The sequence below is a fragment of the Anopheles funestus genome, chromosome 2RL, assembly GCF_943734845.2.
Source record: "Anopheles funestus chromosome 2RL, idAnoFuneDA-416_04, whole genome shotgun sequence".
Taxonomy (NCBI): domain Eukaryota; kingdom Metazoa; phylum Arthropoda; class Insecta; order Diptera; family Culicidae; genus Anopheles; species Anopheles funestus.
Window position 1 is genome coordinate 84,833,406 of NC_064598.1, and position 104,613 is coordinate 84,938,018.

At 40.7% G+C, this 104,613-nt stretch overlaps 10 protein-coding genes and 1 long non-coding RNA gene across 22 annotated transcripts; 4 read left to right on the plus strand and 7 right to left on the minus strand.

The window, feature by feature from the left end:
- Positions 1 to 2,815: 2,815 nt before the first annotated feature.
- LOC125764580 (uncharacterized) lies at positions 2,816 to 4,681 on the minus strand. Its single transcript, XR_007418474.1, has 2 exons — positions 4,583 to 4,681; positions 2,816 to 4,429 (listed from the first exon to the last, which is right to left on the minus strand). It is a non-coding gene; the product is annotated as an uncharacterized LOC125764580 (long non-coding RNA).
- On the plus strand, positions 4,406 to 17,853 carry LOC125764489 (recombining binding protein suppressor of hairless). Its single transcript, XM_049428801.1, has 4 exons — positions 4,406 to 5,452; positions 8,720 to 9,268; positions 9,350 to 9,892; positions 13,814 to 17,853. Exons 1-4 carry the CDS (start codon positions 5,183 to 5,185, stop codon positions 14,123 to 14,125), a joined length of 1,674 nt encoding a protein of 557 aa, XP_049284758.1. The 5' UTR covers positions 4,406 to 5,182; the 3' UTR covers positions 14,126 to 17,853.
- LOC125764533 (keratin, type II cytoskeletal 1) lies at positions 9,903 to 13,102 on the minus strand. The gene is made up of 2 exons (XM_049428887.1): positions 11,565 to 13,102; positions 9,903 to 11,491 (listed from the first exon to the last, which is right to left on the minus strand). Exons 1-2 carry the CDS (start codon positions 11,933 to 11,935, stop codon positions 10,933 to 10,935), a joined length of 930 nt encoding a protein of 309 aa, XP_049284844.1. The 5' UTR covers positions 11,936 to 13,102; the 3' UTR covers positions 9,903 to 10,932.
- A 9,843-nt stretch (positions 17,854 to 27,696) lies between the features above and the next one.
- On the minus strand, positions 27,697 to 56,611 carry LOC125764451 (myosin-VIIa). Of its 9 annotated transcripts, none has more exons than XM_049428713.1 (11): positions 56,244 to 56,611; positions 52,945 to 53,446; positions 39,448 to 39,494; positions 35,675 to 35,935; positions 31,470 to 35,599; positions 31,136 to 31,399; positions 30,923 to 31,062; positions 29,636 to 30,857; positions 29,418 to 29,564; positions 29,227 to 29,347; positions 27,697 to 29,163 (listed from the first exon to the last, which is right to left on the minus strand). In XM_049428713.1, exons 3-11 carry the CDS (start codon positions 39,463 to 39,465, stop codon positions 28,957 to 28,959), a joined length of 6,510 nt encoding a protein of 2,169 aa, XP_049284670.1. In that variant the 5' UTR covers positions 39,466 to 39,494; positions 52,945 to 53,446; positions 56,244 to 56,611; the 3' UTR covers positions 27,697 to 28,956. The 9 variants fall into 9 exon arrangements, with proteins under 9 accessions (XP_049284670.1, XP_049284671.1, XP_049284668.1 ...); XM_049428714.1 differs by lacking the exon at positions 56,244 to 56,611 and adding an exon at positions 56,023 to 56,223; XM_049428711.1 differs by lacking the exon at positions 56,244 to 56,611 and adding an exon at positions 55,252 to 55,992.
- LOC125764542 (uncharacterized) lies at positions 36,027 to 37,398 on the minus strand. Its single transcript, XM_049428899.1, has one exon. It carries the CDS (start codon positions 36,776 to 36,778, stop codon positions 36,065 to 36,067), a length of 714 nt encoding a protein of 237 aa, XP_049284856.1. The 5' UTR covers positions 36,779 to 37,398; the 3' UTR covers positions 36,027 to 36,064.
- Positions 56,612 to 58,480: 1,869 nt separating the features above from the next.
- On the plus strand, positions 58,481 to 66,930 carry LOC125764480 (uncharacterized). 2 transcript variants are annotated; one of them, XM_049428790.1, is made up of 4 exons: positions 58,481 to 59,436; positions 61,349 to 61,856; positions 64,749 to 64,922; positions 64,992 to 66,930. In XM_049428790.1, exons 2-4 carry the CDS (start codon positions 61,760 to 61,762, stop codon positions 66,596 to 66,598), a joined length of 1,878 nt encoding a protein of 625 aa, XP_049284747.1. In that variant the 5' UTR covers positions 58,481 to 59,436; positions 61,349 to 61,759; the 3' UTR covers positions 66,599 to 66,930. The 2 variants fall into 2 exon arrangements, with proteins under 2 accessions (XP_049284747.1, XP_049284748.1); XM_049428791.1 differs by having other exon boundaries at positions 58,481 to 61,856; positions 64,752 to 64,922.
- LOC125764527 (uncharacterized) lies at positions 62,852 to 64,520 on the minus strand. Its single transcript, XM_049428880.1, has 3 exons — positions 63,841 to 64,520; positions 63,571 to 63,766; positions 62,852 to 63,495 (listed from the first exon to the last, which is right to left on the minus strand). Exons 1-3 carry the CDS (start codon positions 64,317 to 64,319, stop codon positions 63,157 to 63,159), a joined length of 1,014 nt encoding a protein of 337 aa, XP_049284837.1. The 5' UTR covers positions 64,320 to 64,520; the 3' UTR covers positions 62,852 to 63,156.
- Positions 66,931 to 68,895: 1,965 nt separating the features above from the next.
- LOC125764564 (uncharacterized) lies at positions 68,896 to 70,062 on the plus strand. Its single transcript, XM_049428929.1, has 2 exons — positions 68,896 to 69,380; positions 69,458 to 70,062. Exons 1-2 carry the CDS (start codon positions 69,320 to 69,322, stop codon positions 69,832 to 69,834), a joined length of 438 nt encoding a protein of 145 aa, XP_049284886.1. The 5' UTR covers positions 68,896 to 69,319; the 3' UTR covers positions 69,835 to 70,062.
- A 785-nt stretch (positions 70,063 to 70,847) lies between these two features.
- LOC125764515 (WD repeat and FYVE domain-containing protein 2) lies at positions 70,848 to 74,594 on the minus strand. Its single transcript, XM_049428858.1, has 5 exons — positions 73,707 to 74,594; positions 73,071 to 73,418; positions 72,746 to 72,985; positions 72,331 to 72,669; positions 70,848 to 72,261 (listed from the first exon to the last, which is right to left on the minus strand). The coding sequence occupies exons 1-5, from the start codon at positions 73,865 to 73,867 to the stop codon at positions 72,123 to 72,125; spliced, it is 1,227 nt and encodes a 408-aa protein (XP_049284815.1). The 5' UTR covers positions 73,868 to 74,594; the 3' UTR covers positions 70,848 to 72,122.
- Positions 74,595 to 77,471: 2,877 nt separating this feature from the next.
- Positions 77,472 to 87,668, plus strand: LOC125764502 (putative inorganic phosphate cotransporter). Of its 3 annotated transcripts, none has more exons than XM_049428835.1 (5): positions 77,472 to 78,132; positions 85,660 to 85,988; positions 86,059 to 86,934; positions 87,009 to 87,159; positions 87,230 to 87,668. In XM_049428835.1, the coding sequence occupies exons 1-5, from the start codon at positions 78,024 to 78,026 to the stop codon at positions 87,289 to 87,291; spliced, it is 1,527 nt and encodes a 508-aa protein (XP_049284792.1). In that variant the 5' UTR covers positions 77,472 to 78,023; the 3' UTR covers positions 87,292 to 87,668. The 3 variants fall into 3 exon arrangements, with proteins under 3 accessions (XP_049284792.1, XP_049284794.1, XP_049284793.1); XM_049428837.1 differs by lacking the exon at positions 77,472 to 78,132 and adding an exon at positions 82,149 to 82,831; XM_049428836.1 differs by lacking the exon at positions 77,472 to 78,132 and adding an exon at positions 84,401 to 85,541.
- On the minus strand, positions 87,369 to 89,219 carry LOC125764540 (phosphatidylinositol-glycan biosynthesis class X protein). Its single transcript, XM_049428896.1, has 4 exons — positions 88,590 to 89,219; positions 88,244 to 88,522; positions 87,981 to 88,164; positions 87,369 to 87,907 (listed from the first exon to the last, which is right to left on the minus strand). Exons 1-4 carry the CDS (start codon positions 88,712 to 88,714, stop codon positions 87,749 to 87,751), a joined length of 747 nt encoding a protein of 248 aa, XP_049284853.1. The 5' UTR covers positions 88,715 to 89,219; the 3' UTR covers positions 87,369 to 87,748.
- Between the last annotated feature and the right edge of the window lie 15,394 nt (positions 89,220 to 104,613).

The window sequence follows — 104,613 nt, forward strand, 5'->3', positions numbered from 1 at the left end:
AAAGTTGTAACGATTATCGACCCGCATAGCTTACTACATTTATGATTCAGGAAGCTTCAGCTGATGCTTCCTCGCAAAAAGCTTCCTGGAGTGCAATATGAACATCCTTCCAGCGAATATTGTACGCCAACCAGCTATATCCTTCTATCAACAAAAACAACACCATCCCTGTCCGCCGTGAGCTTCAGCTTCAGCATCAGCCTCACCTTATGCGGGATGGAGCTGAAGAGTGAGCCGATGATCATCCCCTTCGGTCCGGGATACGATGCCGGTCGTTTCACAGTTGGCTTCGTACGGAAAATATTCAAGCCATATACATTTACATTGTGGGAACCGTGGGAACTTCTGCAACTGTGGCGCTTGAACCACAGCCAGAGCTGGAGCTAGGGAGATGGAAGAGTTGGGTTAATGCGGATGGGATGGGACGAAGAATCGCCATCGACAACGAGTCGTCGAAGAAGTTGTCGATGATCGTGTTGTGTGGAGAAATGGTGGGGATGGACGCACCGAGAGCATAAAAGGGAAATCCAAGGTGGCGTTGAAGGGTTCATTTCGGATGAATGGCAGTGAGATGAGTGGGACAGCACGAGCAAATGTTCCGATGCGTGTGAGTGGGACAGACAAGTAGCCGCGGAATCGAAGTTCATTCATTGAAGGCCACACGCGTGTGTGTGTGTGTGGATAGCGGTAAACAATGGAAAAGAGGAATGGAGGAACAGGAACGCCACCCTTGCTAGACACAGTGGAATGTACAAGGAAGTCCCAAGGAAAGAAAGAAAGAAAGAAGACGTGCGGTCGCTGAAGCGTGGAGGGAAGAAAATTTCCGATTTCTTCTTACTGTCCCTTTAGCAAGTATTCTAGAAGACGGAATAAGAATAGGGTTTCTTCCCCGGACAGCGGGCGTAGAAAGCTCCAAGTATTTATGAATAAATTATCAACCACTACTGTCGAAGGCGCACGAAGGATGAGACGTGAAGGTGGACTCTTTAAAAATTAAATGCCCCACAATCCCTCGCACGTTGCGACACAAGAAACAATGTGCCCTGCAAACAGGGGGTTCCAAAGAAAGGACAAAGAAAAGCAAATAAAAAGCTACACTGCGTCGATGTGTTGAAGAATCGGTCAACGCTTGCATTGTGTGTTTGCATCATGGCAGGCGTTTGTTGTGTCTCCCTAGAAACGAGCGCAAAGGATGTGGAGAATCGCCGACCGTACAGGGGAACATCTGTGTTTGTTTGTAAACATGCTCTGTTCCTGTCACGTGTTGCAAGCGCACGAACGAACAGGTGCCATTCCAGGACATCGAGACCGTTCCCATTTTTGCGACCAGATCTCGTGCTGGTGCTGCTGATGACGATGTTCATCGGAATTCAATTTGCAGTCCATGGGAACTGTTGCACATTTTGGGGGTGGAAAATGCTAAACTGGACGCAATTCGTCGTCCAACGAAAGGTTCCACATCGAAACCGGTGCTGTGTTGAAGTTCTGACGAAACGAAAGCATAACTTGCCAACAGCAATGACCGCGCTCGAATGTATTCGCGTGGGCAATACACAAACTGAACTCCATCAGACGAACGGGACGGGACTCAATTTTCCATCTCGATTTGGGGGTAAAGTGCATTACTATTTCCTTTCACCTTCAATGCGAGGAGAAGGATCCATCTTCGTGTGGAATGTTTGTACGGGCAAATTTTGCAGCAACAATTGCAAGCCACTCATCAAGCCCTTCAGATCTCTCTCCACCACTGAATCCGTAACAGCATATTTAATGACGAAATTGGTTTGAAGAATTGCGCCCGCACCCTCGATACATCGGAACGTCGTAACCTTGGCTGAGGGATTTTCGGATCGGGCTTCTCTTCCGTGTCATTTTCAAGATCCTCCGTGCAGACGAGCTGCTAAAAGCGAACAAAAAGAATTTTTGGTCGTGCGGCGTTGGTGGAGAGAATGGAACCGAGGGAAACCGGAGCACATCGTAAAAAAAGGGCGAACAAGTTACATGAGGGAGAACATGATGATGATGGTGTGGCTTTGGGCGGGCACACATGTGCAGGAGATTGATATTTTCCCACGCCTTTTTCTGCGCACTTTTACTGGGAACGGTGAGGTCTCTTTGCGTGTTCCATGAGTAGCGCGTACTCTTAACTTCTTCATTTTAGCAGCAAGTTTTTTTTTGTTGCTGTTGCTGTCCTGTTATCGCCCACAATGAAATTCGTGTGCTGACCAGCACGACCAGTGCGGGCGACTTTTCCACGACCGTGGATTGGACGAGAGGGGATTTAGAATTGATTTTCCTTGCAAATGCCCGGATCGGTCTGGTGTTGGGGGCGTTCGTGCGTGCGGTAAAAAGGAGCTACGCTACAAGGGCTCATTCGAAGTTTCCTAATTGTTTTTTATTGCTCACTTATTGGCTCTTGGTGTTATCCTCCAACCATCAACTTCGCTTTAACACAGTTTTCTGTCTGCGGGTAAAATGAGGGCGAATGAGTCCATATAAACGATGAGGGCCCGAAACGATGGTAGATTGTATGAAAATTAAAGAATGAGTACGGAGAATTCGAACATTTTTTCATTCAAGTTGAAAGTACTTAATACAATGAATTTAATTTATTAAAATTTAGATGTTATTAAGGTTATTTCATTTACTTTTAACAGGCTTGCATTGCTCTCATGTCTTTAAAATTAGAAAGAATTTAGAAGAAGTAGAATTGAAATCGCAAACTAACAAGAAACTGCCACAAATAACTTTTCAAAGACTAGTTTTCGGTGAAGTTCAATTGCTGCTTATATAAAGATCAATAAAATAAAACAGATAATCAGCTAAATGTTTTCCTTATTTACATAAAGAACATAATTGAATGAATCAAACAGTTCCTACATATTCCATTCGACTGATTTTCCATTGCGTACCCACCTTCGAAAGCCTCAAGCTGCCAACCAACGTGATATAAACAGCTTCCCTTAAGCTGTCAAAACTCCGCTACCGCCTGTCGTTTCGCTCACGCTCTGGCTCACTCTCGCACATTACATTCATCCCCTAAAAGTGCGTGGGAAATTCACAGGTGTTGTGCGTTCCAGCTCCCATCGCTCTATCCCCTCTCTCCTTCTATCAAACACAATACATCTGGTTCGCTCTGTCAGCCGTTACTAAAGGCAAAAACACACGCATTACAAGCATCTGGCTTCCGCTCACTCTCGTTTGCACTGGACAGAGAGTTGCTGTCGCTCTCTCTCACTCGCACTGCATGCACGCACAATAGCAAAATGCCGTTTGTGATTCCGCGGCTGACGCGATGGCGCTTTTCATAAAGTGAGTGCGATGCAAACGGGTAACGTCGTTGTCGTCGTCGTCGTCGTCGGTAGAATTGTCGGCTCGGGTTGAATAGCAAATGCGCGTCCAGGCGGCTGGTTCCGTTTATTCCCTACATCGAAAGTGCATACGGTTCTGTTCCGGTACGCTACGGATGCTACAGCTGTCGCTAGTCGGACGCGCTATACATCCATTATTGTGTGTTCCGTGCGTTCGTCGTGAGGACGTTGTGGTTTGATAAACCAAAAGTGACCGGGATTAGGATTTCACCAGAACGTCCGGCGGCAGGAAACATCGGTGATACTTTCCCCTACGTTCCCCGTGTGTAGAGTGAGTGAGGTTATGTGTGCGTGGTGTTTCGTTCAGATCGTTGTTTACTTTTTGCCGCTGGGTGACAGCTGAAGGCAAAACTCTTGCACGCGATTGTGCACAAATTAATGCGCTTTTCTCTAGTGCTGCTGTGTGTGGCGAAGCAAATCTCTCACGTCCCGCGCGCTAAGTGACACGAACGTTACGGTGAGAAACATTCCGGTTCGAACGCGTGAAAGCATATACAGTGAGTTCTCAACAATTGGGTGTTCGCTGTCCTTGTCCCTCCGCCAGCGGTTTAAACGGTGACAGTGAGCATAAGTGGTGTAAAAGCATAAGCAAGCATAACAACATCAGCAGCAGCAACAACGCTAGCGGCAGGAAGAACGACGGCAATTCAACTGACGTTTCTCACTCGTGTGAACGTTGCCGCTTGTATCGATGATGATGATGATGATGATGGATGATGCTGCTGAACGCGGGTGAGAGCTGGCGCAACCCAAGTGCATGCCATGTCAGTAAGGTCGAAACGTTAATCGGTGGGGAAAATACAGCGACAGAAAAAAGTGCATCAGCGCAATCGGATGCGGCAGGAATATCCGCTTCTACTGCCTTAACGTGAGCGGCTCACCGCTAATTCGAATGTAAAAAAGGGTCCACAGTGATGTGTATGGGCCAGCTGTGGCAAAACCCCGTGATCTCTTGTACGTCCCATTCATCACATTGCCAAGGGCTCACTCGCGCAGCATCTTCCGCAACCGTACCGATAGACAGCTGCCACCGTACAAACAACAGCGTAAAAGTGTTCCTAAACGTAGGAAGAGAGAAAAAAAACACGCGCGTGTGATTAACGTTGTGAGCAGTGAGAACCGTGTGATAACAGTGATATTCGAAGCAGCATGAGAATTAGTACGAGTGAGAAAGTGCGATTTTGAGCTTTAGTTTATTGTGATAATCATACCTATCATTCCTGCGTTTCATCTTAGAGCAAGCAAAAGCAACGAGAAACCCACCGAGAAGATTGTGCTACATTTCGTACGATAACAACTCCAGCGTGTAGCATAATTTAAAATTTCCTCACCGTATTTGCGTGTGTGTGTGCGTGTATATGGAAATCAAATTCCAAACCCGGCCTACTTGGTGTTGGAGTTAAAGTGCACCAACGATTGCTACGCAGTGTTTCATAATAACAACAATAATAAACGAACTGTCAGGTCGAAATGTCAAAAGTTCAACAACATTAAGCGCTGCTTTCCACCTGGCTGATATCAACAGGAAGCATTATCGCTCCAAAAGCCTCAAGGAAATAAGATTCTGACAAAATAGAGCATCTTAAAATTATTGCACTTTTTAATTCACACGACTAAGGTAACAAGTGAATAACATGACTTCTTGTGGGGACATTATGAACTGTTAAAGATCGCGCTACGCTACTCGTCTGTCGAGCCCGATTAGGCAGAAAAATAAAATAAAAAATAGCCTAAAACCACCCCCCCGAATCAATCACGGAACGTTCCAACGACACCGACTCGCGGACGCTCGATCGAAGAAAGTATCAACGATGCCACACCAGTACGGCATACCGGGGTACGGACAGGCACCACCAAGTCCGCCGACACACCATGGCGGCAGTGGTGCACTGCTGCCACGGCTCGGTGCCGGAGGGGCCGTAATTCCGGTGACCCCCAACAATAACGGCGGTTCCGGCATGGGGCCCACCACGTCGCCCATCTTTCGCAGCCAGATCGAGGAGCGCCGATTGACGCGGGAAGCGATGGAAAAGTATCTACGCGATCGCAACAACATGGTCATTGTTATACTGCATGCGAAGGTAATTATTGACCGTGTGTGACAGGTCTTCCCGGACACGGCGGGCTGCAATATCGCTTGACCGTTTCGTCTGGCCATATTTAAGCTTTTATTTCCGCAATATGCGTGTGTTTTTTTTCCTCTCTTGAATTCTTCATCTTCTGTTCACGTTCCGCTCTAAACTGCTCCTCCACTGCAAGATAGCTTTTCCACCTGTTGCTCATTGTTGCTCATCATCACACACTGGTGACGATCGTTTCTTGATCGTCATCTTTTCTCCCAGATCATCCCTGCCTTATAATGCTCCGTTTGTGGGTCGTCTATCATACATTTTCCCTGTTTTGCTGGCTTCTAATCCAACTCTTTTCGGGGTGGCGTTCATCGTCGGATGGCGGGATGATTTGTTTTTAATGATTTTTTCCCTTCTCAATCGGCATGTTAGGCCCATTGGCCACGGACGGTGCGATTCCGACGTTAGCCGGATTTCCTGGTGATGAGGAGGGGGGTGAAAACCGTCGGAAAAAGAAATTAGTTCCCACGATCACTTGTTTCGTGCTTCTTTTTTTTCGTTGATCGTATTTTCGAAACCTTTTGGCAAACTTGTCTTTACTTTACAACACATCTCTTAAGAAAAATTGTGCTAAAAAGTGGTTCTAGAATTTATTTTCTTAATAAACTTGAAGAAAGAAAAGATTGATATAAATATTTGACATATTTATGATAACAGGCTGAATACGATAGTCCGTAAATTACTAATCCCGTTAGCGCCACAAACATTCCTTCCCCAACCAACCTGTTGTTTGCGGCTTGCTAATTAACATTTTGAAGTTAAATTTTTGATTCGTATTTCCTCCGACCAGATATCGTTTTGGGGTCTAATTTCCGTTCCATTGATTCAGAAACGCCCCTCGCTGTGTCGGAGCGGCCAAGTTTGTTGCAATCGATGTGTAGTAGAGGGTTTTTGGGGAAGTTGGGTGAAGAAAAGGGATTTGTCATCTTTCGTATTAAATTTGTTTTGGGGTGCATGAGAAACTCTCGTGAAGGCTTTGCCAAAAAGGAAGGAACTTTCAATCGATCGTGATCGATTTTGCGATTGAAAAAGTCAAACGTCAACGAGGCAACATTTTCCCACCGGAAGGAAAGACACACATTCCCGGAATGGTGATGATGAGCGACAACGGATGGAGTTTGATTTACCGGTGCGGTTAGGGAAATGGCACTACGGATGCTGTGGAGATAGATTCGAAGGAGCTCATTATCGGGTGAGATATAGCGATGTTGATTGACAAAAATCGTTTCAAATTTGCTTGAAACAAGTGTGAGAAATAGTTGAATACGAGATAAAATTAGGTCATGTTGGTCATATAATAGCTAGAATTAGTTTTACCACGAAGCCGGAATTTCATCCCTTGCTATGATCATCTGATCTAGACGAGTTTTGAAGCTTGAATTTTGATGAATTCGGTGTGAATGCCCAATTAATTACATTAAGTTGGAAAAAGAACTTATTAAAAATTTAAGAATAATTGATGAGTCGAGCTATCTTTGTCTAGATTTCTTAATTTTTTGATGTTTTAATATTCTGTTCACTTGAACAAAATTACAACAAAATGTTCGGACACAAGCGATCGTACTAAACAAGCGATTAATTATACTAATTTCATGATTTTTACTTACTTGTGGCAGTGAAAATTCTTCGATCGAGTTTTATCACGAATATTATTTTATGTTTAAAAAAAAAATGATAACTTAATCCCTTAGAATGATCAATCACTTAACTACTACCCGCTTGATGGATGATCGCCATACTCATGATGACGGTAAATTTGTCGTAGATTTACCTCGAAGCACTTTTACGATCATGATCGGTGCGAAAAGGAACCATTTTCCACTGGATTCATGTTAGTTCACACCAAAATTTAAAGCTCAATCTCAATGTACAGTAGAAAGCAAAAAAAGCTGTTGAAATTCCTTTCCCGTTCCATGAAGCAGTTACGGGAAAAGTGAAAATGATGCCAACAATTACCATCGGGCCGGGTAAAGCAGGACGGGCGGGATCTCGACCGTAATGCGCCCCATCTCAAGGGTGGGAAAACTTTTAACGAACCACAACGGATCCATACCGGCCATTCTCTGTACCGAAGAGGGCGAAAAAAAGAGAGCTGAATTTGTGGGATCGAATTGAAATCCGAACGCTGGCTAGAATAATGATGTAAAGCGAAGCTGCAAATCAAACATTCCACTTCCGCGCGTTCGAACTCTTGCACATAGCAGTACGGTGATTGATTTAACTACCGAATTGTTTGTACCACTTAGTTTGTCCACTGTCACGTCATTAGGAGCACGCCGTCTCATCCGCCACACTGACACGAGGTGGGAAATCGTTGAAGAATGTTGAGTAATTTTGTGTGCTTCAAATGGTGGTTGGAATTAAAAAGCTGTTGAAGATCGATGTTTAATTTGTTTTCGTATTTTGTTAGTGTCTTTCGGTGTGGCAAACATGTTATCGGTGAGGGGGGTTTTTTCCTCGTGAGAAGATGACACTAAACCTTAGGGCGGAATCGTGTCAGCCGGATTGAATTGTTCCGCTTACAAATCCGCTTGTTGTGTATTAAGATGATGCGTCATAATTGTTGGAAATTTTAATCATTCCAACTGTGTAATGCTGCTAGCTCTAATCACACAACCGTTGGGGACAGTATTTTTTTTTTTTTCGCTGCAGAGATTGTTCGCGGTACGACAAACGATCATACATTTTTAATAGCGACAAATCATTTGGTGTTTCTTCACCGTTCTTCGGTACTTCGTCTCTGTGGGAAGCTCTAGCGTTTGATGGGGAGCGTGAGAAACAGGAAGATTTGTTCAAGATCTTGTTGACCAAAGGATTGAGATTCGAAGGCAGAGGAAGAGACAGAAGTAGAAGCAAACAAACAAACAAAAAAAACTCACACACGTACGGCGCAGTACCATCAAATGGAAGAGGAAAACCTTTATCGAAGGAAATGACATTAGATTGAGCTGATTGAATTAAGTGATGGATGCATTAAAACTGCGACTGGTGAACGATTTACGGCGTTACGATGGATGTAGTGCTGCCGTTTGTTTGATTGCCGTTCGCTGTAAATGCGTTAATGGATGCAGTAAATACACTCGCCGGGTGGTTAATTTTTTGGTATTGATCTGGAGCTGATCTGCTCAGTTCAGTTGGTTTCAGTTGACATTTACGATACTTTATTATATTATTTTTAAACGAAATTAATATATTTTTTTAATTTTATTCCTTCTCCAGGTCGCCCAGAAATCGTACGGTAATGAGAAGCGCTTCTTCTGTCCACCGCCCTGCATCTACCTGTTCGGCGAGGGTTGGCGATTGCGCAAGGAGCAGATGTTACGCCGGGGTGAAAGTGAACAGTCGACCCAACTTTGTGCCTTCATCGGAATCGGCAGTCCCGAGCAGGAAATGCAACCGCTCGATCTGAACAACCCGAAACAGTACTGTGCGGCGAAAACGCTCTTCATCTCCGATTCGGACAAGCGCAAACACTTTATGCTGTCGGTGAAGATGTTTTACGGTAGCGGGCACGATATCGGTGTGTTTCAGTCGAAGCGCATCAAGGTGATATCGAAACCGTCGAAGAAGAAACAATCGCTCAAGAATGCTGATCTGTGCATTGCGAGCGGTACGAAGGTTGCGCTGTTTAATCGGTTACGGTCCCAAACCGTTTCGACGCGTTACCTGCACGTAGAGGATGGACACTTTCATGCCAGCTCCACGCAATGGGGTGCCTTTACGATCCACCTGCTGGATGATAACGAGAGTGAATCGGAAGAGTTTCAGGTGAGTTGTGATCGACGGCTTTTCTCTTAGTTGAATCTAACAAATGCAATTTTTTTTCTTTTCGATCTCCATTCGCTTCAGGTTCGTGACGGATACGTACACTATGGTGCGACGGTAAAGCTCGTCTGCTCCGTTACTGGGATGGCGTTGCCACGGTTGGTTATACGCAAGGTTGACAAACAGATGGCACTGCTCGAGGCGGACGATCCGGTGTCGCAGCTGCACAAATGCGCCTTCCACATGAAGGATACGGAGCGGATGTATCTGTGCCTGTCGCAGGAAAAGATCATCCAATTCCAAGCCTCACCGTGTCCGAAGGAACCGAACAAGGAGATGATCAATGACGGTGCCTGCTGGACGATCATCTCCACCGACAAGGCGGAGTACCAGTTCTACGAAGGGATGGGTCCTGTACGGACACCGGTGACGCCCGTGCCAATCGTAAGCTCGCTACATCTGAACGGTGGTGCCGATGTGGCGATGCTGGAAATTACTGGTGACAACTTTACACCCTCACTGCAGGCATGGTTCGGCGATGTCGAGGCGGAAACAATGTATCGCTGTGCCGAATCGTTGCTGTGCGTTGTACCGGACATTTCGCAGTTCCGCGGTGAATGGTCTTGGGTGAGTATGAATGTTTGCAAAGAAGTTCAACAGCACGTTGTATTCTTATTTTGTCTAAATCAGTTATTATATATTCAAATGTTATTTCCACTTCACGATCAACTAACGAAGTTCAGCTAACGGTCTAAAATGGATAGACAGATGATACGTCTACATACGATTGCCATTTTTCGTTCGCCAGTACATAATGAATCACTCGACCTGTCGTAGCTGTCGGCAGTGACAAGATCACTTGTAAAATATTCCGTTTCCGTTAGTTGTACTAACACAGGTCGTAAAGGAACGATTTGTTGTCGTAGTTTCTCTCAAGGTTTGAGATTGTGGATAGAGTTCGTATATTTAAAAAATTTGGCTAGTATTAATGATAATGGGTTTTCAGGTTAAAGGTGAATACCAAATAACAAATGAATTTCTAAATAAGGCTTAAACCATTCTAAATAATACACTGCAAACAGAAGAGTAGAATATGAAATGTATTTGCCATCAAACATGACTATTCTTTTTGGCTGGTCCGGTCGACTAGTGACACCGTATGTTCTATATTTTCCTCGGCAATGAAAGTAACCGTTCAACAATGAAGGAGTATTTTTAATTGTTCTCGCTTAATTAAAACAATCAATTGTGATTGAAATATTTGTTACATTCCAAACAGAACTTTTTATTCATTTTTTTATTGTTTAACTAAAATATTCTAGCTGCAGAAGATTTCGACTTTTTTTTTCAACTATATTTGCGTAGTGCATATTTAATTACATAAATTATTTTCCTATCAACTGATTGTTCAAAGCGATATGCAATTTCCCGCCATTCGCGTCCACGGTCAATGGACTAAATAATTAGCCCAGGGCGATACGCGTATTGCCAACTGCACGTGTCGTGTTTTCTTTCCTTTCTCAAAGCTTTGCAAAAACAGAAAAAGCACTCATACGTACACATTCATAAGTAATCATTCGAAACTTTAGCCATCCGATAGCTGTAAGTGGCACAAGGGCCGCGCATGGTGTTGGCGTTCCCAGACAGCGCGGTGAAATGGCCTTTGATTACTTTTCCATCGATTTTGACTTTGGTGGCGTTTTGCTACGTGACGACCGTTTACCTTTTTTCTTGCCCCCACCATGACCACCACCGGTCGCCCCATTTCCTCCGCCACCCGTTTGATTGCCCTCCTCATCGATCGCCTCTACCGATTTTGCCTTCGATTTCGATCCCTTCTTGCGTCCCCCTTTGCGACCCTTCTTCCCACCTCCACCACCAGTGGCCGCTGCCGTTCCGCTACCACTGTCGATACTTTTCTGGTTCAGGTCGCCCAGCATCCTACCCGGCCCGCCACCACCACCCACACCTCCGTTTAGGGACAATTGTTGCTGCGAGTTAGTTTTCAGCAGCGGGGCTTTCGGCACGACACGCGTGTACAGATCGTAGTTAAAGTCGGCACAAGTTTTACCATTGCAAAACTCTTCCATACATTCGTTGCAGGTAAAGACGCGCGATTCGATAATGCCAGAACGATTTTTCACCTTGCGTACGGAGGTGGCGAGCAGATTTTCCCGCTTGTCACGTTGGATGGTTTTAATCTGCAGTTTGCCTAACTCAACCAACCTGCGTGAATAGAAATTGAGAGAGAGAAAAGTTTACATGAAGAAATTCAAGTGGCAATAGTATTCACTCTTACTTGCTGAAGTAATCTTCTTCCACCTTCGTTTTTGGCCGCTGGCTCGTAAGCATTTTCCAATCGATCGGTACACTGCACAGCTCCATAATGACTAGATTGCGCATCTCGCCCGGTATTGGATCCATGTACGCGTACAGCTTATCCCGTTCGCCACCATTTTTCATCAGCATCCTCAGTTCCTTTTTTTGCATCTTGAACCCATACTCCTTCTCCTTGAACCGGATCTCATCCGACCGGACTTTGATCGGACGCATCTTATAGTCCGGTACCTTCTCGATCATACGCTTAAACTCTTCCCGCGTCGTTGCGCTCGACTTGGAAAGGTCCAGTATGGGGACGACCTCCTTTTTCTTACCGAAAATGTCATCCATTTTGTACGGGTTTTCGTTTATTTGTTCGAATCACCACCCCTACGGTCGTACTATTTCCGTTACACTTGAGCACTTTCCTGTTGCTGTTCGCACTAATTGTATTCTATTGTTTCTTACTCTCACTGCTAACAATAAAAATGAGAACGAAGCAAACAAACCAACAAAAAAACCGCTTTTAAAACAGAAGAAGATTTTCTCACGCGTCACGAAGAGCAGCGTTACCACTTCCACCAGGCAGCCACCACTGCGGACACTGTTTTCCTTTGCAGCACGAACGAATTTACATCCCGAATGGTTCGCGTCTGGGTAGGAAGTCACAGTGAAGTTTTGAGAAGAGTCTTTGTGATTAGTAGCTGTGGTTCGAAGAACCCAACAAGCCAGCACAAAAGCGAACGAACAGCTCAACTATTCACCGCCGGTTCTGTGGCACCTGTCACAAGAGAAGGATGTCGTTACATTCCTGCAGCCTACAACAGTAGGAGAAGAAATCAAAAATTCATAACAGATTATATGCTTCCCACTGCTGTATCACACAAGGAACAGGAATGTTCCGTCACAGCACACAACGAAACGGGTCACAAAGGCAGGCTGGCTGGAAGGACAGGCAGCTAGCAAAAGGCACTGTAACTGTTTACTTTGCCACGCTACGAGACGCCTAATGAATTCTGAATCTTTTCAACTGTTTTTTTTCTGTACTTCGTTTGGCGCGAGAAGACACTGACTTTGAGTTCTCCTTATGTTGTCGTTACTGTACCTATATCGATTCACTTTTACTCTCAGATTCAGGATGTGAAACTGTTTTTGGTTTAATCTATGACACCATCACTCCGAAGCATCGTCATTCGCGAGAGCATAGTTTAATGTGCTACACCATCTTACTTCTAACTTACTGTGGATTCGTCTTGTCGTGCTGTGTCCGGGACGGTCGTAGCGCATCGTTTTGCCGTTGTTTTGATATTATCGATTTAATAATGATGGGAACCTGTTGCTATAGTGGCGTCGTAGTATGGGTAATGAGCGTGTGTGCCTAGGCAGGCGTTTGTTGTTGAAACACAAGAACGCTTTTGAGTAGAATTTTACTTGCAATTGACTGCGTAATATCTTTTTTAATGTCCGTTTTTTTTGATAGGATAAATAAGTATTACAACAGAAGGATTAACTAATTATTATATCAAATGTTTTGTTTTAACACTAGAACCGCCGATGGGACTTTTTTGTCCCATCGCACTCGAAAAAGGTGTGTTATTCCGCTTGCCGTCGTGATAAACCTTTGAATTTTTTTGACTTTTATTTATTTTAAACTACCTTTTGAATGCGCTTATAAAAAAATTTGTATTCCATATGGTACTTTAAAAAAATCATTTCCAACCTAGAACCGCCATATGGGACATTTTTGTCCCATAGGCAAAATACGTTGTGACGGCTGGTATAGCTGCTATCAACGAGTGACAGATGTCAATACGAATACAAAGTAAAAGTGCGCGAAAGTATTCAACTACATACGTGCTTTTACTTTTGTTTACTACGGGCTTATTTTTTCGCTATCATCAATCGGCTAGTCTATATACCCACTTCGACTTGCCGGCTTGCTTGGTCGCTTTGTTTTGAATATTTTTTATTATTGATTAAGTTGCTAAGAAAGCTTTGTTATTGCTAATTGTGATGCCTATTAATTATTTAACCACCAAAAACACTTAGGTAATAATAAACATGTCTAAATATGTATACATAACGTATGGGACAAAATTGTCCCATATGGCGGTTCTAGTAAGGTTGAAAAGTTCGGCGGTTCTAGTGTTAATATATTTTCTTTGTTAAAATTTCTATACAGCAGCACTTAATTCTCGTGTTTTCCTCTTTCTGTTCCCTTTTTGGCAGGTTCGTCAACCCACGCAAGTGCCTATTTCGCTGGTGCGTAACGATGGAATCATTTACGCGACCGGTCTTACCTTTACCTATACGCCCGAACCGGGACCGAGACCACCCTGTCCGGGGGCAGAAGATGTCCTTCGCCGGGGGTCAACCGGCACACTGGCGGTGGTAACCAATGCGAACAGTAATAACAGTAACAGTAGCAGCAACAACAGCAACAGCACACCGGTGGTCAATCAGCAAGGTGGTCCAACTGCCGGCACATTGCCATCGATTGCAGATGTTAGCTGGAGTTCGCACGGTGGCGGCTTACCGTAACACCACGACTAGGCCCCAACCGGTAGGGGAAATGGCGCAGAAACAAACGAAAACACACAAAAACCTCAACCGATCAGGCTCTCGTCGTTAGTAAGTGAAAGTGGAGGAGGAGGAGGAGGAGGAGGCGACCTGGGGGAAGGTTATTACTATTCGGGATTAGCAAAGTTGTAGAGCACAGTAACCGTAAGGGCATATTTATTTAACAAAACTCACCATACAACGATGCACACAAAACACACACACACATTCGCTTCTCGAACACCTTAGCTTAAGTATTGCTTCCAAAGAAACACGGAAGAGTTTGTAGGAAAGAGAACGACAAATAACTTTTCACCTTACATTAAGGTTTTGCTTCGTTCTCGGTGTAGAGGAAAAGGCGCATGGTAGCGGGGAAGCATTTTGAATGACATTTTCTGTTCAATGTTTTTTTTTTCTTTCTTCTAGTTGAAAGATGAAACTTTAAGCTTTTGCCTATGGTTGTAAGTTTTTTGAAATCTTTTTTTTTTAATTGTGTTTTTATATTGGCTTTTGTTTTTATACACTATCTGTATGATTGATCGACGAAGCTTAAGATTCTTATGTATTGCGATCAGTAAAATAGCCAAAGATATATGTGTGTTTTTTTATTTGTTTTTTATTGTCTGTTTATTTGGTTTGACTCAAATAATCGAAAACAAGTAAAAAAGGCATTATATTTTGTTGTAAATTAAATGAAACTATTTATAAAATTTGATGTGAAAAAATGTATGTCACTTACGACGACTGTCAGATGTTGAGTTTGCACAAGAAAAAGCTTAAGCAGAAGAAAGAGTAAACTTTTTCTCGCTTCTTTGGAATTTCAGAATAAAGGAGGGTTTCGTCCTGACTTTTTCTAGTTTTCCTTGATTTTATTTACAAGCTGAATTTTAATTTCCTAATTAAAATGTCTTGCACAATCAGGTTGTTTAGTACCGCAGAAATAGGCGAACAAACAAGCTTTTTCTGTTCAGTTACTTCAACGCCAAGCTTTACTACCACAAACCCTTGTTCTCCAAATTGAAAACCATGCCAATAGTCATTTTCTTTATCAACCACAATCGTCGGTTGGTGTTATGCATATGAAAATTTACGACCGTTCTCACATCCATTTCGACGCAAATGAGAATGTGGCATCAAGTAATTAACGGTGCGATAGCGGTCGCGTGTGTGTATGTGTGCATAAATTGCACGATTGCACAATCCCACCCCGAAGGCAGTTGGGTGTATTTTTTCTTTTCTTTTTGTATGCATAAATTGATGCATTCAATTCAAATGAATCTGTCGCTTGTGAGACTCTGTAGACGAAACGAAAGCTCCCGCCTATATACTATCGCCTACCGTAAGCGTAACGAAGAACAGCAACAGCAAACAAAAAAAAATGCGATTTAAATTATAGCAAACAACTAGCAGCGTGTAAATTTTGCATCGATCTAGAGAGAAACTTTGACTTACTCTGTTTTATCAGATTCCAAAAGCCAATGAATGACGGGTTTTAAGCTTTAGAGATGTCCCTTCGGGATTGTAATCGATTTTTTTTTAGTATTTGTTGCTCTCCGATTCGCCAATCAAGCTGATTGAAAACCGTAGCTAGGCACAGTGTAAATAGACGTTTGGCTCAAACTTTTACTCAACGAAGGATGAATGTGAAGGAGTGTTGTGCAGTATTAAGAGCACTGATTTTAGCACCTAGCATGCATATATACATAGGTAGGATTAAACATAATTCTGTGAATATAGCTTAGCACAAGCTCGTAAACCATTGATCAGTTCTCTATAATTATGCTTTCCACCGGTATTGTTTTGATATTCGCTTATTCTTATTTCGCAGTAACACTTCTAATCTGATCTCTTCGAACGTTGCAGTCTAATCGTGTTTACTAGTTTAATGTACCAAAGCTAGTAAATCGTTCGGTTTGCGGCAGCTCAATTTTTTTTATGTAAAAATGTATTGTGTGATCAGCGTTCTGTGTTTTCTTTAACTTTCGCAATAACCGTTAGATCATTTTTTTTGTAATTTGTCACACAAAACAAAACGTTACTATCACGAAATACCAGGCGCCTCCATCTAATGAAGAAAAAAACAACGGTTCAGATAACATGTGTACTATAGCGGACAGTGGCTGTCCAAATTGAATGCGTTTCTGTGACAATCTCTATTCAGATTGTTCCGTGTGGTGTAGGGCACGTAAAGCATGTAAATAAGTGTGTATACAAAATATCCTCTCTATTTTTTGACGTGCCGTCTCTGGGAGCAGCACAACCGAGGTGAAACAAAATCGACGCAAAACGAGCAAAACGTTTCTACCAATACGGAAGTTTTTTTATAAGTGAACAAATTTGTAAACGGTGCACTCTAATTCAATCTGGTCCTGCAAATTAGAATGGCATATTACCATAGTCTGTAACGTTGTGCATGTAGCTAAGAAACGCAAAGAAAAGACGTAAACTGTGCACTAGCTAAAGATGAAGAAAAAAAAAGCATAAAAAGACCTATTTTTAGAGATTTATATATACAACAACACGCAAAGATAGATTTATATTAAAACGATGCAACGAAGCGTAGAAAGAAACGGTTACAACGAGCTGCTTTTATTGCGACCGTACAGGAAAGCACAGCGAAGTTGACAATTATTTTTTAAAAGAAAGAATGGAACTACCATTTAATGTTGCAAAACTATTATATTATAATACTATCGCTCCTTGCCACCTTATCACGCTTTCCAGGTTTTAACAAGATACCTTTTGTAACCGTCGGAACCGTAAAGAGTTGTTATGTTTCGCCTGAGAATGAATATGATTCTTCTACTGTGTAGGAAATTTAACCCCTGCCTAAACCCCCGGACCCAGTTGACCTGTAACTGGGGTTAAAGTGCAACAATCCCAATAAAACAGTAAAAAAACAGTACTCTGTCTCGAAAGGAACTGAACAGCGTGTGAACAATTAAACCCGTGAGATTATGCTAGTTTGTAAAGAGAAATTTTCACGCGAAACCACCAAAACCCCTTCCAGGTACCCTTTTCCCCCCTGGGGGGGAAGTGTATAGTTCAGGTTCACAAATCAAACTAATAATCCCTCCGAATGGTGTTTTTGTCGTGGTGGTTAAAGCTCCGTGGGAGAGAACGAGAGACAAATCGTAGCACTGTTTTCCTTTTTTTTTTAAAGAAACCTCTAATGACAAGAAAGCAGCGGGCGGAAAAAACAAGAGAAGAAATGCAAGTTAATTGTTTTATAAGTCGTCGATCATAACGAGTGCAACAGATTAGGCAAAACGGGGTTGGAGGAAAAAAAACGTGTAAGCGAGGAAGAGGAGTCAGAGAACAAAACAACAGACAGATTCCCACTGTTGAGAAGGAAAGAAGAAGAAAAACATAGTGGAAAAATAATGTAAATCAAGAAGATCCATCCAAACTCGCACACAGCCGGGTATTGTGATAGGATGGAAAACTAATAGTGTTTAAGCAAAGGCAGAGAAAAAGAGTGGCGAAAAAAACAACAAAAGAATAGCAAAGAAAAAACACAATGGAATTGATGCACTCAAACAAGAGCATTCCGAGCAAGAGATAGAGAAGAAGCAAAAAACAAAGCCTGGCGTTAGGGAAAGAAGTCGCCGCAAGCAACGCCAAGGAGTAACGGCGAAGCGTTAATTATAAGAAAATCCAATGAAATTATACATGTAAATATACACCTTTATTATGATTACTACCGAAAACTGTTTCCAAAAAGGTCCATGGCCCAATGCTATGGTGATAAAAATGGGCTGCAAATCTGATGCCGATAAACAGCAAATGGCGGTTACTTGGATAAGCATGATGAGAAAACACACACACACACACACTCAACGGTGTACATCGAAGGTTCACATGCATTTGGCAGCTCGTGAAAGAAAAGGATAGAAAATCGCCTTCATTGCTCATAGCAACGCGAAATGGTCTTTCAGAGAAGATGAAAAATTTTCACACTTGAAAGTACACCGACCAGACAACAATGTGTGAAACTACCTCCGGTACCTATCGTAGTCATCCGTAGAACTTCCCGGCCGGTTGTAAACGTCAACTGTTCCCAGCATTCAATTCAAACTAGGTAGGGCAAACACAAACGGTCGATCTAGAATTACTAATCCCCAAACCGGGTTGAACCCGTAGGCGTAGAAGTCCCTTTCAGCGAACATCGGAAACCGGACGTATGATGGGCAGCAGACAGAATTATAATACAATCGGAAATGGATCCGTGGATGTTCCGTCCGTGCTCTTTCGCTTCGTTTCTTCCACACCCGCCAGTGAGCGACCTGCTTTGTACGTAAGTTGACCTCTAAACAGTGCTCCTTTCTGGAAATAGCAACAGGTGAAAGAACCTGTCAACTTGGTTCCCCCTCCGTTCGGGAGCTTGACGTTACGGTGCCGTGATTTTCGCGGGAACTAAATCCATCCAATTCCCACCGGGAAGCAATCCGTCCGGAAACAAAAGGCGCATTGGTTGGATGACGAGATTCGTAGCGTTCGTGACGTTCGTCTACTGTCGGACAATCAGCGCACGCTCCTGAAGTGGCTAAACTAAGAAAACAGCCTACTAAATAATTGGGGTCGCTGAATCTCTCTCGTCGTCGCTGTGTGTGTGTGTGTGTGTGTGTGTGTTGAGGAGCGCATTAAAACAAAATGCGCAACGACTTACGCATCGTCGTATCTTTCGTCTATTCCTCGGCAGAAAACCCCGGAGTGATTTTCCCCCCCGTTCAACACGTCGGAATGTTAAGATTAAATTATTTTACCCTACCGTGGGAAAAATTATACGTACCGGTAAGAGGTAAGCTCGTTTCGATACGCTTGACTTATTCCATTCTGATGATTGTGGCTGTAAGTGTGCTTTTTTCTCTCTCTCTCTTCTTTCATTTTAGGTCATTTCTTGCAGAAACGAACAAACCGGAAGATGTATCTGACCCAGCTTTATAGAGACACTGATTGTGTTAATAAGTTCTTGATAGATAGCTGTGTAATCTTCCCGTTAAGCAAACTTCACAATTTCAAGCTTCTTCTTCGTCAAATGCAGTGAAAATGATCTTCTAGGGGACTAGTTTTTTCTTATCTTTTCACAATCGCAATGGATAAATGGCAATGGTCGGGAAGAGATGGAACACCCTCACATTACCTCATTTCAGTCTCCTTCCCCTACAGGTGGGTCACATTGTATTCTGATTTATTTTCTATTTTCCATGAGGCCATCTTTTCCTTTCCCCCGCACCCCCCCCCCCCCCCCTCCACCATTCTCCGACGCTTTTCCGAATGATAATGTTTTTCTTCTTCGGGAACTTTTCTCTTTTATTTTACCATTCGCGGGCAGGTTATTCTTCTCACACTGCAATGGATGAATTTCACCTCGGAAGAGGTTACTTCCGATCGGTAGGCTCATCAGTTTGCCAGTGTACGGCCGGCTCGTGCCGAGGTAAGATCGATTGCTGTGATCGTTAGTAGCTGCAGTCAAGTGGTTGCAGATTCATCAGCTTAGAAGTGATCTTGCTGCTATAGAACCAATCGTCTGCTGCAGAGGGAAAGTTTGGTGACGAATGCCAGTTGCATTGGGAGATGTACGGCTTCCAAAAGCGTGATAAGTGTAGTGTAAAGCTAAGAGTGAAGTGATCGTTGAATCGGTATCATGTTATCGTGGGTTGGACGGCCAGAGCTAATTGGAGTATTTCTTGAGGAATATTGTTAGCAAGCTCATGAAATCTTTGATTAGGTCTGGCTGTTCAGCTCTGAAAAGTGCTACAAACCGAACATGATTACAGTACCATGAACAAAACCCATAAGGGAATGTGAATTTTTAAAAGCATTAGTATGACAAAAAGATTTAAACGATGGTGCAACATGGAAGCCTCGGATTATAAGCCGATATGTACACACTAACCGATTATCTACAGCTTTTACTGTGTGGAATGTAATTATTTTAAGGATTTTTTCATTTCAAATACAGTGAATTTGTAACAGAAGAACGCAGCTTTAAACTATTTGTTTTAAATGAAGGAATACCACCTGTACCAAAATCGTTGTACTAAATGGAGACGCCTTGTGCTTTATGCGTTTTTGATATGTAAACTCTTACCATTAATTTCTTTTTTACATCTTTTCAGTTGTATGAAGTGGTAAGGGTAATAATGTCTATTATTTTATGCATTCTTATATTATTGCACAATGCAATCGCATTAATAGTGTTGATGAAATTGAAGAAAACATTGAATAAATCAATTTAAACAAACAATCAACTCGTCTCTTCGTTTCTATCTTTCATTTCGTTTGATATCACCTTTAAATTAAATCAATTTACAATTAATTACCTTACAGCATTGTTCTGTTCAAATCTACAAAAAAGTACAATAATGCTTACTAACAAAAATTTTACACATTGTAGCAAAATGCGTCCTCATTAACACGGATTAACACGGTGATGCAAATGAAGTGATGAAGTAGCGTCTTCATTGCATCCTAATTATAGCTAATAGTGGGAAAATCTATTGTACGTAAGCCATAAATCAGATGAAGGGAAAGGCTTTATCGTGTGCAATGCAGAGCAGTTTTGTTCTACAAAACAATACACACATGAAACGCATTCGTGTGCTGAGGTGGGGTGGAAGAACAAGCACACGCGATCGAAAAAAGTGGGAGGAGATATAGCGTAAGTCGTGCGTGTTAAAATGTGTAGGAAAAAATAAGCTTTTTAAGCTTTCGAAGCCTTACTTTGTTGATAGAATCAAAACGGAACTGACAGCAAAATGGAACAAAGAAAACATGTTTTTGTTGTTTTTTTGTTTTGGCTTTCATGCATGTCAAAATTAATTCGTATCGACCTGATCACTGATAATAAACGACAGTAGTCTCGACCGAAGTCCGAGCGACTCGCCTTTTCGTATGCATGATGACAGGTCAACTTTAGCAATGTAGAACAATTAACAAAGTTGAAATATAATATACTAGAGATGTGCAAAGTGAGTAAGAATGAGATAGTGAGTTGAAACGTTGTATTGAACGAGTTTTGTGCAATCTCCACGAGGAATTTTTTGCGACTCTTTTTTCATTTACTCATTTTGAGTAATTTAGCATAATTTTATAAATTGATTTATTTTAATGCAAAATTGTTGAAATAAGTTTATTTTCACTCAAATAATGCTATAAATGAAAAAATAATAAAAAATTAGAAAAAATAAAAAAAAATATAATAATTTGACAATTTCATAAGGCTCATTTTTGCACCAAGTTTTGCCTATAACTCGGTCGGTATCCAACGGATCGCCAATCTTTAACTTGTGGTCGATAGATGGCACCAATAGCTACATTTTCTTCTTGGACGGCCATGCCCTCAGATGTATGTTCCAGAAGTTATTCGAGGTACCAAGTTCCATACCCTGTTTGAGAAAATGTAAAATTTTACTCATTTTTGCTCCAAATTTTGCCTATAACTCTGTCGGTATCCAACGGATCGCCAATCTTTAACTTGTGGTCGATAGATGGCACCAATGGCTACATTTTCTTCTTGGACGGCCATGCCCTCAGATGTATGTCCCAGAAGTTATTCGAGGTACCAAGTTCCATACCCTGTTTGAGAAAATGTAAAATTTTACTCATTTTTGCTCCAAATTTTGCCTATAACTCTGTCGGTATCCAACGGATCGCCAATCTTTAACTTGTGGTCGATAGATGGCACCAATGGCTACATTTTCTTCTTGGTCGGCCATGCCCTCAGATGTCTGTGCCAGCAGTTATTCGAGGAACCAAGTTCCATACCCTGTTTGAGAAAATGTAAAATTTTCTTCATTTTTGAGTAATTTAGCAAAATGTACAAATGTGATATATTTGAATGCGAATTTGTTGCAATAAGTTTCTTTTCACTGAAATAATGCTTTAAATTAAAAAAAAAGAATAAAAAATCAGAAAAAAATTTAAAAAAAAATTTCATCTCGAAAATTTTATAAGGGGTACCCCTTGCCATTTTTTTGAGAAATTTTGCAAACAAAATTAAATTGGTTTATTTTAATGCCAATTGGTTCAAATAAGACTCTTTTCACTCAAATAATGCTTTAAATTGAAAAAGATTGAAAAATTGTAATAAAATAATAAAAAAATCTATAAAATTGCCTATCTCCTAGGCTCATTTTTGCACCAAATTTTGCCTATAACTCTGTCGGTATCCAACGGATCGCCAATCTTTAACTTGTGGTCGATAGATGGCACCAATGGCTACATTTTCTTCTTGGACGGCCATGCCCTCAGATGTCTGTGCCAGCAGTTATTCGAGGAACCAAGTTCCATACCCTGTTTGAGAAAATGTAAAATTTTCTTCATTTTTGAGTAATTTAGCAAAATGTACAAATGTGATATATTTGAATGCGAATTTGTTGCAATAAGTTTCTTTTCACTCAAATAATGCTTTAAATTAAAAAAAGAATAAAAAATCAGAAAAAAATTTCAAAAAAATTTTTCACTCGAAAATTTCATAAGGGGTACCCCTTGCCATTTTTTTGAGAAATTTTGCAAAAAAAATTAAATTGATTTATTTTAATGCCAATTGGTTCAAATAAGTTTCTTTTCACTCAAATAATGCTTTAAATTGAAAAAGATTGAAAAATTGTAATAAAATATCAAAAAAATCTATAAAATTGCCTATCACCTAGGCTCATTTTTGCTCCAAGTTTTGCCTATAACTCGGTCGGTATCCAACGGATCGCCAATCTTTAACTTGTGGTCGATAGATGGCACCAATGGCTACATTTTCTTCTTGGACGGCCATGCCCTCAGATGTCTGTGTCAGAAGTTATTCGAGGAACCAAGCTCCTTACTCTGTTTGAGAAAATGTAAAATTTTCCTCAGTTTTGCTCCAAGTTTTGCCTATAACTCGGTCGGTATCCAACGGATCGCCAATCTTTAGATGGCACCAAGGGCTACATTTTCTTCTTGGACGGCCATGCCCTCAGATGTATGTCCCAGAAGTTATTCGAGGTACCAAGTTCCATACCCTGTTTGAGAAAATGTAAAATTGTCCTCATTTTTGAGCAATGTAGCAAAATTTATAAATGTGATATATTTGAATGCGAGTTTGTTGCAATAAGTTTCTTTTCGCTCAAATAATGCTTTAAATTAAAAAAAGAATAAAAAATCAGAAAAAAATTTCAAAAAAATTTTTCACTCGAAAATTTCATAAGGGGTACCCCTTGCCATTTTTTTGAGAAAATTTGGAAAAAAAATTTAAATTGATTTATTTTAATGCCTATTGGTTCAAATAAGTTCCTTTTCACTCAAATAATGCTTTAAATTGAAAAAGATTGAAAAATTGTAATAAAATATCAAAAAAATATATAAAATTGCCTATCACCTAGGCTCATTTTTGCTCCAAGTTTTGCCTGTAACTCGGTCGATATCCAACGGATCGCCAATCTTTAACTTGTGGTCGATAGATGGCACCAATGGCTACATTTTCTTCTTGGACGGCCATGCCCTCAGATGTCTGTGTCAGAAGTTATTCGAGGAACCAAGCTCCTTACCCTGTTTGAGAAAATGTAAAATTTTCCTAATTTTTGCTCCAAGTTTTGCCTATAACTCTGTCGGTATCCAACGGATCGCCAATCTTTAACCTGTGGTCGATAGATGGCACCAAGGGCTACATTTTCTTCTTGGACGGCCATGCCCTCAGATGTCTGTGCCAGAAGTTATTCGAGGAACCAAGTTCCATACCCTGTTTGAGAAAATGTAAAATTTTCCTAATTTTTGCGCCAAGTTTTGCCTATAACTCGGTCGGTATCCAACGGATCGCCAATCTTTAACTTGTGGTCGATAGATGGCACCAATGGCTACATTTTCTTCTTGGACGGCCATGCCCTCAGATGTATGTCCCAGAAGTTATTCGAGGTACCAAGTTCCATACCCTGTTTGAGAAAATGTAAAATTGTCCTCATTTTTGAGCAATGTAGCAAAATTTATAAATGTGATATATTTGAATGCGAGTTTGTTGCAATAAGTTTCTTTTCGCTCAAATAATGCTTTAAATTAAAAAAAGAATAAAAAATCAGAAAAAATTTTCAAAAAAATTTTTCACTCGAAAATTTCATAAGGGGTACCCCTTGCCATTTTTTTGAGAAAATTTGGAAAAAAATTTAAATTGATTTATTTTAATGCCTATTGGTTCAAATAAGTTCCTTTTCACTCAAATAATGCTTTAAATTGAAAAAGATTGAAAAATTGTAATAAAATATCAAAAAAATCTATAAAATTGCCTATCACCTAGGCTCATTTTTGCTCCAAGTTTTGCCTATAACTCGGTCGATATCCAACGGATCGCCAATCTTTAACTTGTGGTCGATAGATGGCACCAATGGCTACATTTTCTTCTTGGACAGCCATGCCCTCAGATGTCTGTGCCAGAAGTTATTCGAGGTACCAAGTTCCATACCCTGTTTGAGAAAATGTAAAATTTAATTCATTTTTGCTCTAAGTTTTGCCTATAACTCTGTCGGTATCCAACGGATCGCCAATCTTTAACCTGTGGTCGATAGATGGCACCAAGGGCTACATTTTCTTCTTGGACGGCCATGCCCTCAGATGTCTGTGCCAGAAGTTATTCGAGGAACCAAGTTCCATACCCTGTTTGAGAAAATGTAAAATTTTCCTAATTTTTGCGCCAAGTTTTGCCTATAACTCTGTCGATATCCAACGGATCGCCAATCTTTAACCTGTGGTCGATAGATGGCACCAATGGCTACATTTTCTTCTTGGACGGCCATGCCCTCAGATGTCTGTGCCAGAAGTTATTCGAGGAACCAAGCTCCTTACCCTGTTTGAGAAAATGTAAAATTTTCCTAATTTTTGCTCCAAGTTTTGCCTATAACTCTGTCGATATCCAACGGATCGCCAATCTTTAACCTGTGGTCGATAGATGGCACCAATGGCTACATTTTCTTCTTGGACGGCCATGCCCTCAGATGTCTGTGCCAGAAGTTATTCGAGGAACCAAGTTCCATACCCTGTTAGAGAAAATGTAAAATTTTCTTCATTTTTGAGTAATTTAGCAAAATGTACAAATGTGATATATTTGAATGCGAATTTGTTGCAATAAGTTTCTTTTCACTCAAATAATGCTTTAAATTAAAAAAAAGAATAAAAAATCAGAAAAAAAATTCAAAAAAATTTTTCACTCGAAAATTTCATAAGGGGTACCCCTTGCCATTTTTTTGAGAAATTTTGCAAAAAAAATTAAATTGATTTATTTTAATGCCAATTGGTTCAAATAAGTTTCTTTTCACTCAAATAATGCTTTAAATTGAAAAAGATTGAAAAATTGTAATAAAATATCAAAAAAATCTATAAAATTGCCTATCACCTAGGCTCATTTTTGCTCCAAGTTTTGCCTATAACTCGGTCGGTATCCAACGGATCGCCAATCTTTAACTTGTGGTCGATAGATGGCACCAATGGCTACATTTTCTTCTTGGACGGCCATGCCCTCAGATGTCTGTGCCAGAAGTTATGCGAGGAACCAAGCTCCTTACCCTGTTTGAGAAAATGTAAAATTTTCCTAATTTTTGCTCCAAGTTTTGCCTATAACTCTGTCGATATCCAACGGATCGCCAATCTTTAACCTGTGGTCGATAGATGGCACCAATGGCTACATTTTCTTCTTGGACGGCCATGCCCGCAGATGTCTGTGCCAGAAGTTATTCGAGGAACCAAGTTCCATACCCTGTTTGAGAAAATGTAAAATTTTCTTCATTTTTGAGTAATTTAGCAAAATGTACAAATGTGATATATTTGAATGCGAATTTGTTGCAATAAGTTTCTTTTCACTCAAATAATGCTTTAAATTAAAAAAAGAATAAAAAATCAGAAAAAAATTTCAAAAAAATTTTTCACTCGAAAATTTCATAAGGGGTACCCCTTGCCATTTTTTTGAGAAATTTTGCAAAAAAAATTAAATTGATTTATTTTAATGCCAATTGGTTCAAATAAGTTTCTTTTCACTCAAATAATGCTTTAAATTGAAAAAGATTGAAAAATTGTAATAAAATATCAAAAAAATCTATAAAATTGCCTATCACCTAGGCTCATTTTTGCTCCAAGTTTTGCCTATAACTCGGTCGGTATCCAACGGATCGCCAATCTTTAACTTGTGGTCGATAGATGGCACCAATGGCTACATTTTCTTCTTGGACGGCCATGCCCTCAGATGTCTGTGTCAGAAGTTATTCGAGGAACCAAGCTCCTTACCCTGTTTGAGAAAATGTAAAATTTTCCTCAGTTTTGCTCCAAGTTTTGCCTATAACTCTGTCGGTATCCAACGGATCGCCAATCTTTAACCTGTGGTCGATAGATGGCACCAATGGCTACATTTTCTTCTTGGACGGCCATGCCCTCAGATGTCTGTGCCAGAAGTTATTCGAGGTACCAAGTTCCATACCCTGTTTGAGAAAATGTAAAATTTAATTCATTTTTGCTCCAAGTTTTGCCTATAACTCTGTCGGTATCCAACGGATCGCCAATCTTTAACCTGTGGTCGATAGATGGCACCAATGGCTACATTTTCTTCTTGGACGGCCATGCCCTCAAATGTCTGTGCTAGAAGTTATTCGAGGTACCAAGTTCTATACCCTGTTTGAAAAAATGTAAAATTGTCCTCATTTTTGAGCAATGTAGCAAAATGTACAAATGTGATATATTTGAATGCGAATTTGTTGCAATAAATTTCTTTTCACTCAAATAGTGCTTAAATTAAAAAAAAATAAAAAAAAAAATAAAGAAATTCCATAAATATGAAAATTTCATAAGGCTTACCTCTTACCTTTTTTTGGGGAAATTTAGCAAAATTTTATAAATTGATTTATTTTAATGCGAATTTGTTGAAATAAGTTTCTTTTCACTCAAATAATGCTTTAAATAAAAATCAAGAAAAATAAAAAAAAGTTCTATAAATTTGAAAATCATTTCGTTTCAATTCATTTGAAACAAAACTCACTCGCACATTTTTGTTTCAACTCACTCATTTACTCTTTTTGCAACTCGACTCACCACGGCTACATGCTTACACTCATGAGTGAGGTAAAGGACCGAACCTTAACTTATACGTTTAGGCCGGATTTTTTTTATGACTTCGAAATGAGTCGTTAAACGAGCTGACTCCTAATAACGACTCATTCACTCTGAGTTAACCGACTAAAAAGAGTTGTTATTCTCATCTCTAATATACACACTCTGGTTAAAAAAGGATTTTTTGGAAATTTTTGCAAAGAAATGCTACCTTATTTGTTGGATAAGAAGAGTTCCCATTAGACAGCGTAACTAGCGCACAACTTTTGATGAAATTTTCAAGACAGAAGAATATACAAGAAGATGTTCTCTAGTTTCGCAGCTTCTTTCTCTATTCATCTTCTTCTATTTTCTTTATTTATCCATATTTTGATGTAAAATTTGTACAAACTTGCTGTCTCGCGAAAGTTCTCTGTATTAATCGAATTTATTTTATTTTTTTCATTCAATAAATTGTTAAAAAAATAGCTTATAAAAACACTGTACTCAAACGACTGTTTATTTTTCAATTGTTTTTGTATTTATTGCATAGATTTCGATCTCAGTAATAAGTAACTAATAACGCTCCCAACGTTTTAACAACACCGTTTCCATTTTTTTTTTTTAGTTTTGCTTCATCCATTGTTTCGCCACATTGCTTTCTGCCGCTAAGTAGATCGCCATCGTAACATAAAGACTACTAACCACCATTTTGTTTGATTTGTTCGTACGGCTCAAAACAAAAATCCATCCATCTATCCTGCCATCCCTCGTACGTATTCGTATAAAAGAAAATAATATTCATTACAATACCTTTAATAATATTATTAATAGCAGCGCAATTACAATAAATCCATCCAGTTAATAATAACTAACGCGTAACGTTTCTTTTCTCTCCTTCTTTTGCTATATATTACCGTCGTAAAGGACACTAAAGAAAACAATAAAATATAGAAAGGGAGCACATTTGTCTCGTTTGCTAATAGCTAATGCCTATGAATTGTTTTGTTGTTTCTTTTTTTCGTGAAATGAAAAGATGTAAATTGTAAGCATTAAAGACATTCCTTATCTAATGAGGAAGTGTGCGCAACAGTATACACACACACACACGTAAATAAATCAACTGCTTCGGTTTCGATCAAACTTTGTCAATAATTCCATTCCTTAAAACACAACACCGATCTTGCTTTCGGTGCTTTTCGTGCCGTCGGTCCCGTACGCTAAAATCTACCAAATGCCATAGTTTTGATTTTTAAAATTTAGAATTCACATCCCCCCACCTTCCTGCCGCAGGGGGCCTGTTTGAGTTTTCAAATCAATAAAAACAATCTAACTACAAGAAAGGAAGAAACTAATGTCTAGCAGTGATTTTTTGTTCGCTTTTTCTTAGTGTTTCCTAGCTTTTTGCGCATGATTATTCAACAAACCCTTCCTTACGACCACGGTTGTGGATGTGGTGCGTTTTAAAAGCACAACACACCTTCCTAACCGCAGCGGGTTAATATTCTCTTACCATAGCGATCGTGATAAATATTTGTGCTGATGTATGTTTTTGCTTGGCCATTCGACAACACACTGTTTATATGCTTCTGGCATAATTCCAGAATTCCAGATACACACGGTACGGACTGGAACACTCTCTCCCATGGACGGAACTGGTACACGATCAGCATTGTTTACCGTGTTACGATTGAGATTAGGGGCAAAAATATCTCCCACCCTCAAACGTTTCAGAGTCATTGCTGAGCATGATCCAACGAAAGGGGAGCGTCAGGATTTTACTTGACACGAATCGTGCGCTGCTTGTTCATGTTGGTCAGCATGAGGGAAATGTAGGACGTTAGCAGATCGTCCATCTTGTAGCCGAGGGAAGTTTCGCACAGCAGCTTCGAGCCACGCACCAAGTTACCGATCGTCATGTGGAAGTATGTGTTACCGGACGACCAGTTCGAGATCCGTGTGAATGGGTGTGTCACCAGGATGTCCTTTGAGAGAAGTTAAATGATAATTAGTTTTGTCATTAAAAAGCAACAGCTTCACATTCCTACCTTGGACGTGGGATGAATTAAGCTAACACCGTGCTTGTTGATCGCGATCAGCAACATTTCCGGATAGTTCGGTTCAGTTGTCTGTTTCACCTCGAAAAATGCCGAACCAAACGTTGGCCATCTGAAGCAACAAAAAAACATAATAATGCGTTAATAGTATAGATTTCCAGCAAGCCAAGCTTCTTCCTCACCTGTACACGATCTTAAGGAATGTAATTTTGGCATCCTCGGGCGACATGCCGGCATCTTGATTGTACGCCGCAACGATCGATCGTTTCCAATCGTTCACATTCTGCAGCTTGATCAAATCGGACGGTATCAGTTCGCGAAGCATTTGCCTAAAAGTGGACCAAAGAGATCGATTAACCACGATTTCCTCCCCAAAGACTAAGTGACCCAAAAAACGTACGGTATTGCCTGCAGCTCCTGTTTACTCTCACCGAACCGCACGCGGTACACGAGCGCGGCCAGCTTGATCGCTTCCTCCTTTGAGCATTTGTGGTAGCCGCGCAACAGCTTCGGCAGCTCCTGATGGTAATGGAAGATCAGATCGGCATTCTTGTCCTTCCCGGGTACCGTGTTCGTCCACAGCTTCTTCATGAAGAACACCTGGTACGTGAACTGTGGGTTCGAACCGTCCCGCGTCGGCCGTGCCTTCTTGATCCAGTCCGTCAGATGGCGCACAAAGTCGAAGAAGAAGTCTCCCTCTGGCACTGAGATAACCTTGTCGGCGATCTTCACGAACAGGCTGAAACCTTCGCTGGAGCGCAGATTTAACCGCTGCGAGATGTTGTGACAGAAGTCCTTGGCGCGCGTCGACGAATCGACCTCGAACGCTTCGTCCGTATCGTCCGGGAAGTACACCTTGTGGAAGATCTGTGTCGTTTTGTGCTGGATCGCTTCGACCTCTACCTGGTGCGGCGGGTACTTGCGCTGCCCGTTGCGGATCGTCTTCTGCAGCCGGTGCAACGAGTCCTGCGATATCGGATGGCGACGGGTGCGCAGAAATAGCGTCAGCTCTTTCAGCAGCTGCTGACTGCAGGCGAACAAACCGGTCGAAAGCCACATCAGCTCCCAGCCGCGCTCCTCCGACAGCCGGTTCCGGTTGTCCGTGAGCTGTTTCATCAGCTGACAGTAGATCTCATCCCGCAGGATCTCGTGCTTGAGCGGTCCGTCGAAGATGTGATCCGTGATTTCGTTACCGATGCGTGGCCGCTTCGATGGCAGATCTCCCATGTACTTCATGATGGCAATGAACGCTAGGCAGGACTCCTCCGCCAGTTCCTCCTTGGCGAGCAGCTTCTTTAGCAGTGGTTGCTTGAGTGGTTCGCGCGAGTAGCGCCACAGTTCGTCCCCACCGCGCCCTTTCGAGCTGAGTGTGCTGAGTGCTTTCGACATGGTCCGTTTCGGTGGTGGCCGGAAGTGATCGAGCGAATACTCGGCCAAATTGTGCGGTCGATCCCGTCCCTCGGTGCTACCGTTTGAGTGAACCGAGTTTAGACGCTTGCCGTGATGGGCATCCTCAACGCTAAACAGTGCCAGAATGTCTGGCGGCGGTTTTGTGAGCGTGGGCAGCACGTAAACGATTTCCGCTGGGAAGTCTCCTCGTTCTTGCGTTCGTTCACAACAACCTTGAAGGTGAGCGACAGTCGTTAGAAGAGCTGTTCGTCTTTATCCACTTGCTTAGCAAACTTACCTATACACCATCCCGAATTCAACACAGTCTCACCGGTGCTTTCGTCCTCGAGTATAATCAGATCACCTTTCAGGAACGACAAGAAGCTAGTTCCTTCTCCCGGTGCCTTATAGTCTTGCAGTGCTATCACAAACTTTGAGCTGTTTTCAAAAGTATAAAGCAAGAATGTTTCATTCCGCCTGATCCATGTGCAAAATTTATCAAACAACGTACCGTTTCTTTAACCCCTCTAGGAAGTACACCACAAGATCCCGTATATCTTCCGCGTTCGGGCTCTGGAATGTGAACTCCTCGTTTCGCACCGTCGACAGGGAGAATGTCTGCGTGAACACCTTGTTCGTCTTTTGACTCGATACGGCCGTTATCTCCGGGAAGGACAACTCCAACAGCACCTGTTCCTGATCATCCACTACATAGACACCTGTCCAGTTAACTGCAATAATAACGTCATTCTTCGGTAGATTTGGACCAGAGTTTCTAAAATAATAAAAAAACATTGATAAATTATCACCTGATTCAAGAGACATTTGCATTGAAGAAGACCTACCTGTATGCTTCATAAAAGCGTGAAAATAGAAGTGGCCATTTATACTTTGCATAGCTCACGACGTCCTCTTTCACCTTCAGGGCGGCTGCTTTCTCCTTCAGATAGTAACTCTTCTTGTACGCCGTCAGTACAAGCGCTGCCCAGCGATCGATTGCTTTCTCGATTCCGGTTAAACAGTAGTCGGGTATAAAGTTGGGCAGCAGTGTGTACAATCGATCCATCGACATGTCTGTGCTGTATTCGATGTAGTACTGCTGGGCGGCAATCATCGCCAAATCTTCCTCCTTATCGCATCGATACTCTCCAAACTTGACGCCTCGCACCACCTGCTGGTAGATTAGATTCGTTGCCACCTGATCCTCGATCGGGTTATGCCAGGGGGCGAATATTTCCTTGCGGAAGAATAATCGCCACGGTGCGTTACGTTCCTGAGCGCCCTGTTCCTTCGCGTACTGTTCGCACTGTGAAATGGCATCCATTACGTGATCTCCACCACTACCCAGCGAGGACACCTTGTCGAACAGTGCTATATAAAGCGAAAAGCCGAACTGATCCTTAAGTGTGATCTTGTCCGATAGCTGATTGCATAATTCCCGTGCGGTTGTTGCCGAATCCGCTAGTAACGTCTTCGTATTGCCATCCATAAACGTAATTGGCAGCATGATCGGTTTCTTTGACTTGGTGGCCTGCAATTCTAGCCAGGATGGAGGTTGATTACGAGTACCATTGTTAAACGTTCGCTTCAAGCGTTCCTCACAGTAAGGTGCGTACCCTGGAGGACCTTCGCGAATAAACGACCGAAGATAGTTGACGAACTTTTCCGACGGAGCAAAACATCCGACGCACAGGGAAAGCAAGATCCAGCCACGGGCGTGCGATGACTTTGACGGGTTGTTTGTAAGCTGCTTGCAGATCTGACAGTATATCTCGTCACGTAGCTCCGCGCGCAATATACCGTGGCCGATGATGAAATGCAACTTTTCCAAATTAGACGTTGGACGTGACTCCAGCCACGACTGATAGCTGTCGGCCGTGTACTCCTCGTCCTGGAGCCGACGACGCACATCCTCGCCTAGCTTATTCTTACGCTTGAGCGTTAGCGATACCAGCTTGTGGCGAATCGAGCGAGGCTTCTGCTTGAGAAACGCTTCCGGATCAAGACCCATCATCTGTGCCTCCTGAAACTCCTTGCTGCGGATAAAGTTACGCCCAAGCGTTGCCGTTACCTTTGACATTACGGACGTATTGTCGCGATCCATCGTGTGATAGCGGGGCTCGGGTAGATCTCCGGTAAAGCGCAAGATTGTGATCCATAGTGCCTGTGCAGCCAGTTGATCTCCTTGTGTGTGGAGTGGAAGAAGCGGGTGTTTGAGCGGTTTCCGTGAGTAGTAGTGCGTAATGTTGCCCTGGAAGTAGGTGGCAGCGAACTTTTGGAACTTGAACTCGGACAAATCTTCCTCATCCTCCGAGATGGTATGTATCGGACCGATGATGTCGTCGTGACTACCGGCATTAACTGGTAGATCGTTAAATACGGACGTTTCTCGACCACCGTGTGGAGTGGGTGCTTCGCTGCTCGAGTCGGGCAAGAAGTCAAACATCGCCTCCACCAGTTTACTATCGTCGACCGGCTCGTCCGCCTTCCGGGCCGCATCATTAATGATGTTCTTCTTCACCTCCACTCGCCGTCTTTCTTCCAGCTCGATCTCCATCTCCTTTCGCTCGATCTCATTCAACCGGTCACGGTAGTGCTGTTCGGCGATCTCCTTCGCGCGCTTGTTACCCTGATGCTTAAGCTCTTCCTCCTCCATGCGCCGCAAACGTAACGCCTCGTGGTGACGTCGGTATTCCAGCTTCAGCTTGTGGTACCGCTTCATGGCAATCATACGCCGCACGTGCGATTGAATTTTAATCACCGCCCACATCTTATGTCCGTACTCACGCCTTACCAGATACCCTCGAATGCGTGCCTGCAGCCGCACGATATGTCCCCGCAGGTGTCGGAACCGGTGGCTAAGCACACGGGATCGTATCAACGCCTGCAATCGCATGTAACCGATGCGCATCTTCTTATAGCGTTGCCGTTGGGCGTATCCCTTCCAGTACTTCTGAATCGTAACGGCTGCCTGGCGCATACGCAAGAATCGTCGCCTATACACCCAGCCACGGATCGATCGCTGCAGGATGAGGATTTTGCGCGTTAACACCCGGTCACGTTCCTGCTCCAGGAACAGGTCGTGTGCATCCTTGAGGAACACTTTCGTATGACCTAGCTGATAGTCCGACCGTCCAAGCACCGTTGCGCAGATCTTCGACGTAGCCATCCGACAGTCGGTCCGATGTGCTGGCGGTATGCCATTGATCAAGAACCGATACCGCTCGACAAAGTCACGGAAGTTGTGTCGAATTGGATATCCAGCTCGCCGGATACGGATCGTCTCCATCATGCCCGAGTACCGGAGCTGCCGACAGCAGAGTGCCCGGTCGAACATCATCGGTTTCTTCAGCTCGTTTGGTTTGATACACCGAATGAAGAACGGCTGACACTGGCTGAGTGTTTTCATCAACGAGTCAAGACTCTTCTTAAACTGTGTGGAAAGTGTCGGTGTACGTTTGCGTGTTTCCGCCCCCATTCCAATGTCCTCGGCAAATACCAGCTGCAGGAATTTGTTTGTGGAGCTTGAAATTAACTGCAGTAAATCGGCACTGAACGTATCGCGATTCTTCTCCAGAAATCCACGCGTATCGTAAAACACGACACCGGCAAAATGATTTAACCCAAAGCTGGTGTTAATGTCGGACTTGGGCTTCAGGTAATTCCGATGCGTGCCGTGCGTTTTGTGCAGCTTTGCCAGCATCGTCTGATCGGTGCCCTTCGGAAATTTGCTCTCCTCATCGATCAGTGCCATAATGTTAAGCTGCTTGATCGCAATCAGATCGAGCGCATCCTGATTGTCCACAAACTCGATGTGCTGCCAGTTGATACTTTCGTGATTGTACTCCTCCTGCTCTAGCTTGAAGATGTGCTGCACGAAGAATTGTTGCAGATTTTCGTTCGCAAAGTTAATGCAAAACTGTTCGAAACTGTTGTGATCGAAGTTTTCGAAGCCGAAGATATCCAACACACCGATGGCACTGCGCGTCGATGACTTCGGTTTGTAGATGGCCTGGTTGATCTTCTTCACGATCAGCACAAACAGTCGCCCATAGATGCCTTTCACGAATGCGTCCCGCACATCCATCGACTGATCGCGCGAAAGCGTCGACACAACCGTCTCACCATGGGCGAACAGTGTTTTACGCGTTAGTGCATCGATAAACGGTTGAAGCGGCACTTCGAGCAAGTTCGCGACACGTTCCACGTTGATGTGCTCGGGAATTTCCGTCGCGTCCAGATTGTCGATCACGGTCGCATTGTACTTGATGTTACCGGTGTGTAGCAGTGCAGCAAGCAGCTTCAAGATTTCCCAAATCTCGTGATCCGAGAAGCACAGCACCTTCATAGCAGACCGGATGTCCGCAAACTCGGCCGCATCGTTACGGCCATCGCATCGAATACACCCGCCTCCAGTGAGATAACGATAGTCAGCCGCCTGACCAAGATCCAACCGTCGCTTTTCCTCCGGCGATAAGCCGGCGAGCAAGCAGTAGAATATGTGGTAGTTCCGTTCGTCCGCATTCTGGGACACGATGCGCGATTTTTCCAACAGGTACTGTTCAATCTTGGCACCTTCGATTACACCCGCACTATTGAAGTGAATGTCAATGTACTTGCCGAACCGGGACGAGTTGTCGTTGCGGACCGTTTTCGCATTACCGAACGCTTCCAGTATCGGATTTGCTTCGAGAATCTGTTGCTCGATCCACGAGTGTTTGCCACTGATCGCAGCCAGGTACTGCAGGATCAGCTTTGTACTCTCCGTCTTGCCAGCGCCCGATTCACCCGAAATGACAATGCACTGATCCTGCCCGTACCGACGCATATGTGCGTACGAGTTGTCACCGATCGCGAATATGTGTGGCGGCAGTTCACCGATCTTGCGCTCCTTGTACAGCTTGATCTGATCGGCTGTATAGATGGGCAGTATCTGGTACGGGTTGACAGCAACCAAAATGGAGCCGGTGTACGTCTAAAAGGTAGAACAATTTCCGCATTTAACACAGATACGGAGGAAGAACAATCGTTTCGTACCATCCATACTTACATAGATAAGATTTTCGTTGTATCGGATGAGCAGGTTTCTCAGTATGCCAGCCTCGTGCAGGTCGCCCAACGAAATCATATCCTCGACGCCCTGCACCGAGGAGGCGTGCATCGCCTTGATGCGTCGCTCCGGCGTCAGCCATTGTTCGTTGCCGTCGTCGTCTCGCACCTGAATCCGGCGACCTTCTGCTGAGATTACGCGAGCCCCGATCGCCACATCGAACTCTCGTCCGGACACGGGCTCGATCCAAATATAATCACCCTAAGTAAAAGAGAAGGAACAGTTCATTAACGGAACAATTTTGTATGCTTTTTTTTCTCTCATAGTGATCGCAGATGCAACCTATCAAGACTTCAATGTTGTTTGTACCAACTTTCCCTTTTTATTTATTTAACGTGGCCCATCAATCATCACTTCTAACTTTATCAACGCAGTACCATCGTGTGACAGAAGATCGATTTCACGACGATTCAGTTGCAACATGTTCCATTCCTTCCGCGGACAATTCATTCCCGGAAATTCCGAACTGGAGTTGGTCAATTCACACAACTGCACCATCCTTCGTCGTTGTTGACGCAACGAAACATCGCTAATGGACAGATAGCCCAACACTTGGACACCCGTACCCATCGTTAGCAGCCAGAAAACTATGGACACATTTTTCTCTTCATCGTGATCACCTTGAGTGACACTTTCCTGCCCATCCAAACGTGTTGTCCGGCAACCCATCACCAGCACTGGTAGGAAATGTTTCAACGACTTGAAACGCTGGGGCAGGAATTGATTTTCCACCGCGTAGCCTAACATTGCGGGACGATTTTCCGATCGGCAAGGTTCATGTCCACCGTATGCCAGCACACCAAGACAGTACGGTTTGTTTAATGGGAAGGCACTTTCCTTGAAATGGAACAGCATCGTTTCACGATCTTCGATTGAGATGAAGCTCAGGTTCGAATGGTCACGCAGATAGTGCTGCAGAAAATTCGATGCAAGCAAGGACTGATCACAGTCCGGCATGGGACATTGGGCTGGTGTAGTTGAGTTCGATTTTATCAGATTGGTGGACGATTCCTTTTTCGAATTCGTAGACGTTTGAGCTTGCATTGTTGAAGTTGAGGAACTGTTTTTATGTAGCTAAGTGCAATATTGCGTTTAAACTCTTCTCCCACAAACTAATTACTGACAGGTTGATCTAAACTTCTCTCTAATCAATGTATCCTTATGGTTACTTTGATGGCTCAAGTATAGAACGAATAGTAATTTACGATTATTATAATTAATTTTTGAATCATTCGTTGCACATTTATATTTTAAACCCAAATTCAAATCGCAAAACTCAACTTTTTTTATTTAAACTTTTTCCTAGCACACTTAAAAAGTTGTTTAATTATTATTAACGTTCAAGACAGTATATACGTTACAAAAGATACCGTTTCAAGGCCGCTAAAGGTAAAAGTAAAATTGTATAAATTGAAAATGCAACTTCAAAGAACATAGCTTCCTACAGCAGGGAAAAATAGTCTCCACTATCACATTAAGTAACCAGATTCGCTAATCAATCCAACAGCCGCATGCACTCAATTTCCTAGCCCAAGCCATCCGCTGCAAAAAGACTGTACGCGTTTCAATTCCTTTCCTACCAGAGCAAAAAAAACAACAACAACAATCGCGTAAAATATTTTCCACTCATTTTCTTTTCCTACACGCCCTCACAGTCCAATTGCAGCGCAAGTGCCGTGTTTTGGTGTGGTGGCAATTTTTAATTCGATTCCTGCTCTTACCGTACCGAACCGTACGGCCGTTGGATGGGTATTTCTTTTTCGCCTTTCGGAATTACTACAAACCCCGAAAACGCGCACGGAAACGCAAACGCCAACGCGATCGAACGCATGAGCGATGAGAGACGCGATCGAGGAAAAGTAAGCCTCACGTGCACGTTGCCGTTAATTAATGATGAATATAGAAGCCTTCGCTGGTGCGGTGTTACCACCGTAGTGCCATCGACGTAAAGGAGGCCCCCTTCCCAGCGAAAAGGGGCATCTTCGTGCGATAGGAGATACCGAGCGAAGTGGAGTTAACCGTCTGCTTGGTACAAACCTTTCCAACAAGAGTCACACACTGAGACGTAAGGCCGACGAAGGTTTAAAAAAAAGGTGCCTCATTCGCAACTGGCAAAACACAGGTGGAAGTGCTTCCTCATGCGTTTAATTTATGACTGTTGCAGAAAGGGGAAAAAAAATCAGAGCTACTGGAAAAAACGGCCAACATGATATATTGAGCAAAATAGCGCACGGAGGAAGTAAAACAGTCGAAGGGAAAAGCCAAACAGACACTGCTAAGAAGTCACCTGGATAGATGAACCCATACACGGTTGCAATAATAAATATACAGTAAGGGAAATATTTTTGTAAACCAGTTCAATATAACAAAGGTGTGCTTTTTTTTATAAATCACTAAACAAAACACAACTGCTAACTTTTAAGTAGTTAACAGCAAAACCACCAAATACTAAACAACCCAATTAATCAGTAAGTTAAGCACCGCTAGGTTTGCCCTAAAACGCGGATGAACCAACACCGAATCAAAAACCGGAGTTCTTAATCGATTTTTGATTGTGACTATCCACACGCGCTGTGAATGAGGTTATGGCTGATTTCGCTTTCAACCCACAACAGCAACAGGAAAAAAATAAAACGAAATGTTTGCCCTTTTTTTGTGGAAATGAATGAAGTTTGATGATTTATGACGATAGACTCCACATACTTAGTAGTTCCATAGTTGATAGAAGAAGAAAAAAACCACCCTTCAATGAAATTCTCCCCCAAATAACCTCTTCTGCTCGTTAATGCGCGAAAGCGGCAATTGAAATAATCACTTGCCATTACGAAGGCATACATGGGGCAAGTTTTCAGAAAAAAGAATTTTGAATGGTTTTTAGTACCATTTTACAATTTTTTTTTATGAACGATTAACATATTTTAACATATTATAGATATAAAAAAGAACCAAGAATAAAGTTTAAAAAAATTGTTATAACACTAAAAGGCAAAAAAACTGAGGAAATCTCTTTACCGCATTCCTTATTTACTATCTGTATCTGTACATGCATTCCTGAATGGCATTTCTTTATCATAAATGCCTCATCAATCATAAACATCAAGATTTCTAGCGCTGAATGGCTTCCATGCGTTTCATTTCCAATTCCAACAGTTTATTGCTCAACATAGATAACATTTTCTATATTCTTTAGCAGTGCAACAAGGAGGTTTAACCCTTAAAACATTCTGTTTTTTTCGTTTTTATTTCTTTAATTTATTTAAGTTTAAATAAGTAAACACGTAATGCACTGTTTGTATTTATTGTTTTCCCTACATTTGTTTTTTTTGCGTTTCTCTAAATGTGGGCCATCCGAAATCAGTTCATAAACGTTTGCACAAATCTGTTTGCGACACTAATGTTTATCTTGTGTCAGCAAACAGTTTACTTCGTCCAACCGAATGAACAAACAACTGGACAATGTTATTCCTTCCCATCGTCTGTTGTGTATCCGTGCTTGTAAATTTATATTACGCTTGTAATAACATTTTCCAAACCCTTCCCCTTTTCACTACCTCGCCTGGATAAATATATTGAACGTACACGGCGACAACCTATATTCAAAACATTGTTTCAAATCAGCAGCTCCTCTGCCGCGGTATTTGCTAACAATGCAACGTTGTACAGATATGCAAGACGAATGTAACACCTGCCCTGCAGCAAGTACGTACACTTACCCGTGTAACGATAACCATTTTGACGCCACATTGACTTCTGGTTTAATCTGAAATTAATAGAAAAGAGAGAGAGAAGAAAAGTACAACATTAGACCACAGTGAACGTTGAGGAAAAGCGTTTTCATTACATTGTTCTGGAAAATGGAAAATAAAAGCCACAACCATTCCGAACCTCACAGACATGATCATTTCCGGTTGATTCATGCAGTGAAGATCGCCAGCGACCGAGAGAGAGAGAGAGAGAGAGAGAGAGAGAGAAAAAGGTAGAGAACATCCACGAAGCTGAGATTGTTTCTACGCCATGATAATGAACGAATTGATGATGCAGCAGTACGAAAGTGAAGTTTCATGTGAGCGATTTTAATACGAAACAACACAGTAAACGTTCCCCAGTAATCCCCTTGGTTCAGTATTAAGGTGCTCTTTTGCCATTTTCAAACCACAAACACAAAAGTGCTGAATCAGGAAGAAACAGCAGTACGAACGAAACGAAAGATTTGTTTACTAAGCGACGAACCTTCGTGCTGTTGAACGAAACGACAATGGTTCGGGAATTGCAAAAAGGTTCAACTGGTTAAAGTGAGGTGTTTTCTTAGTTCCGTAAAGTGTGAGCTGTTTCAAATGTATGTGAACTCTTTCCACTCTTGGTAAGAAATGGAACGGAAGCAACGTTTACAATGGCGGGACGCCACACACAAACGCACAATAGAAAGAAACAATGTGACAGAGAGTTCGAAAAGTTATGAGTCTAGGCTGTTTTCTCTTCCTGTAAGAAAATGTATACTAAAATATCGGGGGGGAAACGTATAAAAACAAATAGTTACTTCCAGTAGAATTAATATGGCTTTTTACATAGAAAAATAAAGCAAAAATTTTCAAATAAACCCTTCTCAACTATTTGCTAAACATAGCAATAAAGTAAAGGTATTGAATGTTGAATAATTATTACATATTTCATGATTCTCAATTTATGTTTTGTTCCTATAATTACAAGACTTTTTTTTATAAAACTTATAAACTCTACACAATTGAACTAATTGAATTAACTAAAATTAGTCTTTATTAATTATTAACAACATTAGACCATACTTTAACATTTCAAAACAAATCAACAAACAATAAAATACTTAATAATGCTTTAAATCTAAACAACACTTGCGTTTAAAATCCTCCTTCTAAAAAGAAAGTCAAATAATCCCAACAAATTCCGATTAAATCCAAACTGTTCTACTTTGCTTTCCGGGAAAAATTTCTCCCACATACCAACTCCGTGCATTTATTATCGTATCAAGACAGATCAAATTTAAAACAAGTCCTGAAGATCGCAAATTCCAAAAATGACTGTTTAGCTCCAGCGACATCTCATTTGAAAAGAAGAAATGAAAAAGTAAAACCTGTTCCTTCCAGAGTGTGTTCTTGCGAGCAATATAAAAACCCATTAGCCCTACATACAAAAAAAAAACAAAACAGGTCTTACCCTCCATCATGGGCAGGATTCGACCTCATTTTTGTTGCCCTCACACTTCAACCCAACGGCCGGCTCCACTACTTACACCCTGGACAGTTTTGTGGACGCGAATGCGCAAAGAATTTGATGGCAAAAACACAACCTGAAGGCAGGAAAAACTTCGTAATGTGATAACGTACAGTCTTCGGATTACAAGTACCGCTAGACGATCGAACAGCGATCTTTTATGCGCGTGCGCTCCCATGTGGTAAGAGAATGCTACCCATACCAGCGCACGGTCGAAGCTGGTTTAAGCTTTCAATGGGTAGTTAGCGAACTTATGTAGCCAGAGCAGCTGAGAATTTATGCCACGAGGAGGCTCCAGGCTGGTCAGCTTGGGCAGTGTGTGTGTGTGTGTGTGTGTGTTCGGTGTTTACGCATCGAAGTTGCATGAATTGCAAAGTTCAGTGAAACTTTGACTGTATGAGGAAGGAAGGAAGCTTTGTTATTCTTAATGAGTTTTTCTAACCATTACCAGTTTTCATGGCTACGATTAGTTACAAATCCATTAAAACACTCTTTCATAATACTAAATAAACCCCTCGAAAAATGGCTCCCCATAATGGGCTACACAAGAAGAATAGAACGAGTTTTTGGTAGCTTAATCTAAGGTATAAAAGACAACCATCGTCTTATGGATTGTCCACATTGCCCAAAAATCAACCAAGGCAAGAAAAAAGCACTCCCCAGATCGCAATCATCATGGTGATGACGTTGATCATTTTCTTCCAACCCAAGTCCACTCGGTCAAGTCCAACCGGGCAGCAGAACCGGCTTAGTCGAACGGATCCAGTTCTTCACCCGGTTTCCGCTTTCCACCGAAGATCGCTGCCCGACGATACATGCTTTTCTCGCGTGTATGCGTGTATGGTGCAAAACGTCACGCTAGCTTATTTTCACCTCTGCTTCCAACTGCTTCCACCCCCGGGAGAAAGGAACGAAGAAACGTACAACAACCAACAGCGACGGTCAAGACCATCATCCACGTTGGCGAAAGATGTGGAGATCAGTTTTTGTTTCCTCTATTCACTGTTTCATCGGGGTGGATGTGGTTTTGGGACCGGTACAGCGATTTGTGATAGCGATCGAATGTGGGTAAGAATAATCGCACACCGTATTCATTGCAAAACGGTGCCGTTTGACACAATATGGACTGTTAAGCAATTACAAGAAAATCGCGTAAGGGATCGTTCAACTATTACGTAACACAAAAATTGTATTAATGTATTAATTACCCTCGTATCTAATCTGGAAAAGGTTTTTTTTTAAATTACATTTACATCCTTAGGAATCTCCTTTCAATTGCAAGTCCATATTGACTTCTGATCGTCGATCGATTGCGAGGTTTTGCTGACTGCTGAAAACAGATTCTATGACCCATCTGAGTAGAAGTCGAGAATCAGACTCACAGGCACATGGGACAGCCTCAGCAGGGACGATGTTAATTCCCAAAAATAATAAGAAATTTAAACAATCAAAAAAATAGATCAGACAATAGTTAATGATTGACCGAAAATTGTGTAATCGAATTTATTGTTTTATTTCCTTTCTAAATTCTATTTTAATTCCATTAAAAGTCCTTCGGGTGGATTTTTTTTAACATAATGCCAATTTTCTGAACTGAATAAGCTTTTAGATATTTAAGCAGATTTTTATCAAACCCCTGAAAAAACTTCATTTTTGTAGATTCTTTCGCTATAGCTACTCAATAGATGAAATTGAACTGTTGCTTCCCTTCAGAGAAGTTTTTTCCCCCCAGGATTTGGTGTTCGAATTAGACATAATTTATCAACCAATTAATCAATTTATTATTTTAAATTTTTTAATGGATTCGGAACTTCTCCTCACAAGTGATCAAACGTCACAAATCTCTCTTCTCTGTTTACGATCAGTTCCAATATTTTACAAAAAAAAAAACTTAAACAATTTCCACCTCAAATACTCTCAACTGAAAACTGTTATATAAAAATATTAATTAACCATCACCGATACCACATCGAAACCAACCGCATACAGGGAATCTTTTCCTTGCAAAATGCTCATTGTCTGAATGTGCATTAAAGCTAGTGAAGAAAGGTTTCAAGTCGGCACAAAATGCGGCACATAAAGAGTAACATTTCCCATGTATGGTATCGGTGACTTGGCCCTGCTTGTCCGTGTCTTTTCATTTCCACTTTTCCACATTAGCTCACACACACACACACACCCAGACGCACTTGGCACAACTAGAAGTAATCGGATTTTTTTTTCACATTTCCAACTTGCCACTGTCCACATGTCCGCTCAGTCGACTAATTACGGTACGCGGCCAGTGATAATTACCGTATGTACGGGAACGCATCGACACAAAGTCCAACCCGTACTGGTACGGTAGAAGATAACACGATCACACAGACACACACTCACACGGTCGGCATCGGCATCAAGGTGTTCATTTTCTTCTTTTTTTAACGTTTCATTTAATGTTTAACCCTCGTGCGGAAGGTACCACTTACATCGTTTGGCTGAAAGTGGTCCAGACACACCTTTTGTGCACGCTCGCTAGGAAAAAAGAGCTTTTTTTTGGATTTGTATCACAACAAGTACTATTCCTACCGTTAGTAGATATGATTTAGCAACTGAGTAAACAAAAAACTAAAAACCCGTCTTTATTTGTAATGAAGTACTTCCGTTACGACAATTAAAAAAAAACATACCTAAAATTGTCACAAAATATATAAAATACGAAAAAAGCCACAAAGTACATTCATTATCTGTTGTACGTCTTTAACACGCAACTCTGACTTTGTCTTATCATCAATAAAAGCATAAAATTCCAAACAACGCTGCAGGCTAGCATTAAACCTTTCCGTTGTCACATAACCTACGTTCCCATCTCAAGCAACTGGTGACAAAAAGCACGAGCAATCCGATTACGCGATAAAACAAAAATAAATCCAATTCGACAAGTTTGATATGGCGCCCCGGCCAAGTCGGGTTGTTAAACAGTTGAAATAGTGCTTTTGTGATTACTTCCTCAAGTTGCCTATCACCGAACAATGGCAATGGGATCGTACGTGTCTTACGTGATTTACCATTTACAAGCACTTGCTATCTTCTGGGTAATTCTGATAAGGATGATTTTTTCAACCTGATTGCACGTGCAAGCAAAAGTTTGGGTTTTACTTTTGACGAGCGTTTGATTTATGGTTTGTTGTAAAAAAAAAAAAGATTTAAAAAGAAAGTTTCGAAACCCAATATAATTTACTTAATCTTATTAAAATCCTAACCTACAAAATTCGTTCCACTTACAATCGCAGAAGATGACGTTGGTACAACGCTCGGCTGTATTATCTGCTTATCAGTAGTGCACGTTTACGGGATACGGTAAAACATGAAATCACATCCCACACATGTTTTGCCACCCCAAAAAAAAAGCAGATAACGAATGCCTCCGCAACTACCTTGCGCAAGGTCACCTATGGCAAAGATTCAAGAAAGGGGGAAAAGAAGGAACAAAAAAGGCATCCCCTCACTCTCCCGCTTATCAGTGACGTTATCGTCCGCGTGCGTTCACCGCAAATGTCTGTGCGAACTAATGAAGCAATGCTACCGGATGATAAGACAGTCAGGAATTAATTCGTACTTATGGGTAGCTTATTTAAGATTGATTTTTAAGAAAAGAAAAACTAATTTAAAGTATTTAAAATAAAACGCTGCTCATGCCGTCTTCATCAAGACCTTGGTCGGATAAGCGAACAACACAGATGAATGGTATCTTTTTACATTTTTATATTTTTTGAGTGTAAGTTTTTGTTCATTATTCGATTTATTGCTGTATAAAGAAGCTGCAATTTTTGTTTGAAATACACTAATAAACCTTTCATTTTTTAACGTCACTGTTTTTGTGCAGTTTATATGTCAAATCGTCTTTGGAACTGTCATTTTAAAACAACACGGATAATCCAACATCCGATTTAAAAACTAAAGTATATACAGGGTGTCACCGTGCAAAACCTATCAATTAAAATTTAGATTTAAAATTCCCAAAATTGCTTTAGAATCGTAGAACACTGCAGATAGGTGTGTTACCGACAACAGTCCGATCGTGATACAAAAATCACACACACCCCAAAACATTACTCCACGATCGTGTCACCAACCCTCCTATTCTGCAGACGGCAATGTCGGCAAGTAATTGCATAAATTGCTTATCTTGCCATCGTCCATCAACGTCTCGGTGACGGACAGTGCGACAACGGACAAAATAACGCGTGGGGGTGACAGTTTCTTCGACCATGGAAAGCCGCGGAAACAAAATCACCTTACGCAATGGACTATCACTTTCCACCTGCCGCACACTGGTGGCTTTAACGCAGCAAACTGACGTCGTCACTGCCACGTGTTTCGGATGTACCTTCCCAACAGCAACTCTTTCCATGCGCTCTCTTTTACGCTCTGTTTTTTTTTTTTTGCTTCTTCGGGAAAGGAAAAATGGCTACGAAAAAACAAAAAACAAAAACCATGTCGCTTACCGCGTAGACCAGGTGGAAAATGTACACGCGGTACAAGACAGTGTGAGAAATGGAGGAAAATTGATACCATTTGTCTGCCCTCGGTCGAGTGTTTTACTTTCATTTCATTGTCCCCCGCCAGCAGCTGCTAAATAACAATTCAAACGATAGAAAGGGGTGACTGTTTTTGCACTGGTTGATGTTTTTCGGGTGCAATTTTTGTGTTTAAGCAACAACAACAGCAACAAAAGGCGATAAAGGTGGGATCGGGAGAAATTCTCATCGCACAATTAAATGCCATGATAGTGAAGATCACTTTCTACGCAATGGTACGCATCATGATGGTACACTTCCAATGGTAGGTGAATTGAAAGTGAAAACTATCCGATCATAACATTTGCGAGACAACAAAAAATAGAATAGGGTGAGAAAATAGTTCGAATATGTGCATAAATGCACGAAAGCACAAATGCACATTGGAGCTAAATTGTTTTTGACTAAGAATTTTCTTCATTTTGGTTGGTTTGAGGTGATAAAGTGTGAAGAAAAATATGTTACAATCCGAAAATTGTTTCGGAAAATAATTATTTTCTTAACTATAATATAAATTGTAACTTCATTCCTACAAATAATTTAAAATCCTAGAAGATCGTAGAAATTAATCTAAAGGAAAAGCGAAAGTCCAGCAAAGCATTCAACTCGCTCGCGTTGATCAACCGCTGGTTCCCACGAAGATCCATTCGGCAATTGACATTGTGACGAGTAAATTACGAAACTGGTCGTGCTTTTGCACTTTCTTTCGTCGGTCTATTTCTTACAAACACACCACCAATAGATCATTTGTTTAATGCGATCAAGTTGATGGATGAGTTTTTACGATCGATTAGACGTTTGCCAAGTTTTCGACAAGGTTGTCAAGATTGATTAGGTTAGTTTTGCGTATGCTTCTGTCGGTTTCATTTTCTTACCAAAAACTTTAAACCTACCAACCATCTTCTTTTTCTCGACCCAACTGCAAGATAATAAATAAATGGCGAAGAAAAGTGAAAAGCACCACCACACACTGTACATACGAAATTGCTTTCCTCGTCCCGCTTTCGCCTGCTATTAAAGGTAACCCCGCTCAACGTAAAAATGTACGCAACTAGAGAATTGAAAACTTTAAGTAATAATATAACAAACAGGTAACAAAAAAAAGTACTGTAAGAAAAGAAATAAATAATCAACCGTAACCACACACTGTCAGAGGTTTTTGGCTAAAAAGTTAAACATTTCCCCTTCACAAAAGCGTACATGCAATGTCCGGCGGTGCGGTGATGTGTAAAGTTTAATTGACTTGATTTTTGGCGTAGCTTTAACTTGAAGTTTCCAATGTGTGTGTTTTTTTAGCTTTGTATCTTTGCCACATCTTGCTTCAAGTAGGTCTGCTCGATGGTCGATGGTAAATGATTTTGGAAAAAGATTACCGACCGTACTTACGCATACGGGGCAGACAATTAATTATCGGTAATGAACAGCAAGACAATTGTGTGCAGTTTTCATCGTTAATTTTGCTGCTTTTTAACATTGCATTTCTTCAGTAGAAAAATTGAACACATTTTATGTGGTTGTAACTTAGAGTGAAATCTTTAATATACGGAAAGGATACGATGGTAATAATTAGTTGGCGTTTGTATAAATTTAATAAACTTCAAAATAATATTAAAAATATTATAACTAGAAGTTAAATAAAGGTTAAATTCTCACGAAAATGTTAACAAGCTTTAGCATTCCTGAAGTAAATTCTATTGAAATAACAAAAATTCAATTTGTAAAATAAATCACAGTATCAATGAGATTTCTTGGCGGAATCTAGTGAAAGTTTCCACACAATTTACTCAACAATTTAGATAAATTTAATTTAACAAAATAATTCATTCTATAATTAAACAGTTACCGAGTGAAATTATGCTCAATGAAACAAAAATATATTCAATTTTTATTTTTTTATTTACTCACGTGAGATAAATGTCTCTTAATATACAATCCACGAAAAGAATTCGACAATAATCTAGAAATCATAAGCGGTTGTCACGATTTCTAGCTTGCTCTCTTTTAAATCATCCCTGAAAACCTCATCATCGGCACACACGGTCCACCTTAAACCCTTCATCACACATTAAGCTAGGATATTTCGATCCCGACCCCACGATCGTATCAACTGTTGGCAGATTATATTTTAATCCTACCAATTCGCCACGAACCGGCTGACTTTCGAGACAACTTTCGCCCGATCAGCATCTAAAACAGTGGTGAAATCGCGCGATCGATCGCGACATTTTGTCACACGACCATTGAACACTGTGTATCGACTGATTTCTATTAAAGAGTGGAAAAGAGAAAGAGAGCACAAAGTTCCTTTCGTGCCCGAAGGCGGTCGTGCCAAAAATTAATCTAATTTAAAGCTTTGTAAGCAACCCATGCCAAACAAACAAAAACAATCGCGCTGCTAACTTTCCTCCACTTCATGATCATTGCCAAAGGTACCAAGCACAATTCGCAAAGCATAAAAAATAAATAATTAAAATTCCATCGGCTTACAGTTGTGAATAATTTATATCTAATTTGTTATTCTAGTTAAAGGCACGATCTTCCTTCAACCATGCAGTGCGTTGAGCCAAAAGAACAACATGACAAAGTGCATCAGTTGACTGCAATGACGTAAAATATAATCAAAATGAATTGCTCCTTAGGGAGGCCTTCGGCTTACAGGAAGTGAAACACGCAAAGAAGAGTAATCCATAAGACATGACAAAAATGCTCCCTACCGAAGAGGGACATCGCATCGAGGTAGTAACACGCAATCCGATGCACTAATTCACTTTTGTTTATTGTATGATAATATTAAGCCATCAACCCACAGTCGGTTGTAAAGGTGAGAAAGCATCCATTGTTTCTCGCTTAGCAGTAAGAAACTTCCGCCTAATATATCTCTCTCTCCCTCTCGCTTGCTCGATCGCTTCAAAGACACCTTCATCCATCTTCTAACCTATCATTTGCACAATTCTTTTACAATGTTTAAGATAATCTCCAATACAAAATGGGCGTCGGCAGCAGCCAGTTACAGCAGCAAACTTCCCGGTAAACATCATTTCGGTGAAAAGTGAGAACTGTGGCAAACGCGGAACAGACCGGCGGCTATTGCAAGCAAAATGCCAACAGCAGCAACAACAAACGAAACAATTTTCAACAAGATATTAAGCGATACCATCTTAACACTGCTGAAGTGTGATGATCATTTCCGTTTTCTTACCATCTTGCGTTACCATCGCGCACCGCAAGATTGCGGCTGTGTTGCGTTAGTTTTGGTTCGCTCTCTCTCTCGCTCTCTCGCTTCTTTATTTCACATCAATAAAATTAGGTAAACAAACAGCTGGAAAGCGAATTTTCTTCCCATGAACAATTTTAACATCTCGGTTTTTTTTCGTAGTTGTTGTTATTCAGGGGAGTAGCAAAGTTACGCGTGCATACACAATAGGACAATATTCGCATGGTGCGTTAGGGTGATAAAAATATAAAACAAAAACGAACCAACACACAGGAATTCAGAAGAGGAAAAAAAGCACTTTTGCTAGGTAGTATTGTTGAGTATAATAACTTAATAATGCACGGGAGATTATGCAACGGTAAATTACTCCACCTGATGCAAGTGCACCGACAAAGGGTTTTTTCTCCTCCATTTTGGTACAACCCGGAAAAATGCAGGTGCGTGTACAAGCTCATTTTTATTGTGTGTTTTTTTCTATTTGGTTATACATTTATTTTCTACAAACAAAAATTCACAAAAAAAACTGGAGAAATGCTTAAGTCACGCTTATATTTAGCGCACTATGTCACGTCGATCATATGCCGAAAAAAATGAAAACACACACCAATGAAAACCATCTCGTATAATGTTACAGACTCCTGTTAATGCAACACTTGGGTGTCACAAATGTCACAAGAGGTGTTAAAAAACTCGTGTACATAAATAAATTACACACCATCGAACGGCTCCGGTGAAACGATGGTACCATATTGGGAAGATTATCTAAAGCACACGCGTACCAAACGTCGTGCTGCAGCACGTCGGTGCAGCTTTGTTGTAATAAAGATCAGAGCACCTGATACGGGGATGATGAAATTCTGACAAAGGTTCTCTTCCTCCCTCCATTCCCTTCCGCTTTCCTTCAAAAGAAAAAGAAAACAACCTGTCGTATAATTTCCCGCTAATCGCCAAACAGCCGAGAAGGGCTCAGACAAATATCTCCAAAAAACCAGCTCCACCCGAATTGAAGTCACAGCAAAGTCGTGAGTTTTTCTTTGTTTGTTTTATTGTTTTGTTTTGCAGCAAATCGTTTAACGGTTTTTTTTCCTTTTAGATTCCAAAACAACAACCAAACCCATGATGAATCAATGGCGGTTATTGTAGAATGACAGAGAGTCTTTTGTGATGTGGATTAAAGGGAATTTTGCTATTAATAGAGAAGTAAAATTGGTGAACAATTTACCGATTTTAATTAAAAAACATTCATTTACATGTTGCAATATCAATTCAAACAATTTTCACAGAAATCATTGAAGTTATTTTGGACTTTCTTAACCAGCAGAGAGTTTGTAGTTATTTTTGTTCTAAATAATGCTCTTATGCTTGATGGAGATATTCTCTTCGTACGCATTTCAAACTCCTGACAAGAATTTTTTTTTTCACTAACCAAAAAAAATTATACGATTTGCATTTATCACTGGATTTTACCGCAGAAGCTCATAACGAATAACCTACAGTTGGTCCCACCTAAACAATTAGACCCAATATTACTACAGTGGAAGCGATTAGGCTTTGGAAGCGCTTAATTTTCAATCACAAATTTTGTTTTTAATTGTAGTTTTCAATGCTGTTTAATAACTGAAATGGTATTCTTTTTTCATTCCTTTCCATGGAATAACCTAAATCTTCATCTACTTGCTGGGTTTTCGCCTCGTGGCAAGAACTTATCTCGAAACAGAAGTGTACAAGACATTTCTCTAGTTATTTTGTTCTAAATAAAATTGTCCTAACATGATCTAATATTCAACAATGCTTTAAACTATTGTATAAAAAAACGTCCTCTAGATGGTTAAGGTTTAAACAGTTAAAACCGGAATAATACACATACAGTCGCGGGCAATCCACCTCATCGGAATGTCGACCAAACGAATCGCGCTGGAAGCTTCTTCACTCTAAACGCGTTTTTTTTATTACTATTTACATTCCACCGAAACTCCACCCATTACATATTCACTACGAACACCCCGATAGCCTACAGACGGGGGGCCTGTTCTGCGTTTTGTGTGGATTGGATACGGAAATTTTCTCATCTCTTCAGCGTGGCGTACACCAGGAAAGAAAGAAATTTCACCATTCCTCGAATCAGGTTTCGAGTCACACATATTTTTTTTCCTCTTCTTTCTACATTTGTGATCGATCAACCACCTGTGTTTAAGACTTCTGGGTGCGTACCGTGAGGTTAACTTGTTTGGCTAAGGCATGCGTTTTTTTAGCTATGCGCAGACCTGCACACATGGAATATGTTATCATTTAGCAACCGGTCCTTTACAATCAATCAATTCAAGCCTTCGAATTGGCCTTCGAATAGGATGTGTTCCATCAACATCAAGTTAAACTGATTCGCTGCATAGGCTAATCGTTCATTGTGTTACATTAAATGGGTTTGCGTTTAAAACATTTATTAGGAATTTGCACGCACGAAAAAATGTGTGAGCGAAATATTAAAATTTACGCATTTTTTCGACAAACAACAAGAAGTCGAAAAAGATGTTTTTATTATATTTTTTATTGATTGATTCTATTGCCCTGAGACTCATTCTTAAACTGTAAACTGCAGTTATAAGCTACTCGAGTACACCAGGTATTCTTTAAAAAGAACTTACAACACTTCAGACATGTATCATTTTACCGACCATTCAGCATTCTATCGGAAAGGGTGAGTTCACCCTCGCACTTCGAAAAACTTGTTCGAAAGGTTTCCTATTGCATTCCTCAAATATGTATGTATTCCGACAGAAATAAAGCCCACAAAACCCTTCAAAATATACGTGTCGAAGGTAGGAAAACCTTCCCCCAGGGAACTGAAGGTATTAAAAAATGCTAATCACTTCCATTCGAATGTTTTAGCACAGATGGTAGCTTTCGAATATGCTTTCGAACGCATTAGAATGCGGGCTGAGCGATATCAAGCTACAACCACAATAGCTCACGCAAAGAGTAGCACCGTTTGCAGCGATCGGGTGTTCCACTAAGAGTGGTAAAGAAATTAATACTTTTTGGACTTACTGGAATAGTTAGATTTTCTAAGAATAGTATAATTTATGTAATATGCTGACTTTGTTTAACATTCACTAATTTCGTTCCTTTTTTTAATATAAACGTAATTTAAAAAAAGGAGTCCAAACCTATATTTGAAAAAAAATTATACGATTCATTTCTACACCGATTTTCCATTAGTTAAATCTGTGTGTTTTTGTGCATGTAAGATTAATTTGAGCACAAATAAATCATTACATATATGACACTTCTTTTGGCTCATTCTTCTGCACCTGTAAGTGTTTGGCAATTATTTTTCAAACACAAACCAATATTTTAACTTCAGTGTGTGTTTTGTTTTTGTCGTTGGTTTGCTTTTGGGTGAGACACTTTTTCATCGCTGTTCGTTTCGATTCTGTTACCTTGTCAGCCTTCATTTTTTTTCTCCCGGCTCGATGCTCGATGCCAACCGAACCCCAAACCTCTTTGTTGCTATTCTATCGGCAACATTACATGGCGTTTTCATTTTTTTTTGCTTTTCCACAACCATCCATAGGTTCGTGCACCGCTTGGAATGAGTTTGTATTGTTCCAGCTTTTTCCACCCGGGGCGCTTTCAAGCCCGACCGAAAACTTAGACACGGTCCCGCGGACCCGGCTGATGTGCCGTATGGTAGTGTAAGTGTCCGTGGTACTTTTTGTTGTTATTGTTGTTGTTGGATATTCATGAACCTTCTCTACCGTGACCGATCGCGCTTGGAGAAAATGGGTGTCAGGCGTATGGGGATGGCAATAGCACGGTAAGGCTGATGCTGAGGCCGAATGTAAAATTAACCTTTTTTTAAACAAAAAAAAAACACACACACACACACAGAGTAAAGCAACACAAACGAAAAACGCGATCCGAAGCATATGTGTCCCTAAATAGGGTTGACAACCATGTTGGGTGTGTGGTTTTCGTTTTCATCATGGTCAACAGTGGCCCGTTCGGCATCTATTTACAATTCGCAACAATCGTCACCCATAAACGTGATTATGACATCGAGTAAAATGTTTACAACCCTTCAATTGTGTGGAGTTTCGTAAAAAAGGGTTTTAATTTAATTTATTTGTTTTAGGGTGACTAGATTTTTGGATTGAAGGACTTGCTAGATAACTTTACAACACTATACTCACCTTCAGCACGAATCAGTATATTTCTTCAGTGAAATCAATTGGAACAAAATTTCACTACTTCAACAAACAAAATGAATACCTTTTTCGAAGGTCACACAAATCGAATCTTGTTTTCGTTTTTTTTACCGTTGATGATGATACGTTATCATGCTAATTTCGTTATGATTTCAATATATATATATTATTTTTAGCTTCACTTCTGGCTGGCTGCCATTATTATCGATTGCACAGCTTCAACACGCATAAACGCACACGAAAACTCACTCAGGGAAAAGGTGGCGCTTTGCTAAACAATTACACTCACTCACTCGCGTACGCTTTCAGACGTTCTTCCCGATTCGATCGTGATCGTCGGCCAATAATAACAACAAAAAACCAGAGCAATGGAATTTTCTGCCACTTCTTCCTTTCTTCCTTCTCAACCCCTCTTCAGCGGGTTTTTCTTAACACTCGCGTTTTTTTCTCCACGCTCTATACTGCAAAAACACTGCCTACCACACGGCTGTTATAGAAAAGAGTGATAAAAATGAAACAAAAACACTCATTGTGCTAACACACAAGTACACATCGATATTCACACACATACGGATAGACATTCGCACACAATATACACACACACACACATATACGCAGGCTAGAAAAAAAATTCTCGCCCCGTTCGAATTCACCTCTAATATCCGATCCCGTGTGGTTACTAGCATTCTTCATCACCGGACCGGACGAAACCGAAACGAAACACACCGAAGGGAATGGTCTTGACTAGATCGTTGCGTGCTCCAATCCGATCGAAATGCTTGAGCATCTTCTTCTTCCTGTCTTTGCCTCAACCAGGCCATCCTGCTGACCATCCGGATGATGCCCGAACGTGGTGCTGGTGCTGTCCAGTTTGCTTCTTCGGGCGGGCGAAAAACTGCCGTTAATTACGCTGGCAGGCAACACCTTCACCGATATGCGGCCCCGCACATTCCTACTTCCCCTTCCTCCCCTCCCCCCACCTCTTTTCCCGCGCCAGTTACCGCCCCCCTCACCGAGGTGGAACCGGTTCGATCGTCTCTAAACCCCCATGCCCGTAAGCCAATGAACGACGGTTCGTCGCTCGTCGAGAATTTCGAACGGTGCAGTCACCGCGCATACAGGAAGACTTCTTAAGCGGCAGAAGACGAACCTTCCCTACCCCTTTTTGTTGTGGAAGAAGCGCGCATCGTTTGCTAGTGTGTTGGTTTTGTGTTGTTGTGGTGCTGCTGCTACATTTCTATGCCTGTGTCTGTGCTTCGGTTGCGTTGTTTAAGTTGCTGGGAGACCACGGTACACAGAGCGAGGGGGTGGGCGGTGCGGTACGGATCGAAGATCGAAGGGAAATCAGGAACAGTCGAGTGGCTATGGAGTGAAAGAAACGCGTTCCCAAAGAAGGCATACTTCTCTGTGACCTGTTTTTCTTTTACCTTCGATTCTCGCTTGATTTGAATAAAAATTTCATTTCTTTTCGTTCTCCCGCTGTACGCCTGCTGCGCCCGATGCTGAACACGTAGCGGGAATAATATCTTACTTTTTTCGTTTTACAACAACAAAAAAAAACAGACAAACACACACAGACACAGATGTGGGAATGTGAGGAAAAATGTCACACAGCTAAATGTCAGTCGTTTGTTATCATTGGAAAATGCATAAATTGCGTCAAAGATCGTGCAGTTGGATTTTCCCTTGCATCAAAGGGAATAAAAAATGATACAAAAAAGAAAATTAATTTACATACACATCACAACAGCTAGCACACACACACACACGCGGACACATACATAGCCTTTTCTCCACAAGTTAATGACGCAACCAGCAGACGATCGCTCATCGCATGATCATCATCATCATCACCTTCAGTGTGTATTACGGGAGCACTGCGAATGATTCGAGACGAAATAACACAACCTAAAAGCGAACCACTAACCGAACCACACACATACACACGCTCGTCACCTGATCACGCAAGAATGATCTTTCGGGAAAGCAGACGAACCGTACCGGCCGAAAACGGGCGTTACAATTAGCGCATCCCGTGTGTGTCTATTGATTGCACAAATTGTTGTACGTTTGTTGGCAAGCAATTTTCCTCCTCGGAAGTATGGTCACCGAAGAAAATCCGTCAATCGAATTCTGACCACCACCGCCAGAAATCTCGCACCGCTTATAATTGAACACAAGCCCGTTAGAAACCGTCGCGAATGGACATTTTCTTTGCAGAGGGAGAGAACAAAAAAAACCGACACGTACACTTTTCCGGTGTCTAGCACCCGTTGCACTTGTTGGCCTTACCGCTGTTACTAGCCTGCGTACGCATCAAAGGTATTACTCCAACTGGCCAGCTTGCGCGAAGCTTCCACACACAGTCTCGCACAGGTGCCACTGAACCCGTCCGCTCTCACTAGTTTCTTTCGCTCATCATCTTTTGCTCTGCGATCGCTCGCTCTCGGCTGTATGCAACTGTCTTGCAGGGCTGATCCATACGTTGCACTCTTTTTTTTTTTGTTAGTGAAACGAGAGATCTTCGCGAGCGTAAAAGACGAACCTCCAAAAAAAAAGAATGCTCGAAACGTCAAAATGCCGCTGGTAAGAGCGAACTTTTCTAGCGCTGACATTTTGTAGCTCAAAATGCATTTTATGCTTTCGGCACTGTGAGAAACCGGTGAGATAAGTAGCAAACCGGAATATTTCGCTCAATCATTCTCCCGATTGCTCACCGGTTCTCGCGAAGGGTGCCTTGTACGCACGCACGCACACAAAGGGCCGGTCTGTAGCGGCCGGCATACGTGATGACTCTTTCTCCTGCCAAGGTTTTATCTTTCACCTTCTCTTTTTCTACAACAGAAGCATCGTACCAGCGACAGGTACGGTACGTATACACCGCCGAGGGATGATGCTTCACGCAACCTTTTGTAAACGCAATCAACAATGAAAAAGTAAAAACGGCCCAATGAACCTGTCTCTGACTCTGTTGTGTTCTCGATACGTTCGGGGTTTGGTTGCCGGAAGACCGGAAGGAAACAGGTGTGTTCGATGGTGGTCGCCTTTTCACGCTTGATGTACCTTCTATTTGGCGGAGCGTTAGCTACCTAGCCACCCTTCCCGGTCACGTTACTTCCGGTCCGGAGGTTACGATGCGAAAAAGGGGAGCTAAACGCGTTACGATCGCTGTTTCGTGTTCACATTCTAGCGAGCCCACACTCTCACGGGTTGATCGAACAAATAAACAAACTTTTACACCGAATTCCACACCGAATGGTGCGTTTTTTTGTGTTGTTGCTTACAAACTGCACTTTGCGTCCGAATACGCTGCGTGTTTATCGCCTTTCCGCGATATGAACTGAACCCAGCGAAACGTTGAACAGACGGGGAGAGGGCTACCTACCAAATGCGGTATGGCAGTGTGCGTGTAGGACTGGGAAAGGTGCCGTAATGCAAACTGCGACTAATACTCACGCATCTTTACTCGCCGCGAAAAGGCGATTACTGCGCGAACAGGTGAGCGAAGAACATTTCGCACTATGCGTCCGATTGATAAGTGTAGTGGGTATTACAATTTTTTGAATGACTATTATCTTAATAAAAGGTGTAAATAATGTCTGCGTTTTTTTTTATTTCGTTGTATGATTTTCAATAATTTTCTTGAAAAGATATTAAATCCAATTTAAACGTTATAGAAATTTTTATCTACCAGATATACTTGCATTTCAATTACTATAAAAATCCCTTTGAGTTGAATATTTTTATCAGTTCAAACTTACTCAGTTCAATCCTTACTTAAATATAGAATAAAAAGAATACTTAAATGAATAAACAATTATTTCTATTAGAGTTAAAGGTATAATGTAAATTATATTAGAATTAAACAATAATAAATTACGCAATATAATAAAACAATCACAATAATATAACAAAACTATAACAAGCAATAATCACAAAACGCACTATCACAACCGAGTATGCCCGCGATAAGGTAAAACACAAGGAGGAAATGCCTTGTAAAAAATGTACTTCTTCAGCTTCGGAGGCTGACAATACGGCCGAAGCCGTAATTATTAATTATAAATAAATAGATAAATAATTATTATGTATTTTAAAACCAACGATAGAATTCGTCCAACGATTGAATTAGACTGTTTGCATTGAATAATCAATTTATAAGTTCTGTTGTAAAATTTATCCTGACTATATCATTTTACCGACTGAACAAATGTTTGGTTATTAACACATTTTTATTTTATTAACTTCCTTTTAAACTCTTTTAAACGAAAAATAAGTAAAACCGTTTCAAATGACCTCATAACGAACTCCTTTTCCGTTTCACAATTGAATTTCTCAAAGATGTTCCTTCCACAACCTTCTACCTAAGATGACTCATTGCGAAAGGGTTTCTGTTCGTCAGCGAACAATGACCCACTGATCACGACTAACGATGGTTTATTAATATTTCCACCCGAAAGGATCATCTTTCGTTTAACACTTTACATCCAATTCCTTTCATCCCATGCTATTGGATTCACACTCCCGGATTTCCACTGCTTAAGATGATCTCACACTATCCGTAAAAAAAGCTATTTTGCTATGTTTACTATTTTTCCGTTGAATTTTAAATTAATCTATTGTTTTATGATCATTTCATTAGCAGCTATGCTTCTGTTGGTAAACATATGATGATTATTTTTCTAGTGACGCTTACGGGTGCCAAAACCCATTGCTATAAATCAGGTTTAAACATTTATTTGACAATTCATTCGAGAAAAAAAAGAAACGCCTATGCCGCTAAAGTCGGTAGCCACTCTTATACACGCCCTTTGCGGTAGTCTTTCTACCTCTGGTATTGATCATTTACATAGTCATTAAATAGCCTGTAAAACAGCCGATAGGCTATCAATTACCGCTATTTCTGTCACCAGCATTTGGTAAACGATACCGTTGAGCAGGGCGGCCGAAAAAAAAGAATACAAAACTTCCCTTTAACACGATGTTTCCTAGCAATAGATATTGTATGATGATGAAAAAGACACCGAACAAAAAACGAACAAAAGATGATTCATCTTTCTCTTCATGCCGAGAAGTCGTCATCCGAAACTTTAGACTTTCGCAGACAGAGAAGCGTCAAATTGTCTCACGTTTGGTGGAAATCAAATAGAAAAAAAAATGCAAAGTCATGGTTAATTAAACATGCAAATGTATACTATCCGAAAGATGTTAAATGACCCACAAAAAAAATCTATCTCACACCATCAGTATCACGTTAACTACGGTTCATTCGTACAACGATCATTAGGATAAATAAAAAAAGGCAAAAATTTAAAATTCACCTTAAAAAGAAAGAAAATAAAAAACAAACGAAATATGTATAGGTTAAAACATTAAATGGAGGCGCATGATCATTTTCGTTTGGAACTGCATGGAGCATTGGGCATTCAAGTGTGTTCTAATTTCCAAGATTTTTAATACATTTACAATGCTGTCGAACGTTTTTCTAAAGCATTCAATGAATCTCATCCTACTTTATTTTTTTTTTCGTTCGAAAAGTTATGTAAAAAATGGCCGGCATACGTCAAGTATATCAAATTACACTTGAATATAACAATCTTCATCCATTTCTTATCCACCATGCGCTCGACGACATGCCAAAAAATTTATTCCAAAAAATCTTATTTTAGAATATGAAACAAAATTAAAATTAATAAAACATAATTCATCATATAAACAATACTTGAATTCCAATTTTAACAAAAGAAAATAACACTCTTATGTTAATCTGATGAGATTAGAAATTTCATCATCATAGTCATGTAACGTAAGAACATCCTGAAATTGTGTAAATTAGTGAATACTTCACCCTTATCGGCTCACACCCCCACCACCCCTCTCCCAATCGCACACCATTCACTTTCTTAGCCGGTCTTTCATCTCGACCACACGGACGTTGAAACTGATTCTTCCAGAACTGGTTGAGCTTGTCGGTCAAAAAAAAAACCCACCCATCGGCGGATACCCGAAATAATCTCACGCCTTGCAACGATGGACATCTCGTCATCTGCGTTTGATCGTACACGATCGATCTGTGCATGATGTTGCTCTTGCGTGTAGGTTCTCTCTCTCTCCTTCTCCGGGGAGACTTTTTTCTTCCAACCGACCTATAAATGGGAGACACGCTGGCGACTCTGCCTTCATTCAGTCGAAAGCCGGATGATCAGTCACATCCGCTTGCGTCCTATTAGGCGTGTAGGAGATTACACGCAACGATCACAATATTTATACATAACGTTGGTTATCCGATCGTAGATCAGGTTATGTGTGTGGCGTATATTGGCAGGGTTAGTGTGCTTTATGATCAGCTGTTTACGGACTATGTTCCTGTGCCATGTAATTAAGCCTCGGTGACGTGCTGTAACAATAACCATCTGCCTGTTGGCAATCGTTGATAAAGAGCAACGGATATTAAGAAAAGAGAAAAAAAACCATCAAGTGAGTGATTATTACACCTCATCAATTAAGCCGATAACCTTTGGGCTAAAAGGTTTGCCCTGGTCGGTTTGTGCTTGTGCATGCGGTAGAGGGTTTAGTGCATTCTGTGCGTTAGAAAATATTGATCTTCCGGTAAGGGTAAAAACACCTGCGAGGGTGCATGTGAAAACCAATTGTAGCCGGCACGATCAGTTCCGGCAGTGCGAGAAACGATGCTTCAACAACGAGTTTATTTGTAACTTTTAGTGGTTTGTTTTCGCACTGGCACCTTTACCGATAATCGCATATACCTGCGTACTGAATCAATAAATTCAAGTGGAAAAAATCAAAAACAAAACAGAGAAAAACAAGAGTTGAAAAATGAATAACATTGTGTAATCATTTCGAATTATGGTTCACAGTGCATCAATAAGCAATCAATCGGTTTTAAAACGCTAATTAACATCAGCATGTTTTTAAATCATTAAAAATACTTAAACGAGAGTCTTAGTATACAACGCACGGATCTAATCAGAGGTCAAGGTCTGCGCGTGCACGTGTGCTGGAAGTGATAAACAAATAGAATGATTTATTTTCTTTACTCACGCAAACATAAGATTTTGTTTCACAGTAGAACTTTATAAATGTTGATTTGGTCTTAAATCTGCGTGCGTTTAACATTTGTTGCGCTTCAATGTAGCCACGTAGACAGAAAATAGTTTTTGCAAAACAAAAGACTAGAAGCGACGAACCCGCTATAGTACCAAATCTCAATAGTTTCAACGGATAGATTGTTTGTTAAACATTTGTCACATTTCGATTTATGCGCTTAGAACAAAAATACATTTTGCAAAACAAAAGACTACAAGCGACGAACCCGCTACAGTACGAAATATCAATAGTTTCACCGGACAGATTGTTCGTTAAACATTTTGAAAAACAAAAGACTACAAGCGACGAACCCGCAACAGTATCAAATCTCAATAGTTTCACCTGATAGATTGTTTGTTAAACATTGGTCGCTTTTCAAGCTATCCACGTAGAACGAAAATATAATTTGCAAAACAAAAGACTGCAAGCGACGAACCCGCTACAGTACCAAATCTCAATAGTTTCACCAAACAGATAGGAATCTTTAGTTCCGGTAACGTTCAACTGTACGCACTTCACAACACCGTCCTTCAACTTATTAATCGATGGACTACCGATGATACAACACCGAATGCGTCCGTAAGCGCCAACCGTAGAACCTTGACATATTAAAGGCATTACAAAAACCCACCCCCCCTCACCCGCGATGATAATAATGTGCTGCACAGCTGAGCATGTGAAGCACTGCCTTGTGTGGCTGACAACGGTTCGATCTTCACACACAATCGTGCGTAACAGTATGCATCGTTCAGGCACTATTCTCTATCGTGTGTTTTTTTGCACATAAAAAAAGAGATTAGTGTTTTAGTGCGCATTATCGGTGACATCTCGTAAACATCGTCCATTAAAGTCGGCATTAAACCAAATCGGCTTAGCGGTTCGCGGGGCAGCGGTACGCGCGGAAACTTCTAACCCATCCACGTAACGCTAAATCTAGATCCGCCTTCACGAACTGGTTTCTGCTTTTTCTAGATTCATCTCTTTAGCGACGATCCTCCGACGTGTTGGCCTATGGTAAAGGCACGAACTCGCCGTCGTCATGTCGGCGTGAATGCTTTTGCATGCATGTTGCGTTAGAGAATAACATAAAACAAACACATAGACACACTTACACTTGTTAGCATTCCGATACGCCAATAATCGAGTCAATCACCGCGCCATCAAGTCACGTGCCGGTACGTGTACCGCCACGCACCGTACACTTTAAATTGCTCTTGTCTATCAATCTGCACTTTTGTTTTTTTCTCTCTCTCTCTGTCTCTCTCCGCTTTCAATTATACAGCGAATTATCACAGCATCCAGATACAGGCCAGGCACCTCGGGCGGCTCATTCAAGCTCAGTTCACATTGATCGTCAGACAGCTTCGCTAATCACAACGGAGGAAGCTAATTAAGCTGTAACCTCTCGCGATTGTCGACCAGCGAGCAACCGGAGAAACAAATAACGAAATCAAATTAAAAACCAAACCCCCCTTAGCGTGCCTTTTGCGGTGCGTAACAACGCTTCTAAATCCGTTAACGGAACCGCACACACGATCGAACACGATCGGTTCGTCGGGAACATCTCAATCGAATTACGCGACGGACGCGACAGACCTGCTGGCGTTTTGGTTTCGCTCTTTTGGTTGGGTGAAGCGAGTGAGGCACAACAGGAGGCAGAGCAAGAGGATCACGCGAGCGCCACGGTGGAAGGATGTGGAGTTTCGGGCGGAGTGACGCACGGAGGAAAGGAAATTTATGCAAACTCATAACGACTGCTGCGGCGCTGGCAATGACCGTCCTTGCCAGAGGTAAGCCCATCTTAACAGAACCGAACCGGAGAAGAATAGTTCGGATTGTGTGTGCGACTATTTTTATCCAAACATAGATCCGGGCCGATAAACTGCGCTTATCTTGCTAGGTTTTAAGAGATCGCTTCGTAGGTTTTTCTTCGTCACACTCACAAACGACATTTTCTTCTTGTAGATGGTTTTGTTGTTATCAGTTCATTAGGTTGCTCGAAATGTTCTTTTGATATACTTTTTAAAAATATAAAAATTATAACTACTTAACATCAAACATTTTTAAATAAAAGTTTACGCAACCTCCAGTAATTGTAAATTATTTAATTACAACTTCAGTTTATTTACAATTGTCCACAACTTTTGTAACGTCCCAGTTTAGAATAGATTCGTTGGGTTTTTGGCAAAATTTCACGTTTCTTGATTCAGTAAAAAGCTTTTACAACTTACTTTACTTCAAATTCGTGTTAGTATTTTATTTTTTATGTAACTTATGGCATGATCGGAGCAAGAACTAGCTATCCGACAACGTCGTAGAAACAATTCGTGTAAACCAGACATTGAGCAACAATTTAGGTCTTTGGGATGATTTCTTTTATATCCTTTCACAATCGATCTTTTTGTCAAAGACATCGTTGCGTATCGTACATAACTACATAACTTTTTCTCTAACCCCATATTAACCATCATCATCATACAGCTTTAGCGACAACGACCAGCCTTTCATAGGCTAATCACCAACTGATTGGAAAACTCTCACAGTCTTATCGAAGCGAAAGTAGAAGCTCAAACAAAACGAAACACCTCCGGCACAACTCTAATCGGTTGATTTATCGTTCGAACGGTACGAAACAAACCCGGAGCACGATACGTGCTTGTGTGGTTGCCGTGCAATCATTCATAAAATTTAATGCCTTGTTAGCGAATCCGGGATGGAAGAATAAATGTATCGAAATGTGGAATTAAATCGATGTGGCTATCGATTTGGTCGAAATTCCACCGGCGGGGTGTCCGCATACATGCTCTGCATAATATGAAGTGACAGTTTATTTCCCCTTGCTTGATGGCCAGTTCGTACATTACCATGATGATGATGAGCCCACCGACGTTGTGGCAAACGAGTGCGAAGTGATCGTGCACAAATTTAACATTATTATTCACACTGCGTTAACATTCTTACGGCAGGTGGACGGAATAAGTTCGTTAGAATTCAAATACAGTCTCGTTACAAATTCACTCACGTGCTAATTGATGCATGATTTATGTGCAGACTCAAACAAACTGCGTATCTGCTTGAACAGACAAGAACTCAAATAACTTCACCTTCCAGGACGACCATCTCAGCTGGTGGCATCGGAGTTAAAGAAAGCGAAAGGTCTTGGGTTACATTTTCTCCATTGATCTCATCATTCAGAAATTGATCAATCCAAGGTTTTGCAATCGATAAGTCCATTAGTGTTAATTTGCCGAAAACTCGCTCGTATTTCGTTCGATCCGTGGTTAGCATACCGGCAAGCGATTCGTCACAAATTAGAGCATAATCCAAACCGTACGCCGCTGATGCACGAGTCCGTAGACAGATATGGTTCTCGCGGCACAATGCCTTTGCTTGTTTGAAAGGTAACGGCCGGATGGTCCAAGAATACATCTACCGAAAGACGAAAACATTAAGAATATTATCTACTATCTCCTTAAGGACAGCCTAACAACGTTGGCACATTACCTCAAACAGTGCATAATCGTCCCGTAGAACATACAATGCACAATCGTTAATGGACACAGGGAAATCATCGCGAATATTTGCCAAATGAAGTTCCTGTTGTTCTTGAGACTCACTTAAATTTGGATGCAAGCGTAAAACCATCAGATTTAAATCATTTTTCAAGAAAACTTCTGCAACAGTATCTTCAATGTTCAGACTGCAGGCCAGACATGAAAGCATATTAATGATTTAATCTATCGCAATTAATGTACACTTCATTCAAACACTTACCCATCTTTGCTCGACCAACAGTCACTACGGATCAGCAGCGTGTCTTTTTTCAACCAATATCCTGAACACAAGAACTCCAGTCCAAATTCATCCTCCTGGTATAGAAGGGCCGAATATGGTGTATATTCGATCTTTAACTTTGACTCCATTCCATCCATATACCAATCCTCTTCCAAAATAGGCATTTCACTGAGGCGTCCTATTGCTTCGAAACTTTCGGTACTGTTCTCATCAACTTCAACGTCTGCATCAAGACTCACCGTTGCGCCGTACCAATCTTCAAACACAAAGCTTTCTTCATCGTCCGACATTGGATATTGGCCACTGTACGGACTCTCTTCCGAAAATACTACGCCTAATGCATCTTCTTCCTGGTTGAGTATCTCCTCATAGCTCTTATCGTACGCAGTGGGGTCTATATGGGCACAATAGCACGAAAATACCCATGGCAGGTAGAAACAGATTTTCCACAGCTTCATCTTCACCGGTGCAAACTGGTGTCGTACACAGTCCAAATACTTCTATGCCTATTGCGATGATATTCCCATCGCTTCCTAGCTTTTCGGTACTAATTAAACATTAAAGCAACCATCCGTCATTTGCTTCCCGAAATAGCAAATAGCCTTCTACGACGATAAGCGGGAGAATTGATCAAATATTCCAATTTAAAATTAAATCAACAACACATTAAAGGGATGGGAATTTACCCTACTACAAGAACCGCCAACAAGAACCGGTAACCATTGACGTCAGACGCTCGATTCCAGCTTCGAAATCTGGTGAGATCCGGATTAAAAAAAAACCTTCCAATAACACTTGAAACGGATTAGAATTCAATGACGACACTGATGGTTAATTCATTTACCACTGTTTTTCTTTTGTTCTAATTCCATCTTCATTCTACCCAGCAGGAACTACAGCCCAAGAGGTGGCGTGTACGCACAGTGATGAATTCTTCTATTCGCTGCCGGGATCGCGCTGTGGCGCTTACTATCGATGCTACCAAAATCAACCGATCTATTACAGCTGCACCGATGGTGCAATGTTTGACTTTTACCAGCAAAGATGTGTCCGAACGGAAGGTAAATTTAAGCTTATAAAATCTAACAGAACCGCAATTAAAACAATTTCTCCTTGTGTCCCTTTTTCAGGCACCTGCTACGAGGCTATCTGTGTTGGAAAAACGAACGGATTGTACGCAGACACTTCGCAGGGTTGCCACCGATCGTACCGTTGTCGAGGTGGAAAGATTACAACTATCGAAAACTGTCCCCAAGGTATGCGGTTTGATGGGAACGTTTGTACCACGGAAGAGGACGTTGTCTGCGAGAGTCCGGAAGCAACGGCAGCAAGCATCCGGTACGAAGCAGATCCACGCTGCTACGGACTCGCCGATGGGAACCACGTGTTGCCGAGTGATGGCCTGGAGTGCACCAAATATCTTCTCTGTGCAGATGATCAGGTGCTGGATGTGTTGGAGTGTCCTTCAGGATATCGATTCGACGAACGCAGCAAACGCTGTCGACTCTCCAGCCAAGGTACAAGTTGCCGGACATCGGATCAGTTCCATGACTGGAAGGTAGCCGACGAAAATGGGTGTAACTTTCTTCCGGATGGATACCATCTTGCGGTTACATCCTACGACTGTCGATCGTACGTTAAGTGTCAGTCTCGCCGATTAGTTAGCCGCCACGAGTGTCCATCGATGACGATCTTCAACGGCCAGCAGTGTGTTCCATCGTTTCTTCATCATTGTCCACGGTTGGATGTAACGGGGGATATCTGCCAACATCGCACCGATGGCTATCAGGTTGATCCTCGTAAAGGTTGTGCCTACTATGTCCGCTGCCAGGCAAAACGTACCGTCGAGCAACACTCCTGCCCGAACGGGTTCCATTACGATGCACTGGAGAATGTGTGCCGTGAGGCGGTACTGGACACAACGTGCCATCAGATCCCATACTCAGCGGATTGTGCGGAGCGTGCGTCCGGATTTTATCAGGACTTTACCGCCATGGACGATGCATCGTTAAGTCCGTGCCGTGCATATTTCCACTGCCATAATGGCATTAAGACCGCCTTCCATTGTGAGCACGGGTACGTGTTCGATGGGGAAAACTGTGTACCGCAGGAAAGCTACCAGTGCCCCGTGGAGGACGTTAACTCGTGCCAGGGAAAACCGAACGGTTATTACCAGGATGCACGTGCTGGTTGCCGTGCCTATCATCTCTGCACGAATGGGAACAAAATATCGTACCTGTGCGAACCGGGACATAGTTTTATCGATGGTAAGTGTCGTCACGGGGTACGGCAACGTACGCCGGAGTCACTCTGCAGCACGGACACGCCTTGTGTGGAACGGCCCGATGGGTACTATCAGGATCGGGACACCCAGTGCCGTCAGTATTACTTCTGTCAGCGGGGTGAAAAGCTGCAAACACTTACCTGCCGTGGTAGCAAAATCTTCGATGGGCGTACATGCGTACAGCCGGATAGTTACACGTGTCCGAATGCAGGGGTTGATGATGTGGATGCGGCTGCTAGTGAGAATTGTATCGTGCGCCACTGTGAACCGGTCTGCACGAAGGGTGGATTCTTTGCCGATTACGATAGTGGGTGTGAGCGGTATCATTTCTGCATCGATGGTAAGCAGAGCACACTGTCCTGTTCGGGGAATTATGTTTTTAATGGTGAACTATGCGTCCCGAAAGCATCCTACTATTGTCCCCGTTACTGTACACCACCGGAATCTTGCTAGAGAAAGAGAGAGAGAGAGAGAGAAGGGAAGGAAGCTAGCGATTAATCGAAACCATAATGACCTCTGAAACGCAAATACTCTTACTCAATCTGTTCACCCATTACCCATTACTGCCCTTGTAGCGTTGAACCTTGAAGTTGGTGTTAAGGATAAAGTAGTGTTTTTTTTCTAACACTAATGAGTAACGGGTCCCCCCACCCTTTTGCTCATTATACAATGTACGTTTGAATTCAAACAAAGTTTCGTAAACGGCTAATGGAGCTGTACCATTTATTTATGTGTGTTACATGTTACCTTAATTTGCCAAATAAACTATTTTCATCTACACTGTACCTGTTACGCCTTGTAATTTTTTCTAGACCCAGTACAGGTACTTTACGGTAAGATGTACCTCGTACTTATGTAAATTACCAATTCCTTTTGCGAAAAAAATGATCGTTATAAAAATGCCTCACTTCTTACAAACGTGTGACAGTCGTTCAAAAACCTTTTCAGACAAAACGTGCGAAGCTCTGTCCATGAAATTAAGTCACAGTTTTATAATGATCACCACACTAATCACTTTGCTATCCGTTGGATGTTTTGTACTGGTAAATGCAGGTGAGTTATTCAACAAGCGTAAAACAAACATTATTTTTAAAGGATATTATTCTTTACAGGAAAATTGGTTTACTACAATGATCGGTTGCCAGTGGATTATGAGGTGGAAATGACTCACCCTTGTTATGATTGGCCGCACGAAGATGTCCTACCGATCGATGAACCTGATGTGATCCATTATCCCACTTGGTTCCAGCTTCCTTGGAGATCGATCCCTGTTCAGCAGCAGCGAGTAGATGAAGAATCTGGAAGGGATACACTCCCACGAGAAATTGATTCTTCACCTTCAACAACTACCGAAGACAGTACACCAGAGGGACGGCATCTTCATCATGAGAAACCGCACAAACACCATCATCAGCACAAGCATAAACATCATAAGCATCACCATCATTATGATCATGAGAAGGGAACCAAAACGGCGAAATCGGATGAATTGCAAAATGCTAACGTTGCTCAGCTGAAAATGGTTATCTTACAGCTCGAACACAAACTACAAGAGCTGAAGCTGCAACTTTTCGGCAGTCGAACACTAACCCCTGATGCTGCCTTGGACAATGATGAAGATTCTGCTCGTATCGATGACTACAGCACAAACGGTGAACGGGAAGTGTCTGAAGAGATGGAATCAACGGTTGAAGATACATCTCGTGTATTAACGGATCCTGCGCTAGAAACTGAGAAGGATGAAGGAAAAATTCTACTGGAAGAGAAGGATAAGCCTGCATCTGAATTAGAGCTGGAGCATAGGGAAGCAAGTCCTTTCGACAACGGTAGAACCTTGACGGAAAATGTACAAAAATGGTTCGAAGGACTAGATCTCGGTAAGATTGCTGCATTACCGTTGGAAGAATCGGTTGAAAGTGAAAATATTTTGGGAACTATTGATGTAAGAGGTCATTTTAATTAATAAAAAAGCTTCTAGGAAATAATTGTATGACTTTTCTTTGTAAATGGAAAGAAAAGTTGTAAATTAAAAATATAAATAAAACAATATTGAAAAAACCCGAAACAGCTTTTGTATTAATTTAGGGAGATGAACGTTCGTATTGGGTAACATATGTTCCACAGATAATTGAGATTTTGTTTGGGCTTTTAATGCAATGTTTGCCCTGAAGATATATTTGGCATTTGCTGATTTGATAAACAATTATTTCGGAATTTCCGTTTGGCTAAATTGGAATCTCTTTTTTAAATAAAATCCTTTCCTACGATAATTTAAATATACTTAAAAAAGAATATCGATCCAAGACTATTGCCAAGACTTCCACTTTATTGCATCTAATACAGGCAAGACAAGGAGAAATTCCAGAGATGCTATTCTTTACGATCTACTTTCAGCACTATATTACAATTTAAGCTGTAATCTATTAAACTAGGGTAAAAAGCAACTTGTAAATACGTCTTAGCTAACCAAAAAATATCAACACATTGGCAATCATACTAAAGGTAGCGAAACGATCAAGTGATTTTCTCTTATTCGTACCTAACTCGGGATTTTTTCGTAAGTATATTTTAATTACAATCTGCCTTCTCGAGAGTTCTCCCAACATTGTCGAAAATTATGGATTTTATTCAATTGTGGTCAATTGGAAGGACATTATTTTCAAAATGACCTTATTCCAAGGACTATAAAAAACCTTTATTTTTAAAAGACATTTTCATTGGAATAATTTGTACCTTATTATTATAACAAAACCATTACTAAAGCTTAAATATTGGTAGCGATTAGCAGCCACACCCCAACAAATTCCAGTTTCCGTTTTCAAATTTCGGTTTGCTTGTTTCCAACGTACTTCAAACCAACGGTCAAAATCTATCTAAACTCTACCTAAAAAAAATGAGACAAATGATATTACATACGTCTTCATACATTAAAATACAAGAAAACACATTTTCACAGACATTACCTGGTACCAAGCTAAGCTGCACAAGGCTGACACTTTTCGTTATAGGTAGTAAGATTATGGAAATGCAAAGATTAACACACCTAACTGTTGCTTTTGTTACCTGTATTATTGTACCTTTTTGGTATAAATACGAACTAAATACGTCGGAGCTGTGTCAGTCTAGTTTGTTCTCTCACTCGAAACACTGTGCTTAATAAATCCACAAAAAACCATGAAGATCGTACTGGTAGCAACTGTTCTGTTGGGATACTGTGCATCGCTCAACAATGCTGGTAAGTAAATTTAAACAAAATTAAATAAATTTTTCCTTACATAAAATTCTCATTGCCTTGTATCTATTCTGCTCCAGGAATGTATCACTACAATAAGCAACCGGGAGGACCTCCGCCATCCCATCCACAATATCTGCCCAATTACGATGTCCCTCCGGTGCAAAATTACGAGCCGGTTAAGTATAATTCCTGGGAAAATGTGCCGTGGAAACCGATCACAAATTTCCCCTGGCCCGGACCGGAACACGTGCAGGAGGTATATTATCCACCACATTATCATGCCGGTTCAACAACGCCGTGCCCGTACAAGATGCATCACGTGACGAAGGTTACAACCACTACCACACATAAGCCAACAACTACGACGACCACCACTACCCATCGTCCGGTGGAGACGAAGAAGCCACATCTGCTCGAGAAGCTGCCCAACACTCACAAGCACAATGCGCATTGATCGAAATGACGAAATAAAATGATTTGATTCGATTTCTCCTCAAAATCTGGCTGTTTCTTCTTGATCCTCGATATTGGATAAAAAGAAAATCTTCATAAAAGTGTTGCTGCCCCATTACTCTTTCTTACAGGGTACACAAACCAACCCAGAACTGTTTCCAATACCTGACATAAACTTATGTTAAGCTTGTTTCAGTTTACAATAAAACCAACGACGTTCAGTACTGTATTCTTCAGTCACTGCTAATCCTTTCAATCTTCAGCAACTCGGCTGAAGACAAATTGTTCAACACCAGAAAGATGGGAAACATCGTTCGTACCGTCTGTATTCTGGCGGGATTAAACATTTTGTCCACCTGCACAGGTAAATCGATAGGTCGCTTTAATAAATGGCCTTAACTCATGGCCTTTACTGTTTTAGGACATCTTCCCTACTTCAACAATCGTGTACTGCCAACAAGGGTTGTTTCCAATCGTAACTACTGGCACACTCGTGGCCCTCATCGTTCGTTTCATCGTCAGAAAGAAATCTATTCAAAGTGGCATACAATTTCCTCGAAACTATCAGAACCGCATTTGCCATGGCGAAATAATGTTGTTCCATCCCAACCAACAGTAACTAGTGAAACAAAAAACAATGTGTTAGATGATAAGAAAACAGATTTTTCTTATCTTGAAGCCTTAATACATCAGCTTGAACAAAAGCTTCAACGAGTGGAGCAACAGCTCAAACAATACGAACCTAAAGAGAATGTAATTAAGCAAAAGAATACGAAAGCAGATCAGAAACTAATAGAAGAAAGCACAGACGATCAGTTTTGGGTAAAATTGGATGTGGTAAATAAGGATCCAGATCACGAACGTTTGATTAAAACCATTGAGCATTTGCTAGAGAATTTAAAAGAGTCCACACCAACGCCAGAACCTTCCGAAGAGAATGTGTACAATTTAATAGACATTCGAAGCAACTTTCTTGACCGCTAGAGCACAATAAAATACTACCCCGTCGACGAATTGTTTCGAGCTTGTTTATTTAGTGATTAATTTTATTATTAAATTTAACAATATATCTCTTCTATTTGCGAATTATTATTACGATTATAATGTACAGAGTTTGCATTCGGTTTGCCGCAAATCGGTATGGTTCAGCTGTACCGGTTCCATCTACGGTTACGGTTCAATTTGTTCAATTCAGTGTACAATGCTAAACTATTCGGCCCCGTGTCGGGCACGACGTCCAGTATAGGTCGGGTCGGGAATTTTCATCACCAGTTTGTTCCCAAATATTTGTCCCACACTTCTCAACGATGGCCTACATACAGAAACATTAAAAGCACCGACAATATTACTTCACCTTCTACTCACTTTTTGTTGATTTTGTTCCGTTTTTTTTCTTATACAGCATTGAAACTGTGTTTAATTTTGTTTTTACTAGATTTTGCTCTGCTTGTCTAAGGGGGTTTTTTTTGCACATTATTTTATTCCTTTCTGTCCCATCATCCTTCAATCGGACAGAATGAAGGAAATCGCTTCAATTTTAACGCTAGCAGCGGTTTTGATTCGTTGGTTTTTGGTCCGTTGAAAGACGCGAAACACTTCACTCGCCGGCGTGACTTTCATGGCATTTACACGCGCCGATACCGTCAAGCAGACTCATTCTTCCTTTCCTTTCTTTTGGTTACAAGTGCACTCTTGTATTGCTCAACAAAAACAAATGTTGGGGGGAAATTAAATACGTTCCTGTAATAATGACGCGTTCTGCTTTGTTCGTACAGAAACACATACATTGTGTATACATTAAGGTAAGAACGATCTTAACTCGATCACTAGCTAAGTTCGTCGTCACGCGAAATCAGAAGACAAATATGATCTATTTAAAACAATCACCACCAATCGCACAAAGAAAACTCATTTCCAATGGACAACGTATCTCTTTTAGCTTAAACATAAAGCAACAAGAATCGTAACGAAGTAGATAAAGAAATGGAACAGTGTCGAACAACATTTCAATGTGAGGATAATAGGGGGAAAAAACATTCTCAATCAAACAGGAAAGGAACAGTACAATAGTGTTGCCAACCAGACGGGCGGACACAATCCGGCTAAATAACAGCACAGAGGAATAAATAAATCATAACCGGTTACGGTCACTCTACAACCGCCATTTTTGTAAATCATTATTCGGTTCTGTCCCGCACTTGTTTTATACCACTTCCAGGTTGGTTGGTCACCTTTCCACTAATAACGCTTCCGAAGCTGTGATTTTCAATTTCCATGTCCAACACACTACTAACCCCAGATGGAGGAAAGATCCCAAATCTTGATGATACGATCTTGCCCGACGGTCAGTAATCTTTTCCGCGGTTCGTCCAAATCCATGCCAACGATACTGTGTTTGGCATCGTGAAACGTTGCCAACGAGGGTCGTCTAAATGGGAAACACAAGAGCAAACGAATTATCTAATTATTCGTTTCAAAACCTTGATTCTTTACTTACTCTTCACTCTTCAGCCGCTGGTGGCACTGGTCGCAGACGCGCACATCGAACTCGAATCCCATAATCGGTATGTTGATGCGATTGGTCGAACATTTGTCACATACCGCTTTGCCACAGTAGCGACAGTGATGCTGCCGTATGCCGATCTGCTTCTGATCGATCATCGCACGCAAATTCCAGAAGAACGCACGCGTACACAGCTGACACGTGTCCGACTCGACCCATTCCGGTGTTACCTTGCGCATGGCATTCATTTCCCAAAACACGATCACCGAATCTTCGCCGGCCGATACTAACTGTTGTGTGTTCGATGCGTACGACAGGGAAGACACCTTATTGCTGGAAAGAGGATAAATGAAAAAAGCGAATTAAAGGTTTGATAAAAAAAGGCACTACTAAACGTTCTTTGTCCTACTTGTGGCCGTGTAGTTCGTAGATAGTGCCACGCTTGCCACCAACATCCCACACGATAACGGACTGATCCTGGGATCCACTGAACAGTAGCTGGGGCCCTTCGGCCCAGTACAGCGAGCGTACCGAGCCGGAGTGGCCCTTCATCGTTGTTACCATTGCCGCACCGGTACCACTTAGCTTTAGCATCGTTATTTGTCCACTGTAATCTCCCACAAACACATGCTTGGATAAGGCATCATACCTAAGCGATCGCAGGGAGAAGACGAAATGTGAGACATTTAATTAGGATTAAGCCAGACCACGTTAGCCATTCCTCGCATACTTACTGCATCGCGGTACACATCGCTTCGAACGTGTAGCAACCGATCCGTTCACCTGTTTCCGTACTATGGTAGGCGAAGAACTTATCCTTTCCAACCGACAGGATCCAGCCGGCATGTTTGGCAAACGTGACGCTGGTAATGCGTGCCTGGTGCGCCAGATACTCGCGGATCGGTGTTAGCCTGTTACAGTCATCTGACAGCGTAAACTGCGATATTGTACCATTCTCCTGACCGATAAACAGTGTTCGCGTTTCCGGCGTGTAGCACAGTGACGTACATCCCGATGGCATGTACTGACAGATCGACGGCCAATACTGTCCCGAATCGCGCTTCTGCCATACCCGTATCGTTCTAGAACGGGAAAGAAGAAACGGCTGATAATCTACGGCTGCACATAACGACACACAACGATGGTAAAATCAATGAATCGGAACGACTCATCGGCCGTGTTGCAACCGTTGGGTTTACTTTCGTTTCCGCTTTGCAACCATTCTTTGCGTTTCGCTCCTTCTTCCTTATTTTTTTTTTGCGTTTGTCGCCACGTTCAATGTCGTGGCATACTCGATCGATTCTGCTCGGCTGCCTTAGCACGGCCGATGCAACAGTGCTGGAAGACGAAATTCAATTAGAACCACTTACTTGCCATCACAAACACTGATAACACCGTCCTCGCCCGGAATCAGTACGGCCGCGTTCACGTCATCGTTGCTGCCCTCTAGTTTGCTGAGCAATTCTGGCTTTTTCGTTGTGCTGAATCGGTCATTAGCACTCCGTGGTGCTGGTTTTATTTCGGCCGCCATCAAACACAACGACGCAACTGCAAGCAACGGGAAGCTGCTACGCAAACAAGTTCACTGCCTGCCGATGACACACGCACAGTACAACGCAGGCAAAATGGTACGCGGCGAACAAAACAAGCCCTGTACGCACCAATTATGATGGGTGGTGGCGCGGTGATGTTTGGTCGCGAATGATAGGCCGCGAGGGCTGGGGATCGGTCGGGCAGATTGAAACGAATGGGCTGAAACTTGACTCGCTCTTGTTTTCTTTCGACCGATGCTCTTTTTTCCTGCTTCTGCTCTTATCCCACACTAATGATGTTTGCGACGTTCCAGAACACCGGATGTACCAAACGGAAGGTGTATAACGCTTTCCGCCAGTCGTTTAACACTTTTTCTCCACACGAAACCGGAAGGAATGAAACCGGGACTGATAGATAACGTGAGGAAACACACAAAAACACAATCGCTCACACAAGTTTGCAGCCCCCGAAGTGACCGACCGAACCCGCCCTTTGTAGGATGCACCGAGCGGCGATGGTGTAAAAACAGGTGGACGTGGATGGACAAAAACCTAGATGCACAATCGACAGATCCACACTAAACACAAAAGGTGCTTAAACGCTACGATATTGGTTCCTTTTTTTTCACTCGCGAATGGGAATAGTTTGCCAACGAGAAAACTAACTAGCGATGATGATGATTATATTTTGCGATAGAGCCTGATAAAAGCGAGCGAAAACTGTCAAACATCTTTTTTTTTGTTGTGGGCCATGTGTCAAAATGTAGCGAAATCGATTAATCGACGAAAGGAACAATCGATGTATTTTGAATGCAAGTTGGATGGAATTTGTAGCTGTTATTTTGCTAAAAAAAATATTATTTACTCATTATAAAATAAAGTAAAATCAATCAAGATACAAAAACTTAAAAATGCGCCAGAAGGTTCTAGTCGTAATACTTTAAATTGTAGTTTAAATTTGCTTCAGAGTAGAGCGCAGCCTCATATTGCGTGCAAGCAAAATACGCAATGCTGCTGGAAAGAGCAATGATCCAATTGGCTCGTGACAAAAAAATTCAAAATTTGATAAATAATTTTATAAGAATGTAATAAAATGCCGATGATCTATACCTATTTTCTATTGGTAATTTTAATCGCACAGCCAAATAGCCAGATTTTTTAACGCAGAACCGGACCAGATGATATGAGATCCGATGTTTGGTGATCTTTGGTGTATCAGATCGAACATTCAGATTCCTGGTTGAATGTTGGTTATCAAATGTAAAAAAAACTATCTACAGTCAAATAGCATAGTTTTCTAATAGGAATATTATTGATTCGTGTAGAAACCGTTTCCATTAAGTGATCTTCAGTAACGATAGAAAAAAAATACGTTGATCAGTAGCAAAACAGGAAGCAAAAACATCTATAAACCGACAAGAGTTGTTGTTAAGAATAGATGAGATTACATTAAGGACGATCATATTACTTACATTTATTCAAATTCTTCAAACATTTCTAATATTCCTGCACATACCGCTCGTTCCTTGAACATTAAGTCATCTTCCACCCTGCAGCATGTTCGCGTCAACAAACAACTTGTACCTAGTGTTCTATCATCACAAATCTCCATTCCATCGTGCATACGTGCCAACGACCGAATAGGAAACATGTTTTGGAAGCACGATCGCCACACCGGCTGAAGGCTGTTTATTAAAACGTTGCTCCTAGTACAGCGCCATAGTGCCACCGTTTAGTAGCCTGAACGCACGTTCATTCATGTGATGCATCGCGTCGAGAAGATGGCAGTGTTTATCGATCGAAAGTCCTTGCTTTACATTGCACTCTAAAGCAAACTTTTCCTCCATTATGAATGGTGTGAATCAACTCGTATCAAGTGAGATATCATTATTACGCCGGTTATAAACTAGCGCACGCCAGTATCAGCCATCGTCCCCGTGAAAGTGATAGCGTTGAAACAATTTTACTTTATTCTTTTTTTTCTATTTTAACATCAAGTGCTCCCAATTGGGGCATTCCCTATCCCTTTGTGGACATTCCCAGTGCTAGTACGGGTGCACTTACGAATGAACACCTTTCAAACAATGTTCTCACTCGCTTCCGGTAGAATGGCAATATTGAGGTGGTAAAACAAATAGAATGCCGCGAATCTTTAGCGTGATGTACGCGCTTCCTCGCAATAGTTCAAGGTGACCAAATAGACGTTGATACGCAATTGTTTGCAGCATCGGCCAGGCTAGACGGGTATCATAACACTTCCAGAAAGGATAGCAGCTCATCAAAGGGTGGGGGGAGACGCATGTCCAAGCTATTCGGACATGACACGCGTCCGCCCGGTTGACCCTAACCCGACGCCCGTTCCATTGCCAAAGTAGTGTGTCAACGAGCCCGCGTATCTAATTAACATTCACTCAAAAATTTATTGAACAGCACCGGATATCTATCCACACTTACCTTTGTGAGTGTGTGTGTGTTTATGCGTATGTGAGAACAGCTGCTCACGTGCGTAGCACACGATCGTACGCACGAAGACGCACGCACGCGGGGTACGGAGCAGCTGACGCGTTGTACTCGCACCTGATGTAACCCTGTACTTGAAGATCTAATTGACATTAAACGGTACATTTATGGAATCTCGCCATTTCCTTAAACCCATCCTATTAGCTATGATTATTGTCGCCCCTTGGTTGTCCCATCCGATCGCTGATCGTCCACACGGGTAGCATCCCTGAGACGGAACAGGAACTACCATTGGTACAGGAACTACGTTGGATTTTACTTTCCATCCGGATTGTACGCGCCACAGAACAGCGCGGCAGGTATGTGCGCCTGCCGTAATACACGATCGTGTAATACTTTCCCACGTGCAGTAGAACGCGCGCCCTCTGTCGAGTGGCAATTAATCAGCAAAATTAAAAAGCATTCCAGAGTGGCATACCTGCATTCTACATTTTGCCATTACTAGAACTAGTTTACTCCAGTATAGTGGGCTGATAGGGGGAAGCTCCTAGTTCGCAATTTCGTTGAGCCATATCAGCTTCTATTGAAGTGGGTCATAAATAACCAACGCAGGACTGCAGTGACTCGTCTGACCTGATGCCACGGCATGATGACGTCAGGTTTAAAACTGCAACAGCTTCACTGTACCTGGCTGCGAGTTGGTCACGGGCTTAACGACTGATAGGATTGTTCGCGATAAAGGATTCGGACGGATAATGGCAATCTTACAACAAAAGATTACAATATCCGAGTTCTCACGGGTTCTAACAGGATGTCCACTTCCTTCCTAATCCCAACTGGAATCCCATTCTGATTCTCAATAAGCGTCCACACAATAGAATATCTCGCCGTACACATCCACACCAATCGAATGGAACCCATACACGCGTCTCTGTTCACTATCGTCCACCGTCGATTAAGTAGTTCGGAGGGAGAACTTCGAAAGCTGCTCACATTAAAGTGCTACCAGATCGGGTAAGCCCTGGTTGTAGCCATCGATGACGGGTGACCAGCGTTCGAAACGTGCTCGACGCACAGGTGTAGTCGTGTGGTAGCGCAGCGGACGACGACGGGTGGCCATTTCACGCTTTATCAGGCTCAAACGATCGATTGTTTCTGCATTCTATCGGGTGCCTCCGTTCAGTACTGAGGTGCCATTCAGCGTGTCGGTCGGTTTTTGGTCGGTATGCCAGTACATGATAGCCGTGCGCACTAGAGTTTGCCGTTCGCCTATCCAGCGTGGTGCGTGTGTACTGTTGGCGTTGTTGTACTTCCCCAGTTTGTTCGGTTCTCACCGGTCTCTATCTCGTCACGGCGCACGTCGGTTGAGCGGTTGCGGCTGGTCGCGTGCTATTGTTTACGCGCATCAAACTTGATCGGCAAAAGCCCAACGATCGCGTCAAAGCATCCCCTCTAGACGGATGCGTATCCGGAAGCAGAGGTTAAATAATCGCACCAAAACGGTGAAGTGAATTTCATTGGAAATCTAGAGTAAACCCCGTGACTCTGTTTGTTGAACGCGCAACGAAATGTGTTAATATTGGTTGAGAAAAACTACGCAGGAAAATAGTTTAACCAAGTTGATACAAAAAAGGTTTAAAAAAGTGTGTAAGATTTTTCTTTTGCTATTAAATCAAAAAACAAAGAATAGTAAAGATGGGTTCCGACAATAATCCGACAACGGAAGGAAAACCGTCCGAAGTTACAAATGGTTCTATGAAAGATTTGGAGCAGATGAAAACGTACGCCGGTGAAGGAAAATCTCGTAAGTAGTTTTATTCGACTGTAACACGTAACGCACTGTAACGCATATAAGATTAGCCCAAATTTAAAGTAAAGAATATTGTGTGTTTGATTTTTCTCATTTGTTGAGCTCGTTTGTTTAGCAATGTGCTTTTAGCTACGACTCTATCACGTTAACGATCGATAAGCTCAAGATGAAGTTTACTGGTGGAATGTGCAACTTCAGTTATTTTTAGCAAACAGCATGGTGAAAACACTGGTAATAGTAATGTGTGGAAATGTGTGGAATTTTCTCCACAAACGGTCTATTGTTATTGAAGCATTCCGATTTTATGGAGGAAGTTAGGGCTCTATGGCTAACTGAGTTGTTAGCAGATAGACAAATGCACATTAATGCATTTGAACTAGTTCTTTGTATTTTTTTAAAGCTAGAAAAACTACATCCTAAACTGTGAAGGCCTTATTTCGACCTTCTATTTCAATAATTTGCTATAATTTGGACTGGTGAAATGAGCAGAGTCGGTAGACTATAGCATAAAAATAAATTCGATCTAGGTTCAAGTCTTGAGTGAAGAATTACTTTTTCAATTTTTAACTGTAGTTCTAAAGCTCATTTTGCAAATTTGTTGTTATTTGCAAACAAAGTCACAAAATGTGAAGATGCTTTGAAGGACAAAGGAGTGTCAAGTGTATGAAAGAACAATTCAGAAATCGAATCAAACATCATCACCTTTTACTTGAATATTGTGCTGTGTGCATTACACTCAAAAAGCTTCTGTGAACTAATGACAATGCTAAAAATTAAATTTACAACAAAAAAAGTTAAATATTATTGAATCAGCTTGTTTTGAAAGCTTAAATTCTACTGCAAACAATCAGCCAGTTCACATTTCAATTGATTGAAACTCTTTTTCGTTGTGCACTCACCCGAAAATCATGTTTACTAACAATGCGCCAAACTGTTTGCCAACTGACCGCATGTTTCCGCATACTATAATGCCATCGGCCGAGAATGTAGAAACCGGAACAACGGCACGGTGAATCCCAATGTGTTCACCACATTCATCCAGAAACAAAACTCCAAACGATCGACAGATCAATATTGAATAAACGGTCTGATGGAGGCGAGCTGCACGATCGCATTAAGCATACAGGTGCTCGATGACCTTCCCGGTTTGGTAAAAAAACGGTTCTTCGGTTGCAGACATAGCGTAGGTCCTTAACCTATCCGGTAGCTCTCGTCATGGGACAAAACGTGCTGATTTCCAGCCGATTGATGTGGGTTTTATGTCGTTCGGTTGCAATTCTTCCGCAATAGTTACACTCTTCACTGCCTGTTCTTGTTCCACCAGTGTTTAGCTCGAACTGCTTAATGTACCCTGTGCAGAATGTCTGTCCATTTGTTCTGGTATCGGAAATGCTCCTGCACTTCCCTCGGGGGTTACGTTTGCAAACGAGAATCTGGCCAATCTAAAATGTCCCCTCTCGTGTGCAGCGAATCGAATCCTTTCCAAAAACCTTGACCGTCCTTGGAGGGTAGAATTCAGTGTCGACGATCTCACTTCAATGGGGACCATATCCGACAAGACAACCAAAACAAAGCATTTATGGTACTGGTCCAGTGCTGGAAAAATATGCTACCGACACTATGAACAGCAGGTGGAGTAAATCAAAACAAACCAGAACCAAGAAACCGCATACCAACCAAAAAAAAAACAAAAGCATGACCACAACAGCACGACTCCTTCCTCCGATCGAAGCACCAGGATCGTGCCGAAACTTTCGCCGCGCCGTTGAAAAGGTGAAGGCCACACGATTAAAACAAGAATTTCAACCGTTGATGGCCGGCACCAAATGGACAAATATTTTTAGCACCTGCGAGCCGAAATTCCAATCGTTCTCCCACCACGAATTACGAACTCGCAAAGGATCGCGAAATTCGCCAAGATCGTGGAGTCAAGATCAATGTGCTTTGTTTGTAAACAAAACGAGTTCCTGCGATCCTGCGCTGTTTGTGGAGGAATTCTAACAGTCGCAATGCTTTTTTTGTCTTCTTTTCATGAGCTTTCGAAGGCAACTTTTGGACGAGAAAGAGCGACAGGTGACAAGAGCTTAGGCTGTGCGCCCGCCACTATGCCTCAGCCTGTACCCAAAAACCTGTGAAGGTAGTTATTTTGTGCCCGCAACTCCACAAAACGATCATAACCTCCGGTGTGACTGATTTTGATACGCGATCGTACCCCTCCACTGGCTTCAAGCGATCGTCGAGCGATCTCGCACCCAGAAAGGAAGTTCTCGTGAAGCTTAGCTGTCGCGAGATCTCATATCCGGACGTCTGTAGACATGAGACACACACTCGCACGTAAGATCTGCCGCGATCTTCTCGGACTGGAAAACATGAATCCGCGCGTCGTGCCTAAACACATCAATCAGTTCGGTCCGGAGCAGTGATGCCCCGTTGATGTGAAGTTCCGTTTGACATTCACCGAGAGCCCGGTTAAAGTTCCGGTGGCATCGTGGATTCAATGGATGTCGTCTGATTTATGATCTTTCATACCTGAAAGCTGCTAGTTATTTTGCTATAAAGTTCAGTTCAGATTGTCAAAGGCAGCTCGCCACGCGGTGACACGTGCTCTGGGAGACGTGTGGAGACATTCATCACAAGAACCGTGGGTTGCAATTCTAACGTCCACGGGGGAGATGACTTTATCACAATACCTCATGATCAGACGATTTCTTGACGTCCGGTCCGGATTAGTGTGTTTGACAGATTGATTGCGTTAATACCGGTTGGTATGTGCTGCAAACTTCTAACAAGCGAACGTATAATTTGCCAATTTGCATTTTCCACACATGGATTTGGGAATACTGAGACATTTAGCATTATTGAAGAATGTTGAGTTATGTTAATCGAAACTATTGATAGCTGCTCTTTGCTGTATGAGCAAAACATGTCATAACCGTTAATTTGTCAGAATGGTAGAGGCGGATTAATTAACCTAATCTCCGTATGGTGCTTCGAGAGTCCTTAATCCACTTACAGTCATATAAACAACAAGCACACCATAGCGCCCGTGTGATAACCCGGTCACTTCAAGAACCATTCCATAACATAACCTAACACAAAGTTTAAATGCTCTTGGCGTACACTCACTATCAATCAGGTCGATGCGGTTGTAAAGATAAACCGTCACGGCCGTGTCCAGGATGCTTGTCTAACCAATTCAATGTTCCAATCAATCGTGTTCATTAGAACACAAATCTAAGCCCATCGGGATAAATATCAACCTCGAGTGCATTGTTCCATCGACTGTTATCATCAACTTGCCCGTTACGATGGTTATCAGACAGCGTGCAGGGATTAAATCCGCCCGCAACTGCAACAAACAACAAATGGCGCGTGTTTGTGAAGACAGTTTGGTGATCTTTGCCGACAGTGATTGTACGACAACGTTAAATGGTGTCATCGGTCCTTTGGCACTAACAAATAGCATCACACATATCTTCTATATCGGTCGAGTTCAAGAATTGGCCGAGTGGGCCGAAAGTTTTTGCTGGCCACGTACCATATAGAGAACACTGTCCCGGGTGGCGCATTACAAGGTGGTCACGTTCCAGAGGTAGCAAGGTGCAATTGGAAGTTAGTGAACAGTTTATACTTCCGGTCGTCAACTGCCGATCACCGTCAGGGAGCACCGGCACGGGGCTCATTCGTGCGTCATGGTGCTGCGTGATGAATATTTTCGTAATTCGTTTTTTTTTATTTTTGGCGATCGGTTTCGATTGACATTAGTAACGGCTTTTAACCTCGAAACTGAGGTATTGTTTGTCGTAAAGTTAATTTAACCACGTACAAGTTCAAGGAATCACTTATTACTGAAGACACAGCTGAAACGAATTTTTCGATTAGTTGAGGTTTATTCAGCAGAGATGCCATCATCAACATTTAAAATAAACGTGATATTATTACTGCATTTATTCTACTTCTTAAATAAAACAAACTAACCGAATGTTTACTTTAGGATCCCTCAAACTGATTTTGTTGCAAACAATCTACATAAAGGCTCATTAGATCGTCCCTCGATGTGAACGCTAATCTCGTGTACCCGATCTTCGGGTCTCAGCTATTAGCATTCGTACGGTCACATATGTTTGTTGTTCCTGCCGCGTAATAGTAAGCACCAACATCGATTATCGCTCATCAGGACATTCAAGGGCAAACTTTACACCAACGAAGGGTACACCAACGGTGGTCACGTTTCGCAACCGAATGACTCCACTTGACCGATCACACGGTCAAGTGATCGATGACGGTTCGATATTGCTTTCCCGCCAAAGTATCAAAGAGAAATTGTTTCAAATTTTTACACTATTTACTTCAAGCACACGAGCACCTTATCGGTCGAGGTTTCCCATCGTGCTCAATGTAGCTACCGACTGTTTGCAGGGAATTTGTTTGCTGTTTGATTTCTTCCTTCGGTTCAAACACACAAACACACACACTTCAAGTGGTACAACTTGATAACGATTGACTTAATGCTTATTGCTGTGGTTTTATCGATATCACCACCCAAGGCGTTTTAGTGATGCAATAACCACTGGAGACCTATTCGAAGTTTGATTAGTTGATAGGAAATATAGAACAGCGACACACATTCGGCGATCAGTAGAGCAAGTGCATCAGTTTGTACCCATCATGGCACAGAATCGAAAAGATGAAGGTACTTCAATAGCGTTTCCATACCGGAATATGGTTGTAGTTTAATTTCCTTTAGAATAGGGGAAAACTATTTTTACCCCACAGTTTAATGTGCTGAGTGCAAAACAGAATATCAAACATCCACATTCATAAAAAAAACGTTCGACTAGTAGTACTAGAAGTTGTTTGAACAAAAAAAGCCTCACATTCATAGCGTATGATGGAGAGACAAGCTTACTACTACCGTACGGAACAAATTACCGGAAACTGGCAGTAATCGAAGCGGGTAGTGAAAAAAAAACGATGAAATTGTTTTTAGTGCTAGTGAAAAAGAAGTGTCAAACTTTTTATAGCTAATGTACTTAGATTGTGCTATAAAAGTTTTTATTTGTCCATATAATCCCAATTTTAGTAAACATGCAAGATATATTCAATTTATGATGGTTCTTGTTCCTAAAATACAATGCAAACATCAAGAACTTGTGTTTGAAGATCACTTGTTAGATAATAAAGATTACAATTGCTAACCCTCCGCAACATTGCCTCTAGTGCCGCCAGCTGCGGCATGTTTTGATAAGCGAAGGATACAGACATCATTCCACGCTGAAAAAGGGTTGTGTAAAATGGGGCGTCATACGGGTGTGGAAAAATGTCCAATAGAGGTTTGCATTGAGAATTGTGTCACAGAAATTTTGCTTAAATTTACCCAATTAAGTACCGAACAGACAGCCCCACTGTTCGGGGCAGCTGACTTGGGTTAGAAGCTTATGTGTTTGTGTACTCTCACCCCCACCCGTGAAGGAAGTCCTTCGTATCGTTGGCTTTATCACCGGTTCATTATGCATATTTTATGTGATTAACATTTATTAGAGACACGACGTTATCGGAACCGGTCCTCAACATATTGAGGAGGGGAAGCGATTTTTAACCAACCCATAAATAGTGTGTATGGTGTGGAATTGTAGCAAAACTTACAGATTACAAAAAAAACGTTCAATATAAAATGCAAAGTTCACTGTAGGCTGACAAACAACGCAAGCTAACGAAACATTTGCATCGTTTAGTCAAGCTTTGGGTGCGGTGGCGTTGCTAGATTTTAGCGATGCAGTGCTTATAGTGATAAGCTGCATGCTACATGTGCATACAAACTGCTGGGCACGTGTTTTTATTCACCAACATGTTAGATGAGTATCGTTGGCCATTTTCTTTATTATACACCCCTTGTTTAATGGTTGTGTTTGTAAATAATTGGATCAGTTGAAGCCACCGCTCTCTAAACACCCATTCTATTGGTATGAAATGTATCATAATGATAAAGCGATAATGAAATATTCTCAACAATGGAGTTGAAAATTTATCATCTTTTTAATTTAATTTAGCAGAACCGGGTTGTACCTAGAACTTCTAATTGAATTAAAATTGTAACATTTCCCTTTGCTGCACATAACAAATAAAGTGAATTTTATTGATTTTGTTGCTGTTTAAATATTTTCAAAAATTTTCAACTAAAAAAATGTGTCCAATTTAATGTCTTGCTAAGTGCTACAATAAAACGTAAACAAATTTATAAATTAAACCTGTTACTGTTAAAATCTACATCTTAAAAATTATGTTCTCCTTTTAGACTAAAATAAAGCAGACGTGTAATAATTACATATTTGGACAAATGCATTCTTTCCGTTAAATTGCATAAACAAAACATACAAAACGCATCATGGTACAAAACCTTTGCCAACCCCTGATTTGCACAACTGAGAGAAAAGAGAATATTTCGAAGCTCGCTGTACGCGCTAAAAAGAGATAGCTTCATATTGTTTACATGTATGCTTTACCATAGCAACGAAAGAGACCGATTGCTTAGTGCAACAAGCCGCAATGCAACAGGTAAACTGTGGCGAAGAAAACAACAATAAAAAAAAACATCGAATCATTTCTCGCGAGAGAATCACAGACCGCATTGCATTGGTGTGCGTTCGCTTCAGTCATGCGTGTGTACGGCCAAACAGCTGCTGTGTAAAATAAACACGCTCCCTGTTGTGATCGGCTACAGCATTTCTATCACACCCAGGGCGTTAGATTTGCGAAAAAAAATACATATCAGTAATTGCCAGCAACGGTCCAGAGCACAACGTTTCGACTTCATCGGGAAGATCGCTCCCATGTGTAGTTCTACCGCATATGGGATTACTGGATAAAAATGCAACACGCACCGAATTCGTGAAAGTTATTGTTTCGTGGCAGGGATTTGGTATCTTGTTGACAGTGGTGGAGGGAGGCCATATTTATGTAGTGATATTTACGTAGTTCTGTGCCTTTTGTTTTACTGCTTTGTTCTATCGTTACCACCACCGCGCGACAATACGTAGGGCCGTCGGAAACAATTTTATCATTTACGCTCTGCCATATCGCCTGGCCTTAGTGTTTGTGCTCTGACCTACCTCGCCGCCCCTTATGCTATTCATCAAGGCCCGTCCTATGGTAACTTGGGCTGCTGTTAAAATATAAAAGCGAAAGCTATGCTGCATACAGCAGCAACGCTACAGCGTAACGCATCGTAACGCAAACAAAAGCAAACACCGTAACTACTACCGATGTCCAGTTGGTCGGTTGGGTTGAGTTTAAAAACCATACCAACGTGATTAGCCACCCAACCACGATGCCCTTCTGTTGTGGTTGTTGCGGGGATTCTACGACGGGATACGAATATCGCCCAATTGGAACACCACAGCCACGTAATGATTATTGATTAAAAAAAAACAGTGCTTATTAACGTATCTCTTTGTTTGATAACCGCATAGCCTACTGTAGTGAGTAATGCATTTTTCTACTTTTATTTTTCCTTTCACACAGCAAGCGGTTTTGGTGCGCGCCATGTACAAACACTGTTGCTTTTCTTTGGCCTCACGGTGGCGTATGCGTTGCGCGTTAACCTTTCTGTTGCGATCGTCGCCATGGTCGATCGGCATGCGGCTAACAAGGACTTTGAAGAGTTTGACTGGAACGAGGAGACGAAATCGATCATCCTGAGCAGCTTCTTCTGGGGTTACGTGGTAACGCAGATACCCGCCGGCCAGTTGGCGCAACGGTTCGGGCCAAAGATTCTGCTGCTACTATCGATCGGTATCTGCTCGATGCTGGCAGTATTGACGCCATTCTGTGCGCACGTTGGTGATGCAAAGGTAAGCATTGACGGTAGTATTAATTGCTTTCCAAAAATTAACTTTCGTTTCGTTTCCTCTTTTGTTGTAGGCAGTGATTGGTTTGCGGATAGTGCAAGGTTTGAGTCAGGGATTTATTTTTCCCTCCACACACACGATGCTATCTAGGTGGGCACCGGCATCGGAACGTGGCCGACTCGGTACGCTTAGTTATGCTGGCGCTCAGTTCGGTACGGTGATAATGCTGGCTGTTAGTGGATTCCTCGCCTCCTCTAGCATGGGATGGCCAAGTATATTTTACATTTCCGGTGCAGTTGGAATGCTGTGGTCGGTAGCGTGGTTTTTCTTCGGTAGTAACTCACCGGCAGAGTATCGTGGAATCGCTCCGGAAGAGCGTGAGTTTATTGAGAGTTCGTTCGGACCGCAAGATCACAGCCGCCGTATCGTTACACCCTGGGCGGCCATCCTAACGTCTGCGCCGATGATTGCGCTTACGATTGCGCACAGCTGTCACAACTGGGGCTTCTGGACGCTGCTCACCGAGATGCCCACGTACATGAAGGAGGTGCTAGAGAAGGACATTAAAAAGAATGCCCTGCTCTCCTCGCTGCCGTATCTCGTGATGTGGATACTAAGCTTTGTCTTTAGCCCGCTGTCGGATTTCCTTATCAATCGGCAGTATCTGTCGCGCGTGGTTAGTCGCAAGCTGTTCAACACTATCGGGCTGTGGATACCGATGGTTGCGTTGCTGGGGCTAGCGTTTGTGCCAAAGGGTGGATCGGATCTTGCGATCGTGTTGCTTACGCTGGCCGTCGGTATCAATTCGGCCACGTACTTGGGCTTCCAGGTGAACCATATCGATCTCGCTCCCAACCATGCCGGCACGATGATGGGCATCACGAACTGTGCGGCCAACATCATGTCCATCATTGCACCGCTGATTGTGGGACAAGTGATAACTGACGCGGTAAGTAGGGCATGAGGCTCGATATCCTTTCATCCAGCCGGTCCATTTATCTTACGATCTTGTTTGCATTTCAGACTGATCCTATCCAGTGGCGCCGAGTGTTTTACATTGCCGCCGGTGTGTATTTCTTCGGCAATCTTACCTTCATCATCTTTGGCAAGGCTGATATTCAGCCATGGAATGAACCTGAATCGCCTATTCCTCGTACCACGTCCAACGCTAATGGTATGTATACGAGCGTGATCCACTGTATACAAGCACCTAATCTAATTAAAACTGTTTTTTAACACTTTAGAAAGCCAACCTGCTCGGAATGCAAACAACACGGCGACCAACAACGAGAACCATAGCGATTAAACAAGGAATGATGGGGCTGTTTTCTAGTCCACTAAAAACACTAGAGATAAACAACATACGCTCGCGAAACGAAACAGAAAAAACCGCCCAAACCGTACAGACAGGAACTGCGTTACAGGAACAAAAAAACAACAGGGGTGTGATAGAACGAACTGGGAATTTTCTCGTTATAGTCATATCAGTTAGTATTATAAGAAAATGTACGAAAAAGCATTTACATTTAAAACTGGCTCCCACTTTCGTGGTAAGCAGGAAGAAAGGCTGGTTTTTGTGTAGCTGAAGTTGTATCATCGTATAGAGAAAGATTGGCTATATTTATAAAACGTTATGTTAATAAAAAAAAAACTAAATGCGACCATCGAATGCATTTGAAAGAATTGAGCATGCATACAAACGTGCACATGAGATCGGGCGCTGTGTGATCGTGTTTGCTCTGTGATCACAATTGTTAACGGCTTTAGAGCAACTTTTTGTTCACCCTTCGTCCCACCTTAAGAATTACGTAGATTAGATACATACTACCGATCCAGCTGACAATGATGGTGGCCGGTAGGACGAAACTGTACGATGCACTATTTCCAACCGGAATCAGGACACTTATTACCGTAGGTAGATTCTAAACATGAGAAAAAAACACAAACAAACTGCAGTTTTAACAACGTTCCATACGGAGAGGAACACTAACTTACGTTGAATTCCATCTCGTCCCATTCGCACAGTTCCGCTTGATGTAGCTTATCGTAGTCTTCAATCTCCGAACTGTCCGAGCAGGGTAGATTCGCTTTTCCCACCGTTCGCAGCGGGTACTTGCTCGCATGCACGTTGCTGCACCGTACAAACAGTGTGGGACTTTCCACTTGAATCCGTTCGAACCTTGCAGGGTAAACAAACGTGATAAATATCGTACCAGATAACAGCGACACAGTTTGTTTAAAGGCAAGGGTACACATACTTGCGCCCGGACGGATCGTGATAGCGGAAATGGATCGGAAGCGTAATGTTGATTTCCCTCCGCACCGATTCATACAAGTACACGGTGAAAGGGTCCGATTTGCTGGCCGGTTTTTCCACATCGACGTACAAAGGCACGTAGCTGTTGATTTTGTGGAAACGCTTCATATCCACCAGCTGGTCCGTGTTGACGTAGATCGCTGCCGGTAGCTGCTGTACGAGCAATAGCTCGCAGGACATGCGCCCGATACCACCAAACCGAAGGCCGTAATGTATATCACTATATAGCAGGAAAAATCATTAGCCTCATCACTTATAACCTAGGTAAAGTAATTGCTTTAACTTACCGATGGAATCCACTGTTGTGAATGGCAACATTAAGAAAAGCGCTCAATGAATCCGCCGTGGGCATGAACACCGTTAACGCTAGCACTGCACTTAAGGTATGGATTGTACTTGAAGTTGAAACCATTTTCAGCCAACCCTTGTCGGATCGGTACCTGCAAAGAACTAAACGTGAGAGATGCTTCCAAAGGAAGAAATTAAACGATCCATTCGGGTAAAATCAGCAAAAGTGCTGCTTGTTGTGCCGAGTGTTTGTTTACTACGGTGCGATATGACAGCCGGTACCAATGTCAAACGGCAAACTGTCATGATTTGTTTTGTTTTCTTTCAACATCACTTCAACTCAAATCGCACGCACGATTTCACCCGGTCACTAAACGATTAGCAATTGTCGCGTTTGCGAACGCGATTCAGAAAATTTTTGCAAAACTCTGAGCTGTGCTGTGCGGGAGCGCGCACAATAAGATGACCGGAGCGATTGAAATACTTCTTTCGCTCTTGACCCACTAGCTATAGCCTTAGGAAATTTCTATTTTTTTTTTAATTTTTTTTATTTATATTTTGTTTTTTATTCTTTTCTTCTTTTAAAGCATTATTTGAGTGAAAAGAAACTTATTTGAACCAATTGGCATTAAAATTAACCAATTTGATTTTTTTTGCAAAATTTCTCAAAAAAATGGCAAGGGGTACCCCTTATGAAATTTTCGAGTTGAAAATTTTTTTAAATTTTTTTTCTGATTTTTTATTCTTTTGTTAATTTAAAGCATTATTTGAGTGAAAAGAAACTTATTGCAACAAATTCGCATTCAAATATATCGCATTTATAAATTTTGCTACATTGCTCAAAAATGAGGACAATTTTACATTTTCTCAAACAGGGTATGGAACTTGGTTCCTCGAATAACTTCTGACACAGACGTGTGAGGGCTTCGCCGTCCAAGAAGAAAATGTAGCCATTGGTGCCATCTATCGACCACAGGTTAAAGATTGGCGATCAGTTGGATACCGACCGAGTTATAGGCAAAACTTGGAGCAAAAATGAGCCTTGGAGATAGGCAATTTTATAGATTTTTTGGTTATTTTATTACAAATTTTCAATCTTTTTCAATTTAAAGCATTATTTGAGTGAAAAGAAACTTATTTGAACCAATTGGCATTAAAATAAAATAATTTGATTTTTTTTGCAAAATTTCTCAAAAAAATGGCAAGGGGTACCCCTTATGAAATTTTCGAGTGGAAAATTTTTTTAAAATTTTTTTCTGATTTTTTATTCTTTTGTTAATTTATAGCATTATTTGAGTGAAAAGAAACTTATTGCAACAAATTCGCATTCAAATATATCGCATTTATAAATTTTGCTACATTGCTCAAAAATGAGGACAATTTTACATTTTCTCAAACAGGGTATGGAACTTGGTTCCTCGAATAACTTCTGGCACATACATCTTAGGGCTTGGCCGTCCAAGAAGAAAATGTAGCCATTGGTGCCATCTATCGACCACAGTTTAAAGATTGGCGATCCGTTGGATATCGACCGAGTTATAGGCAAAACTTGGTGCAAAAATGAATAAAATTTTACATTTTCTCAAACAGGGTATGGAACTTGGTTCCTCGAATAACTTCTGACACAGACGTGTGAGGGCATGGCCGTCCAAGAAGAAAATGTAGCCATTGGTGCCATCTATCGACCACAGGTTAAAGATTGGCGATCCGTTGGATACCGACCGAGTTATAGGCAAAACTTGGAGCAAAAATGAGCCTAGGAGATAGGCAATTTTATAGATTTTTTTGTTATTTTATTACAAATTTTCAATCTTTTTCAATTTAAAGCATTATTTGAGTGAAAAGAAACTTATTTGAACCAATTGGCATTAAAATAAACCAATTTGATTTTTTTTGCAAAATTTCTCAAAAAATGGCAAGGGGTACCCCTTATGAAATTTTCGAGTGGAAAATTTTTTTAAAATTTTTTTCTGATTTTTTATTCTTTTGTTAATTTAAAGCATTATTTGAGTGAAAAGAAACTTATTGCAACAAATTCGCATTCAAATATATCGCATTTATAAATTTTGCTACATTGCTCAAAAATGAGGACAATTTAACATTTTCTCAAACAGGGTATGGAACTTGGTTCCTCGAATAACTTCTGGCACATACATCTTAGGGCTTGGCCGTCCAAGAAGAAAATGTAGCCATTGGTGCCATCTATCGACCACAGGTTAAAGATTGGCGATCCGTTGGATATCGACCGAGTTATAGGCAAAACTTGGTGCAAAAATGAATAAAATTTTACATTTTCTCAAACAGGGTATGGAACTTGGTTCCTCGAATAACTTCTGACACAGACGTGTGAGGGCATGGCCGTCCAAGAAGAAAATGTAGCCATTGGTGCCATCTATCGACCACAGGTTAAAGATTGGCGATCCGTTGGATACCGACCGAGTTATAGGCAAAACTTGGAGCAAAAATGAGCCTAGGAGATAGGCAATTTTATAGATTTTTTTGTTATTTTATTACAAATTTTCAATCTTTTTCAATTTAAAGCATTATTTGATGGAAAAGAAACTTATTTGAACCAATTGGCATTAAAATAAACCAATTTGATTTTTTTTTTGCAAAATTTCTCAAAAAAATGGCAAGGGGTACCCCTTATGAAATTTTCGAGTTGAAAATTTTTTTAAAAATTTTTTCTGATTTTTTATTCTTTTGTTAATTTAAAGCATTATTTGAGTGAAAAGAAACTTATTGCAACAAATTCGCATTCAAATATATCGCATTTATAAATTTTGCTACATTGCTCAAAAATGAGGACAATTTTACATTTTCTCAAACAGGGTATGGAACTTGGTTCCTCGAATAACTTCTGGCACATACATCTGAGGGCATAGCCGTCCAAGAAGAAAATGTAGCCATTGGTGTCATCTATCGACCACAGTTTAAAGATTGGCGATCCGTTGGATATCGACCGAGTTATAGGCAAAACTTGGTGCAAAAATGAATAAAATTTTACATTTTCTCAAACAGGGTATGGAACTTGGTTCCTCGAATAACTTCTGACACAGACGTGTGAGGGCATGGCCGTCCAAGAAGAAAATGTAGCCATTGGTGCCATCTATCGACCACAGGTTAAAGATTGGCGATCCGTTGGATACCGACCGAGTTATAGGCAAAACTTGGAGCAAAAATGAGCCTAGAAGATAGGCAATTTTATAGATTTTTTTGTTATTTTATTACAAATTTTCAATCTTTTTCAATTTAAAGCATTATTTGAGTAAAAAGAAACTTATTTGAACCAATTGGCATTAAAATAAACCAATTTGATTTTTTTTGCAAAATTTCTCAAAAAAATGGCAAGGGGTACCCCTTATGAAATTTTCGAGTGGAAAATTTTTTTAAAATTTTTTTCTGATTTTTTATTCTTTTGTTAATTTAAAGCATTATTCGAGTGAAAAGAAACTTATTGCAACAAATTCGCATTCAAATATATCGCATTTATAAATTTTGCTACATTGCTCAAAAATGAGGACAATTTTACATTTTCTTAAACAGGGTATGGAACTTGGTTCCTCGAATAACTTCTGGCACATACATCTGAGGGCTTGGCCGTCTAAGAAGAAAATGTAGCCATTGGTGCCATCTATCAACCACAGGTTAAAGATTGGCGATCCGTTGGATATCGACCGAGTTATAGGCAAAACTTGGTGCAAAAATGAATAAAATTTTACATTTTCTCAAACAGGGTATGGAACTTGGTTCCTCGAATAACTTCTGACACAGACGTGTGAGGGCATGGCCGTCCAAGAAGAAAATGTAGCCATTGGTACCATCTATCGACCACAGGTTAAAGATTGGCGATCCGTTGGATACCGACCGAGTTATAGGCAAAACTTGGAGCAAAAATGAATAAAATTTTACATTTTCTCAAACAGGGTATGGAACTTGGTTCCTCGAATAACTTCTGACACAGACGTGTGAGGGCATGGCCGTCCAAGAAGAAAATGTAGCCATTGGTGCCATCTATCGACCACAGGTTAAAGATTGGCGATCCGTTGGATACCGACCGAGTTATAGGCAAAACTTGGAGCAAAAATGAGCCTAGAAGATAGGCAATTTTATAGATTTTTTTGTTATTTTATTACAAATTTTCAATCTTTTTCAATTTAAAGCATTATTTGAGTGAAAAGAAACTTATTTGAACCAATTGGCATTAAAATAAACCAATTTGATTTTTTTTGCAAAATTTCTCAAAAAAATGGCAAGGGGTACCCCTTATGAAATTTTCGAGTGGAAAATTTTTTTAAATTTTTTTTCTGATTTTTTATTCTTTTGTTAATTTAAAGCATTATTTGAGTGAAAAGAAACTTATTGCAACAAATTCGCATTCAAATATATCGCATTTATAAATTTTGCTACATTGCTCAAAAATGAGGACAATTTTACATTTTCTCAAACAGGGTATGGAACTTGGTTCCTCGAATAACTTCTGGCACATACATCTGAGGGCTTGGCCGTCTAAGAAGAAAATGTAGCCATTGGTGCCATCTATCAACCACAGTTTAAAGATTGGCGATCCGTTGGATATCGACCGAGTTATAGGCAAAACTTGGTGCAAAAATGAATAAAATTTTACATTTTCTCAAACAGGGTATGGAACTTGGTTCCTCGAATAACTTCTGACACAGACGTGTGAGGGCATGGCCGTCCAAGAAGAAAATGTAGCCATTGGTGCCATCTATCGACCACAGGTTAAAGATTGGCGATCCGTTGGATACCGACCGAGTTATAGGCAAAACTTGGAGCAAAAATGAGCTTAGGAGATAGGCAATTTTATAGATTTTTTTGTTATTTTATTACAAATTTTCAATCGTTTTCAATTTAAAGCATTATTTGAGTGAAAAGAAACTTATTTGAACCAATTGGCATTACAATAAACCAATTTGATTTTTTTTGCAAAATTTCTCAAAAAAATGGCAAGGGGTACCCCTTATGAAATTTTCGAGTGGAAAATTTTTTTAAAATTTTTTTCTGATTTTTTATTCTTTTGTTAATTTAAAGCATTATTTGAGTGAAAAGAAACTTATTGCAACAAATTCGCATTCAAATATATCGCATTTATAAATTTTGCTACATTGCTCAAAAATGAGGACAATTTTACATTTTCTCAAACAGGGTATGGAACTTGGTTCCTCGAATAACTTCTGGCACATACATCTTAGGGCTTGGCCGTCCAAGAAGAAAATGTAGCCATTGGTGCCATCTATCGACCACAGGTTAAAGATTGGCGATCCGTTGGATATCGACCGAGTTATAGGCAAAACTTGGTGCAAAAATGAATAAAATTTTACATTTTCTCAAACAGGGTATGGAACTTGGTTCCTCGAATAACTTCTGACACAGACGTGTGAGGGCATGGCCGTCCAAGAAGAAAATGTAGCCATTGGTGCCATCTATCGACCACAGGTTAAAGATTGGCGATCCGTTGGATACCGACCGAGTTATAGGCAAAACTTGGAGCAAAAATGAGCCTAGGAGATAGGCAATTTTATAGATTTTTTTGTTATTTTATTACAAATTTTCAATCGTTTTCAATTTAAAGCATTATTTGAGTGAAAAGAAACTTATTTGAACCAATTGGCATTAAAATAAACCAATTTGATTTTTTTTGCAAAATTTCTCAAAAAAATGGCAAGGGGTACCCCTTATGAAATTTTCGAGTGGAAAATTTTTTTAAAATTTTTTTCTGATTTTTTATTCTTTTGTTAATTTAAAGCATTATTTGAGTGAAAAGAAACTTATTGCAACAAATTCGCATTCAAATATATCGCATTTATAAATTTTGCTACATTGCTCAAAAATGAGGACAATTTTACATTTTCTCAAACAGGGTATGGAACTTGGTTCCTCGAATAACTTCTGGCACATACATCTTAGGGCTTGGCCGTCCAAGAAGAAAATGTAGCCATTGGTGCCATCTATCGACCACAGGTTAAAGATTGGCGATCCGTTGGATATCGACCGAGTTATAGGCAAAACTTGGTGCAAAAATGAATAAAATTTTACATTTTCTCAAACAGGGTATGGAACTTGGTTCCTCGAATAACTTCTGACACAGACGTGTGAGGGCATGGCCGTCCAAGAAGAAAATGTAGCCATTGGTGCCATCTATCGACCACAGGTTAAAGATTGGCGATCCGTTGGATACCGACCGAGTTATAGGCAAAACTTGGAGCAAAAATGAGCCTAGGAGATAGGCAATTTTATAGATTTTTTTGTTATTTTATTACAAATTTTCAATCTTTTTCAATTTAAAGCATTATTTGAGTGAAAAGAAACTTATTTGAACCAATTGGCATTAAAATAAACCAATTTGATTTTTTTTGCAAAATTTCTCAAAAAAATGGCAAGGGGTACCCCTTATGAAATTTTCGAGTGGAAAATTTTTTTAAAATTTTTTTCTGATTTTTTATTCTTTTGTTAATTTAAAGCATTATTTGAGTGAAAAGAAACTTATTGCAACAAATTCGCATTCAAATATATCGCATTTATAAATTTTGCTACATTGCTCAAAAATGAGGACAATTTTACATTTTCTCAAACAGGGTATGGAACTTGGTTCCTCGAATAACTTCTGGCACATACATCTTAGGGCTTGGCCGTCCAAGAAGAAAATGTAGCCATTGGTGCCATCTATCGACCACAGGTTAAAGATTGGCGATCCGTTGGATATCGACCGAGTTATAGGCAAAACTTGGTGCAAAAATGAATAAAATTTTACATTTTCTCAAACAGGGTATGGAACTTGGTTCCTCGAATAACTTCTGACACAGACGTGTGAGGGCATGGCCGTCCAAGAAGAAAATGTAGCCATTGGTGCCATCTATCGACCACAGGTTAAAGATTGGCGATCCGTTGGATACCGACCGAGTTATAGGCAAAACTTGGAGCAAAAATGAGCCTAGGAGATAGGCAATTTTATAGATTTTTTTGTTATTTTATTACAAATTTTCAATCTTTTTCAATTTAAAGCATTATTTGAGTGAAAAGAAACTTATTTGAACCAATTGGCATTAAAATAAACCAATTTGATTTTTTTTGCAAAATTTCTCAAAAAAATGGCAAGGGGTACCCCTTATGAAATTTTCGAGTGGAAAATTTTTTTAAAATTTTTTTCTGATTTTTTATTCTTTTGTTAATTTAAAGCATTATTTGAGTGAAAAGAAACTTATTGCAACAAATTCGCATTCAAATATATCGCATTTATAAATTTTGCTACATTGCTCAAAAATGAGGACAATTTTACATTTTCTCAAACAGGGTATGGAACTTGGTTCCTCGAATAACTTCTGGCACATACATCTGAGGGCATGGCCGTCCAAGAAGAAAGTGTAGCCATTGGTGTCATCTATCGACCACAGTTTAAAGATTGGCGATCCGTTGGATATCGACCGAGTTATAGGCAAAACTTGGTGCAAAAATGAATAAAATTTTACATTTTCTCAAACAGGGTATGGAACTTGGTTCCTCGAATAACTTCTGACACAGACGTGTGAGGGCATGGCCGTCCAAGAAGAAAATGTAGCCATTGGTGCCATCTATCGACCACAGTTTAAAGATTGGCGATCCTTTGGATACCGACCGAGTTATAGGCAAAACTTGGAGCAAAAATGAGCCTAGGAGATAGGCAATTTTATAGATTTTTTTGTTATTTTATTACAAATTTTCAATCTTTTTCAATTTAAAGCATTATTTGAGTGAAAAGAAACTTATTTGAACCAATTGGCATTAAAATAAACCAATTTGATTTTTTTTGCAAAATTTCTCAAAAAAATGGCAAGGGGTACCCCTTATGAAATTTTCGAGTGGAAAATTTTTTTAAAATTTTTTTCTGATTTTTTATTCTTTTGTTAATTTAAAGCATTATTTGAGTGAAAAGAAACTTATTGCAACAAATTCGCATTCAAATATATCGCATTTATAAATTTTGCTACATTGCTCAAAAATGAGGACAATTTTACATTTTCTCAAACAGGGTATGGAACTTGGTTCCTCGAATAACTTCTGGCACATACATCTTAGGGCTTGGCCGTCCAAGAAGAAAATGTAGCCATTGGTGCCATCTATCGACCACAGGTTAAAGATTGGCGATCCGTTGGATATCGACCGAGTTATAGGCAAAACTTGGTGCAAAAATGAATAAAATTTTACATTTTCTCAAACAGGGTATGGAACTTGGTTCCTCGAATAACTTCTGACACAGACGTGTGAGGGCATGGCCGTCCAAGAAGAAAATGTAGCCATTGGTGCCATCTATCGACCACAGGTTAAAGATTGGCGATCCGTTGGATACCGACCGAGTTATAGGCAAAACTTGGAGCAAAAATGAGCCTAGGAGATAGGCAATTTTATAGATTTTTTTGTTATTTTATTACAAATTTTCAATCTTTTTCAATTTAAAGCATTATTTGAGTGAAAAGAAACTTATTTGAACCAATTGGCATTAAAATAAACCAATTTGATTTTTTTTGCAAAATTTCTCAAAAAAATGGCAAGGGGTACCCCTTATGAAATTTTCAAGTGGAAAATTTTTTTAAATTTTTTTTCTGATTTTTTATTCTTTTGTTAATTTAAAGCATTATTTGAGTGAAAAGAAACTTATTGCAACAAATTCGCATTCAAATATATCGCATTTATAAATTTTGCTACATTGCTCAAAAATGAGGACAATTTTACATTTTCTCAAACAGGGTATGGAACTTGGTTCCTCGAATAACTTCTGGCACATACATCTGAGGGCATGGCCGTCCAAGAAGAAAGTGTAGCCATTGGTGTCATCTATCGACCACAGTTTAAAGATTGGCGATCCGTTGGATATCGACCGAGTTATAGGCAAAACTTGGTGCAAAAATGAATAAAATTTTACATTTTCTCAAACAGGGTATGGAACTTGGTTCCTCGAATAACTTCTGACACAGACGTGTGAGGGCATGGCCGTCCAAGAAGAAAATGTAGCCATTGGTGCCATCTATCGACCACAGGTTAAAGATTGGCGATCCGTTGGATACCGACCGAGTTATAGGCAAAACTTGGAGCAAAAATGAGCCTAGGAGATAGGCAATTTTATAGATTTTTTTGTTATTTTATTACAAATTTTCAATCTTTTTCAATTTAAAGCATTATTTGAGTGAAAAGAAACTTATTTGAACCAATTGGCATTAAAATAAACCAATTTGATTTTTTTTGCAAAATTTCTCAAAAAAATGGCAAGGGGTACCCCTTATGAAATTTTCGAGTGGAAAATTTTTTTAAATTTTTTTTCTGATTTTTTATTCTTTTGTTAATTTAAAGCATTATTTGAGTGAAAAGAAACTTATTGCAACAAATTCGCATTCAAATATATCGCATTTATAAATTTTGCTACATTGCTCAAAAATGAGGACAATTTTACATTTTCTCAAACAGGGTATGGAACTTGGTTCCTCGAATAACTTCTGGCACATACATCTGAGGGCATGGCCGTCCAAGAAGAAAGTGTAGCCATTGGTGTCATCTATCGACCATAGTTTAAAGATTGGCGATCCGTTGGATATCGACCGAGTTATAGGCAAAACTTGGTGCAAAAATGAATAAAATTTTACATTTTCTCAAACAGGGTATGGAACTTGGTTCCTCGAATAACTTCTGACACAGACGTGTGAGGGCATGGCCGTCCAAGAAGAAAATGTAGCCATTGGTGCCATCTATCGACCACAGGTTAAAGATTGGCGATCCGTTGGATACCGACCGAGTTATAGGCAAAACTTGGAGCAAAAATGAGCCTAGGAGATAGGCAATTTTATAGATTTTTTTGTTATTTTATTACAAATTTTCAATCTTTTTCAATTTAAAGCATTATTTGAGTGAAAAGAAACTTATTTGAACCAATTGGCATTAAAATAAACCAATTTGATTTTTTTTGCAAAATTTCTCAAAAAAATGGCAAGGGGTACCCCTTATGAAATTTTCGAGTGGAAAATTTTTTTAAAATTTTTTTCTGATTTTTTATTCTTTTGTTAATTTAAAGCATTATTTGAGTGAAAAGAAACTTATCTATATACAAATTCTACTCGTGCAGTAACGCAGCGTTACTGCAGTGTTGTTATAGCTGTTTTTCTAAGGCACTGTTGTAAAACTATAATTTGCACAATATGAAAGCTCAATCAACAAACCCTGTATGTTCACTAGATCGGTATCGTTTTTTGGTTGTTGCACAGGTTCTAAGCCTACTTCAACTTATCAAAATGTGAATCGATACAGTCAAATGCTTAAAACGATGGTTGACGGTAGGACGATGCTAAATATTCCTTAGTAGGCTGGCTCAACAAATGGTACAAGTGGTGCGGTTTCCAGAGTGTGTTGGCCAAGTGAAAGTATTCAAGAGCGCAAAATGAACCGCATTTTATCACCAGAATATCGAAGCAATATTGCACGAAGATTTGACTTTTTTGAATTGCTGAGCGGGAATTGCTGGATGGTAGTGGCACACGTATCTACACCACAGAACGGGTGATCAAATCCCATCCAGGCCAAACCCCTGTACGCAGGGTTGACTGTCTCGCTACGGCCAGTAACGACTGGCCAAGACTTCTTCAAGTTGTAATGAATTAAAAAAAAAGAGAATGAAATCAATACCAGGTGAACATGCCTGTTAAGGATAAAAGCAATAGCTGGTGAAGATGGTGATAATATTACCAGGACCGGGGAACCGGGCCACTGGTACGCAATTGAACATTGCCAATTTTGAAAAACAGTGAAAACATTCATAAATATACTGCGTTAAGCCGATCTCATTCGTTGTCGGTGAGGGGTAAGGAATTTTGGATTTTCTTAGACATTTTATTCAAGAAGTTACTATTTTTTAGGTTACAGGAAACGGAATACATGTCATGCGCTCCGAAAATATTCCTTTTCCGTGGTCGATCCTATAATGACACATTATGAAATAAGAATTGAAGAGACGCCCAGTCTATCTCAAATGTAGTTTTTTCTAGCTTCTATCAAAATCTTCCATACCTGAATTTTCCCTATTTTGGCGATTGTAGTGGAATTATTGTGCGCAATTCCGACTGAGCCAAGTTCATTGCGCAATGGTAAATTAATAGAGATAGTAAATTGGAAACTTTAGATGGTTGAAAAGAAGCAATTCAAAACCACGATGGCCGGGCTAACATTAGCCTTGACCAACTTTGAAATCTGCAAAAAGAACGAATAATTCTTAAATCGGATATCAGTAGCTCGCGATGAAGGGTAAGGAACATTTCGATTTGATAAAAAATATTTTCACAGGTTATATTTTCCTTTGGTTTTTACACCTGATGTTCGAAGCAAATTGCCATATTCAGTCTGTAAGGCTGGATTTCACTGTAAGTACCGTAGTATCGCCAATGTAAGCCGTAACTACATCAGAAAATTTTCAGCTTGATAAAAAAAAACTTTTACTAGATGTGACGAAAATTCCATAGAACATACCTCGGCATTACGTAGATCTGTTGTGTAGCCCTGTAACCGGGCCTATTAACTAGTTGCAACAAATTCGCATTCAAATATATCGCATTTATAAATTTTGCTACATTGCTCAAAAATGAGGACAATTTTACATTTTCTCAAACAGGGTATGGAACTTGGTTCCTCGAATAACTTCTGGCACATACATCTGAGGGCATGGCCGTCCAAGAAGAAAGTGTAGCCATTGGTGTCATCTATCGACCATAGTTTAAAGATTGGCGATCCGTTGGATATCGACCGAGTTATAGGCAAAACTTGGTGCAAAAATGAATAAAATTTTACATTTTCTCAAACAGGGTATGGAACTTGGTTCCTCGAATAACTTCTGACACAGACGTGTGAGGGCATGGCCGTCCAAGAAGAAAATGTAGCCATTGGTGCCATCTATCGACCACAGGTTAAAGATTGGCGATCCGTTGGATACCGACCGAGTTATAGGCAAAACTTGGAGCAAAAATGAGCCTAGGAGATAGGCAATTTTATAGATTTTTTTGTTATTTTATTACAAATTTTCAATCTTTTTCAATTTAAAGCATTATTTGAGTGAAAAGAAACTTATTTGAACCAATTGGCATTAAAATAAACCAATTTGATTTTTTTTGCAAAATTTCTCAAAAAAATGGCAAGGGGTACCCCTTATGAAATTTTCGAGTGGAAAATTTTTTTAAATTTTTTTTCTGATTTTTTATTCTTTTGTTAATTTAAAGCATTATTTGAGTGAAAAGAAACTTATTGCAACAAATTCGCATTCAAATATATCGCATTTATAAATTTTGCTACATTGCTCAAAAATGAGGACAATTTTACATTTTCTCAAACAGGGTATGGAACTTGGTTCCTCGAATAACTTCTGGCACATACATCTGAGGGCATGGCCGTCCAAGAAGAAAGTGTAGCCATTGGTGTCATCTATCGACCACAGTTTAAAGATTGGCGATCCGTTGGATATCGACCGAGTTATAGGCAAAACTTGGTGCAAAAATGAATAAAATTTTACATTTTCTCAAACAGGGTATGGAACTTGGTTCCTCGAATAACTTCTGACACAGACGTGTGAGGGCATGGCCGTCCAAGAAGAAAATGTAGCCATTGGTGCCATCTATCGACCACAGGTTAAAGATTGGCGATCCGTTGGATACCGACCGAGTTATAGGCAAAACTTGGAGCAAAAATGAGCCTAGGAGATAGGCAATTTTATAGATTTTTTTGTTATTTTATTACAAATTTTCAATCTTTTTCAATTTAAAGCATTATTTGAGTGAAAAGAAACTTATTTGAACCAATTGGCATTAAAATAAACCAATTTGATTTTTTTTGCAAAATTTCTCAAAAAAATGGCAAGGGGTACCCCTTATGAAATTTTCGAGTGGAAAATTTTTTTAAAATTTTTTTCTGATTTTTTATTCTTTTGTTAATTTAAAGCATTATTTGAGTGAAAAGAAACTTATTGCAACAAATTCGCATTCAAATATATCGCATTTATAAATTTTGCTACATTGCTCAAAAATGAGGACAATTTTACATTTTCTCAAACAGGGTATGGAACTTGGTTCCTCGAATAACTTCTGGCACATACATCTGAGGGCATGGCCGTCCAAGAAGAAAGTGTAGCCATTGGTGTCATCTATCGACCATAGTTTAAAGATTGGCGATCCGTTGGATATCGACCGAGTTATAGGCAAAACTTGGTGCAAAAATGAATAAAATTTTACATTTTCTCAAACAGGGTATGGAACTTGGTTCCTCGAATAACTTCTGACACAGACGTGTGAGGGCATGGCCGTCCAAGAAGAAAATGTAGCCATTGGTGCCATCTATCGACCACAGGTTAAAGATTGGCGATCCGTTGGATACCGACCGAGTTATAGGCAAAACTTGGAGCAAAAATGAGCCTAGGAGATAGGCAATTTTATAGATTTTTTTGTTATTTTATTACAAATTTTCAATCTTTTTCAATTTAAAGCATTATTTGAGTGAAAAGAAACTTATTTGAACCAATTGGCATTAAAATAAACCAATTTGATTTTTTTTGCAAAATTTCTCAAAAAAATGGCAAGGGGTACCCCTTATGAAATTTTCGAGTGGAAAATTTTTTTAAAATTTTTTTCTGATTTTTTATTCTTTTGTTAATTTAAAGCATTATTTGAGTGAAAAGAAACTTATTGCAACAAATTCGCATTCAAATATATCGCATTTATAAATTTTGCTACATTGCTCAAAAATGAGGACAATTTTACATTTTCTCAAACAGGGTATGGAACTTGGTTCCTCGAATAACTTCTGGCACATACATCTGAGGGCATGGCCGTCCAAGAAGAAAGTGTAGCCATTGGTGTCATCTATCGACCACAGTTTAAAGATTGGCGATCCGTTGGATATCGACCGAGTTATAGGCAAAACTTGGTGCAAAAATGAATAAAATTTTACATTTTCTCAAACAGGGTATGGAACTTGGTTCCTCGAATAACTTCTGACACAGACGTGTGAGGGCATGGCCGTCCAAGAAGAAAATGTAGCCATTGGTGCCATCTATCGACCACAGGTTAAAGATTGGCGATCCGTTGGATACCGACCGAGTTATAGGCAAAACTTGGAGCAAAAATGAGCCTAGGAGATAGGCAATTTTATAGATTTTTTTGTTATTTTATTACAAATTTTCAATCTTTTTCAATTTAAAGCATTATTTGAGTGAAAAGAAACTTATTTGAACCAATTGGCATTAAAATAAACCAATTTGATTTTTTTTGCAAAATTTCTCAAAAAAATGGCAAGGGGTACCCCTTATGAAATTTTCGAGTGGAAAATTTTTTTAAATTTTTTTTCTGATTTTTTATTCTTTTGTTAATTTAAAGCATTATTTGAGTGAAAAGAAACTTATTGCAACAAATTCGCATTCAAATATATCGCATTTATAAATTTTGCTACATTGCTCAAAAATGAGGACAATTTTACATTTTCTCAAACAGGGTATGGAACTTGGTTCCTCGAATAACTTCTGGCACATACATCTGAGGGCATGGCCGTCCAAGAAGAAAGTGTAGCCATTGGTGTCATCTATCGACCACAGTTTAAAGATTGGCGATCCGTTGGATATCGACCGAGTTATAGGCAAAACTTGGTGCAAAAATGAATAAAATTTTACATTTTCTCAAACAGGGTATGGAACTTGGTTCCTCGAATAACTTCTGACACAGACGTGTGAGGGCATGGCCGTCCAAGAAGAAAATGTAGCCATTGGTGCCATCTATCGACCACAGGTTAAAGATTGGCGATCCGTTGGATACCGACCGAGTTATAGGCAAAACTTGGAGCAAAAATGAGCCTAGGAGATAGGCAATTTTATAGATTTTTTTGTTATTTTATTACAAATTTTCAATCTTTTTCAATTTAAAGCATTATTTGAGTGAAAAGAAACTTATTTGAACCAATTGGCATTAAAATAAACCAATTTGATTTTTTTTGCAAAATTTCTCAAAAAAATGGCAAGGGGTACCCCTTATGAAATTTTCGAGTGGAAAATTTTTTTAAAATTTTTTTCTGATTTTTTATTCTTTTGTTAATTTAAAGCATTATTTGAGTGAAAAGAAACTTATTGCAACAAATTCGCATTCAAATATATCGCATTTATAAATTTTGCTACATTGCTCAAAAATGAGGACAATTTTACATTTTCTCAAACAGGGTATGGAACTTGGTTCCTCGAATAACTTCTGGCACATACATCTGAGGGCATGGCCGTCCAAGAAGAAAGTGTAGCCATTGGTGTCATCTATCGACCATAGTTTAAAGATTGGCGATCCGTTGGATATCGACCGAGTTATAGGCAAAACTTGGTGCAAAAATGAATAAAATTTTACATTTTCTCAAACAGGGTATGGAACTTGGTTCCTCGAATAACTTCTGACACAGACGTGTGAGGGCATGGCCGTCCAAGAAGAAAATGTAGCCATTGGTGCCATCTATCGACCACAGGTTAAAGATTGGCGATCCGTTGGATACCGACCGAGTTATAGGCAAAACTTGGAGCAAAAATGAGCCTAGGAGATAGGCAATTTTATAGATTTTTTTGTTATTTTATTACAAATTTTCAATCTTTTTCAATTTAAAGCATTATTTGAGTGAAAAGAAACTTATTTGAACCAATTGGCATTAAAATAAACCAATTTGATTTTTTTTGCAAAATTTCTCAAAAAAATGGCAAGGGGTACCCCTTATGAAATTTTCGAGTGGAAAATTTTTTTAAAATTTTTTTCTGATTTTTTATTCTTTTGTTAATTTAAAGCATTATTTGAGTGAAAAGAAACTTATTGCAACAAATTCGCATTCAAATATATCGCATTTATAAATTTTGCTACATTGCTCAAAAATGAGGACAATTTTACATTTTCTCAAACAGGGTATGGAACTTGGTTCCTCGAATAACTTCTGGCACATACATCTGAGGGCATGGCCGTCCAAGAAGAAAGTGTAGCCATTGGTGTCATC

Bases quoted from the DNA above. Each gene is read 5' to 3' on its own strand.
- LOC125764540 (XM_049428896.1), bottom strand. From the start codon at position 88,714: ATGGTTTCAACTTCAAGTACAATCCATACCTTAAGTGCAGTGCTAGCG. The intron at 88,523-88,589 runs GTAAGTTAAAGC...CCTGCTATATAG, and splicing joins CACAACAGTGGATTCCATCG to TGATATACATTACGGCCTTC. The intron at 88,165-88,243 runs GTATGTGTACCC...TTACCCTGCAAG, and splicing joins CACGATCCGTCCGGGCGCAA to GTTCGAACGGATTCAAGTGG.
- LOC125764527 (XM_049428880.1), bottom strand. From the start codon at position 64,319: ATGAAGCTGTGGAAAATCTGTTTCTACCTGCCATGGGTATTTTCGTGC. The intron at 63,767-63,840 runs GTAAGTGTTTGA...TCTGGCCTGCAG, and splicing joins TGTTGGTCGAGCAAAGATGG to TCTGAACATTGAAGATACTG. The intron at 63,496-63,570 runs GTAATGTGCCAA...GTCTTTCGGTAG, and splicing joins ACGATTATGCACTGTTTGAG to ATGTATTCTTGGACCATCCG.
- LOC125764564 (XM_049428929.1), top strand. From the start codon at position 69,320: ATGAAGATCGTACTGGTAGCAACTGTTCTGTTGGGATACTGTGCATCG. The intron at 69,381-69,457 runs GTAAGTAAATTT...ATTCTGCTCCAG, and splicing joins TGCATCGCTCAACAATGCTG to GAATGTATCACTACAATAAG.
- LOC125764542 (XM_049428899.1), bottom strand. From the start codon at position 36,778: ATGCAAGCTCAAACGTCTACGAATTCGAAAAAGGAATCGTCCACCAAT.
- LOC125764533 (XM_049428887.1), bottom strand. From the start codon at position 11,935: ATGGATGACATTTTCGGTAAGAAAAAGGAGGTCGTCCCCATACTGGAC. The intron at 11,492-11,564 runs GTAAGAGTGAAT...CTATTCACGCAG, and splicing joins GAAGAAGATTACTTCAGCAA to GTTGGTTGAGTTAGGCAAAC.
- LOC125764515 (XM_049428858.1), bottom strand. From the start codon at position 73,867: ATGGCGGCCGAAATAAAACCAGCACCACGGAGTGCTAATGACCGATTC. The intron at 72,986-73,070 runs GTAAGTATGCGA...GCGATCGCTTAG, and splicing joins GCGATGTGTACCGCGATGCA to GTATGATGCCTTATCCAAGC. The intron at 72,262-72,330 runs GTAAGTAAAGAA...TTTCCCATTTAG, and splicing joins CAGCGGCTGAAGAGTGAAGA to ACGACCCTCGTTGGCAACGT.
- LOC125764502 (XM_049428835.1), top strand. From the start codon at position 78,024: ATGGGTTCCGACAATAATCCGACAACGGAAGGAAAACCGTCCGAAGTT. The intron at 86,935-87,008 runs GTAAGTAGGGCA...TTTGCATTTCAG, and splicing joins GACAAGTGATAACTGACGCG to ACTGATCCTATCCAGTGGCG. The intron at 87,160-87,229 runs GTATGTATACGA...TTAACACTTTAG, and splicing joins TACCACGTCCAACGCTAATG to AAAGCCAACCTGCTCGGAAT.
- LOC125764480 (XM_049428790.1), top strand. From the start codon at position 61,760: ATGTGGAGTTTCGGGCGGAGTGACGCACGGAGGAAAGGAAATTTATGC. The intron at 61,857-64,748 runs GTAAGCCCATCT...CATTCTACCCAG, and splicing joins AATGACCGTCCTTGCCAGAG to CAGGAACTACAGCCCAAGAG. The intron at 64,923-64,991 runs GTAAATTTAAGC...TCCCTTTTTCAG, and splicing joins AAGATGTGTCCGAACGGAAG to GCACCTGCTACGAGGCTATC.
- LOC125764489 (XM_049428801.1), top strand. From the start codon at position 5,183: ATGCCACACCAGTACGGCATACCGGGGTACGGACAGGCACCACCAAGT. The intron at 9,269-9,349 runs GTGAGTTGTGAT...CATTCGCTTCAG, and splicing joins GTGAATCGGAAGAGTTTCAG to GTTCGTGACGGATACGTACA. The intron at 9,893-13,813 runs GTGAGTATGAAT...CCTTTTTGGCAG, and splicing joins TCCGCGGTGAATGGTCTTGG to GTTCGTCAACCCACGCAAGT.
- LOC125764451 (XM_049428713.1), bottom strand. The intron at 35,600-35,674 runs GTAAGTATGGAT...TCTACCTTTTAG, and splicing joins ACAACGAAAATCTTATCTAT to ACGTACACCGGCTCCATTTT. The intron at 31,400-31,469 runs GTAGGTCTTCTT...TTATTATTTTAG, and splicing joins CGCTTTTATGAAGCATACAG to AAACTCTGGTCCAAATCTAC.